We start from the raw sequence: 144,179 nt of genomic DNA, 5'->3' as shown, positions 1-144,179 counted from the left end.
ATATTCACTATTCCGTTAAAAGGAACATAAATTAAATGTATATTTCTTAATATATAAATATATGTATTTGATAAATTGCAAATATTTATTTAGTTCATAAAGAAAAATGCTATGTACTAGCACAAAAATTGCCAAATGTGAATGAAAGATGTAGTTGCCTGCCAGTTTGTTCTTTTTTCCAAGGTCTCTTGAGTTTTGGTGTTCATGTTTTTTTTTCATCTTTGAAATAGATATTAAGGTCTAGAGTGCATATGTCAGCAATACTTCAAACGTTTGTCACAAAAATCTGTATTGTAGATTCATCAAAGAAAGTTTTGCTACTTGAGAAAATAGGACTATTTATGATATAGGATACTGTATTGATTCAATTTTATGGTATTTTTGAGTTCTCTTGTTCAACAGTTTTGAGAAATTACTTTCTTAAACCTTGAAATCCAATAGATTAATGTATTATTTTTTTTACTCATCTTGATGAATTGGTGTATAAATGCTTTGGTTGTTGTATATTATTCCATTTAGGGGATCAGGTGAAATAATATATTATTAATAGGAAACACTACTCTCTAAGATCAGAGGTGTCTTACTTGATCAAGAAATATTTTAGATTTTGATTGCTTTCTCTGTAGCATATATATATTATCCAATTAGCACGACCTATCCTTATGACTTTCTAACGTTGTTGTTATAAACAATAAACTAACTTTGATGTATATAAATCCTGAGAGTGCCCTCCCTTTCCTAGCTATATATATATATATAATACTTCACTTTCATTTTATAAGATTCTAAATAAAGGCCTTTTGTAATTTTCCCTTGATACATATAAAACATGGAAATGAACTGTACACTTAAATCGGACGAGGTACACATTCTATGACCCTGCAAAACTCAAACCCCTGAGTAATCACCAGCACTCACAGAAGCTGCACAGCTTTCAGGAACTCATGCAGTTAAACCTAGTCAAGCCTGGGTTCAAAGCCCATATGATAAAATTACTAAACAAAATTATTAACACAACACATAAAAAGTCTGGCATTCTCTTACAGACACACAGCTAGATTAACAGCAAAATTGACAAGTTACTTACACCATTTGCCCAAATATTAATAGTCCTTGAACCACTGGCCTGTATCACTGAAAACTGTGCAGCTGTCTGAATGCTGGTGAGTACCCAGGGCTGTGAGTTTTTCAGGTATATGGGATGTGTACTTTATCCAGTTTGAGAGTGCAGTTCATTTCTTTGTTTTATGAGATTCAACCCCTAAGGTGAAATAGAAATGCTAGTGATGTATTAAAACAATGAATTTTAAAGCTACATTATTTTTTCACAATCTAAGATTACATACAAGAGAAACAATGAGCACAGGTAAAGGAGAACATTTTATAACAAACAACCTTGATGCTGAAGGCACATTGCCTGCCACTCAAAGGAGATGCACATGTACCAGTCAGAATGATTGGCACCAATCTATGGTAAAAAACACAAGTAAACTAGGGTACAGAAGATTATGCATATAAGGCCTGCCAACTTGTTTTGATTAATATCAATGTCTTGCTAGATTAAATTGGGAACTACCCCTCATTATTTGAGTCCATGGGGTAGATTTATCATAGTGAGAGCGGACATTATACAATGTAGCATATCATGTCCGGTGCACATCAATAATTAAATAAATGCCAGCAGTTCTTGTGAACTGCTGGTGCAATGCCACCCCTGCAGATTTGTGGCCAATCGGCCGCTAGCAGGGGTGTCAATCAACCCAATCGTATTTGATCGGGTTGATTTCAGTCCGCGGACTCAGAACAGGCAGACGAGTTATGGAGCAGTGGTCTTTAGACTGCTGCTTCATAATTGCTCTTTCTGGCGAGCCGTACGGAGCTTGATAAATCGTCCCCCATGTAACTATAGCAGTACTGTAACATTGTAGGCCCTGTTGTTTAATATTAAAAACTAATAGACCACTATATTCTGTAATTGGGTTTCCCCATTTTAAAGGGATTGATACTTGTACAGCTAAGGGATGCAGAAACATTTTTGGTTAAGATCTTTATCGTGTGATTTAAATTACTTTACTGTATTATGCTATTAGTTTTCCATCCATGATCGAGGGAGGATCAGTTTTCAGTAATTAAGTAAGGCATAGCCCTATCACACAGTAAAAATAAGGTGCCAAAGAGGGAATTAAAAATTAGTAGGAATAAAAGGTGGGATGTAGACGTATATCTGGTGATATAAAATACATTTAAACCAAAAAACCTTTCAATATCTACATATATTTATAAATTAATAACAACAGCAGTTAAAACTAGGAATGATCTCTAAGGCCAATATGTGCACACAAATTGCTTTATTATTATGAAACACATAAATTGATATTATAAACTTCATATATGATTAATACACATTCGGCTAGATTTAGAGTTGGGCGGTAGCTGTCAAAACCAGCGTTAGAGGCTCCTAACGCTGGTTTTGGGCTACCGCTGGTATTTGGAGTCAGTCAGGAAAGGGTCTAACGCTCACTTTCCAGCCGCGACTTTTCCATACCGCAGATCCCCCTACGCCATTTGCGTATCTTATCTTTTCAATGGGATCTTTCTAACGCCGGTATTTAGAGTCGTGGCTGAAGTGAGCGTTAGAAATCTAACGACAAAACTCCAGCCGCAGAAAAAAGTCAGTAGTTAAGAGCTTTCTGGGCTAACGCCGGTTCATAAAGCTCTTAAATACTGTGCTCTAAAGTACACTAACACCCATCAACTACCTATGTACCCCTAAACTGAGGCCCCCCCCACATCGCTGCCACTCTATTAAAATTTTTAACCACTAATCTGCCGCTCCGTACACCGCCGCCACCTACATTATCCCTATGTACCCCTAATCTGCTGCCCCTAACATCGCCAACACCTACATAATATTTATTAACCCCTAATCTGCCGCCCCCAACGTCGCCGCTACCTACCTACACTTATTAATCCCTAATCTGCCGAACGGACCGCACCGCTACTATAATAAATTTATTAACCCCTAATCCGCCTCACTCCTGCCTCAATAACCCTATAATAAATAGTATTAACCCCTAATCAGCCCTCCCTAACATCGCCGACACCTAACTTCAAGCATTAACTCCTAATCTGCCGACCGGAGCTCACCGCTATTCTAATAAATTTTTTAACCCCTAAAGCTAATGCTAACCCTAACCCTAACACCCCCCAAGTTAAATATAATTTTTATCTAACGAAATAAATTAACTCTTATTAAATAAATTATTCCTATTTAAAGCTAAATACTTACCTGTAAAATAAACCCTAATATAGCTACAATATAAATAATAATTATATTGTAGCTATTTTAGGATTAATATTTATTTTACAGGCAACTTTGTAATTATTTTAACCAGGTACAATAGCTATTAAATAGTTAATAACTACTTAATAGCTACCTAGTTAAAATAATTACAAAATTACCTGTAAAATAAATCCTAACCTAAGTTACAATTAAACCTAACACTACACTATCAATAAATAAATTAAACTATCTACAATTATCTACAATTAAACCTAACACTACACTAGCAATAAATTAATTAAATACAATACCTACAAATAAATACAATTAAATAAACTAAACTAAAGTACAAAAAATAAAAAAGAACTAAGTTACAAAAAATAAAAAAATATTTACAACAATTTTAAACTAATTACACCTACTCTAAGCCCCAAATAAAATAACAAAGACCCCCAAAATAAAAAAATGCCCTACCCTATTCTAAAATTAAAATAGAAAAGCTCTTTTACCTTACCAGCCCTGAAAAGGGCCCTTTGCAGGGCATGCCCCAAAGAATTCAGCTCTTTTGCCTGTAAAAAAAACCATACAATACCCCCCCAACATTACAACCCACCACCCACATACCCCTAATCTAACCCAAACCCCCCTTAAATAAACCTAACACTAAGCCCCTGAAGATCTCCCTACCTTGTCTTCACCACACCGGGTTCACCGATTTGTCCTGGTTCCGATGTCTTGATCCAAGCCCAAGCGGGGGGCTGAAGATGTCCATGATCCGACTGAAGTCTTCATCCAAGCCGGAGCTGAAGAGGTCCATGATCGGGCTGAAGTCTTCATCCAAGCGGGAGCTGAAGAGGTCCATGATCGGGCTGAAGTCTTCTATCAAGCGGCATCTTCAATCTTCTTTCTTCCGGATCCATGGTCATCCCGCCGACGCGGAACATCCATCTTCATCGACGACTTCCCGACGAATGACGGTTCCTTTAAGGGACGTCATCCAAGATGGCGTCTCTCGAATTCCGATTGGCTGATAGGATTCTATCAGCCAATCGGAATTAAGGTAGGAAAATTCTGATTGGCTGATGGAATCAGCCAATCAGAATCAAGTTCAATCCGATTGGCTGATCCGATCAGCCAATCAGATTGAGCTCGCATTCTATTGGCTGATCGGAACAGACAATGCATGCCCCGCAAAGGGCCCTTTTCAGGGCTGGTAAGGTAAAAGAGCTTTTCTATTTTCATTTTAGAATAGGGTAGGGCATTTTTTTTATTTTGGGGGTCTTTGTTATTTTATTAGGGGGCTTAGAGTAGATGTAATTAGCTAAAAATTGTTGTAATATTTTTCTAATGTTTGTAAATATTTTTTTATTTTTTGTAACTTAGTTCTTTTTTATTTTTTGTACTTTAGTTAGTTTATTTAATTGTATTTATTTGTAGGTATTGTATTTAATTAATTTATTGCTAGTGTAGTGTTAGGTTTAATTGTAGGTAATTGTAGGTAGTTTATTTAATTTATTTATTGATAGTGTAGTGTTAGGTTTAATTGTAACTTAGGTTAGGATTTATTTTACAGGTAATTTTGTAATTATTTTAACTAGGTAACTATTAAATAGTTATTAACTATTTAATAGCTATTGTACCTGGTTAAAATAATTATAAAGTAGCCTGTAAAATAAATATTAATCCTAAAATAGCTACAATATAATTATAATTTATATTGTAGCTATATTAGGGTTTATTTTACAGGTAAGTATTTAGCTTTAAATAGGAATAATTTATTTAATAAGAGTTAATTTATTTCGTTAGATTTAAATTATATTTAAGTTAGGGGGGTGTTAGTGTTAGGGTTAGACTTAGCTTTAGAGGTTAATACATTTATTAGAGTAGCGGTGAGATCCGGTCGGCAGATTAGGGGTTAATAATTGTAGGTAGGTGGAGGCGACGTTGGGGGCGGCAGATTAGGGGTTAATAAATATAATATAGGGGTCGGCGGTGTTGGGGGCAGCAGATTAGGGGTACATAGGGATAACATAGGTTGCGGGGGTGTACGGAGCGGCAGATTAGGGGTTAATAATAATATGCAGGGGTCAGCGAGAGCGGGGTCGGCAGATTAGGGGTTAATAAGTGTAAGGTTAGGGGTGTTTAGACTCAGGGTACATATTAGGGTGTTAGGTGCAGACATAGGAAGTGTTTCCCCATAGGAAACAATGAGGCTGCGTTAGGAGCTGAACGCTGCTCTTTTGCAGGTGTTAGGTTTTTTTTCAGCTCAAACAGCCCCATTGTTTCCTATGGGGGAATCGTGCACGAGCACGTTTTTGAAGCTGGCCGCGTCCGTAAGCACCGCTGGAATTTAGAGTTGCAGTGGCGGTAAATATGCTCTATGCTCCCTTTTTGGAGCCTAACGCAGCCCTTCTGTGAACTCTAAATACCAGCGGTATTTAAAAGGTGCGGGCGAAAAAAAACATGCTAACGCACCCCTTTGGCCGCAGAACTCTAAATCTAGCTGATTATTAATAAGAAAATGAAAAGTCAACAGGTGTAGAAATGTCCTGCCGTCTATGCCCTGATGTTTTTAGGTTGCATATATTTCTACTTATTTTTTTAATTTCACACATGTTGGTGTATAGGGATTAGTTCAATGTTGATTTAAGGCTTCCTATGGATACTTTAGCCTTTTCTAGGCAGTGATTTAAACGAAAGAGTAAAATGTATCATTCTCTGTTTTTTTCCATACTTACTAGGCAGCCTTAGTAATCAAAAGACGACCAAATTAGAGAATTTTTCTATTTGACAGAATCTGCTGATACGTCATTTCTGGCATTGTGATTTACAGTGTAGTAAAAGTTCTATTGTTTATGATGGGTTTTTAAAAATGAAAAATATATGAACATTTATTTTATCATCTATATGGCTTATAATGTGGGTGGTCTCATTGATGGTTGATGTATCACGATCTGACTATTAAAATAGGAGGTAATTTGTTGTGAGCATCATGTGTAAGACAATAGGCTGATTATGATTGGCCATATACTCTGTTAATGTCACTGACCGGTACATTAAATATGGCTAAACAAGTAAATCACTCATTATCTTTAATAAAGCCTACTGTTTGCTGCAGGAAACACGTCAGAGGGGTTTTTGTAGACAAAGTTGTCTCATTTTGAGTTTTGAATTTTAAATAATGCCACAATAACATTTTTCTTAATTCTTTATTCCCTCTTCGGGACTTATTTTTACTCCTGTTGGAGCTTGTGTAAGAAGGAGCTTGGAGGATACAGTGTCTTCAACAGTTTATCCACTGATTCTTTATATATTTTAAAACTGTTAGTATTATGGTGTAATGTATAGGTATACCTCACAGTATTTCCCAGAATACTGATCCCACTTAAATTATATTAACTTCTCCTTTTATTTACCTTGTTTTTTTAAATATGCTGACAGGCCAATTAGTAGAAGTATGTAAGTTTTTATATAAATTGAGATATTTCTTTCCTTGTTCCTATCATAGTATCCCTTACATATTTATACTTAGAGCAGATAGTCAGCCTTTATCTTGTTTATATTCTTTTTTTTTCTTTGTTTTAAAGAGCTTTATTGGAATATAACAAATATCCCAAGACCATATACAATCATGGCCAACAATATTGGCACCCCTGCATTTCTGTCAGATAACTCACCACTTTGCGCAGAAAATTGTTGCAATTACAAATGTTTAGGTATTCTCATGTGTACTTATTTTGTTTGTATTGGTATGACACAAAAAAGTGGAGAAAAAAAGCTAAATCTTACACATTCAATGCAAAACATCAAAATTATTGTCACCTTCTCAAAATTGTAAGAAATAATTACATTTCAAGTTTGTGATGCTCCTGTAATTTGTAATTAAACTCACTTGTATCAATTAACAGGTGCTGACAATATAGAAATCACACCGGCAACCAGTTAAAATGGTGAAAAATTGACTGAACCTTTCTGTTGTGTGTCTCTGTGTGCCACACTGAGCATGGAGAATAGAAAGATCAGCAAAGAATTGTCTGTGGATTTGAAAACAAAAATGGTTGAAAAGCATGGACAATCTCAAAGTTACAAGTCCATCTCCAGAGATCTTAATGTTCCTGTGTCCACTGTGTGCATTGTCAAGAAGTTTACAGCCCATGGCACTGTAGCTAATCTCCCTGAACGTGGGCGAAAGAGAAAAATTGATTGATTAAAGATTCCAACAAAGGATTGTTCGAATGGTGAATAAAGAACCTAAATCAATTTTCAGAAAAATCAAGCTGACCTTTAGGCACAGGGTACAAATGTGTCAGCTTGCACTATACATCGCCATCTGAATGAAAAGGGGAGCTATGGTAGGAGACCCAGGAGGACCCCACTGTTGACACAGAAACATAAAAATGCCAGATTGGAGTTTGCCAAAACTTACCTATGGAAGCTAACATCCTTTTTGGAGAATTTGCAGTGGACAGACAAAACTAATTTACAGCTTTTTGGTAAAGCCCATCATTTTACTGTTTTCAGAAAAAGAAATGAGGCTTTTAAAGAAAAGAATACAGTCTCTAAAGTCAAACATGGTGGAGGTTCACTGATGTTTTGAGGTTACTTTGCTGCTTCAGGCAATGGATGTCTTGACTGTGTACATGGCAGTAATGAAATCACTGATGTTTTGGGGTTACTTTGCTGCTTCAGGCAATGGATGTCTTGACTGTGTGCCTTAATGAAATCTAAAGACTACCAAATAATTATATGGTGCAATGTGGGCCCAGTGTCAGAAAGTTGGGTCTCCATCAGAGGTCATGGGTCTTATATCAGCACAATGACTTAAAGCACACATCAAAAATCAACCAGAAATGGTTTAAGAAAAAGTACTGAAGAGTACTGAGCTGGCCAGCAATGATTCCAGATCTCAATCCCATAGAGCACCTGTGGAGAGATCTCAAAACAGCAGTTGGGAAAAAGAACTCTTCCAATCTGAGATATCTGGGGCAGTTGGTAAAAGAAGAGTGGTTCGAAATTCCAGTAGAGAGGTGTAAGAAACTCATTGATGGTTAGAGGAAGCGATTGATTTCAGTTATTTTTTCCAATAATTTTGTCCAGTCCATTTTTGGAGTTTTGTGTGGAATGTGTCAGATTTGGCTTTTTTACCTTCATTTTTTTGTGGCATACCAATACAAACAAAAGAAATAAACATGAAAAAAATGCCTAAACGTTTGTAATTGTAACAATTTTCTGGGCTAAGTGGTAATTTATCTGACATAAATGTAGGGGTGCAAATATTTTTGGCCATGACTGTATAAGTGGAAACAGATTCAATTACAAAGGAAATCTCTATTTGAGGGATTCTGAGACAATGTTTTTGAATCTTTAGAGATTAGTCCATAAAGTCTTTGGGTCCATTTTAAAAATGTCTAATAATACTTGTTTTTTTAATAAACTTAATCGTTCAACAAATATAAGTCAAAAAAATGTATTAAGGATAAACAAAGGTACGGAAATAACAATTACACCAACAAAAATTAAGGTCAAAATAATAACTAGATGCCCCAATGTTGAGGCGGCATACATAAGCAAAGAAGAAAGGAGGGGAATAAAAGGGGGAAAGGTATGGAAGAGAAAAGGATGGGGAAAAAGACTAAGTAGTAGGGTGAAGAGAGGAGGACAGAGATAGACGTTATCATGACTAATAACCTCAGATAAAGAGATATGGCTGCAAGGAAGAAATAATGTTTCAACAAATATATCCAGGAGCAGGGCATTCAACAAGTCACCACATTAATCTTACGAAGGGAGTTTATAACTTACTTACATCAAGCAGTGTCAGAATTCCACAATCCCAGCATATATACATGTAATCTTTTAGGCCTAGATTTGGAGTTTGGCAGTAGCTGTGAAAACCAGTTCCGATCAGCCAATAGAATGCGAGCTCAATCTGATTGGCTGATCGGATCGGCCAATCAGATTGAACTTGATTCTGATTGGCTGATTCCATCAGCCAATCAGAATTTTCCTACCTTAATTCCGATTGGCTGATAGAATCCTATCAGCCAATCGGAATTCGAGGGACGCCATCTTGGATGACGTCCCTTAAAGGAGCCTTCATTCGTCGGTAGTCCGTCGGGCCAGCAGGATGTTCCGCGTCGGAGGTCTGCAAGATGGATCCGGAAGAAAGAAGATTGAAGATGCCGTTGATAGAAGACTTCAGCCGGATCATGGACCTCTTCAGCTCCCGCTTGGATGATGACTTCAGCCAGATCATGGACCTCTTCAGCTCCCGCTTGGATGATGACTTCAGCCGGATCATGGACCTCTTCAGCCCCCTGCTTGGGCTTGGATCAGGACATCAGAGGAGCTCTTCTGGATCGATCGGTGAACCTGGTATGGTGAAGATAAGGTAGGAAGATCTTCAGGGGCTTAGTGTTAGGTTTATTTAAGGGGGGTTTGGGTTAGATTAGGGGTATGTGGGTGGTGGGTTGTAATGTTGGGGGGGGTATTGTATGTTTTTTTTTACAGGCAAAAGAGCTGAATTTCTTGGGGCATGCCCCGCAAAGGGCCCTGTTCAGGGCTGGTAAGGTAAAAGAGCTTTGAACTTTTGTAATTTAGAAAAGGGTAGGGCATTTTTTTATTTTGGGGGGCTTTGTTATTTTATTAGGGGGCTTAGAGTAGGTGTAATTAGTTTAAAATTGTTGTAATATTTTTCTAATGTTTGTAAATATTTTTTTATTTTTTGTAACTTAGTTATTTTTTATTTTTTGTACTTTAGTTAGTTTATTTAATTGTATTTAATTGTAGGAATTGTATTTAATTAATTTATTGATAGTGTAGTGTTAGGTTTAATTGTAGATAATTATAGGTATTTTATTTAATTTATTTATTGATAGTGTAGTGTTAGGTTTAATTGTAACTTAGGTTAGGATTTATTTTACAGGTAAATTTTTAATTATTTTAACTATTTTAGCTATTAAATAGTTCTTAACTATTTAATAGCTATTGTACCTGGTTAAAATAAATACAAAGTTACCTGTAAAATAAATATAAATCCTTAAATAGCTATAATATAATTATAATTTATATTGTAGCTATATTAGGATTTATTTTACAGGTAAGTATTTAGCTTTAAATAGGAATAATTTATTTAATAAGAGTTAATTAATTTCGTTAGATTAAAATTATATTTAATTTAGGGGGGTGTTAGTGTTAGGGTTAGACTTAGCTTTAGGGGTTAATACATTTATTAGAATAGTGGTGAGCTCCAGTTGGCAGATTAGGGGTTAATAATTGAAGTTAGGTGTCGGCGATGTTAGGGAGGGCAGATTAGGGGTTAATACTATTTATTATAGGGTTAGTGAGGCGGATTAGGGGTTAATAACTTTATTATAATAGCGGTGCGGTCCGCTCGGCAGATTAGGGGTTAATAAGTGTAGGCAGGTGGAGGCGACGTTGTGGGGGGCAGATTAGGGGTTAATAAATATAATATAGGGGTCGGCGGTGTTAGGGGCAGCAGATTAGGGGTACATAGGGATAATGTAAGTAGCGGCGGTTTACGGAGCGGCAGATTAGGGGTTAAAAATAATATGCAGGGGTCAGCGATAGCGGAGGCGGCAGAATAGGGGTTAATAAGTGTAAAGTTAGGGGTGTTTAGACTCGGGGTACATGTTAGGGTGTTAGGTGCAGATGTAGGAAGTGTTTCCCCATAGACAACAATGGGGCTGCGTTAGGAGCTGAACGCGGCTTTTTTGCAGGTGTTAGGTTTTTTTTTCAGCTCAAACAGCCCCATTGTTTTCTATGGGGGAATCGTGCACAAGCACATTTTTGAGGCTGACCGCGTCCGTAAGCAACTCTGGTATCGAGAGTTGAAGTTGCGTTAAATATGCTATACGCTCCTTTTTTGGAGCCTAACGCAGCCATTCTGTGGACTCTCAATACCAGAGTTATTTTAAAGGTGCGGCCAGAAAAAAGCCAGCGTTATCTACGCGGGTCGTTACCGACAAAACTCTAAATCTAGCCGTTAATTAGCTATATCCTTCCAGCTGTAAAAGCAAGCTCATCTACCTTTTCCATACCTCTACTGGAGGTTATAGTGGGAGTTCTCCAATATCTAAAAATCAAAGTTTTAGCACAGTTTAACATCAGGAACAGCAAGCGTTTTACCTTTGTCTTTCAATTTTATCAGACCATGAAACAGTATAATATAAAATGTGGTTAATTATGAATCAAGAGCCTCAAATTGGATTCCATAGTTAAAAGTACATCTATCCACGGGGAGAAAAAAATACCTTTGCGCTGTAATATGCAGCCTAATTAGTATCTAATGGTCAGGAACGATAAAAAAGAAAATTATTTAATATTTAAATAATAAACATACAATCAATCAATAAAATGTAAATACATGACATCCACAATAAATACAAATGTAGTAAGGTGTACAAAATTAAACAAAACAATATGTCTTAAGACCAAATAATAACAAATAATGTTCACAAGACTTCTGTGTACAAATGGAGATGATGGACACCAGTATTGCTGGAATATAAAATAAATTCAAATCACCAAAATGAAAAAATCCACAGGAAAGGTTATTCTTCTTATATTCCCCTGAGAGATTGCTGCTGTATCCATAAGTGGTGGTTATCCCATCCAAAATGTATCATGACCGGCGTTTTCAATTCCGCGCCATTGTTCTGATACCTCCGGTCACAGACTAAAGAGGCCGAAGTGGGTCTTGAATAGAGCAATGCATTTTAGCTTGTAATGGACTTACTCAAGCTCTAAAAACATAATGTTTATACACCACAAAGAACTTAAAGTGATAGAGATCAGCGATAGAGACTTTCAAAAGGCTTGTAATAAATTATATTGAAAAACTCACTGATGAAAAAATTGGGAAAGTTAAGAGCAATTTATCCAAAAATCAATTACAAATTAATCGAGAATTGGAAAAAGATAAGGAACTCATCATCAAGCCCGCAGATAAGGGAGGTTGGATTGTCATTCTTGTTAAAAAATTATTATAGTTACAATATCTTAAGTGACAAAAACACTTACAAGAAGTTAAATGGCAATCCCACCACCCGATATACTGTAGAACTAAAAGAGTTACTATATTCAACAAAAGAAAAAGGTATCTTAACCCTAAAAGAAAGAAATTATCTATTACCTAAATTTCTGAGGGTACCTCTCCTATATTGTTTGCCAAAAATCTCTGATTGATCCACCCGGAAGGCCTATCATCTTTGGGATTGGTTTATAAACTACCAATTTGTCAGAATATTTGGATATTTTTTTGCAAACATATGTTAAGGTATTACCCTCCTTTTTGAAGAATTCAAATGGTGTAGTGAGGCTAATAGAAAAAATTGCATGGCATGAAGGTTATTTATTAATTACTTGCAATGTAACTTGACTTTACACATTTATAGGTCATGAAGATGGAATTTAAGCTGTTAGGTATTTTCTAGAACAGGATACATCTTTGAAGATCAAACAAAAAGTTATATTATCACATAATGTATTTTCATATGATGGACTATACTATAATCAGGAACAAGGAATGGCTATGGGTACCAGGTTTGCCCAAAGCTATGCCAATTTATTTATGGGTTTTTGGAATATAATTTTCAGCCCGTTTGGAACAAACCTGGTTAACCCCTTAAGGACAAGGCCGCTTTTAATTTTCTTACCCTTAAGGACCAGGGCTATTTTTAAATTTCTGTGGTGTTTGTGTTTAGCTGTAATTTTCCTCTTACTCATTTACTGTACCCACACATATTATATACCATTTTTCTCGCCAATAGACTTTCTAAAGATACCATTATTTTCATCGTATCATATAATTTACTATAATTTTTTTTATAAAATATGAATTTTTTTTAAAAAAAACACTTTTTATAACTTTGACCCCCAAAATCTGTTACACATCTATAACGACCAAAAAACAACCATGCTAAATAGTTTTTAAATTTTGGCCTGAGTTTAGAAATACCCAATGTTTACATGTTCTTTGCTTTTTTTTGCAAGTTATAGGGCAATCAGTACAAGTAGCACTTTGCTATTTCCAAACCATTTTTTTTTCTTCAAAATTTGCATAAGTTACATTTTAACACTGATATCTGTCAGTCATCCCTGTATAACCCTTCACATCTATATATATTTTTTTATTAGACACCCCAAAGTATTGATCTAGGCCCATTTTGATATATTTCATGCCACTTTTTCACCGCCAAAAGCGAGCAAATAAAAAAATTGTTCACTTTTTTACTAACTTTTCCACAAACTGAACTGAAATGATTTACAGACAGCTTGTGCAATTATGGCACACATGGTTGTAAATGCTTCTCTGGGATCCCCTTTGTTTATAAATAGCAGACATTTATGGCTTTGGCATTACTTTTTGGTAATCAGAAGGCCGCTAAATGCAGCTGCGCACCACACTTGTATTATGCCCAGCAGTAAAGGGGTTAATTAGGTATCTTGTAGGGAGCTTGTATGGTTCATTTTAGCTTTAGTGTAGTGTAGTAGATAACCCAAAGTTTTGATCTAGGCCCATTTTGGTATATTTCATGCCACCATTTTACCGCCAAATTTGATCAAATAAAAAAAATCGTTAACTTTTCACTAACTTTAGGTTTCTCACTGAAATTATTTACAAACAGCTTGTGCAATTATGGCACACATGGTTGTAAATGCTTCTCTGGGATCCCCTTTGTTCAGAAATAGCAGACCTTTATGGCTTTGGTATTACTTTTTGGTAAATTCCTCTGCGCACCACACTTGTATTATGCCCAGCAGTGACAGGGTTAATTAGGTAGTTTGTAGGGAGCTTGAAGGTTTAATTTTAGCTTTAGTGTAAAGATCAGCCTCCCACCTGATACATCCCACCCCCTGATCCCTCCAAAACAGCTCTCTTCCCTCCCCAAACCCACAAATGTCCCCGCAAAGTCTGCCAGTATAGAAAAAAAAGTTTGTGTTTGTTTTAAAAATAAATTAATTAAATTATATATTTTCTGCAGTGTAGGATCCCCATTACCACCTAACCTTCCTGAGCCCCCCCAAACAGCTCTCTAACCCTCCACTTTCTCACTATTCAGTACCATTTTTGGTACTAGCAGCTGTCTTCCAGTACCCACTTTTCAAAATAATGTGCCTTTATTTATATAATTTTTTATTTTTCTGTAGTGTAGCTACCCCCCTCCCCCTCTCCCAGATCCATTTTTTTAAACACAATTTCCCCCCTCCCTCTCCCAACACCCGCTCCCACCAAGACTTGAATCACATAGTGCAGATCGTGAGCATGCGCACACACACGCACGCACATGTCCCCCCGCCCCCGTGCATGCTTCCGCATGCACTGGAGACAGATCCGACATAGCTAGCAGAAGTAATAAAGCAATGGGCTGCCCACCCGCCTCCCTGCACCTGCTCCCACCAACGATCGGCTCCATCGCTGGCCGATGTAGAGAGGGCCACAGAGTGTGCCAAAAAAGGTATTGCAGTGATGCCTCAATATCGAGACATCACAGTAATACCTTAAAAGCGGCTGGAAGCAATCAGGATTGCTTCCAGCTGCTTTAAACCCCTAATGATGTACAGGGTACGTCGTTGTTCTGTAAAGACCAGTTTGTGTTTGACGTACCCTGTACGGCGTGTGTCATTAAGGGGTTAAATATAAACTCTATATAGATGATATTTTGAGGATTTGGCAAGGAACTGAATTAATATTTGATGAATTTTTAAAATCTATGAATGATAATATTTTAAATTTAAAATTCACTTGTGAGAGAAGTAGATCAGTTATTCATTTTCTAGATCTTGAAATTTTTGTAAGGGAAAATAATTTAAATTCCAGAACTCATTTCAAACAGGTGGATGCAAATAGCTATATACATCAATTGAGTTGTCACCATCATAGATAGAAAGAAAATGTCTATAGGGGCAACTTTTGAGAATTTAGAAAAATTGCAGTAAAAGTGAAGGCTGAAACCTAATCAGATAAACTCAGAGATATAGTTCTGGAGAGAGGGTATAATGCAAATAATATAAAAGAAGCAAGAAAATTGGTATGAAACATAGAGAAGTATTGATACAAGAGAAAATTACAAGTAGCAAAACAAGAAAAGATCAGAAAGATGATTCCCTTTACATACCTTTTATAACAAAATATTGTCAGAATAAATATTTGTTGTAAAAGATTCTAAATAAACATTAGGGAATACTAAAAAAGTGATGATAAATTAGGTTTCCTGCTACCCAATAGAGCACACATTTATTGTTTAACTTTCTGATCTTTTGTTAAAAAAATACACAAAAATACTTTGCTCTCATGGATATCAAACAATTGCAAAACACATCACAGGTTTATCCAAAAATAATAATCTTTGTGAAATATATGTGTGGTACAATTCTTTGTATCCCTATGAATTCATATTAGAAAAAATAAATTTGACGTATATTTCTTTTGATATTTTAATTTTTTTAGTACACCTGGGTGACTAGGAACAGGAAATTGTTCAAGCATGACTTCCTGTTTCACAGGGGTTTTAAATATGAGGTAACACATAGGCCCTTAGTCATTCATCACAATAGGTAAGACCAAGGAATACAACTGTGATGTGCAGAAAAAGGTTGTTTATCTTTACAAAATGGCTATATAAAAATAGCAAAAGCATTGAAAATGCCAATTTCCACAATCAGGGCAAAAATTAGGAAGTTCCAGTCAACTGGAAATGTTATGAATCAACCTGGAAGAGGACACGTGTATATATTATCTCAATGAACTGTGAAGAGGATTGTTCGACTGGCCAAAATATCTCCAAGGATCACAGCTGGTAATTGCAGAAGTTAGTTGCGTCCTCGGGTTAGAAAGTCTCCAAACTACAATCCGGTGCAACCTATATAACCTATATAACCACAAATTGTTTGGAAAGGTTTTAAGAAAAAAGCCTCTACTCTCCTCCCAAAAAAATTTCAAGCATCTTCAGTTTGAGAAATGGGATTAGGTTATATAGTCAGATGAAACCAAAATAGAGCTTTTTGGCAATAAACACCAAAGGTGGGTTTGGTGCACAAAGAGTGTTAGACATATGGAAAAGTACCTCATGCTCATGGTTAAATATGCTGGTGTCAATGATTTTGGGCAGTTTTACATATGTAAATATTTCCCTGCCCACTGCTGGCACCTATTGCCATTTCAGATTGTCTTATATATGTGCAACATTACAGAATTATTCTAGGTTTTCTTGTAATGCTTACAAATATGTCAAAATGGCCAGTTTCAGATGTTATCAAGTGCCTTTAGGTGTTGAATTTGATAAGTATAAAAAGGTCTTAAACAATATTCAGCTAAATTTTAGAAATAGTGGTTTAAGGTGAGCTAAAAATGCACTTGTGACTCAGACAAACTACCACAATCCTGCTATTTTGATCAAATTGAAATGAAAAGTGCCCTTTCCAGGCCAAACACCCACTGAAAAATAAGTTGGCTGATAGATTGTGATCTACCCCATGCTTTTTTTAGCTCTATTGTAATGTATGCATCTCCCTTACACACTTAAAGGACCATTAGAATACAGTGGAATTGCATAATCAACAAGTGCATCATAAAACGGCCATGCAATTTTACTTACTCTGAATTTTACAGGAGCAGTAGATTTTTTTCTAACAAATTTCTAACATAAAGTTCTCTGCATTATAATTGTTATAATTTAAGAAAAGTGCTTACATTATATTTGCTTTAAATTATTTATTTGTGTGAACTAAAGTAATTGTATTCAAAGTAACTGAGTCTGATTAACTCCTGCTTATAGATACTTATCAAACATTCTTAGTTTATTTGTGGTTATGATGTAATGCAGTTTGACACTCCTGTTCTACATAAACCCAAGCATATGATTATTTTATTCAATAGGCTATGCCATATGAATGTGACTTAGCTTAGGGAGGTGAAACAGCTGTCAGTAGGCCATATAAGCTAAACGATCATGTATCATGAATGTTTTTATCTGCACTCTGCACTTTTCCTTCTGTTTTAGAAATTTGTTATAAAGATATCTACATATTGAACAAAGCAAATAATAAATGGTTCTTCGAAGACATTTAGAAAATATCATGGATATATGGATATATTTGCAGTGCATGAAATATGGCTAAAGGTAACATTTGCTTGTTTAAGTTTACTTTTTTTAAGTAATACACATATCCTGTTGAAAAGCTTTTCAAATGATTAATCTACAAACAAAATACTGCACACAGTATTAATGAGAAAATATTGTAGAATAATGTGTTAATACAATAGAATATATACTTTTGTTTGCTAAACATAGGGCTCCATGTACGAAGCAGCGAAAGCTGCTCCGGAGCCTTTGCGGGGCAGGTTCGCATATGCGAGCCTGCTTCCCGCAATGTAAGAAGCAGCGGTCATTAGACCGCTGCTTCCTACACCCTACGCCACCTCTTTGGTGGCGAAGCAAAATCACCGAGAGTTCGCTCGCTCTCGGTGATTGACAGCCCCTTCAGTCGCGTGATTGGTCGCGCGACTGAAGGGGCGGGCATTACACACTCCGCTGAGTGTGTAATGATACATACGGGCAAGCGGATCAATAGATCCGCTGCCCGTGTGTAGCGGAGGTGGGCGGACAGCTTCGCGAGTTAAGAAGCTGTCCGCCCGCCTCTTAGTACATGGAGCCCATAATCGTACAATCTGTGTCTTATCTAAATACTATGGGTAACATTACAAGTAAAGAGTTACTGATTGCTCACAGTGCGTAACGTGAGAGGCAGTAGTGCTACATTTGGTATTACAAGTCATTGAATAAAAAATTAACTTAAGACTTGTTTTGTTCAAGTACCAACATTAACAAATCCCATACTTATAATAAGAAGTTCTCATAAGTGTGTTGGACACATTTACCTTGATATTTCAAGCTGAGTGTTGCATGGCCAATGTACGCAATGATTAACTTGAACTTTTGAAAAGCTGGTGTAAACTGTTACCATGAATGTTAACAGTCCACATGAACACTAACCCCACTTTAAAAATTACTACACAAAATCCCAGATTATTAACCCTCTAACTGGCACTAACTTCTATGCTATTAACCCTTAAACCTTTAAAATCCCCAATTAAAAAAAAAACCTACACTATTAACCCCTGCAAAGGTCTCAAAAAACTCCTTTGCTATTAACCCCATAACCTCAATTTCCCAATGTAAATGGCTAGCAGTTAGCGAGTTAATAGTATAGGGGGTTAATAGTATATACAAACCACATCTAGGGTATATATGTATATATATATATATATATATATATATATATATATACAGTATATATATATATATATATATATATATATATATATAAATATATATATATATATATATATATATATATAAATATATATATATATATATATATATATATATATATATATATACCCTAGATTTGGAGTATATATTGCATTTGAAAAATACAAAAGAGTATAATGCTATAGATTTTTAACTCATATATTTTTAGTTACCAAATTAACACAATACATTTCAAGAAGCCATTTAATATAAATAGCATGCATTGCACTTGTGCATATGGAAGGGAACAGGTTAATATACCTTGCATTGCAAAGCACAGATGTAGTAAAAAAAGGACATTTCCTTACCATTCTTCACACCCAAGTGGATAGTGTTATTAGCATGAAGAGAAAGTTAAAAGCTTAAAAAAATTGGTACCTAAATAATAAAAGTATATGTGTTATAGCAAACCAGCAATTTGAATCCACTATAATTAAGGAAGGTACATATATCTTTATAGAATACTGCTGTAAGTGTGATTAGGTTGCATATGAAGTCCCCATGAGAAATATGTTTTTGTTAGATTTTTTCATAGTTACTCCATATTCGAGTCTTGTATACATTCTAGACCACATACGTCTGGATAAGAGTTTCTAAGTTTTATGTCATCAAAAATATATGAACACAGTACCTGAGATAGATAGAGATAGATAGATAGATAGATAGATAGATAGAGAAATATGATCTGATGATCTAAAGCTCTCTGCTCATGTAAGAAGATCTAAAAAGATCCTCCAGCACAGCGATATCCCTAGTAAAATTTGTAAAAGGCACATTTTTCTATACTTCTCTAAGGGGCATTCCCTATTTTTCTGTATATGAAGGAGAGGAAAGCCCAGTGCATTATAGCACTGCATGACATGAGAGTTCTGCTGCATTTACACTTTGTGTTTTGTATTTTAAATTACTTTACAGTTCAGATTAAGTTTTATTACATTTAAACTTTTCATTTCTATTTTGTACTTTATTTTGTATACAGTTTATTTAGGATTTATATTTTACAACATCTGATTATGCTTTCACAGTTTCTATGCAACTTTAAAAAATTAGGATCATACTTTGTATATTTCAGTGTATTGTACAAATTACATTGCACTTTGTATTTCTTCTGTTTAAAATAAAACTGAAAAACTGACAGATTCCGTTTCCAGAGAGATTAAAGGGCCATAATACCAAAATGTTTAAACCCTTGAAAGTAATGCAGCATAGCTGTAAAAAGCTGACTAGAAAATATCACCTGAACATCTCTATGTAAAAAAGAAAGATATTTTACCTCAAAAGTTCCTCAGTAGCCACATCCCATTGTAAAGGATTTCTAAGCAGCATATTAGTATGTCTGTCCCAGGACAGCTGAAGGGATGAGCCTTGTGCACTCTCATGTTATTTCCCTATTCAGTTTAGGGAAGTTTACAATGAAATCTAATGAGGGTTAAGTCAAATCTCATGAAATCACAGTAAAAGATTTCATGACCTCAGCAATGCTGATGCTGATTGGCTGCTGTTCATTTCTTCATTTTATTATTTTTTTTTTTACCTGTAGCTGGGAGCAGCTGAGTATAACTTTTTACACAGAACTTACTCTGCTGAGCTGAGGAGATTGTGAGGTAAAATATCTTCTTTTTTTTACATAGAAATGCTCAGGTGATATTTTCCTGTCAGCTTTTTACAGTTATACTGCATCAGTTTCAAGTGATTTAGCATATGAGTATTATGTCCCTTTAAAATAAGCAAATATTCTCTTATTTGGAGATAGATTATAGTGCAGACTTTACAGGGGCTGAACTCACTGAATTCTATAAGAAAAAGTGCATAATCTAGAAGTCCCTGTTATTGAGTTTGCATCAATAACAGATTGAACTGAAATATTTTCACTACAATTTAACATGCTTTTGCCTTACGCTGTGTATTGGAGCCCCGTAACTCCCTAAACTACATGCTAAATAAAACCTAACACCTAACGCATGCGCAATGTCTATCTACCTGTCAACCGCGATCCCCCACCGCAATCCCAAATAAAGTTATTAACCCCTAAACCGCTGCTCCTCCCAGACACCGCCGCAAGCTACATTAACTACCCCCTAATGTGAGCCCCTTACACCGCCGCCACCTACATTAACTACCCCCTAATGTGAGCCCCTTACACTGCCGCCACCTACATTAACTACCCCCTAATGTGAGCCCCTTACACCGCCACATACATTACCTACCCCCTAATGTGAGCCCCTTACACTGCCGCCAGCTATATTAAATTATTAACCCCTAATCTAATCCCCCTACCCCACCGCCAGCTATATTAAATTATTAACCCCTAATCTAATCCCCCTACCCCACCGCCACCTATATTAAATTAATTAACCCCTAAAATAATAAAATATCCCTACCACTAAACCTAAGTCTAACCCTACAAATAGCCCTGAAAAGGGCTTTTTGCGTGGCATTACCCCAAAGTAAACAGCTCTATTGCCAGCCCTTAAAAGGGCTTTTTGCGGGTTTTGCCCCAAAGTAATCAGCTCTTTTACCAGCCCTTAAAAGGGCTTTTTAGGGGAATTGTCACAAAGTAATCAGCTCTTTTGCCTCTAATCTAAATCCCCCTACACCGCCGCCACCTATAATAAATGTATTACCCCCGAATCTAATCCCCCTAAACCGCCGCCACCTATATTAACTATATTAACCCTAATTATATTAGGGTTAATATAGTTAATATAGTTATTATATTATATATATTAACTATATTAACCCTAATTATATTAGGGTTAATATAGTTATTATATTATATATATATTAAGTATAATAACCCTATCTAACTCTAACACCCCTAAATAAATTCTTATTAAAATAAATCTAATTAATATTAATATTAATATTATTAATTAAAATATTCCTATTTAAATCTAAATACTTACCTATAAAATAAACCCTAAGATAGCTACAATATAATTGATAATTACATTGTAGCTATTTTAGGGTTTATATTTATTTTACAGGTAACTTAGTATTTATTTTAACTAGGTACAGTTAATATAGTTATTATATTATATATATTAACTATATTAACCCTAATTATATTAGGGTTAATATAGTTATTATATTATATATATATTAAGTATAATAACCCTATCTAACTCTAACACCCCTAACTAAATTCTTATTAAAATAAATCTAATTAATATTAATATTATTAATTAAAATATTCCTATTTAAATCTAAATACTTACCTATAAAATAAACCCTAAGATAGCTACCATGTAATTAATAATTACATTGTAGCTATTTTAGGGTTTATATTTATTTTACAGGTAACTTGGTATTTATTTTAACTAGGTACAATAGCTATTAAATAGTTAATAACTATTTAATAGCTACCTTGTTAAAATAATTACAAATTTACCTGTAAAATAAATCCTAACCTAAGTTACAAATACACCTACGCTATCAATAAATTAAATAAACTACAAATATCTAAACTAAAATACAATTAAATACACTAGACTAAATTACAAAAAAACCCCCACTAAATTACAAAAAATAAAAAAAGATTACAAGAATTTTAAGCTAATTACACCTATTCTAAGCCCCCTAATAAAATAACAAAGCCCCCCAAAATAAAAAAAAATTCCCTACCCTAATCTAAATTACAAAAGTTAACAGCTCTATTACCAGCCCTTAAAAGGGCTTTTTGTGGGGCATGCCCCAAAGTAATCAACTCTTTTGCCTGTAAAAAAAAAACACAATACCACCCTCAACATTACAACCCACCCCCCGCATACCCCTACTCTAAACCCACCCAAACCCCCCTTAAAAAAACCTAAAACTAAGCCCCAGAAGATCTCCCTACCTTGAGTCGTCTTCATCCAGCCGGGCCGAATTCTTCATCCAATCCGGGCGATGTCTTCATCCAAGCGGCAATGAAGAAGTCTTCCATCCGGGCGATGTCTTCATCTAAGCGGCAAAGAAGAAGTCTTCCATCCCGGCGATGTCTTCATCCAAGCGGCAAAAAAGAGGTCCTCCATTGGGGCGAAGGTTTCCTCCAAGCGGCATCTTCAATCTTCTTTCTTCGGACCTCAGACGCGGAACATCCAGCTGGCCTGACGACTGAAAGACGAATGAAGTTTCCTTTAAATTATGTCATCCAAGATGGCGTCCCTTGAATTCCGATTGGCTGATAGGATTCTATCAGCCAATCGGAATTAAGGTAAGAAAATCTGATTGGCTGATTCAATCAGCCAATCAGATTCAAGTTCAATCCGATTGGCTGATCCAATCAGCCAATCAGATTGAGCTTGCATTCTATTGGCTGATTGGAACAGCCAATAGAATGCGAGCTCAATCTCATTGGCTGATTGGATCAGCCAATCGGATTGAACTTGAATCAGCCAATCAGATTTTCTTACCTTAATTCCGATTGGCTGATATAATCCTATTAGCCAATCGGAATTTGAGGGACGCCATCTTGGATGACGTCATTTAAAGAAAACTTCATTCGTCTTTCAGTTGTCGGGCCAGCTGGATGTTCCGCATCAGAGGTCTGAAGAAAGAAGATTGAAGATGCTGCTTGGAGGAAAACTTCGCCCCGATGGAGGACCTCTTCTTTGCCGCTTGGATGAAGACATCGCCGGGATGGAAGACTTCTTCTTTGCCGCTTGGATGAAGACATTGCCCGGATGGAAGACTTCTTCTTTGCAGCTTGGATGAAGACATCGCCCGGATTGGATGAAGAGTTCGGCCCGGCTGGGTGAAAATGACTTAAGGTAGAGAGATCTTCTGGGGCTTAGTGTTAGGTTTTTTTAAAGGGGGGTTTGGGTGGGTTTAGAGCAGGGGTATGTGGGTGCTGGGTTGTAATGTTGGGGGGTGGTATTGTGTTTTTTTTTTCCAGGCAAAAGAGCTGATTACTTTGGGGCATGCCCCGCAAAAAGCCCTTTTAAGGGCTGGTAATAGAGCTGTTAACTTTTGTAATTTAGATTAGGGTAGGGAATTTTTTTTATTTTGGGGTGCTTTTTTATTTTATTAGGGGGCTTAGAATAGGTGTAATTAGCTTAAAATTCTTGTAATCTTTTTATATATTTTGTAATTTAGTGTTTGTTTGTTTTTGTAATTTAGTTTAGTGTATTTCATTGTATTTTAGTTTAGATATTTGTAGTTTATTTAATTTATTGATAGTGTAGGTGTATTTGTAACTTAGGTTAGGATTTATTTTACAGGTAAATTGGTAATTATTTTAACAAGGTAGCTATTAAATAGTTATTAACTATTTAATAGCTATTGTACCTAGTTAAAATAAATACCAAGTTACCTGTAAAATAAATATAAACCCTAAAATAGCTACAATGTAATTATTAATTACATGGTAGCTATCTTATTTATTTTAATAAGAATTTAGTTAGGGGTGTTAGAGTTAGATAGGGTTATTATACTTAATATATATATATAATATAATAACAATATTAACTATATTAACCCTAATATAATTAGGGTTAATATAGTTAATATATATATATATATATATATATATATATATATATATATATATATATATATATATATAATAGAATAACTATATTAACTATATTAACCCTAATATAATTAGGGTTAATATAGTTAATATAGGTGGCGGCGGTGTAGGGGGATTAGATTAGGGGGTAATACATTTATTATAGGTGGCGGCAGTGTAGGGGGATTAGATTAGGGGGTAATACATTTATTATAGGTGGCGGCGGTGTAGGGGGATTTAGATTAGAGGCAAAAGAGCTGATTACATTGTGACAATGCACCGCCAAAAGCCCTTTTAAGGGGTGGTAAAAGAGCTGATTACTTTGGGGCAAAGCCCCGCAAAAAGCCCTTTTAAGGGCTGGCAATAGAGCTGTTTACTTTGGGGTAATGCCACACAAAAGCCCTTTTCAGGGCTATTTGTAGGGTTAGACTTAGGTTTAGTGGTAGGGATATTTTAGTATTTTAGGGGTTAATTAATTTAATATAGGTGGCGGCAGTATAGGGGGATTAGATTAGGGGTTAATTAATTTAATATAGCTGGCGGCGGTGTAGGGGGATTAAATTAGGGGTTAATAATTTAATATAGCTGGCGGCGGTGTAGGGAGATTAAATTAGGGGTTAATAATTTTAATATAGCTGGCGACGGGGTAGGAGCTCACATTAGGGGGTAGTTAATGTAGCTGGTGGCGGGGTAGGAGCTCACATTAGGGGGTAGTTAATGTAGCTGGCGGCGGGGTAGGAGCTCAAATTAGGGGGTAGTTAATGTAGGTGGCGGCGGCGTAAGGGGCTCACATTAGGGGGTAGGTAATGTAGGTGGTGGCGGTGTAAGGGGCTCACATTAGGGGGTAGTTAATGTAGGTGGTGGCGGGGTCCGGTAGAGGCGGTTTAGGAGTTAATAACTTTTTTAGGTGGCGGCGGGGTCCGGGAGTGGTGGTTTAGGGGTTAATACATTTTTTATTATTAGGAGAGTGAGGGGGGACGGATAGAGGGGTATACGTGTCGGGCTATGTTTGGGAGGCGTGTCAGACAGTATGGGAGATTTAATAACTTAGTCATGTTTTGTAGGCGCCGGCAGTTTCTACAGTGCCATAAGTCACTGGCGACTGGATAGCTCGAGTTGCGAGCTGAAACTACGGACGGCGGGGGTTCCCTCACTTGCACCGCAAACTACGATCTATATTGGATCGCGCCCAATGTGTAAGTGTAACAAAACTCTTAAATCATGCAGTGCTATATTGCACTGAGCTTGTATCTCCTGTATCTTTCTTTGAGCATTTAGTGAGTTCATCCCCTGTGAACTTTGCACTACAATTTCTCTCCAAGCAGGAGAATCTGTGATTATCAGGTCCTAGAAAAAAAATTAATTCTTTTTTTTCACAACCAAACATTGTATTCAAATTATTTTTTGTCTTCTTTTTCTAAGGCCTTCTTATTCATTAGAAACATGACTTAATTAAATGTCAGAGTTACTTATTTAAAATAAGCAGAATTCCCTGTTTTCTTACTTTTAAATAGATTAAAAATAGGAAATTCCACTAGAAATAGGTTGTTCACATAGGGCAAAATTACAAGTCGTGCAACAAATCAGTTGCGAAATTGCGTGCGCTTTCATGTATTCCCCATAGAAGTCAATGGAGAAGACAAATAGAAAAACCTCCCACAAAAACCCTAATCTGTTGTGCAAAGCCCATGACATATTTTACTCGATAAGTGTACATGAAAATGCGAATATTTCATAATGCGAAAATGTCTTTGCGACGGAATATGTTCTATTTAATTCTAAATAAATATTTCTCTACAGGGAGTGCAGAATTATTAGGCAAATGAGTATTTTGACCACATCATCCTCTTTATGCATGTTGTCTTACTCCAAGCTGTATAGGCTCGAAAGCCTACTACCAATTAAGCATATTAGGTGATGTGCATCTCTGTAATGAGAAGGGGTGTGGTCTAATGACATCAACACCCTATATCAGGTGTGCATAATTATTAGGCAACTTCCTTTCCTTTGGCAAAATGGGTCAAAAGAAGGACTTGACAGGCTCAGAAAAGTCAAAAATAGTGAGATATCTTGCAGAGGGATGCAGCACTTTTAAAATTGCAAAGCTTATGAAGCGTGATCATCGGACAATCAAGCGTTTCATTCAAAATAGTCAACAGGGTCGCAAGAAGCGTGTGGAAAAACCAAGGCGCAAAATAACTGCCCATGAACTGAGAAAAGTCAAGCGTGCAGCTGCCAAGATGCCACTTGCCACCAGTTTGGCCATATTTCAGAGCTGCAACATCACTGGAGTGCCCAAAAGCACAAGGTGTGCAATACTCAGAGACATGGCCAAGGTAAGAAAGGCTGAAAGACGACCACCACTGAACAAGACACACAAGCTGAAACGTCAAGACTGGGCCAAGAAATATCTCAAGACTGATTTTTCTAAGGTTTTATGGACTGATGAAATGAGAGTGAGTCTTGATGGGCCAGATGGATGGGCCCGTGGCTGGATTGGTAAAGGGCAGAGAGCTCCAGTCCGACTCAGACGCCAGCAAGGTGGAGGTGGAGTACTGGTTTGGGCTGGTATCATCAAAGATGAGCTTGTGGGGCCTTTTCGGGTTGAGGATGGAGTCAAGCTCAACTCCCAGTCCTACTGCCAGTTTCTGGAAGACACCTTCTTCAAGCAGTGGTACAGGAAGAAGTCTGCATCCTTCAAGAAAAACATGATTTTCATGCAGGACAATGCTCCATCACACGCGTCCAAGTACTCCACAGCGTGGCTGGCAAGAAAGGGTATAAAAGAAGAAAATCTAATGACATGGCCTCCTTGTTCACCTGATCTGAACCCCATTGAGAACCTGTGGTCCATCATCAAATGTGAGATTTACAAGGAGGGAAAACAGTACACCTCTCTGAACAGTGTCTGGGAGGCTGTGGTTGCTGCTGCACGCAATGTTGATGGTGAACAGATCAAAACACTGACAGAATCCATGGATGGCAGGCTTTTGAGTGTCCTTGCAAAGAAAGGTGGCTATATTGGTCACTGATTTGTTTTTGTTTTGTTTTTGAATGTCAGAAATGTATATTTGTGAATGTTGAGATGTTATATTGGTTTCACTGGTAAAAATAAATAATTGAAATGGGTATATATTTGTTTTTTGTTAAGTTGCCTAATAATTATGCACAGTAATAGTCACCTGCACACACAGATATCCCCCTAAAATAGCTATAACTAAAAACAAACTAAAAACTACTTCCAAAACTATTCAGCATTGATATTAATGAGTTTTTTGGGTTCATTGAGAACATGGTTGTTGTTCAATAATAAAATTAATCCTCAAAAATACAACTTGCCTAATAATTCTGCACTCCCTGTATATATGTGATTGTTTTTGTACTGATATATCTATTTATTGTGAGATATGTATATAAATATATATGTCTAGATAGCTCGAGATCTATATGCGAAAATCTCTTTGAAAATAAATCTGAGATATTGTTTAATGTGCATAAGATTATAATTATTTAATTATCTCCATTGTTAAACATATGTCTATATATATAAATCCAGGGCCATCTATAATATTGACTGGACCCTGGGCAAAAATTTTCTTCCCCCCCATGCAATTTCGCTATGCATCCCAAAAAACAACTAAATCAATTTATTTTATATATTTGTTTTAAATTATTATCCCAGCAGTGGATCATCCACTGCTGGGCTAATAATACAAAAAAGGAATATATTGCAATATGTGAAACTTGAACTAAGCAGTACTAATAAGTAAATAAATTTGTAAATTCCTCCACTGTGGATTAGTTTAATATGTTTTTGAATGTGATTCTGGTGTGAGGTTAGCTGGTTAAAGAGATTTAGGGCAGTCAATAGAAGCAAGGCAAGGTAAAGACTGAGGAGGAAGCATGAAGGTGCAGACAAATATAAGTTTGCTGACTGGAACAGCAGAACTACTATAGGAAGCTGTAAAATCTGAGACAGAGAGAAACAAAATTGTCAAAATAAACCTTACCTTAATATGTGAAGTATCAGCATGACACTATACATCAGCCACAGCAGCACATGTCACTTCTTTGCTAGAAACAAGTTCCCTCTCACCCTGCACTAGACAATGCTGCATGGGGATGGGGCGAGTGTGCACTCACTTATTCTTCCTACTGACACCTTTCTACAAAGCACTGTTCCCCTAGCAAACTTCAGTTAGTTTATCTTAGGGCCACAGCAGAAAGAGCAGGGCTAAGGCTACCAGCAGACTGGATGCTGTCTGCCCAAGGCTGAATGGATACAGTGTGAGATTAGTCATACAGTCTCAAGACTGAAGGGAGCACTGTGTTTAGCTGCACAGATGCTCAAATCCTCACGTGCCTGCCGCTCCAGCTTTCTACTGTATGCGCCTACAGTCAGCCCTACCCACAAACAATCCCCACCACCAGAGCACTTACCTGGTAGAGGTAATGGACCTTTTCTGATGCAGTGGGATTGGCTGGATGCTAAGTTAGGGCTTAGCATTCAGTGCTGCACAGTGCACATCTAAAACAGCACATGGGATTTCTCACAAATAAATATAAGCAGAGAACTTTTGACTGTGACATTATTAGGACTGACTGTGTGTGTCCCCCATGTCACATGACATCAGCAGTCTGGCATGAAATAAAAAAAATATATATATATTTTAGGACTCTTAGGCCCCTCAACAAAGACTGGGCTCTGGGCAGCTGCCCCTTTTGCCCTGTTTTAAAGATGGCCCTGTATAAATCCATGTTTCTCTATGTATGTCAATGTAAAATCCCTCTCGTATCTTTGAGCCCTTATACCTTTTGTATGCAATATTTTTTTTATATCATTTTTATTAGACAGTGTCAATATTAGTCTAATGGGCTGCTCTGAGGAGGCGGACAGACATCGTCATTACAAATACGATTGGCTTGATTGACACCCCCGATTGGCCACGAATCTGCAGGGGGCGGTATTGAACCAGCAGTTCACCAGAACTGCTGGTGCAATGATAAATCCTGAGAGCGTATGCTGTTAGCATTTATCGATGTGCAGCGGACATGATCTGGAATATCGGATCATGTCTGCTTGCACAATGATAATTTGGCCCCATACTGTACTTTGTAATGTTTTTTGAAGTGTTTCGTGAAACTTTTTTGTCGCGCAAAGCTTTTATCTACAACTCTTCGAGTGCGGAAAGGATTATTGCGTAAAAGGCAAATGCACGCCGAAATCGCCGGTTTTCAAGACTGGTTATACCTGCGCAATGGAAATTGATTGCGAAAAGACCACATAGCACGCGTAAAACTCATAACGCGCTACTTGTAATGTTGCCCATAGAGGGGGGTTAACATTGGTTACCTGGCTTACATAGAAGCAAAACATGTTACCAAAGTAAAATGTGAGTGTTAATTGATAATTAATTAATGTAGACAGCCTAATGTGTTTGAATGCAGTTTTTTCCACTTAACCAATAGACTCAATTTATGGGGGCCAATTTATGAACTGCCGTACTGCCCCTATTTCCCCTGTTTCAACGTGAGCCTTCAGGCTTGCCGGAAACAGCAGTTAAGAAGCAGCGGTCTTAAGACTGGTCCGCTGCCTCTGAGGCTGCGCACATCAATCCGCCCGATCCTTTTCCTATACTAGTAGTTTTAATTGCATATTCACATCAATTACATTTTTCTGTTGGATGCATTTGTTTGTGAGTGTTTTTTTTCCCATAAATGCAATGAATAACACAAATTTATTGTGTTTTTTTAAGTACAAATTACAAAAATACAGATTATTAAAACTAGATTCTGTCATGAATTTGAATGACATTGAAGTTGAAATTGCATAAACCCCTTTGCATAATACTTGGAAAAAACCTTAATGTGAGCTTTGATGCTTTGCATTTAAATAGCTAGAATCTGTCTCCTGTAAAGGCATTCTATTTAGGAAAAAAAAATCAGCCTCTTTCTTTCATAACAAAGTGGGGCTTCCACTAGTAAATGTCCTTTATCATATTCTCTTTGGGAATCATTTCTGTAATCTTGAAACATATTTTTTGCACAGAATAAGTTGATTTCTCTTATGTGACCAAAAGAATGTTCTTTGTCAAATTATATTCTCCTAGAAAGCTTTTCAGCTGACTTAAAAATCCATTTTGCACAAAACAATGACCATGCATCAGCTTGAAGAGATTGCACAGTAGCTACTTAGCCTGGCGAATAGCAGCAAAATGTCATCAGAAATAAAAGGCACACAGCCCAAGGCTTATCAGTACAGATGATTCATGTAACATCATAAATAAGTAATACAGTCTTCATGTCGGATAGGTTTAACTGTAGAGGTTCTCTGGATTATTTGAAAGCAGCAATAATAGGACTTTTACGTCGTAATAGTGACAGGCTACAAGATAAGGTTTGCTGCTTCTGAAAATGATATTTCAAGGTCACTGGTGAATGTATGAATAAAACTATCAGATAATTAAGTTTACAATGGATAATTCATTTTCTAATTAATAATAGTTACTGCCACCTAACTTTATTGCCTTAAAGATACTTTTTTTAGAATGTTAAATTTTACAAATTAAAGTATACAAACCCAGGTATATGGAGCATAACACAGAGTTACACATGACATTTCTAAACCAGCCTTAATAAACAGCAGCTGAGATATGTAACTAAAATGTTTAAAGTTTACAGTTTTCTGGCAGGAAATTCTTAGGCCTAGATTTGGAGTTCGGCGGTAAAAGGGCTGTTAACGCTCCGCAGGCTTTTTTCTGGCCGCACCATAAAATTAACTCTGGTATCGAGAGTTCAAACAAATGCTGCGTTAGGCTCCAAAAAAGGAGCGTAGAGAATTTTTACCGCAAATGCAACTCTCGATACCAGAGTTGCTTACGGACGCGGCCGGCCTCAAAAACGTGCTCGTGCACGATTCTCCCATAGGAAACAATGGGACTGTTTGAGCTGAAAAAAAACCTAACACCTGCAAAAAAGCAGCGTTCAGCTCCTAACGCAGCCCCATTGTTTCCTATGGGGAAACACTTCCTACGTCTGCACCTAACACCCTAACATGTACCCCGAGTCTAAACACCCCTACCCTTACACTTATTAACCCCTAATCTGCCGCCCCCGCTATCGCTGACCCCTGCATATTTTTTTTAACCCCTAATCTGCCGCTCCGTAAACCGCCGCAACCTACGTTCTCCCTATGTACCCCTAATCTGCTACCCCTAACACTGCCGACCCCTATATTATATTTATTAACCCCTAACCTGCCCCCCACAACGTCGCCGACACCTGCCTACACTTATTAACCCCTAATCTGCCGAGCGGACCTGAGCGCTACTATAATAAAGTTATTAACCCCTAATCGGCCTCACTAACCCTATCATAAATAGTATTAACCCCTAATCTGCCCTCCCTAACATCGCCGACACCTACCTTCAATTATTAACCCCTAATCTTCCGATCGGAGCTCACCGCTATTCTAATAAATGGATTAACCCCTAAAGCTAAGTCTAACCCTAACACTAACACCCCCCTAAGTTAAATATAATATTTATCTAACGAAATAAATTAACTCTTATTAAATAACTTATTCCTATTTAAAGCTAAATACTTACCTGTAAAATAAATCCTAATATAGCTACAATATAAATTATAATTATATTATAGCTATTTTAGGATTAATATTTATTTTACAGGCAACTTTGTAATTATTTTAACCAGGTACAATAGCTATTAAATAGTTAAGAACTATTTAATAGTTACCTAGTTAAAATAATAACAAATTTACCTGTAAAATAAATCCTAACCTAAGTTATAATTAAACCTAACACTACCCTATCAATAAAATAATTAAATAAACTACCTACAATTACCTACAATTAACCTAACACTACACTATCAATAAATTAATTAAACACAATTCCTACAAATAAATACAATTAAATAAACTAGCTAAAGTACAAAAAATAAAAAAGAACTAAGTTACAGAAAATAAAAAAATATTTACAAACATAAGAAAAATATTACAACAATTTTAAACTAATTACACCTACTCTAAGCCCCCTAATAAAATAACAAAGCCCCCCAAAATAAAAAATTCCCTACCCTATTCTAAATTAAAAAAGTTACAAGCTCTTTTACCTTACCAGCCCTGAACAGGGCCCTTTGCGGGGCATGCCCCAAGAATTTCAGCTCTTTTGCCTGTAAAAAAAAACATACAATACCCCCCCCCCAACATTACAACCCACCACCCACATACCCCTAATCTAACCCAAACCCCCCTTAAATAAACCTAACACTAAGCCCCTGAAGATCTTCCTACCTTGTCTTCACCATACCAGGTTCACCGATCCGTCCTGAAGAGCTCCTCCGATGTCCTGATCCAAGCCCAAGCGGGGGCTGAAGAGGTCCATGATCCGGTCAAAGTCTTCATCCAAGCGGGGCAGAAGAGGATCTTCCATCCGATTGAAGTCATCATCCAGGCGGCATCTTCTATGGTCTTCCATCCGGAGCGAAGCGGCAGGATCCTGAAGACATCCAGCGCGGAACATCCATCCGGACCGACGACTGAACGACGAATGACTGTTCCTTTAAGGGACGTCATCCAAGATGGCGTCCCTCGAATTCCGATTGGCTGATAGGATTCTATCAGCCAATCGGAATTAAGGTAGGAATTTTCTGATTGGCTGATGGAATCAGCCAATCAGAATCAAGTTCAATCCGATTGGCTGATCCAATCAGCCAATCAGATTGAGCTCGCATTCTATTGGCTGTTCCGATCAGCCAATAGAATGCGAGCTCAATCTGATTGGCTGATTGGATCGGCCAATCGGATTGAACTAGATTCTGATTGGCTGATTCCATCAGCCAATCAGAAAATTCCTACCTTAATTCCGATTGGCTGATAGAATCCTATCAGCCAATCGGAATTCGAGGGACGCCATCTTGGATGACGTCCCTTAAAGGAACAGTCATTCGTCGTTCAGTCGTCGGTCCGGATGGATGTTCCGCGCTGGATGTCTTCAGGATCCTGCCGCTTCGCTCCGGATGGAAGAAGATCGAAGATGCCGCTTGGAGAAGATGTTTGCCGGTCCGGATGTCCTCTTCTTGCCGGATAGGAGGAAGACTTTGGAGCCTCTTCTGGACCGGATTATGGATCGCCAACCCCCGCTTGGGTTGGATGAAGATCTTGGAGCCAGGACGGATCGGTGATACCTGGATGGTGAAGACAAGGTAGGAAGATCTTCAGGGGCTTAGTGTTAGGTTTCTTTAAGGGGGTTTGGGTTAGATTAGGGGTATGTGGGTGGTGGGTTGTAATGTTGGGGGGGGTATTGTATGTTTTTTTTTACAGGCAAAAGAGCTGAAATTCTTGGGGCATGCCCCGCAAAGGGCCCTGTTCAGGGCTGGTAAGGTAAAAGAGCTTGTAACTTTTTTAATTTAGAATAGGGTAGGGAATTTTTTATTTTGGGGGGCTTTGTTATTTTATTAGGGGGCTTAGAGTAGGTGTAATTAGTTTAAAATTGTTGTAATATTTTTCTTATGTTTGTAAATATTTTTTTATTTTCTGTAACTTAGTTCTTTTTTATTTTTTGTACTTTAGCTAGTTTATTTAATTGTATTTATTTGTAGGAATTGTGTTTAATTAATTTATTGATAGTGTAGTGTTAGGTTAATTGTAGGTAATTGTAGGTAGTTTATTTAATTATTTTATTGATAGGGTAGTGTTAGGTTTAATTATAACTTAGGTTAGGATTTATTTTACAGGTAAATTTGTTATTATTTTAACTAGGTAACTATTAAATAGTTCTTAACTATTTAATAGCTATTGTACCTGGTTAAAATAATTACAAAGTTACCTGTAAAATAAATATTAATCCTAAAATAGCTATAATATAATTATAATTTATATTGTAGCTATATTAGGATTTATTTTACAGGTAAGTATTTAGCTTTAAATAGGAATAAGTTATTTAATAAGAGTTAATTTATTTCGTTAGATAAATATTATATTTAACTTAGGGGGGTGTTAGTGTTAGGGTTAGACTTAGCTTTAGGGGTTAATACATTTATTAGAATAGCGGTGAGCTCCGATCGGAAGATTAGGGGTTAATAATTGAAGGTAGGTGTCGGCGATGTTAGGGAGGGCAGATTAGGGGTTAATACTATTTATGATAGGGTTAGTGAGGCGGATTAGGGGTTAATAACTTTATTATAGTAGCGCTCAGGTCCGCTCGGCAGATTAGGGGTTAATAAGTGTAGGCAGGTGTCGGCGACGTTGAGGGGGACAGATTAGGGGTTAATAAATATAATATAGGGGTCGGCGGTGTTAGGGGTAGCAGATTAGGGGTACATAGGGATAACGTAGGTGGCGGCGCTTTGCGGTCGGAAGATTAGGGGTTAATTATTTTAAGTAGCTGGCGGCGACGTTGTGGGGGGCAGGTTAGGGGTTAATAAATGTAATACAGGGGTCGGCGGGGTTAGGGGCAGCAGATTAGGGGTACATAAGTATAACGTAGGTGGCGGTCGGCAGATTAGGGGTTAAAAATTTTAATCGAGTGGCGGCGATGTGGGGGGAGCTCGGTTTAGGGGTACATAGGTAGTTTATGGGTGTTAGTGTACTTTAGAGTACAGTAGTTAAGAGCTTTATGAACCGGCGTTAGCCAGAAAGCTCTTAACTCCTGCTATTTTCAGGCGGCTGGAATTTTGTCGTTAGAGCTCTAACGCTCACTTCAGAAACGACTCTAAATACCAGCGTTAGAAAGATCCCATTGAAAAGATAGGCTACGCAAATGGCGTAGGGGGATCTGCGGTATGGAAAAGTCGCGGCTGAAAAGTGAGCGTTAGACCCTTTAATCACTGACTCCAAATACCAGCGGGCGGCCAAAACCAGCGTTAGGAGCCTCTAACGCTGGTTTTGACGGCTACCGCCGAACTCCAAATCTAGGCCTTAGTTTGTTGAATAATCCAAAAACAAAACATTTTTTATTTGTCTGTTATTTGGTAATAAAATACTTTGAATACACATATATGTCAGAAAATATTAGAGAACAGCTTGTAATGTATTGTGACAGGGGCATCGCCAATCAGAAGCTGTTTTAGGCAATCCCCCACACTTATGGGCAGCACTCCCAATACTTCTAGGAGAGTGCTGGTGACATTGCTACAATCGTGTAGTGACATCACAAAGGGTGAGGTTAGTAAAGCTGCAAGCAAACTGGATGGGGAAGGCAATTCAAACCCATTGATATCTTCTCTTTTTGAAGCTACAGATGATCAACACCCCACACTTGGAAGAGTATTGGCTGCTCTTTCAAAAGGTGGTGGTCCTGGTCCTGACAGCAACTAAAAGTTAAGAAAAAATAATAAAAACCAGGATATGGGGGTTTTATGGGGTGGGGAACCTTCAGTGACCCACAAAAAAAATCTAAAATATAACCCACAATAAAGTTTTTTTATTGTTTTTTTTATAGCAGACAAGTCCCTGTTTTAAAAAAAATATGTATTTTTTTCTGTATAGCCAGGTGATCACTGTGGTGACAATAATCACCTAACAGAAATATGTGTTTTATTTCTACTCTGGCACAGATGGGACCCTCTAGTTTTTATTAAAACCCCCCAAAGCCTGCATGGATCCCTTTTTCAAATTTGGATCCCTTTGATAACAATTTAGGGCTAGATTATGAGTGGCATGCTAACTGTTGGGTGCAAACAAAAAGGTGTTTATTGAGGTTCTTTACAAGTTGAAAGTAAACACTTTTCTTTGATCACAACTAAATTTAATGCATGTCTGGATAGCGTGACTTCAGAGCTCTGGTTTACTGTTCTCAACTAAAAAGTGGGAAACCATCAAAAATACATTTAAAGGTACAGTCACAATCATGTTAACACTTAAAAAAATGTATTAAAAAATATTGTAATAAAAAGTTATAGGGTTTAAAAATATGAGGTCTCAGGCGTTAGAGAAAAAAAAGGCATGCAAAGGATTTTATCAGAAAAAAGCATACTTACACATGTCTAAATATGTATATGTATGTATATGTAGAAAAGTAAAACAGGCAGACAATCAATATGATAAAGTCCAATAAGTACTTTACTTCATAGGCAGCAGTACATGCAGAGCAACGTTTCGGGGCTTACACCCCCTCTTCAGGCTCACTACAAATTAACAAATCCTCCATCCTTAAATAGCCATAAACCACGCCCCCTCCCCCTGACATCATAGACTACAACCCACACAAAGCAGGTGTGATAATTAAACAATTTATAAATTGAAACAAAAAACCCTTCAAAACATAATAAGTGTATGAAAAGAATAATAATCCTGATTAGACACTTAGACATTATCTAAATTTTAAATTTACTTTTTAAAGATACATTTTTTCAACACTTTTCAAAATACCCTATGTCTTGCACATTGAAAAAACACATTCAAAACCAAAGTGATATCTTATACAGACATTTTCTCTAAACATTGGGACCTATTCATAACAAAATAGTTAAATTGTAATCCCTATTAAGCCCTTTCCTGAAAAGCAATTTCCCCCTGTCAATACCAATATTCCCCCTAGGGACCTGATCAAGAACCATAAAACGTAACTGATTTACTTGATGTCCCTTCTCAAAAAAATGAGTAGGGACCGGTAAATGTCTCATATTTAGATTTCTAATAGTAGACTTATGTTGGGTTATGCAGTCTTTTATAGTCTGGGAAGTCTCCCCTATATATAATAGCCCAAATGGGCACTTGAGCACATAAACCACATAATTCGACTGAGAAGTGTAGTGCCCCTTAATAGAGAACATTTTCCCTGAAAATGGATGGCTTATAAAATTACCTTGAATAATACTGTTACAATGGGAACAATTCAAGCATGGGAAAGTCCCATTATCCACCAGCTTAAATACTCTTTGTGTGGATTTTAAGGGATTCATCTTAGCCCTAACCAGTTGTCTCCCAAGTAAATTGCCTTTTCTAAATGCTGAAAAAGGAGGTTGTTTAAATTCATCAATCTCTGGCATAGAATGACACAGCATTAACCAGTTTTTACAAATGATTTTATGCAATTTTACACTCATAACATTATAAGTAGAGACAACAGCAAATCTTTTATTAGTTGACACTTTTCGCTGGAGTTCAAGATTGATAGACTCCAATTCTTCTGAGGAATAACTTTCTTGAAACCTGCTGCACATCTCATCTAAGGATTGGAAACTATCCTCTTTACCCTCAAAAGTTGAGACTTGGGCACACTCTTAAATACTCTGGGGGGTATGATGGCTCTGACAGGACAAAAGGGTATTTTTATCAGTTGGCTTTCTGTATATGTCTGTGTCAAAATGATCATCAACACGCATAACCACGGTATCCAGAAATTCAATCTTATTTAGATGATATTTAGTTGTAAACTGAACAGCAGGTACCTTAGCCTGTATCCTCTGTCGGAAAACCTTAATGGATTCAATGTCGCCCTGCCACACGATGAACAAATCAACTATATATCGCCACCATGCCAAACATTTATGAAAATCAGGATCAGTATATACCACCTGTTCCTCCAATCCATCCATATGTATGTATATGTATAAATATAAAGAATCAATGTGTGAATCTGCCCTACTGGGTTAACCACCTGAGCTTACACTCAAAACATACACTGAACAACAAACAGTGAAGTCTCAAGATTTGTCAAACGTGCCAAGTTTATTTAACGTTTCGGGGATGTTTCTCCCCTTCTTCAGAACACACAAATGGTGTAAAAAACCCTCTTAAATAAGGCAAGAAATTACAAAATGATTACCTCTTCCCCTCTGTGAAGGCTCCAAAAAACAAATGTTACAAACACCGAAAAAAATTGCCAAACCGGAAGTGGTATTGCAAGCCACTTCCAGTCCAGAGTTACAAACATTTAGAAAGTCACAAATTGTGAAAAAAAAATACATCAAAATCATTCAATTACAAACCAATATATTATGTGCACAGTGAGCATTGTTTAAGGTGCCAAATCAAAATAATTCCAGACTGAGTGTCCTCAATTAACCCGGATGTGACGTAGAATATGTAAATCCGGAAGTGGGGAATCATGGTGTGTGTGCATGTTGAAAATAGCCGGTTCCCAAAACTGGAGGTGGGGCATATCATGGTGACAGAATCTGAACAAAGCTTAATTGACACACACGCTATCCAAAATATTAAAACATGTGAACTGTTTAAAACAACATGATCTTATGTGAAACTGTTAGCAATTTAAGCCACCAGCTCACATAAAGAAAAGCAACCTTGTGTTAGTAAATGTGTAACAAACAAGCGCAGTATTAATGTGATCTCAGGGTCATATACACATATAGACAGAACATTATGGTACTGACTGTGAACAACAAACTCAATAATGGTATATATAGTGGTCTGTGTAATAAATTAAATCATAAACTTGGCACACTATAGAAAATTGTATACATATCTAACAATGTAGTTGGATACACTAATATAAATCCAAAAGGGGTTATTTAACAAAAAGGAGTCTCATGTGGTTGTCACAGCTATGGTGTAGTTATATACAACTACCATGAGTGCAGAGCCAATGTGGGTGTTCAAAGGGTATATTTGCAGGGTATATTCTTATTACATTATAAGCAAGGGTTCACTTCAGGGTCTATAAAACCCTGGGGTAGAACCAACAATGGGTATAAAAATGCAGATACCTGATGTCTAAAGGCACCAAGGCACCTGCATCACACCCATTAATGGAAGATACATCTACTGCCCTAAACCCAATAGCACAAAATAAGCTGTGTTTACATAAGACTACCTAAATCTGGCACAGAGTTTAGTCCCTTTGGAACAATGGTGTCCAGTCTCAGAATCCATTCTGCCTCTCTCATGAGAAGCAATTTACTTCTGTTTCCACCTCTCAAAGGTTTCAGAACGCGGTCAATCAGAATCACCCTTAACGAAGACACAAGGTGTTTCGCCTCCATCCAGTGGCGTGCCACCGGTTGATCTGACCATCCCTTCTCAATGGCCTGTCTCCTGGCCATCCTATGGTTTGCCATACACTACCTTAGTGTCCCTTGGGTCTTTCAAATGTAGTGTTTCCCACATTGACAGAACAACATGTACACTACATTTTCCGTAGTGCACGTAATAGAATGTAGGATGGTGTACTTCTTATTGTTGTATGGGTGGTTAAACTTTTATGTGGCTATTAGGCTATTACTGTCATGCCGCGCCGCTCTAGCTGTTGCTAGGGGAGCAGCGTCTCCCTCCCTGCTCATTGTCAGGGGCTGTGTCAGGTCCTCTCTCTGATGCCGGTCCGGATTCCTGTGGCACGAATCCTGCGCCTATGTAAGTTGCTTAGAATGATCTATCACTGCCCAAGTATAGGTGTTACTTTGTGTGCTCCTGGGTGTGATAGATCGTTATTCTCTGGATTGCCTTATTGTTGTTGAACCCTGCCTGTCCGACCACTCTGCCTGTTAACCCCTAAATTGCTGTATTGATATACTGTTGCTGAACTCTGCTTGTCTGACCAGTCTTTCTGTTAACCCCTAAATTGCAGGTATGATATACTGCTGCTGACCTCTGCTTGTGTGACCACTCTGCTTGATTAACCCCTATTGTTCTGGATTGCCTCTCTGTTGCCAAACCCTGCCTGCCTTACCATTCTAGTGGTTCACCCTTGGACTGCTTTATCGTTGCCAAACCCTGCCTGTCTGACTATTCTAGTGGTTTACTTTTGGATTTCTTTACAGTTGACAAACCCTGCCTGTCTGACCCTTCTTGTGGTTTTCCCCTGAACTACCTTTCTCTGATTCCCTGCCTGTTGCCGCCCAAGACTATCCTGCCTGTGGTGAGTGCTGCTTACCTCATCTTGCAAACTTTCTCTGCTCTGGAATATTCCATACAGTATCATTCCGGCTCAACACCGGGATAAGAAGACTTCTGGCCGAGTTCGGTCTGATAGTAGAATATCCCACGAGCATTACAATTACATGTAGTAAAGTTTGGGCACTTATAGCAGCCCCTGATGTTGGTTTTTGTGGCAACTTCATAGGAACTTACAGGATCAGTTCTGACCAGAAGGTCACGGATATTGGCTTTACATTTATATCCCACCATAGGGGTGTTTGATTTAGCAAATGTCAATTTTGGATTAGAATGTAAGATTGTCCAGTGTTTTTTGGCTAATTGGCCCAATGTTGCTGTATTAGGAGCAAATTTGGTAGTTATAATCAGTTTTGATTCTTTGTCTTTGTTATCAGTTAGCGTTTGAAGGACATCGTTTTGAGTAAGTTCCTTGGTTTGTTCAAGGAGAGGATCAATATTTTTTTGACTTGTACCCTCTTTTGAGCAATTTTGTCTTCAAGTCAAATAATTGTAAGACCCCTTTCTCTGTGTTTGAATTGTTTCTTATTGTGCAGATCATTTGGGACTTAACAATTCCCTTTGTTAATGAGGGTGGCTGGCAACTTTCAGCTCTAAGGAGGGAATTGCGGTCTGTAGGTTTTGTGTATAATGAGGTGTTAAGCCTGTCTCCCTTCTTAGTAATTAGCAGATCAAGGAAATGTATAGAAGATGTGCTGTAGTTCATCTTAAATCTTACTGTGGTTGGTGTAGTATTATACTGGTTGAACCACAGATATTCTTTCTCGAAACTTCCCATAAAGATATTGGCATAGGCTGGGGCCACATTTGACCCCATTGCCATCCCAGATGTTTGGAGAAAGAATGATTTCTCAAATTTAAAATGGTTTTTCTTCAAACAGAATTCAAGTAATTGTAGTAAGTATTTAATTGGTGGACCTACATGCTTATCAGTTACTTTAAGAGTTTCTTGGACAGCTGTCAGGCCAATGTCATGGGGGATGATGGTGTATAAATTATTCATGAAAAAAAGGGAAAAAGTTGTTCCAGTCTTCCAAAGTAAAAAAAGAGACTTTATTGGTACAAATTTAAAACTGACATGGTAAGCACATGAACTGAAAGGTTTTAGGCGTTTCGGCCGGGGCTGTAATCATAAACCTGAACAGACACAGGTATGTGCTGTTTAAAAAGGATTAATAACTAATGGCTATTGGTTAGTGCTAAACACACCCCTAATTAACCATATCATTGTCTGAACTTACACAGCATGTACAACAATATAGAGTGGCAATCTCTCCAGGATAAAGCATGGTTATACACACTTAGGTAACTTTATACACACAACATATTGTAACAATGTATAACAATTCATGATTATTGTCAAAACAAAAATATATTCAAAAATATATATGCAAAAAATATGTATGCAACTAGCACGTGATGTATATACTTACAAATATGTTGTGAGATACAACAATCCTGATATTGATGGAATATATAAGACCTAGGTAATCTAAGTGCATTTGGCAAATATATTCTGAAAAAGGAATGGATACATATATACAATGAGAAACATCTGAAATTACACAGTAAAAATTCAATTTCATAAGTTTACAGTCAACTTTTTGAAGAATGAAAATAATTGAATAAAATTGATTAGATAAAACAAAACAAAACAATACAAGTTATTAGTTGTCAAGTTCTTCAGAACATCATTAATTTGTGAGCATCCCTATGTAAATAAGTAAGGATTTATGATTGAACAATAATATAAATACCAACAAAAGTATAAACCTCCATTTTATATACTCTATATAAAAATAAAAATAATAAACAAATGGATGATTAAATAATAATTGGTGCAATCAACCTATATGTGGATGTTGGTTTTTTTTAAAAGCTCACTGGAAAAATGCTTGAGTATGAACTAACTCATTGTAGATTATTTATCGTCTTATTACGCAAAAACATATTAAGAACATATCTCCAATAAATGTGTTGATTGTCTGAAACTAAATCCCTCTTGTAGAACAAGATCAATAGATTATATATAAGAGCCTATGTTCATTATGAGGGGAAAGAGAATATGTATAGTTAAGCTAAGGGTTTCAGTAAATGTATAGATGTTGACACAATTTATTGCTATGATAAAAGCAACAATAGCACAAAGGGCAATAGTACTTGATCATAGTACTGGATCATGAAGCTGTTACCGCCAATGGTTGATAACATCAAACTCAGAGTTGAAACCATGGGGTACCTGGGTACGCAGCCTCATGAGTCAGTAAATTTCTTGTCTAGCAAGAATCTGGTCCTTGTTGCCTCCCCTAGGGGGCAGGCGTATAGCTTCAATGCCCCTCCACTTGAAGGATGTGATATTTTTACTGTGTACCTCAATGAAGTGCCTTGAAAGGGCAGAGCAAGGTTTTTCATACTTGATATAGCCTAGATGTTCACGGATGCGAGTCCTGACATCTCTGCTCGTCATGCCCACATATTGTTTAGAGTGTTCAATGCAGTCAATGAGGTATACCACATAATTACTTGAACAGTTTATGCATCCTTTGATCATGTATTTTTCTTTGGTGTCACATGAATAGAATTCTTTACTCTCTACAACGGAATCACAGGCTTTACACCTGTGATTACCACATTTGTATGTGCCATTGACATGCAGTCAAGAACCCATGTTTCTCCTTCTGTTAGGTAGTTGGCTGGGAGTCAATATATTGCCTATAGTGAGGTTCTTAGAATATATACATTTAAAACCCTGTTTCACTATAGGTTGTAGTTGGGTATCTCCCAAAAGAATTGGAAAATATTTCTTGATGATGTCACATACTGAGTTGTAATCTGATGAGTATTGAGTGATAAACAACAATGGTCTATCTCCCTTTGGTATAGATTTACTGGAGTGCAATTGTTCTCTATCACTCAATAATGTTTTTTATGCAAGTTGATCCAACATCTTGGGAGAGTAGCCCCTACTCTTGAGTCTTTGTTTAATCTCCTTGCTTTCCTCAATGTATGTTGTCTCATTACTACAAATTCTCCTTGCTCGCAAAAATTGACTCTTGGCTATCCCCTTGAACACATGTGAACGGTGTCCACTCTTTTGATGTAAAATGGTGTTGCCTGATATAGGCTTTCTGTATAACTTTGAGTGGATAATGTGTTCAGTGGGATCGCCAATCAAGGTAACATCAAGGACATTTACAGTGTTTTTGTGCCATTCATAAGTAAATTTGAGACTGTGTGGGCAATCATTCAAGTACTGAAAGAAAGATTTCGCTCTACCCTCTGTAGACGACCAAACAAAAATGAGATCGTCTATGAAACATCTGTAAAATATCACCTCTGCTCCGAAGGGGTTCCCCATATTGTAAATAAAGGAGTGTTCAAGCCAGCCCATATACAAATTTGCATATGAGGGGGCAAATTTAGCCCCCATGGCTGTACCTTGCTTCTGTAAATAGAAGACCCCCTCAAAGCAGAAGTAATTATGTTCCAGAAGATATTGGGTAACTCGCAAAAGATATGCAATAATGTCATCTGTCAAATCAGCACTGGAAGAAAGAAAATATTTAATTGCCTCGAGGCCCATTAAGTGTGGTATAGTGGAGTAGAGGGATACTAAGTCGACCATAAGCCAACTATAACCATCATTCCATCTGAACTCACTTAGAAGCCCCAATATGTGTGAGGTGTCACGAGTGTAGCTAGGCAATGCCAAAACATAGGGTTGAAGAACCCCATCAAGCCAATCACATAATGGTTCCAATAAGGAACCTATTCCTGACAGAATTGGATGGTCCCTAATGTTTGTTAGGCTTTTATGAACTTTTGGCAGATGATGGAAGACAGGGATGATGGGATGTTGAACATACAAGGAATCAGCAGTTTGCTGATCAAATACTCCCAAATCAACCCCGTCATCCAAAATCTGCCCCATTTCACGTTGATACCGTGTAGTAGGGTTATGGTGAAGGATGGATTAAGTGGACTGGTCATTAAGTTGGCGAAGTGCTTCGTCCACATAATCAGTCCTATCCATTACCACCACACTGCCCCCCTTGTCTGATTGTCGAACTACGATGGATTCATTATTGCGAAGGGAGGCAAGAGCTTCTTTCTCCAACCTAGAAAGGTTGTGTGGTGTAGAAGTAGTCGTTTGGTTTAGCTTTTGGAGATCCTCTACCACCCTTTTATGGAATACCTCCAAAGACTTAAACCGATGGTGTATAGGGTAGAAGTTGGAGGCAGCTCTCCTTTTGGGAAATTTGGCATTAGTAGAGGTTACTGTCTGCATAGATTCTCTCTCTAGACTTTCTAATTAAATTATACTACAAGCTTCTGAGAAGGTAGTCACTGACAAATCATGTCCTATATCAGTTTCTGTCCGGTCTATTTGATGTATGTCAATGTTGGCATTTTCCATCATATTAAAGTGTTTATTCAATGTTATCTTCCTGACAAAGCGATTAAGGTCGATAATGGTGACGAATCCCGGATCGAGCAGTCAGAGCCTGGTACTCTGTTTCCGCGATAGTGGATGCCAGAGACGACATTGGGTGAGTTTCTGCCTATTTATACAGTTATCCTTTGCTATGGAGATCATTATACAGTACATATTGGGAACCTGTTTACCTTATACTGACCCGATATAACAACTTTGTCACAGAGATATAGACTGCTATTTAATCTTTTTAGTATATATGTCCACAGTACAAAACCAGAACTTCCACATATTTCCTATAAATTATTCACATCAGGTGTGACCAATAAATAATTCTCCATGACATTGGTCTGTTTAAGAGTGCACAACAGGTCATTAGTGTTAAGTAGGTATGATCTGTCATCAGTAACAACAGATTGTAGCAGATAATCTAAAAATTGGGCCACAGGTTGAAGTATGGAATCTCTAGCTGAAACTATAGGGCTGCCTGGAGGCTCACTGAGGGACTTATGGATTTTTTGGAATCGTATACAATATTGGTATTTTTGGGTATTTGGTGATCATAAAATCCTTAAGTTTCTCAGTGAGTTTCTTGTTCAAATCCAAATATAAATAGGTTATCTAATTGATCCTTAAATTTAAATGTTGGATCAAAAAACTGTTTCTGGTAGGTCCCTTGGTCACCTAATTGTTTCATAATGTCCTGTCTGTAGTATTCGTAATTCAATAAAACGATCGCTCCTCCCTTTTCAGCCGGACGAATGGTCAAGGAAGTATAATTTCTAAGGGTTTTAATGGCTTCTCTTTCAATTTTATTACTTTGCTGTTCTCACACATGTCCTTTTGTATCATTCTTATATAGGTTTTAATGCTTGCACTATAGTAAACTGGATCAAATAGATTATCTTTTTTTGTGATCTTAAACCCTTGTGGTTGAGCACTAACAGTAGACTGAAAGTATTCCTTGATTTTTACATTCCTTTGTATGTTATACAAATCATTCATAAAATCAAGTTCACCAAAGTTGCGGCTTGGGACAAAAGACAAGCCCCTGTTAAGAAGAGATTTTTCACCTACAGTAAGCCTATGTGAACTTAGATTGATGATAATACTGTTATCAGATTTTACCTGCCCCTCCTGGGGGGATCTGTGTGAGATTCTTCTTGAACCTAACAGTGGCCCGGTGGCTCTCCCTCCTGACTGGGTAGTAACCTCTAAAAAAGGCTGTCTAATTTCTGAAAGGTTAGATCTTAACCCTGATTGTCAGAGTCCAATGTGTCACCTCCACTGGAATCAATGTCGTATTCTCTGTGTTCTCCCTTCCTGTGTGTTAGTCGGCCACCTATAACTCTCCCTGTCTCATAGTCACTCAATTGTATCTAGCTTTCTTTTTTTGAAAGTAATTAGTTCATTCCTATAGGTGTCTGTCTGATGTTTAAGTTTCTGTAGCCAATCATCAGTGGTGTCAGTGCTTAAAGTGTGTTTGTGTAATTCCTCAAACTCTCTTTTTTCATCTTTCACTTTATTGAGGAGTGAAGTAACTTCCTCAATCACAAGCAATATTAAGTCATAAGAACATTTATTAGGGATGTTACACCACTTTCTTTTGAACTCTGGGTTATCCCTACCAAATGAGGGTATGTTTCTAACCCTAAAGCCACGTGGAATCTGGTTTAAGCAGTGGTACTCTGACAGATAGCTTCCATGTAGAGAAAGATCTATTTCCCTTTTCCTAAGTTTAAGTAAAGCATAGTATAAATTAATAGGGGTCACACTTACAGTCCGTTGAATAGGTGCAAAGAGAATCCTTGCTGCATCTTCTTGTTGTGCTTTCTGGACGTTGGTTACAGTGTCATCTATCTCAGTGGTCTCTGCTTTAGGTTATGTCTCTTACATGCTCCTGTAGGATGTAAGTCACAGCAATTAGGGCCAAATAGTAATGTAGATATTAGTCCAGTACCAAGCAAAAAAGTTCACAGCCAGTATAGAGGAACAGACTTCCAGAATCCAAAACAAGGAAACCAAAAGGCTGGGAGTGGTATTCTGAATGTAGTCACAAGTGGGGGCTTTAAATGCCAAGAATCAGTGTGTGAATCCGCCCTCCTGGGTTAACCACCTGAGCTTACATTCAAAACATACACTGAACAACAAACAGTGAGGTCTCAGGATTTGTCAGAAGTTCCAAGTTTAATTAACATTTCTGGGATGTTTCTCCCCTTCTTCAAAACAAACAAATGGTATAAAACACCCTCTTAAATAAGGCAAGAAATTACAAAGTGATTACCTTTTCCCCTCTGTGAAGGTGCCAAAAAAACAAATGTTACACACAATGAAAAAATTGCCGAACCGGAAGTGGTATTGCAAGCCACTTCTGGTCCAGAGTTACAAATATTTAGAAAGTCACAAATTGTGAAAAAAAATACATGAAAATAATTCAATTACAAACCACTATATTATGTGCACAATGAGCAGTAATAGATCATTGTTCAAGGTGCCAAATCAAAAGAATTCCGGACCGAGTGTCCTCAATTAACCCAGAAGTGACGTAGAATATGTCAATCCAGAAGTGGGGCATCATGGTGTGTGTGCATGTTGAAAATAGCCGGTTCCCAAAACCGGAAGTGGGGCATATCATGGTGACACAATCTGAACAAAGATTAATTGTCACACACACACATATATATGTATGTTTATATGTGTGTACATATGTATTTATAGACATATATACACATATAAATACATAAATGCATTAGTAAGGTGATGACAGCGGCAACAGTGGCCACCTGGCTATTTTCAATCGGCTAAATTACGAGTTTTGCGTTATGAGGTGTGTGGTGCTAACTTGCATGTTATTGTCACCGCTCACTTCCCTACAGCGTTGGTATTACAGGTTTATAAAAACCCGGCGTTAACAGGCAAGAAGTGAGCGTACAGCAAAATTGAGCTCCATCCGCACTACAATACCAGTGTTGCTGAAAGCTGCGGTGAGCTGGTTTTACGTGCTCGTGCACGATTTCCCCATAGGAATCAATGGGGAGAGCCAGGTGAAAAAAGTCTAACACCTGCAAAAAAGCAGCTTAAAGCTCCGTAACACAGCCCCATTGATTCCTATGGGGAAACTAAATTTATGTTTACACATAACACCCTAACATGAACCCCGAGTCTAAACACCTCTAATCTTACACTTATTAACCCCTAATCTGCCGCCCCCAACATCGCCGACACCTACATTATACTTATTAACCCCTAATCTGCCGCCCCTAACATCGCCGCCACCTACCTACATTTATTAACCCCTAATCTGCTGCCCCATACTAAATTTATTAACCCCTAAACCTAAGTCTAACCCTAACACCCCCTAACTTAAATATAATTAAAATAAATCTAAATAAAACCTACTATCATTACCTAAATAATTCCTATTTAAAACTAAATACTTACCTGTAAAATAAACCTTAGGCTAGCTACAATATAACTAATAGTTACATTGTAGCTAGCTTAGGGTTTATTTTTATTTTACAGGCAAGTTTGTATTTATTTTAACTAGGAAGACTAGTTAGTAAATAGTTATTAACTATTTACTAACTACCTAGCTAAAATAAATACAAATTTACCTAACTACCTAGCTAAAATAAATACAAATTTACCTGTAAAATAAAACCTAACCTGAGTTACACTAACATCTAACCTTACACTACAATTAAATAAATTACATTTATAAATACAATTTCCTAAATTACAACAAAAAAACCCACTAAATTACATAAAATAAAAAAAGAAATTATCAGATATTTAAACTAATTACACCTAATCTAATAGCCCTATCAAAATAAAAAAGTGCCCCCCAAAATAAAAAAAACCTAGCCTAAATCTAAACTACCAATAGCCATTAAAAGGGCCTTTTGCAGGGCATTGCCTCAAAGAAATCAGCTCTTTTACCTGTAAAAAATACAAACAACACCCCAACAGTAAAACCCACCACCCACACAACCAACCCCCCAAATAAAATCCTAACTAAAAAAATCTAAGCTCCCCATTGCCCTGAAAATGGCATTTGTATGGGCATTGCCCTTAAAAGGGTATTTAGCTCTTTTTCAGTGCCCAAATCCTAACCTAAAAATAAAACCCACCCAATAAACACTTAAAAAACCTAACACTAACCCCAGAAGATACACTTACAGTTTTGAAGACCGGACATCCATCCTCAACAAAGCCGGGAGAAGTCTTTATCCAAGCGGCAAGAGGTCCTCAACGAAGCCGGGAGAAGTCTTCATCCAAGCTGGCAGAAGTGGTCCTCCAGATGGGCAGAAGTCTTCATCCAGACGGTATCTTCGATCTTCATTCATCCGGCACGGAGCGGCTCCATCTTCAAGACATCCGGTGCGGAGCAACCTCTTCAATCGAAGTCTACTTCCAGAATGAAGGTTCCAAGATGGCGTCCCTTGAATTCCGATTGGCAGATAGAATTCTAACAGCCAATCGGAATTAAAGGTGAAAAAATCCTATTGGCTGATGCAATCAGCCTATAAGATTGAACTTCAATCCTATTGGCTGATCACATTGAGCTCACATTCTATATAATTTGTGTGGGTCACTGACCGACAACATTTAAGAAACAAAAAAAGCTTAAAACTAACATAGCACAGGGTGTGAAAAAATCTTAGCAGTGATATAATTCAAATGTATTTTATATAAAGCAGTACATTAATTATTTCATTACATTTTGCTTCTTAAAATTATCTTCTCTAATTTATTAACCATTATTTATAGAACATATTTGGATCAAAGTTGTACTTTTACAAAATAAATAAATCTGTTTTAGACAAAAACATGAAATGCACAAAACTTCATGCAAAAAAAAAAAAAGAATTTTAGTAGGTCTTAAAAAGTAAAAAATAAAAATAAAAGATTTAAGTAATTCATAGTTCTGCAAAGCTTCTGACAATAATTTACAACCAATACTACTGACTGGATATTTATACAGTAGAGCTGTATACTTTTTCTCAAGTCATATACATTTACATGCCTTGTTAGCAGACTCATATTCTGTTGTATGTGAAACAGAATGAATTAGCCTTTCATTTGGCTCTTTGGATTGTACAATTTAGAGTGTCTATTGACATGAAATACTCAATACATGTCAACTGTGTTGCCAATCATAGTACTTGCTCTCTGTTTCTGATGAGGAAATTATTTTGAAACCTTGTTTGCATTTTTAAACACTACAATAAAGCTAAGAGCAATTCGGGGGGGGGGGGGGCAGTCTTGTTTGTTTGCTAATTAGCATAGTTATAAGTATTTTACATAATGTGATTAATCTCATGCAAACCTGCAAATTACGTGGGAGACAACATAGAGTACTGTAAGAAGCCATATGTTAAGTGGGCCAGTGCCAAGGCTTGTACTCCTGAGGATATACTCTTGTACATGTCAGATATTAAAGGAACATGAAACCCAAACATTTTTCTTTCATGATTCAGATAGAGCAGCAATTTTAAGCACCTTTCTAATTGACTCCTATTATGAATTTGTCTTCATTCTCTTGGAATCTTTATTTGAAAAGCAGGAATATACGCTTAGGAGCCTGCCCATTTTGGTTCAGCACCTGGCTAGCGCTTGCTGATTGGCATGCGCTACCCAGGGTGCTGAACCAAAAATGGACTGGCTCCTAAGCTTACATGCTTTTCCAAAAAAAGATACCAAGAGAAATAAAGAAAAATTGATAATAGGAGTACGTGAGAAAGTTGCTTAAAATTGCTGCTCTATCTTAATCATTAAAGAAAAAAATTGGGGTTCATATCCCTTTCATTATTTGTAGCCACCATTTCATTTTTTAAATCAACACATTTCAAATATATGCCAATACTACATCTTTACATGCCTTATTTAACCGTGTGTCATACTTGCTTTCAGGTTGTTTACACATTTTCATGTGCATTACAACTTTTTTATTGGTCTCTTCATCACAAGCCTGTTGTGTTTTATAACGAAAACATATTTTAATGTACATATTGTGGGCGTGCTGCCAAAATGACCAAAATAAGTATAAGACAAAAACAATAAAGATGGGATCTTAGTGACACAATATGGCCATATTCTGCTCAATCAGTCACCACTTACAATGTGTCACACAATAGACTGGTCCTAATACTATAAAATTTGCCTTACTGGGCTGAATCATACAATTCTAATATGCCAAAGTAGGATTCCAACATTGCAATACTATACCTCAAATCAAGACTGCATAGAATGAGGCTCCCTGGCTTTATATACACACAGTTAAATAGCATTGTCTGGAACACACCTGAACAGGATGGAGTGCTTTAAACCAAAGGGATTTGGTCAGTTTCCCTTGAAGTAATACAAACGGGGTGGGTGGGGGGGTTGGTTAAGCACATATAAAAAAAACATATTTTAATGTACATATTGTGGGAGTGCTGCCAAAATGACCAAAATAAGTATAAGACAAAAACAGGTATTGGGCACCTCCAAACACATAAGACCACATATTTTTTCACATATTTTTAACATGTTTTTGTCTGTTGTATTTTATAGTTTTAAACCATAAATCACAGGAAGGCGACCCATAACTGCATTATGAGACTGTATCATTTGTAAGATCAGATTCACTATGATTCTTGCACACTCTATTTTGAACTTAGTATCAGATTGTAGGCTAGATTACAAGTAGAGTTTAACTAATACTGCAGTGTGTGTTATTTTGGGCTAGGACTAACACACAATCTTGTATTACAAGCAGATAGTAAAAAAACTTTTTTAGCAAACCCTCTACATTTAATGGATAGTGTACGGAGAGCTATTAACTTGCTCATTTTGCTCATATTACACGTTTTTTTAAGTTATGGTAAATGTATACATTTTACAACACATTTAATAACAGCTTTTTAATACAACAAAAACCACTGCATTTTAAAATAATAATAATTTCTAGTTTTCTTTTATTTTACTATTTTATTTTTTACCTAGCTCCACTTGTTCCTCAGCCCCCTTCATGTATCCTTGTTTAGACAGTATGACTTAGAGAGCAGTCCCACCTGCTCTCTATGTAGGGAGGAATGCTATCTCCCTTGTCAGAGTAACCCACGAAAATCCATCTCTATCCATTCTGATGTAAACAATAAATCACAGATCCATTGTTTACTTTTTGGACTGGAGCTGATGACAGAGAATGGTTGTGCTGCTCAGTCATACATTTCAGTGAATCGCTGCTCTATTTTGAAGACCCTCCAAAGCGAATGTGCAAAAATTGCATGCACATATTGAGGCCTATTTATCAAGCCGTCAACTGCAAATATGCTGGAATTCCGCAGCGTAATTGTGGCGAGCCTGATTCGTCTTATTTATCAAAGCCTACAGACCATCAAAGTTGAAATTTGTGACGTAACATACGATCCGCCGGTCTCAATCCGACATAGATCGATGCTTACGTCATTACAGATGTTCCGAATACAAATTCGGCACTATCTGACTACTTTTGCTAGTTATCAAACTGCTAAAAGGTACGCTCGCCACTATTCCGGCCCAGCGTACCTGCTTTTCAATCTGCCACCCTGGAGGCCGCGGATGCCATAGGAATCAATGGGAGTCTGAAAGCAGTGAATGCTTATGTTCGCTACTGCCCGATATCCCATTGATTTCTATGGTAGAATAAAAGTAATGTTTACACCTAACACCCTAACATATACCCTGAGTCTAAATACCCCTAATCTGCCGCCCGACATCGCCGCCACATAAATAAAATGTATTAACCCCTATCCCGCCGTTCCCGGACATCGCCGCAACTAAATAAAGTTATTAACCCCTATTCCGCTGCTCCCGGACCCCGCCGCCACCTAAATAAATATATTAACCCCTATACCGCCACTCCCAGAGCCCACCGCAACTAAATAAAGTTATTAACCCCTAAACCCCTGGCCTCCCACATCACTACCACTTACTAAACCTATTAACCCCTAAACCGCCAGCCCCCCACATCGCCATAAACTAAATTAACCTATTAACCCCTAAACCTAAAAACCCGCTAACTTTACATTAAAATTACATCATCCCTATCTTATAATAAATTTAAACTTACCTTTAGAATTAAATTAAACTATATTTAACTATTAATTACCTACCCTATTTATTATACTAAAAGTACATTAAACTGTATTAAACTATTAATTAACCTACCCTAACTATTATACTAAAATTACATTAAACTATAATAAACTATTAATTAACCTACCCTAACTGTTATACTAAAATGACATTAAACTAACAATTAAATTAACTATATTATAAATTTAAAAACCTAACCCTACTCAAATTATTTAAATCTACAATTAAAAATTACAAAGTTACAAAAAACTAACAACTAAGTTACACAAAATAAAAAACACTAAGTTACCAAAATAAAAAATAAATGATCAAATATTTAAACTAATCACACCTAATCTAAGAGCCCTATGAAAATAAAAAAGCCCCTCCAAAATAAAAAAAAAACCCTAGCCTACAATAAACTACCAATAGCCCTTAAAAGGGCCTTTTGCGGGGCATTGCCCCAAAGAAATCAGCTCTTTTACCTGTAAATAAAAATACAAATACCCCCCAACAGTAAAACCCACCATCCACACAACCAAACCCCCCAAATAAAAACCTATCTAAAAACCTAAGCTCCCCATTGCCCTGAAAAGGGCATTTGGATGGGCATTGCCCTTAAAAGGGCATTTAGCTCTTTTTCCGCCCAAAGTCCCTAACCTAAAATTAAAACCCACCCAATAAACCCTTAAAAAAACCTAACACTAACCCCCGAAGATCCACTTATAGTTTTTGAAGACCCGACATCCATCCTCAACGAAGCGGCAGAAGTCCTCATCAAAGCCGGAAGAAGTCTTCATCCAAGCGGGCCGAAGTCTTCATCCAAGCTGGCAGAAGTCTTCTTCCAGACGGCATCTTCTATCTTCATCCATCTGGCGCAGAGCGGCTCCATCTTCAAGACATCTGGCACGGAGCATCCTCTTCAATCGATGTCTTCTGGAACAATGACGTTTCACTTTAAAAAACGTCATCCAAGATGGTGTCCCGTAAATTCTGATTGGCTGATAGAATTCTATCAGCCAATCAGAATTAAGGTTGAAAAAATCCTATTGGCTGTTGCAATCAACCAATAGGATTGAGCTTTCATCCTATTGGCTGATCCAGTCAGCCAATAGGATTGAGCTCGCCTTCTATTGGCTGATTGGATCAGCCAATAGAATGAAAGCTCAATCTTATTGGCTGATTGCAACAGCCAATAGAATTTTTTCAACTTTAATTCCGATTGGCTGATAGAATTCTATCAGCCAATCCGAATCTAAGGGACGCCATCTTGGATGACGTCAATTAAAGGGAAACTTCATTGTTCCAGAAGACGTCGATTGAAGAGGATGCTCCGCACCGGATGTCTTGAATATTGAGCAGCTCCGCGCCGGATGGATGAAGATAGAAGATGTCATCTGGATGAAGACTTCTGCCGGCTTGGGTGAAGACTTCGGCCCACTTGGATGAAGACTTCGGCCGGCTTCGATGAGGACTTCTGCCGCTTTGCTGAGGATGGATGTCGGGTCTTCAAAAACTGTAAGTGGATCTTCGGGGGTTAGTGTTAGGTTTTTTTAAGGGTTTATTGGGTGGGTTTTAATTTTAGATAAGGGTTTGGGCAGAAAAAGAGCTAAATGCCCTTTTAAGGGCAATGCCCATACAAATGCCCTTTTCAGGGCAATGGGGAGCTTATGTTTTTTTAGATAGGTTTTTATTTGAGGGGTTTGGTTGTGTGGGTGGTGGGTTTTACTGTTGGGGGGTGTTTGTATTTTTATTTATAGGTAAAAGAGCTGATTTCTTTGGGGCAATGCCCAGCAAAAGGCCCTTTTAAGGGCCATTGGTAGTTTATTGTAGGCTAGGTTTTTTATTTTTATTTTGGGGGAGCTTTTATATTTTCATAGGGCTCTTAGATTAGGTGTAATTAGTTTAAATATTTGATCATTTATTTTTTATTTTGTGTAATTTAGTGTTTATTTTTTTGTAACTTAGTTGTTAGTTTTTTGTAACTTAGTGTTTTTTATTTTGTTTAACTTAGTTGTTAGTTTTTTGTAACTTTGTTATTTTTAATAGTAGATTTTAAATAATTTGAGTAGAGTTAGGTTTTTAAATATATAATATAGCTAATTTAATTTGTAGTTTAATGTAATTTTAGTATAACAGGGTAGGTTAATTATTAGTTTAATGTTGTTTATTGTAATTTTAGTATAATAGTTAGGGTAGATTAATTAATAGTTTAATATAGTTTATTGTAATTTTACTATAATAGATAGAGTAGGTAATTATTAGTTTAATATAGTTTAATGTAATTTTAGTATAATAAATAGGGTAGGTTAATTAGTAGTTTAATATAGTTTAATTTAAATCTAAAGGTAAGTTTAAATTTATTATAACATAGGGATGAGGTAATTTTAATGTACAGTTAGCCGGTTGTTAGGTTTAGGGGTTCATAGCTTAGTTTAGTCTATGGCGATGTGGGGGGCTGGCGGTTTAGGGGTTAATAGGTTTTGTAAGTGGTAGTGATGTGGGAGGCCAGGGGTTTAGGGGTTAATACATTTATTTAGTTGCGGTGGGCTCCGGGAGCGGAGGGATAGGGGTTAATACATTTAGTTAGTTGCGGCGGTGTCTGGGATAGGCGGAATAGAGGTTAATAACTTTATTAGAGTTGCGGTGGGCTTCGGGAGCGGCGGAATAGGGGTTAAACATTTTAGTACAGTGGCAGTGTTTAGTGACAGGGTATAAATAAAGCTGGGAAATAGCCGAATAGCAGTGAGATCGATGACTGTTAGTTAACAACAGTCCACTGCTCATCGCCCCATACTTGGTGCGCAGCTTTTTGACAACTTTTTTAATAAATATGGCGAGCATATTCAGGTCTGCGGCCGCGATGTTAGGAGATGTCAGGTGAGCGTATTGATGCCGTCAAATGCAGCACAGTTGACGGCTTCATAAGTAGGCCTCATTGACTGATTGACACAACAAAGAAGCCCAGGTGCCGTTAGTAAAATGGGTGTTGTAGCCATTGATGGGCACTAAATGGGACAGTTTATCATTGGGTGTTTAAGATAAAGTAATTAAAAAAAGGGGGTAATAGATAGACGCCGAATAGTGATAATAAATTTATAATAAGGCAAATATAAAAAAATTCATGAATGAAAGTTATGCTTATTTTTTAACGTTATTAGGATGTTTGTTTGCAAAATACTACGGTTTACAATCCCGTTAAGTGTTGCACTCAAGTGCATTCACTTTTTGAGACCTAAAGTAAACCACTATTATAACAGTATAGCACAGAACATGAGCAACTTCACTCCCTCGGCTTATTGAACCAATGGCTTAGGGCTCAAATAATGTCCAACGTGAATTTTACTGTTCTTCTCTACAGAAGTCTATTATGTTAGGGATTTAGTGCTATTTAACATGCAGACATTAACATTCCATGAACTATCAGTCAAGCGTTAAAAAAAAAAATATGGACTTGTAATATAAGTGCATAGATAAATAAAAATATTAATTATTCTCAAAAGTAATAATATTTTTGTGCTCCACTTGTAATCTAGGCCTGTATGTATTGGGGCATAAGACTTTTGTTTGTATGAGATTATTGAAAATATAATCAAAGCTTGTCTATAATAGTTCAGACCAGGGTGCAAAACAGTCGTTCAAGTTCCTGAATCAGCTGAATATATTAAAGGGATACTAAACCCCAATTTTTTTATTTCATGATTCAGATAGAGCATTTGATTTATTTTTTTTTTTTTTATCATTTTTCTTTATTGAGGTTTTCAACAATACCAACGTCAAAAAAAAAAGATGCAACAATAAACCATAATCTGGTACACACGGAAAGATCAATGCATATTACATTAAATCATAACGACCTTATCTGCTGTATATGCTGAGATGGGTCTGTTTTAACACAACTAAGTTTATTCAAAAAAAATAATTTCTTGTTAGGTATTCTGTTCTTGATAACACTTTTAAAAGTCTCACCGACACCTTTGATTTTTAACACATCTATATAAACAATGACTTTCCATGATTCAGCAACATTTTGCAGCGGCAATCAGAAAACAAAAAAAAAATCTAAGAATATAACCATCTTTACCATGTTTATGTCTGCACTCTCAAGTAAGTGTATCAGTACCAGACAAGCCAGAATCCAACCGTCCTGCCCCTTCCAATGAGAACTAATAAGTTTCTGCTTTTTTCTTTCTTCTTCTCTCCCTCCTTCCTTCCTCCCCTCCTTCCCCTTCTCCTTCCTTCTCTCCCTTTCCCCTAACATAAATTATTGAGGTTTCTGAATTTTTATAAGAAAAAGGGACCAGAAAACAAAAACACACACAAAAAAAAAAAAAAAAAAACCTGCACTGCTTGACTTCTTCTCCCCCCCTCCGCGCCACCCCCACATTACCAAATACCCAAGAGAACTATTTCCGAGTTTTGAAATGGGCTTATCATATACTCTATTTCGCTTGGCGAGAAACTTTTAATGAATTTTGACCATTTACTAAAAAATGTTACAATTTCGCCCTCTGAGTTTAGATCTGTGGCGAGTTGTTCAACTCTGTATTGTTTTTTAAGATAGTTTGTAACCTCGTTCACTGTGGGGCTAAATCTAGTTTTCCATTTCTTAAAAATCAGATTTCTTGCAGCAAGAACTACTAGATTTAATATCTTAGCATCTCTGAAATCCTCCTTATTGTTTGACAAAAAAATTATGTTTGAAAAAGTAAATTTAAGAGGCTTTATTTTAACCACTTTTACTAACCAGTACTCTAGTTTGCGCCAGAATTGTTCTATTTTTTGGCATAGCCACACCATATGCAATAAGTCTGCCGCCAATAGACTGCATTTTGGACATTTTTTGAAATCGGCATTATTCCATCTATATGCTTTATCTGGCATGTAATATATCTGATATATGAGCTTTGTATTGGACTCTCTCCATGTTTCAGATATCGTAGTGTTGCGTAGTAGTGTGAAGGATCTCATAATATGTATTTCCTTATCTATGTTCATAGATAGTTGATCTGACCACTTTTGAGCTAATTTTTCAACATTACTGAGGCCTTTCTGCGAGTTCAAGAGGGAATACCATGGGGAGATGGAGCCACGTCCAGCCTTAATCAGGGCTGGCCATGGCTCCAGCTTCCCCCAAGTCCACTTCCAGTTGTATTGGGCATGTAGCTGAGTAGTGTAATGCCTGGCTTGGAGATAGGCAAAAAAATCTTTATTACTAAGATTGAATTCCACTTTCAGTTCATGGAAAGATTTAATAACTCCTGACTCTGAATGATGGAGCTGTGCGACCTGTCTGAGCCCTTGCTCCTGCCACTTTTTCAGGTGCGGGGCTTGGGATCCCTCTTGAAATTCTATATTACCTAAAAAGGTTTGATACCTGGGAATGTTGGTATTTATTCCCAACAATGTGCCTATCTTCTTCCAGGCCTGAATTATTACATATATAGTTTTAAAATTTTTCACCTGTTTAGGAATTAAGTGGGTCGGTGTATGTAAGAGCGATACTGGCTTTAAAGGGAAGGTTACACTATCCTCTAACTTATTATCCGTAAAATAGTCAGCTTCTGCTACCCAGTCTGCCGCAGTGCGACCCAAAAAAACTAAATTGTACAAATACAAGTTTGGAAGAGCCAGCCCAGCAAATTGCCTAGTTAAATATAACCTAGGCAAGGCGATTCTGGCTTTCCTTGACTGCCATATAAATTTCCGCAGAGCCGTGTTGAATTTCTTAATATCTTGCGTTTTTATAAAAAGCGGGAGGTTTTGAAGAGTATATGATATCTTTGGCAAAATTACCATTTTATATAGTGCGACACGCCCCGAAAGGGAGAGAGGTAGATTCTGCCAATCTCTCATAAGAGAGATGGCACGTGCAAAGATTGGGGTGAAATTTAAGGAATACCATTCCTGGGGGTCTGCCGAGACAAATATCCCCAGATATCTGAGCGATACCCGAACTGTCTTAAATGGATTATTTAAATATGACGTGTCGGTCATCCTTAATCAAAGTAGTTCTGTTTTTTGTTTGTTCATTTTGTACCCTGCGAATTGGCCAAATTGTTCAATTAAATTGAGAATTATTGGAATATTCCGAGAGGTATTAGAGACATAAACCAGCAGATCGTCCACATAAAGAGACACTTTTAACTCATGTTTGTTAATCCTGATACCATCGATGTGATTTCTAATTTTTGTGGCCAGGGGTTCAATTGCTAGATCAAATAAAAGGGGGGAAAGCGGACATCCCTGCCTTGTGCCCTGTTCCAATCGGATAGTCTGTGACTCTTGCCCATGCATGGCCAATTTTGATGTTGCCTGCGTACATAAATTGTTTACAAGGTTTAAAAATTTATCTTGAAATCCGTATTGTTTCAGTGTAGTTAGAATGTGGTCATGACTGACTCGATCGAACGCCTTCTCGGCGTCGATCGCTATAATCGCAGCGTCCGTTAGATTTTCCGCTATCTTCCTTTCACTGTTCTTAAAATAATCAATGGATAGAAGAAGTTGTCTAATTTTAGATGAAGAGCTCCTTTTTACAAGAAACCCCACCTGATCCTTGTGAATCAATTCCCCTAAACCTTTTTGCATTCTCTTGGCCATAATTGAAGCAAATATTTTGTAGTCTGTATTAAGCAATGCAATGGGTCTGTACGACTCTCTGCATTGTGGATCTTTGCCAGGTTTAGGTATTAGTATAGTTTGTGATGCTAGGAAGCTAGGAGATATTTGATTGTTCTGTTGGAACAGATAATTAAAGAGAATAGTCAGATGCGGAGTGATTGCTTCATCTAGACTTTTATAAAATTCATTTGGCAACGAGTCAGGGCCAGGCGCTTTCTCTATTTTCAAAGCTTGAATTACTTGGCTTACTTCCAGCTCTGTTATTGGGGCGTTCAACGCCATGTTGAATTCAGGAGATATTTTCGTGAGTGCGATATCTTTCCAAAAACTCTCCTTTGTAATTGTATTTACTGGGTTCGCCGCATAAATTGCTTTATAGTATAAAAAAAAGGATTCAGATATTTCCTCCGGTGAGGTAAGCAATGTTTTATTAACTCGTATGGTTTCCACTGTTTTTGAAGATCTCGAATTCTTAACCAGTTTAGCCAGTAATTTGCCCGATTTGTTACCGAATTTATAAAAATTAGATTGGTATCTTAAATCTGCTTGTGTTGAGTTAAGAAGTAAAAAAGTGTCTCTGTCATCTTTAGCTTTGGTGTATTTTCTCCAATTCTCATTGGAAGATATATTTATATACCTATTATAAGCATTAATTACCGTATTAATTACTCGTTTTTCCCTCCGGCGTGTTTCTTTTTTGATGTTTGCCATATATGCGATTATATCCCCCCTCAGTACCGCTTTTGCTGTTTCCCACAGAATCAGTGGACTCGCCACTGAGTCTTTGTTGTTTCGAAAATAATCCTCCCACCTTTCCTTGAGCCACAGTCTGAATTTTACATTCTTATTAAGATATTTTGGGTAGTAAAACGCTTGTCTCTTAGAGCCAGTTTTCGAGTCAGGGATGTTTAATGTAATTGGCGCGTGGTCAGATAATAAGATTTCATCTATATGTGCTTTGACCCCCTTGTGATAGAGGCTATCATTAATTAGCATGAGATCAATTCTCGATAGAGATTTTGTTTTTTTAGAGCAACATGTGTACTTTCTACTATCGGGATTCTGAACCCTCCAAATATCTCTAACTGCTAGGTTTCTCATGATGGATTTGAATAATTTATTTTCCAATTTGTCCTTCTTGTTTATCTTCTGCTTCAACCCATATCTCAATCTGTCAATTGGGGCTCGTGGGGACATGTTAAAGTCCCCTGCTATTATTATGTGACCTTCCGCCACTTGCAAGAGTTTCGCTTGAAGAGAGTCCCAAAACCCATACTCAATTATGTTTGGTGCGTACAAATTGCATATAGTGTATATTGAATTTGAAATTTTCAATTTTAAGATTATAAATCTACTGTCTGGGTCAATCAATATATCTAGTTTTTCATAACTTAATTTCTTCCCAATCAGAATTGCAACTCCCTTGCTCCTATTGAGTGAGGGTGCGAAGATGCATTCCGCCACCCAGGACGCTTTCAATTTCAGCGATTCCTCTGCGTTAGGATGTGTTTCCTGGAGTAGTGCTATGAGGGACTGGGTTTTCTGTAAATGTGTCAGAATTGCTTTTCGTTTAATAGGTGATGCAATTCCGCCTATATTCCATGAGGTAATTTTAATTTCTTTATTCCCTGGGTTGTTCATGTATGTCTAAAAAAGCAATTGCGTATATGAAGAATACTCCTGAATTGACTGGGACCCGCGGCGGGGGGGGGAGGGAGGGGCGGGACAGCGGACAAAAGGAAAATGGGGGAAGAGAAAAAAAAAAGAAAAAGGAAAAAAAAAAAAAAAAAAAAAAAGGGAGAAAAAAGAAAAAAGAAAAAGAAAAGGGGGAGCCACCCCATACAATTAACAATAAACTAAAACAATCCCTAATTCTTACACTAAATTTATCATTTAGCCCCATATTCTATTATCTTTTTTTCAGCATCAGCTGCTGAGTCAAAAAAAAACGTTTGACCTTCAAGTGTAAGTTTTAGTCTTGCTGGGAAGATGACCGTAGCTTGCCATCCCATCTTCAGCATCCTACCACAAACCGGGGAGAGCTCCCTCCTCTTTGTGGAGGTTTCTAGAGAAAAATCTTGAAATAACAAAATTTTATCTCCATTATAGAAAATAGGTTGATTTTTGCGATAAAATTGGAGGAACATCATTTTGTCCTGGTAGTTCAGGAATTTTGCTATGATTGGTCTGGGTCTGGCTATGTTACTTGAGGAGTCGGGAGCCCTCCCCAGTCTGTGAACTCTTTCGATCAAAACAGGTGTTTGTGCTGGGGGATTTTTAACAGTTGTGGTATAGTGTGCGTCATAACCTGCATAAGCTCTTCCTGTTTAACCGATTCTGGGAAACCAACAATTCTGAGGTTATTCCTCCTTGATCTATTTTCTAAATCATCAACTTTGGCTTTTAATTTCAAGATCTCAGAGTGATGATCTTCGGTTTTAGAAAAATAAGCATTTGACGTATCCTCTAAATCCGAAATTCTCTGCTCTGCCTCCTGAATTCTTTTCGAAAACTGTCTGACCTCTAGGGTCAGTAACGAGATATCCTGTCTGATTTCACTTTTTAATAGGTCAAATTTTGGAGTAATGGCCTCTAGTATACTTGCAACAAGATTTGTTGATTCATATGGAATCGAAGGATTGTGTGGCTTCAAGGGAGTTGTTTCTATAAGCGTGTCTGCCGGTGTCCCTGGCGGAATTTTATTCCTACGGTCCTTGTTCCTGGCTGCCATATCTAGAATATTTTTTCCCGTGAGTGATGGTGAAGTGATATATTTATCCATACACGATGGAGAAGTGTATACAAAGATACGTGCAAAAATAAGAAAACTAGGTGACTTAAGTAATTGGAGTGCTAGTTAAAGAAAAGGAGGGGAGGGGAGGAGAAGGGAGAAAAAAGAGAGGAAAAAAAAAAAAAAAAGGGGAAAGAGGTAAGGGAGGAAAGTGCTTAGGTCGTGATGGAATGCAGTGCCACAAAGGTGATATGTGAAAGACGAGAGGAGAAAAAAAAAAAAAAAAAAAAGACCCAACGTGCCTCTTCAAATTTAAGAGTAGAGTGAAGTATAGTGAAGTGACAAAAATTAAGGACCCTCTTTAGGGCCAAGATATACCAAAGTGTTAAATGTGTTCTAGCGCCAGAAACCAAGGACTCAAGGATATTAGCACTTTGGAACCTTAGTCTAGATTAGGTGTTTATCTTCAGTACCCTTGCTGTTGGGTTGTCAACAAAAATTAGGCTCCTATCATAACAGGCCAAATATGTTTGCTGTGTATATTCGACCTAGGTGTATTTCACGACCAGCTAAGAAACTGCCAGATGGTCTATGCGAGCACCTAGGTTCCCCTGCTGCTCCTAGTTACTATACGTATCAGAGGAGGACTTTTATAATATTTTATAATTTAGAAATACATCATATTAGATATGTTCCTTAGATAAGAAGGTGTACCCGTTGTTAGCCCCCTAGGGGGTAGGTTGTAACTGCCAGTCCCTAGCCTCTAGATAGACTGTTTTAGAATTTTCCCCTGGAGTGAAAAATAATAGATAATCCAGTTAAGATTCATTAGACCAAGGCTCTCTGTCTTCCCCACTATTAGCAAACAGACCTAACACTGAGTTTTCCAATATTGTACCGTTAAACCGCTTTTCTTTCATCAAATTGCCAGATCCAGGACTTTCACCCCTGCATCCGCCCATCAGTGTCACTGGCAGTTCAGTGTAGAAAAATATCTCCTAATAGTCACAGTGATTACTGAGAAGCAGTATGGCTGGGCCAAGTCCTAGATGCCTCAGAAGCACTCTGAGTTACTTCAATACTATTACTGAGTCATATACCTTAACCTTTACACAGAGTATTCCAGATCTATGTACATAATACTGGATTCTTAATGCCAGCACCATAGAATGAAATGCTTAATAACGTCAAAAATTTGCTATGAAATGATGAAACCACTTTAGCTCTTGCTTACCTCTTATAACAAAGTATTGCTTTTATACCTATGTAAGATCGTGTGCCTTAAATTCTACACCTTACTTTCAAGATTTGCACAGTTCAACAGTGTGTTGATAGAACAGCAAGTTATCAGCTTCCTTTTTTTCTTTCCTTTTTCTCACATCACTGAGCTAGATCAGGAGCATTAAACCCTGCAATTTACCTATCAGCAATACTAAATAAAGATTTATGGATTGAACAGCCCTTAATAGTAACAACGATTTCTGTATGACAGTAGAATTAAACCAGATCCTGATTGTTCCAAAAGGAATGCAGATTATTTGGGTGCATTGATTAAATCTTATATCTTAACCGTTACACAACATATTTCATTTTTGTAAATTACATGGTAAATTAACGTATAAGCCAGCTATTGTTCACATCGCCAGTTATCTCCTGAATTTCTGACCCTGCTGGCACCTATTTGTGATTTTAACAGCTTAAACAAATAGAAAAACAGAAGAGTCTTAAGCAAACAGCGAAAACAATACAAGAAAAGAACCCAAAACAATGTTTGTAAGAAAGCTGAGGCCTGCTAGTGTCAGTAATTTACTGAGGGGGTGATAGAGCAGAGTTATGGCTTATTTGCCTCAAGGGGATTAGCTAGTTTCAAGGTGTCAAAGTTCAAACCTTGAGTTCTTTTTCTTTTTTCCCCTTTTTTCCTTTTCAAAAAACAGTTAAACCATTAAATACTGTTCTCCTGCCCAGTTCGGTAAAAAAGTTCCAGACCTAGGGGTAGGCAATTAGCTGGTTCCCACCCGAGTTTTTCCCTTTTGCTTTTTTCCTTTTGACTTTCTAGGCCGTATTAGATTCGACCAACCTTCTTTATCGGCCAGCTGGAGTATGTAATCACAGTGACAGCCGCCCCGCACTTACCCGTCTTCACCATGTGGCTCTGTGTTTTGTGACAGTTCTTGGAAAACAGCCGGCGTATTTTCTGTAGCCAGATTCACTGCTCAATGCTGGTCCCAGGCGTCAAATTGTTTACCTCCCTTACCCCTTGACTCAGCTGCTTGTTTTGCAGGAACCACCTCGCAGCATCAGTGGGGGATAACCGCAATCGCTGGAAGGGGTGCTTTCTCTTTGGAGTTGCCTCTCGCGGGAACCGGGGCAGTCAGGAGCTTACACTGCTCAATCCCCACACGCAGCACCGGTGGGTGGGGAGAACAGCTGTTCCTGCCGAGCCTCGCGTTAACTGCCGGAACTACTTCGACCCGATACCCTTGAGTCACAAAGACCTCCGCGATGTTTTGGAGTCAGGTAGCAGGGTAAGTTTCGGGTGGCCGCCACTGTGTCAAGGCTGTACTTGTGTGTGTAGACTCTGGGCTTCTTGCCCCACTCAATTGGCAGGATTATGAGTGGGAGGCCCACCTTCGATTTTCCCGTTCCTTCCACCTAAAGGGGAACTTACATAGGTAGCCTGCCAAACGATGTAAGCACCTGGTGGGACAGGTCTTTTTTAGCGCAGTTGAATCTTGCGCTGCCGGGGTAGCACCAAAAGGATGTTTTTCTTGTGCTGTAGCAAAGCTTCCCCAAGTCCAGGGGAAAGCCAGGCGCGAAAAACCGCCAAGAACCAAGCTACCGGGAGTGAAAGCCTGGAGCACACACTCTTGCTCCAGACTCCTCCTCTTCCTCCTCCTATATCATATCAGAGCATTTGATTTTAAGCAACTTTCTAATTTACTCCTATTATCATTTTTTCTTTATTCTCTTGGTAACTTTATTTAAAAAGCAGGAACGTAAGCTTAAGAGCTGACCTATTTTAGGTTCAGCAACCGGAATAGCGCTTGCTTTTTGGTGGCTACATTTGGCTAACCAATAAGCAATCGTAACCCAGGTTCTGAACCAAAAATCAGCGGGATTCTAATCTTTACATTCCTGCTTTTTAAATAAATATAGCAAGAGAATGAATAAAAATTTTAAAGATAATAGGAGTAAATTAGAAAGTTGCTTAAAATTGCATGCTCTACCTGAATCATTCAAGAAAAAAAAATGGGTTTAGTATCCCTTTAAGCAATGGTGTTGCTAATATTAAGTAGATTATGGTGATACTGAAATACCCATCTGTTTAACATGTTTCTATTTGGCAAAAATAGCTGGTAATTAAAACCAGCATTCCAATTCCCTCACTACACAATTCATTGATACTGTTAGTGTCTTTGATAAACATTCCTGATAAGCAATACAGCATCTGGATTTTCTACTTCATATGCCAAATAATAGACATCTGGTTTTGAGCACTTTTTAAACAAGATGAATGGAAACAATATTTATTAAACCAAAAGAAAGTTGAGTATTTTTGCAAACTGATACATTTTTAACCCTATGTAACATGTTTTATTACTTTTTTTCAGTGGTGGTGTGCTAGTGGGCTAATCTATTGATGTGCAGAACAATCTGGGGCTTTTAACACCCTGATTATCAAAATGATCAGAAAATAAAATAAAGCAGTATTAAAATAAAAAAATAAGTACAATATTTTGATAAAGACTTTATTTAAAAAATGTTCAGAGATATAGCATTAACAAAAAAAGAAAGTGAAACTGTTAAAATGTGATTCCAGTATGTTTAAAAATCTAATTCAGAAGGCATTGGATTTTGCTATACCTTTTATTGCTGTATGAATTTGCAGTTTTCAAGGTCTTAAATGTATAGATATAAAATATAAAAGTTTCATTTGAAATGCACAGAAGTTCATGTCAAATACAGAGTGTAATATGAATTGAAGTAAACATTAGGATGGCAAAATAAATAGGTATAGGTTAATATATCAACTACTTTTTGTAGGAAAAGCATAAACAATTAGGAAATGATAAAATATAAGAACTAGCAGCTTGCTGATGTCCCCTGTTTTTCCCTCTTTCATGGAACCTTTAGCTCAGGAGTCAAGTCCTACAAAAAAAAGTGTGGGAACTCACCAAGACTTCCACCCTCCCTCACAATTAATATTGTTTTTATATATATACTGTATATATATATATATAGACACACACACACACTGTTTTTATATGTATATAATCTATACACTTTGGTTAATGAAAGCAAATTACATCCAATTAAGAGTTGAATGGTTGCCTTTGGGCCTGAGAATCCTCCTCTGTCACAAAGTCTCACCCATTTAAGGTGCAATAGTCCTATTTCTGCTGAGGGGAGCTAAAAAAAAACAGAGCAAGCCACATAGAAATTTAAGAACCATGGGTAATAAAAGATGATAAAGATAATATTCATAACAGGGATGATAACATAGCTGGACCGCTGACAGTCTTACATTCAGTGTACTGTAGGATGTGTTACTACCCATTACTAGAGCATCTCACTATCCCTCTAACCAGACTGTGCTCCAGATCCTCCCACCAGCAGCAGCAGCAGTGTTAACTGAAGTGTTTCCCATGTGTTCCCACTCGACTTGACCCCTTTAGCTACAACATCAGGACAGTACCTGAGTACTCTTTACCTCTATCTGTGGCTTTGCAATTTTGCCCCAATAAAAAGATTTAAACATTAAATATATTTATATATATATATATATATATATATATATATATATATATATATTGGGCAAAAAAGTATTTAGTCAGCCACCAATTGTGCAAGTTCTCCCACTTAAAGGGACACTCAATCAAAATTAAACTTTCATTATTCAGCTAGAGCATGCCATTTTAAACAACTTTCCAATGTACTTTCATTAACAAAATGTGCATATTCTTTTTATATTTAAACATTTTTAGTCACCAGCTCCTACTGAGCATGTGCAAGAATAAGTGTGTATGCATTTGTGAATGGCTGTTGACTGTCACATGGTACGTGTATGCATTTGTGATTGGCTGATGGCTGTCACATGGTACAGGGGGAGTGGAAAAAGACATAACTTTTTAAAATTGTCAGAAAAAAAATCTACTAATTTGAAGTTCAGACTAAGTGCTATTGCATTGTCTTGTTACCTTGCATTTGTTAATTATGCAAATCTACTGTGTTGACTGGTCCTTTAAGAAGATGAGAGAGGCCTGTAATTTTCATCATAGGTATACCTCAACTATGAGAGACAAAATGTGGAAACAAAAACAGACAATCACATTGTCTGATTTGGAAAGAATTTATTTGCAAATTATGGTGGAAAATAAGTATTTGGTCAATATCAAAAGTTCATCTCAATACTTTGTTATATATCCTTTGTTGGCAATGACAGAGGTCAAACGTTTTCTGTAAGTCTTCACAAGGTTGTCACACACTGTTGCTGGTATGTTGGCCCATTCCTGCATGCAGATCTCCTCTAGAGCAGTGATGTTTTGGGGCTGTCGCTGGGCAACACGGACTTTCAACTCCCTCCAAAGGTTTTCTATGGGGTTGAGATCTGACCCATTCATTCTTTCATGTACACGGATCAGTCGTCCTGTTCCCTTTGCAGAGAAACAGTCCCAAAGCATGATGTTGCCACCCCCATGCTCCACAGTAGGTATGGTGTTCTTTGGTTGCAACTCAGCATTCTCTCTCCTCCAAACACGACGAGTTGTGTTTCTACCAAACAGTTCTACTTTGGTTTCATCTGACCATATGACATTCTCCCAATCTGCTTCTGGATCATCCAAATGCTCTCTAGCATACTTCAGACGGGCCCGGACATGTACTGGCTTAAGCAGGGGGACACGTCTGGCACTGCAGGATCTGAGTCCCTGGCGGCGTAGTGTGTTACTGATGGTATCCTTTGTTGCATTGGTCCCAGCTCTCTGCAGGTCATTCACTAGATCCCCCCGTGTGGTTCTGGGATGTTTGCTCACCATTCTTGTGTTCATTTTGACCCCACGGGGTGAGATCTTGCGTGGAGCCCCGATCGAGGGAAATTATCAGTGGTCTTGTATGTCTTCCATTTTCTAATTATTGCTCCCACAGTTGATTTCTTCACACCAAGCTGCTTGCCTATTGCAGATTCAGTCTTCCCAGCCTGGTGCAGGTCTACAATTTTGTTTCTGGTGTCCTTCGACAGCTCTTTGGTCTTCACCATAGTGGAGTTTGGAGTGTGACTGTTTGAGGTTGTGGACAGGTGTCTTTTATACTGACAACAAGTTCAAACAGGTGCCATTAATACAGGTAATGAGTGGAGGACAGAGGAGTCTCTTAAAGAAGAAGATACAGGTCTGTGAGAGCCAGAAATCTTGCTTGTTTGTAGGTGACCAAATACTTATTTTCCACCATAATATGCAAATAAATTCTTTCCAAATCAGACAATGTGATTGTCTGTATTTGTTTCCACATTTTGTCTCTCATAGTTGAGGTATACCTATGATGAAAATTATAGGCCTCTCTCATCTTCTTAAGTGGGAGAACTTGCACAATTGGTGGCTGACTAAATACTTTTTTGCCCCTCTGTATATATATATAAAAAACTGACAATTAGTACAATTTACATAGATATGATCCAAATAAAGGGTATTCAGCTAGAGGAGATTGTGGCTGCCGGAGAGGTAATAATTATTTTCTATGTTGTATTTCTGTGTAATATTCCTTCACTCATTTTATAAATGTTTGATTGTTTTAGAAGAAAAAAATGGTTATTGCTGTATTGATCCCACAAAGAATGTTTCTTTAGTAGATTGTGATACCTTTAAATGGGCCAACGAAATCAAGTTTTTTGTTCCATAAGTTTTCAAGACCTCATAGGTCTCTTCTTTAGATGTAGATCTATTTTAGGAGAGAATGTGTTATTCTTTATGGAGAGTCAGCTTGCTAGAACGAATGCTTTAGATGGGTGAATGGATCCAGTAGGTAACTGTTTTAGAAAATAAACATTTATACATTTGTATTTGCTAATTATGTGTGTTTCTTACTCAGGGAATCTATTAAGATCCAAAAGAAGAGAAAACTCAAATTGGTTTTCATGGAGGTTTTGATATTTAAAAAAATGTAGGCCTAGATTGCAAGTGGAGAGAATACTTTTAAACATATTTTCACTTATTTTTGTACGTTTCTATTTAGACTGCCTATGTCTTCAGAACCCATCATCTTGGCTATCCTTTGAGTTTTGCTCAATGTTTAAGTCAATGTTTAAAGGGACATTCTAACCAAAAAAAATTTTTCATGCTTTAGAAAGACCATGCTATTTTAAACAGTTTTCCAATTTACTTCTGTTATCTAATTTGCTTCATTCTCATGATGTACTAGGTTGAAAAGCATATCTAGATATGCTCGGTAGCTGCTGATTGGTGGCTGCATGTAGATGCTTCTTGTTATTGGCTCACCCATGTTCATTGCTATTTCTTCAACAAGAGATATCTAAAGAATAAAGCAAATAAGATAATGGAAGTAAATTGGAATGTTGTTTAAAATTGTATTCTCTATCTGAATCATGAAAGAAATATTTTGGGTTTCATGCCCCTTTAAGTCAAATCACTTTGAATGCTCTGAATGCTCATTTATGATTACAAGTCAGTGTTACAGTGATTAAAAATGTTAATTATGAAAATATAAATAATTATAGGATATTGCTATTGGCAGACATATTCATGAACTAATATTATAGGTTAGGTGAAAAACCTCTATATAAATACATTAAGCAGTCATTGTCATCAATATTCATTTGGTTTCCTGTCCTTCTCATATTTGGTTAGATTCTAATTATAATTCATGCAGATTAATCAATTGACATGGTTGAACATCTAGCAGATTAGAATGTTACGGAAAAGGAAGCTTAAAATCATACAGGTTAAATACAAAGTTTTTGCATGTCAGATTGGAAAGGGGAATTGATAGAAGCATTTGCAAAATTCTTGTTTAAAGTTATCACTGATAGAATGACAGTATCGGGTTATATTGATGGCCTTTGCAATCAGTAGATCCCTTACTTATAAAATGAAGCTGATCTCTATATAACATATGTGCCAGTGTTTATTACATACAATTATCTTTTTATATGTGTGTGTATCTGATGTAAAAGTGCTCTAACAGTTGGTTACTATATAGACCTAGAAGCAGCTATTGAGTCACTATATCAGTTTGCCCTTAAAAAAAGCTACTTAAAGGACCACCAAAATGCAGTAGAATTGCATAATTAACAAGTGCATATACAAAGACAATGTAATAAAACCTACTCTGAATTTCAAATAAGCAGTAGTTTTTTCTGTCAAATTTATTTTTTCTCTTATTTTCCAGCTCCCTGTATCATGTGACAGACATTAGCTAATCACAGACTAATTTACGTATACCCTGTGAGCTTGTGCACATGCTCCGTAGAAGCTTGTTCCACAGAAAGTGTGTATATAAAGACTGTGCAAAATTTGATAATGGAAGTTAATTGGAAAGTGTCTAAGAACAGCATGCTCTTTCGGAATCATAAAACGTTTATTTTGACTTGAATGTCCCTTTAAAGGGACACAATGTTTTTTTTTTTCTTTGTTGAGTGTAAAATAAGGCATTTTAAAGTATATTACAGTTATTATTTGTTGTAAAAAAAAAAGATGTCCCTTTACTGAGAAATATTTTTTGTTTGTTTTTATGCTTGTGAGGCAAGTAGCTGCCTGCCAATAAAGCAGTGGGAGTTTTACTTATTAGCCAGTGAGCAATCAGTCATTAAGGATTAGCTGTACACAGACAAGCACTTTCTGTTAGCTTCAATACCAAAATAAATAGCTTTACTTAAAACCTTTTTAATGCAAAAAATAAGTACATAAATGTATTTAAATAGTGCTCTCTCATATGAATAATATAATTTTTACTTGACTGCAAATCAAAAGCCATTATAAGCAACAAACACACACTGGAATTTCTGTATAACAGATCCTGTTTGCACCAGCTATTGTCATCAAGCTCTTAATATTTTATAAGAAGAATTCCACATATAAATATTATTTAACAATGTTTAGTCAGTACTCAATAAATATTTGAGGTATATTGTGAAAACAGAATGTGAAGTTAGTGAAAATATGTCCTTGTGCTGCCATTTACTACACATTAGTTACTATTTAGAATTGTTTTACCCATAACACAAGATTTCCCACAACCCATATACCATTCTTTATTTCATGCTTTCATGCTTAACACAGATATTATGACATTGTTTTGAAAACCCAGGGGGATGATTCAAAGCAAGATGTTGCTCTAGATCAAACATTAATCTCAATAACCTTATTTTAAATACTTAAAGGTCTTCTGAGTGTAGTTTTGGGTCTAGCAAATTCTAAACACCATATGTTACACATTTTATTTTTTTACATAATATTCAATATACTACAATTGTGAACTAGGAATTGGTATTTATTTGTAATAATATGTGAAAAACAGAAATAATCACAAGTACATAGTACAGAAAGCTTACATAATATCTATTCCTAATAACATTTTATTTTATATTATTATTTTATTACTATTTATATTATTTATTATTTAAGATATTTTTTGCTAATGTCAAAGCCACTGTGCTTCTTTTGATTAAGAAAAAAACAGATATTTTCTTTTCTAGACTAGTATAATTAATTTTGGCTATGATTCTGAAACATCAGATACAGAGACTTGTGACATTACATTTTCCTATATTTTCTTTCATTAAAATCATTATTCAAGAAAAACAGTATTACTGCTGCTAAAAGCTAGAGATGAACTGAGGAGAACTTTATCTTCTGTTGCCAAGGAATACATATTGAACTCTGCAGTGACCTAAATTTATTGCAGAGTACTGCTGGATGTTGCTGTTCCAAGCACTCTGTAGCAATTACAGCACATTAGGCAGAGGAGTGAATCTCAAGGGGAAATGTCTAGTCTTTTAATCAAGCTGCAGAGAACTCAGGGTGGACACAAATTACCTTGCTGTATTTTTTTTTTTCCACTGTAGCTTCAATATCATTTTTAACTTTGTAGAGAAAAAGCTTTCATTATACACAGGGTCATGAATATATGTCTTCTCACTTAATCTTTTCTCCACTTCTACTCCATCTTTAATGTATTATGTTTTCAACCTTACTGACCTTTGTTGAAAGAATGTTTTATGTAATACAGAGTTTTCAGCTATTCACAAAGGCTGCACCTGGTATCACAGAATGCAAAATGAACAGCTGGAATTGTAAATGGATACATTTGTTCTGATGAAGAGAAAGAAAATGTTTATAAAGTGTCTGGAACATGTTACATCACATTTCATTTTACCTCTTGACGTCAGTTTTTCATTTTCTGTCCACTAATTAAAAGGACATTATAGTCAATAAAATACATTGTTTTGTATTGATAAAGCAATTGTTTTTGACAATGTGTCCCATTAATTTTATGTAAGAAAACTAAAGTAAATATAGTTTCCTTTCCTCTATCCACCAGCAAGACAGCACTGTAGTAGACTATGAACTGCAAGAGAAGCATGTCAATATGAAGATACATATATGGAAAAAAACAGAAATTATTCTAATTGTGTTAGGGTTGCTACCTGTCTAAGAATGACCCGGACAGTTCGGGTTTACATTTGTGTGTCCGGGAGTGACGTGCGGTGAGGTCAGAGGCAGGTGAGGCACTAGATATGATACGCCGGAGAAACACATATACCGCGGGCCGCAAGTACCCCCGACAGGGCAGGTTTTGATTATAGCTGAACCAGTGCACAGGGAAAATAATCAGCTGATTAGTTAGAGCAGTTTAGTAACCACTGTGTTACTGATCAGCTGATACCTTTACCTGTGCACTGATTCAGCTATAATGAAAACCTGGCCTGTTGGGGGTACTTGAGGACCATAGTTGAGGACCATGGTTGAGAAACACTGCACTAAAGCGCCATAACCATAACCCAACGAGTGATAATTTAGCTTGCGCTCATGCGGTTGCTTTAAATTCAACTGGTAATATGAGTGCAAGCTAGTGCGGGCACAATATTTCAATATTGTGTGTGCCAACATTAGCATGCCACTTGTAATGTAGCCCATAGTTTTTTCAGTGAGCCCCATAGTAGTCTACTATGTGAGGGATTAGGGACCCCATGCTGATATCCAGATGTTAGCATTTCGTTAACTTTCTCTCAAGCGCTAATTTATTAGTATCAACTTATAATATCAGTGCAAAAATAAAAGCACTATTGATTTAAGTTGAGCAGTGTTAGCACACAATAAAGATAATATTTTCATGCTCCACTTGTGATCTAGCCCTAAATATATTGGACATTATGAAATATGTTTTCAATATATTTTTTAATACATTGCCCCTTTAAGTGTTTTTAATCATTCTCCCATTTTATATTCATAATACTGTTCATACTGAAAGCTATCTTTGTTTCATAGATACTTTGTACAAATTTGAAACCATTCCTATTCTACAGATAGTTTTTACAACTTCAATAAAAAAGGTAATATTGAAAATGTGCTAGCCTAAAGGGATAAGGTGGCATTGAATATATTAGTTTATCTATCTATCTATCTATCTATCTATCTATCATCATCTATCTATAATCTATTTATCATCTATGTATCATCTATCTATCATTCTGTCTGTCCAGCTACAAAGCCTCTCACACATTTCTGGACAGAGAGTTACAAAGATATCAGGGTGCTGCAAAATCTGTTGGCACCCTACAAATAAATAAATACATAAGTAATAATAATAAATAATTAGGTAAAATATTTTTGATACATTGAAAAATTGCTATAGTGCTCCTTTATAGCTATTATAAAAATATTTTCCTTATACAATTTAATGCTTCAACCTATATCTTATGTTATATCGTATTATTCACTTAATTTCTCTGTAACCTTGTCTTATGACCCTTTCATCATCTATCACCAGTGTATTTACTGTGAACACTAACCAATTGGACAGGAAGATTAACTGTGCCAGAATTCCAGGAACTGACAATAATAACAAATTTGAAAAGATTAATTTCAGAAAAGTGAGCACTAATTAAGCTACAACATCAGCTACAGTAAAATCTCCTTGCCCCAGTGTTACTCTTATATCCTGTTTTAAATATTTTATGTGTCTACATACTTTTCTTACTATTTGATTCTGTATATTATGCTCTTCTTTCTTTTATATACCTGTATTTTGCTAATATAATTCTTATGGACCTTGTATCATTAGTGTGTATGGTCACTATTTTATGGGATGATCTATTGAACGTCCTTGCATAATATTCTTCTGCATTTAATTACCAAATGATTAGTTCCTAAGCACATATTGAAAAAATACCAGTTTAAACATCCACAGTATAAAGTCTGATAAACCAGATACCCTGTGAGGAAACAAGAACACTACACAATTGTTTAATCCATTAGAGACTGTCAGAGAGCTTAAGAATTTGTCCCTCCTTTAAATATGTGTTTAACTCCTTTACATGGCTCTTTAGCAAACTTATATGCAAGCAATAGTCCAGTAAAAATTCTGGGGTAGACTGTCCCTTTAAATGTGTTATCTTTTAGTCTTTCTGTGTGCATAACTACTTCCTGTGTTTATGGCACCACCTATAAATTGAATATTACTTATTCAAACTTATTGAAACTATTTAAACACTTTTGAGAAGTTATAGTAAGTCAATTCTATGTATAAAATATGGGCTATTAAATAAGAAGTGCAAAAAGAATATAACTTTTGTATTAGTGTATTTTGTTATTTAGCACTTCCCATGGTTCTTATTTAGATTTAGTTGTCTTTTATTTATTTCTCTATTCAGGTGATCCCATACAGTTTCTATAATATTCAGGTCTGGGCTCTGTGGAGGCCAGTCCATGACTGTCAGTGTTTTATCAGCTGTTTTTCTTTCCAAACATGATTTTACTGCATTAGCAGTGTGCTTAGGATCATTATTATGCTGAAAAATAAAACTATTTCCAAGCAGGCACTTTCCAGAAGGAATGGAATGATTAATTAAAACCTGTCTGTACTTTTCAGCATTAATAATTCCATCAATTTGGACATTATCGCCAACACAACTGGCAGAAATGCAGCCCCAAACCAGGACAGACCCTCCACCATGTTTCACTGAAGGCTGCAAGAACTCTTTCTTCCATTACTCTCTAACTCTTCTTCTCATATATTGTCAAAATTGGATTTGCCACTCCATACTCTTTACCACTTATCTTCATTCCAATCTTTGTGACCTTTAGCATATCTTAGCCTTTTCACCCTGTTCTCTTTCTGAAAAATGGTTTCTTGGCTGCTACCCTTCCACAAGGACCATTCCTGCTCAAGCTTCTTTGAACTGTAGAAGGGTCAACTTGGCATTCCCATGAAGCTGCTAAATGCTGAACCATCTCCTTGCTGGACTTCTTCTCATCAGAAGTATGATTTTATGTCTGTCAAATTCTGTGATCTTTGACATTTTGAATGGAATGATGTGATGGAAAGTTGGTCTTATTTGCATACTTCCAATGAATTAAACTCATACCACATGTGTATGTAATGCTCAATCATGTCTTGCACAAACCTGGTGTAATAGACCTTTTCACAGCAGTCATTTTGACATTAAATAGTAGGACAAATACAGGTGTTAGCAATGACATTAATTAAGGTTCCATTCCATTTAGGTTTAGGAGAGCCAGGTTCCTGCTATTGCTCAAGTGTATGGAGAGGTCACACTAAATACTTTCCATTTTAGCCTATGGAAGCAGTTGTTTCTGTTTTTTAAAACTGCATACAATTATTCTGTATTTTCTGGTTGTATTCTAAATAAAGAGGCTGATAAATAATTATATATGGTCATTATACCATTGCTAAAGCAACAAATCTAATAGTGGCCTAAGACTTCTGCACGGTTCTGTATGTGTGTTCAAGTGTGTGTGTAATCAACATAGTAGTGATTATTAAAATTGTATATGGGGTGTAATGAACTACATAATTAAATATTGTGTTCTATTTTCTGGTGTTGCATAATGTATACAGTATACCACTTTACCTTATCTGAAGTGTACAATTGATTCCTTATTTCAGTGACTATTTTTTAATCATCTCCTACAGGTATGGTTTCACAATCGCAAGGCAATTTTTGTATATCATTCATTAGGTGACTGTAGAATCTCCCCATCCCATACTTTATATTATGCTATTGTACACTCATATAAGTATATTGATTAATATGAAACATCAAATAAAGTAGAATGCAAATTCTTAGGTTTTAGCTACAAATTCATAAAAGTGAATAAGTATATGGCTGTGAACACTTTAATTGTATTTTTTGTCCTTTAAGTTCCAATTTATGCCTTAAGGGTATACAAAGTCAGAGCATCTCCTCTTGTTTGATGAATACAAAACCTTGCCGGCATGGAGAGAAATCACACAAAATCTTTGGGATTTTTTTTAAACCTTGTAATATAATGTAGGAGTCTCGGTTTCATATAAAGAACACTACTTAGCAACATAAACATTTCCCAAAATACAATTTGTGTTTCTTATTTATTTTTTAAGGCCCTTGCTGTACGGGCAAGACTTCTTAGAATATCTTGCCTGAGCAGCGACGTTTTGGATATCAGGCCAAAGGGTGTGAATAATCTTCCTGGCTCCCCCTGGATCTCTGATAATTAATATATGCAGTTTAGATAAAAACATTTGGTTCCTTTACTGTCAGATATACATGTGGGATATAATCTTAGAGAATGGAGTTATTTTTACTGTTGCAATGCTCAAAGATTTGTGTACAGATGGGAACTTCCCTTATAAATGATTGCTTAGATACTTACAGATATAGTCCCCCCCCCCCCCCCCCCCCCCCGCAAATGATCTGACAAGTGTCTATAACAATATATGGCAGCAGTTTTGCAAGACTGTTAAACATATGCAAAAACACTAGATGACAGATTTTTTTCCTGCCATTTAGTGCTTTAGACATGTGCAGGCATACTATCTAGGTATCTCTTCTGCAAAGACTACCGTGAGAATAATAATCAGGTATACAGCATAATCTGTATAACAGGAAAAATACCCCTTGATAATATACTTCTTGTCTGTACATGGATGGGTAAATGTGGAGCCATGTATAAAATTATTACAATTGGACATCCTGGAGGGGCCTTCCTATCTTTATGTATTGTGGGTAAGGTATACAGGACAGGAGTTATTTCTTAGTATCCAACAAAAATGTAACCACATCCTGCTTAATAATCCAATTTTTAAATGTTCTCAACACACAACTCTCAATCTCTTTCTTGATAACATTTTGGTAGTGGTTGTGATATACCCACTCCTTTTAAGATTCCAAATTTAGTAACTTTGTCCTGTATATATATTTAATAAAGTGTTATTTTTTCTAAATTATGTTATTTACTTTGTTTTTCCAATAAATGAATATACCTCTCAACCAATTTAATATAAGTCTGAACACTAGGATTAATCTGCACAAGTGTGAAAACTCTTTTATTCCACAAACCTAGTGAATCTAAACTAAGGGGATCATTACAAACTGTGTCAATATTAGCAGTAGACTTATAGCCAGAAAAGGTCCTTACAAAGCTCAAAAATATTGCAGTCTGTTATTGGACAGAACGATAGTCCCTAGTTAAGAATATGTTGCTCATCATATGACAATTGTATATCACTCCCCCAAAAATGAATCAGAGGAGGAGCTCTGTGATCCCGGTTGCCTTCAGCCCGCCTGTTTACTCAGTCTCTGTGATTACTCCTTGCACCAGAAGTACCTCCGTTTCTCCTTCGGTATGCCCACCTGTCCACCATTACACAGTTCCGGCTGCATAGTCGTTCTCATCTCGGGTGAATTTAAATTTATTTTGTTCTTGAATCATTTTCTTAAAGGGACAGTCAACACCAGAAATGTTGTTGTTTAAAAACATAGATAATCCCTTTATTACCCACTCGCCAGTTTTGCATAACCAACACAGTTATAGTAATACACTTTTTACCTCTGTTGTTACCTTGTAGCTATGCCTCTGCAAACTGCCCCCTTATTTCAGTTCTTTGACAGATTTGCATTTTAGCCAATCAGTGCTTACTCCTAGGTAACTTCACATGCGTGAGCTCAATGTTATCTATATGACACACATGAACTCAAGCCATCTAGTAGTGAAAAACTGTCAAAATGTATAACGATTCGAGGTGGCCTTCAAATTCTAAGAAATTAGCATATGAGCCTTTAGCTTTCAACTAAGAATACCAAGACCGAGATTTGGAGTTTGGCGGTAGCCGTGAAAACCAGCGTTAGAGGCTCCTAACGCTGGTTTTAGGCTACCGCCGGTATTTAGAGTCACTCAAAATAGGGTCTAACGCTCACTTTTCAGCCGCGACTTTTCCATACCACAGATGCCCTTACGTCAATTGCGTATCCTATCTTTTCAATGGGATCTTCCTAACTCTGGTATTTAGAGTAGTTTCTGAAGTGAGCGTTAGACATCTAACGACAAAACTCCAGCCGCAGGAAAAAAGTCAGTAGTTAAGAGCTTTCTGGGCTAACGCCGGTTCATAAAGCTCTTAACTACTGTACTCTAAAGTACACTAACACCCATAAACTACCTATGTACCCCTAAACCGAGGTCCCCCCACATCGCCGCCACTCGATTAAATTTTTTCAACCCTAATCTGCCGACCGCCACCTACGTTATCCTTATGTACCCCTAATCTGCTGCCCCTAACACCGCCGACCCCTGTATTATATTTATTAACCCCTAATCTGCCCCCCACAACGTCGCCGCCAGCTACCTACACTTATTAACCCCTAATCTGCCGTCCGCACGCCGCCGCCAGCTACATTATCCCTATGTACCCCTAATCTGCTGCCCCTAACACCGCCGACCCCTATATTATATTTATTAACCCCTAATCTGCCCCCCACAACGTCGCCTCCACCTGCCTACACTTATTAACCCCTAATCTGCCGAGCGGACCTGAGCGCTACTATAATAAAATAGTATTAACCCCTAATCTGCCCTCCCTAACATCGCCGACACCTAACTTCAATTATTAACCCCTAATCTGCCGACCGGAGCTCACCGCTATTCTAATAAATGTATTAACCCCTAAAGCTAAGTCTAACCCTAACACTAACACCCCCCCTAAGTTAAATATAATTTAAATCTAACGAAATAAATGAACTCTTATTAAATAAATTATTCCTATTTAAAGCTAAATACTTACCTGTAAAATAAATCCTAATATAGCTACAATATAAATTATATTTATATTATAGCTATTTTAGGATTTATATTTATTTTACAGGTAACTTTGTATTTATTTTAACCAGGTACAATAGCTATTAAATAGTTAAGAACTATTTAATAGCTAAAATAGTTTAAAATAATTACAAATTTACCTGTAAAAGAAATCCTAAACTAAGTTACAATTAAAACTAACACTATACTATCAATAAATTAATTAAATAAACTACCTACAATTACCTACAATTAACCTAACACTACACTATCAATAAATTAATTAAATGCAATTGCTACAAATAAATACAATTACATAAACTTGCTAAAGTACAAAAAATAAAAAAGAACTAAGTTACAAAAAATAAAAAAATATCTACAAACATAAGAAAAATATTACAACAATTTTAAACTAATTACACCTACTCTAAGCCCCCTAATAAAACAACAAAGCCCCCAAAATAAAAAATGCCCTACCCTATTCTAAATTACTAAAGTTAAAAGCTCTTTTACCTTACCAGCCCTGAACAGGGCCCTTTGCGGGGCATGCCCCAAGAAGTTCAGCTCTTTTGCCTGTAAAAAAAAAACATACAATAGCCCCCCCCAACAGTACAACCCACCACCCACATACCCCGAAACTAACCCAAACCCCCCTTAAATAAACCTAACACTAAGCCCCTGAAGATCATCCTACCTTGTCTTCACCATACCAGGTTCACCGATCGGTCCAGAAGAGCTCCTCCGATGTCCTGATCCAAGCCCAAGCAGGGGGCTGAAGAGGTCCATGATCCGGCTGAAGTCTTCATCCAAGCGGGGCAGAAGAGTTCTTCCATCCGATTGAAGTCTTCATCCAAGCGGCATCCATCCGGAGCGAAGCGGCAGCATCCTGAAGACCTCCACCGCGGAACATCCATCCTGGCCGATGACTGAACGACGAATGACGGCTCCTTTAAATGACGTCATCCAAGATGGCGTCCCTCGAATTCCGATTGGCTGATAGGATTCTATCAGCCAATCGGAATTAAGGTAGGAATATTCTGATTGGCTGATGGAATCAGCCAATCAGAATCAAGTTCAATCTGATTGGCTGATCCAATCAGCCAATCAGATTGAGCTCGCATTCTATTGGCTGATCGGAAAAGCCAATAGAATGCAAGCTCAATCTGATTGGCTGATTGGATCAGCCAATCGGATTGAACTTGATTCTGATTGGCTGATTCCATCAGCCAATCAGAATATTCCTACCTTAATTCCGATTGGCTGATAGAATCCTATCAGCCAATCGGAATTCGAGGGATGCCATCTTGGATGATGTCATTTAAAGGAACCGTCATTCGTCGTTCAGTCGTCGGCCAGGATGTATATTCCGCGGTGGAGGTCTTCAGGATGCTGCCGCTTCGCTCCGGATGGATGCCGCTTGGATGAAGACTTCAATCGGATGGAAGAACTCTTCTGCCCCGCTTGGATGAAGACTTCAGCCGGATCATGGACCTCTTCAGCCCCCGCTTGGGCTTGGATCAGGACATCGGAGGAGCTCTTCTGGACCGATCGGTGAACCTGGTATGGTGAAGACAAGGTAGGATGATCTTCAGGGGCTTAGTGTTAGGTTTATTTAAGGGGGGTTTGGGTTAGATTAGGGGTATGTGGGTGGTGGGTTGTAATGTTGGGGGGCTTGGGTATTGTATGTTTTTTTTTACAGGCAAAAGAGCTGAACTTCTTGGGGCATGCCCCGCAAAGGGCCCTGTTCAGGGCTGGTAAGGTAAAAGAGCTTTGAACTGTAGTAATTTAGAATAGGGTAGGGCATTTTTTTATTTTGGGGGGCTTTGTTATTTTATTAGTAGAGTAGGTGTAATTAGTTTAAAATTGTTGTAATATTTTTCTTATGTTTGTAAATATTTTTTTATTTTTTGTAACTTAGTTCTTTGTTATTTTTTGTACTTTAGCTAGTTTATTTAATTGTATTTATTTGTAGCAATTGTATTTAATTAATTTATTGATAGTGTAGTGTTAGGTTAATTGTAGGTAATTGTAGGTATTTTATTTAATTAATTTATTGATAGTCTAGTGTTAGGTTTATTTGTAACTTAGGTTAGGATTTCTTTTACAGGTAAATTTGTAATTATTTTAACTATTTTAGCTATTAAATTAAATAGGAATAATTTATTTAATAAGAGTTAATTAATTTCGTTAGATTTCAATTATATTTAACTTAGGGGGGTGTTAGTATTAGGGTTAGACTTAGCTTTAGGGGTTAATACATTTATTAGAATAGCGGCGAGATTCGGTCGGCAGATTAGGGGTTAATGTTTGAAGTTAGGTGTCGGCGATGTTAGGGAGGGCAGATTAGGGGTTAATACTATTTATGATAGGGTTAGTGAGGCGGATTAGGGGTTAATAACTTTATTATAGTAGCGGTGCGGTCCGGTCGGCAGATTAGGGGTTAATAAGTGTAGGCAGGTGGAGGCGACGTTGTGGGGGGCAGATTAGGGGTTAATAAATATAATATAGGGGTCGGCGGTCGGTGTTAGGGGCAGCAGATTAGGGGTACATAAGGATAATGTAAGTAGCGGCGGTTTACGGAGCGGCAGATTAGGGGTTAAAAATAATATGCAGGGGTCAGCGATAGCGGGGGCGGCAGATTAGGGGTTAATAAGTGTAAGTTTAGGGGTGTTTAGACTCGGGGTACATGTTAGAGTGTTAAGTGCAGACGTCGGAAGGGTTACCGCATAGCAAACAATGGGGCTGCGTTAGGAGCTGAACGCCGCTTTTTTGCAGGTGTTAGGGTTTTTTTCAGCTCAAACAGCCCCATTGTTTCCTATGGGAGAATCGTGCACGAGCATGTTTTTGAGGCTGGCCGCGTCCGTAAGCAACTCTGGTATCAAGAGTTGAAGCTGCGTTAAAAATGCTCTACGCTCCTTTTTTGGAGCCTAACGCAGCCTTTATGTGGACTCTCAATACCAGAGTTATTTTTATGGTGCAGCCAGTAAAACGCGGGCGTTAGTTTTTCGGGTCGTTACCGACAAAACTCCAAATCTAGCCGCAAGAGAACAAAGCAAAATTGATAATAAAAGTAAATTGGAAAGTTGTTACAAATAACATGCCCTATTTGAATCATGAAAGTTGATTTTGGACATGACCATCTCTTTAAGTTCTCCTATTTTTTCATCCATCTCTAAAATGAATTTTTCATAGTCCTGTGACATCATGGTTCCCATCAGGTCCTGTTTGTATTCATCCATTGTTACTTTTTGCTTACTCAGTTCTTTCTGCAAGCACTCGACAGTGAGGACCATTATGTCAAAGGAACACTTGTTCAAAATTATCTCAAACTTTTGACAATATTCAATATTGTCCCGCATAAGGGTTGGTTGTACATTCATATGCAGACCCGTTGGTATTCTTTTAACCCTAAGGTATTCCGCCAGGGTTACAGCATGTAGCTCAAATGCATTGTGTTTCTTTTCATAATTGTTAAGAAAATGTTTTTCCATTCATAATTGTTAGACTTGTGCGCCGCTAAAAAATTTTTAGTTTAGTTTAGTTTTCAATTAGTTAAAAAAATTATTTTGCTTCGTCAAATTAGTTTAGTTAAGTTTTAAAAAAAAAATTGTTTCGGCAAATTAGTTACGTTACGTTAAATCGGTTTCGAAACCGTTGTTTTTTTCGGATCCGTTCTTATTTCATATGCATTATTCTATTCGGAAGTTATAGAATAATGCATATAAATAAAGAATGGATCCAAAAAACAAAAGGATCTGAAAAAAACAATTTCATTTAATGTAACTAATGTGCCAGCCAATGCCAAAACAAAATTATGTAAAACTGCCGCCGCCACCCACGCCGCCGAATAAATAAAGCTATTAACCCTAAACCACTAAATCCTAGCCGTTAGATTTTTATTTCACAGGTAAGTTTGTATTTATTTTAACTAGGTAGACTAGTTAGTAAAAAATAGTTAACATTTTTTACTAACTACCTAGTTAAAATAAATACAAACTTACCTGTGAAATAAAAGTAAAACCTAAGCGCTGCCTTACACTAAAACCTAACAATACAAAAAAAAACCAAACATTACAAAAATAAAAAACCTACCATTACAAAAAATAAAAAAACAATAAATTACAAAAATAACAAACTAAATTATACAAAACAATAAAAATTATTCTTAATCTAATACCCTGGTTTAAAAAAAAAAAACACCCCAAAATAAATCAACCCTAATCTATAATACACTACTAAGAGGGCCCTTAAAAGGGCCTTTTGTAGGGCATTGCCATAAAGAAATCAGCTCTTTTTCTAAAAAAGAAAAACAAAAAAACCCAAACAGTATACAAACCCACAAAATAAAAAATTAAAGTTAAACCTAATCTACCCATTGCCCTGAAAAGGGCATTTGTATGGGCATTGTCCTTAAAAGGGCATTCAGCTATTTTGCTGCCCATTAAAAAAAATAAAAATGCTATTCCAAAAAATAACACACCATAAAAAGAAAACAAATTACACAAAAAATAACAAACGTATTTTACAAAATAATAAAAATGATTCCTATTCTAATACCCCATTTAAAAAAAAAAACCCACCCCAAAATAAAAGAACCCTAATCTATAATAAACTACCAATTGGCCTTAAAATAGCCTTTTGTAGGGCATTGCCCTAAAGAAATCAGCTCTTTTGCTACAAAATAAAAACAAACAGCCCCTAACATTACAACCCCCCACCCCCAAAACCATCAAATAAAAAATAACTAAAAAAAAAACTATTCTACCCATTGCCCTGAAAAGGGCATTTGTATGGGCATTGCCAATAAAAGGGCATTCAGCACTTTTACTGCCCTTAAAGGAGCATTCAGCTCTTTTAAGATTGCCCAATAGCCCTAATCTAAAAAAAAAACACCCCAAAAAAAACCTTAAAAACCTAACACTAACCTCTCTTTAGGTACTCGCAGTTGCTGAAGTCTGGCTTGAACAATCTTCATCCCAGCGGCTACATATTCATCCAGGTGGCTCCATCTTCACCCATCGAGGGACCGGCATCTTCTTCATCCCTGCGGAGGCGGAGTGGTCAATACATGGAGGCAGAGGTCCAGGCGAAGGTTTGGGGGGGTGGGGGTTTGTAATGTTAGGGGTGTTTGTTTTTATTTTGTAGCAAAAGAGCTGATTTCTTTAGGGCAATGCCCTACAAAAGGCACTTTTAAGGGCTATTGGTAGTTTATTATAAATTAGGGTTCTTTTATTTTGGGGTGTTTTTTTTTTAAACGGGGTATTAGAATAGAAATAATTTTTATTATTTGGTATAATTTGTTATTTTGTGTAATGTTGTTTTTCTTTCTGGGGTGTTTTTTTTTTTTTTTAGAATAGTCATTTTTGTATTTTTAATGGGCAGCAAAAGAGCTAAATGCCCTTTAAGGGCAACACCCATACTTTTAAGGGCAATGGGTAGATTAGGTTTAACTTTATTTTTTCATTTTGTGGGTATGGGGGTGGGGGTTTGTATACTGTTAGGGGGTGTTTGTTTTTCTTTTTTAGCAAGAGAGATGATTTCTTTATGTCAACGCCCTACAAAGGCCCTTTATATGGCCCTTGATAGTTCATTATAGATTAGGGTTTTTTATTTTGGTTTTTTTTTTTTTTTTTAAAACGGGGTATTAAAATAGGAATATTTTTTATTGTTTTGGATACTTTTTTATTTTTTGTATTTTTGTAGCTAGCTTAGGTTTTATTTTTATTTCACAGGTAAGTTTGTTTTTAGCTTTAAATAGGTATTATTTAGTTAATAATTGTAACTTTAATTTTGGTCTATTTTAATTATGTTAAAGTTAGGAGGTGTTAGGTTTAGGGTTAGGTTTAGGGGTTAATATAGTTTAAGTTAGGTTGTTGCGATGTGGGGGCTGGCGATATGGGGGTTAATAGGTTTAGTTAGTGTTGGCGATGTCGGGGAATGGCATTTTAGGGGTTAATACTTTATTTAGTGATTTAGTTAGTGTTGGCAATGTTTGGGAATGGCGGATTAGGGGTCAATAGCTTTATTTAGTAATTTAGTTAGTGTCAGCTATTTTGGGGAACTGCGGTTTAGGGGTTAATAGGTTTAGTTAGTGTTGGCGATGTGGGGGGGTGGTTTAGGGGTTAATAGGTTTAGGTAGTGTTGGCGATGTGGGGGGGGTGCGGTTTAGGGGTTAATGGGTTTAGTTTGTGTCAGCGATGTTTCAGAATGGCGGTTTTGGGATTAATAGGTTTAGTTAGTGTCAGTGATGTTGGGGAATGGTGGTTTAGGGGTTAATAGCTTTATTTAATTATTTAGACTTAGAGTTAGTGTCGGCAATGTGCAGTTTATATTAGGGACAATGAAAAATTTTGAATATGAATAATGAATCCAAAAATTTGTAAACAAATTTATTCATTTTCGGGGTGTGCCAATTTGGATGCATCCGAATCTCTGAATTTGCCAAAATTTGACCAAAAAACGTGTTCTGCCAAAACAAAACGCACGTCTATAATTGTTACCCATATATTGGCAAGGTGAGGCTCTAAGGAAATCTCTAGACCCACAAACAAATGTGGTAATTCTAGCAGCCTCCATATCTGTATATCCAAACGTTTTAGGCTCATCTTGTTTTTCCACTATCTTTACCTAGTGCACGAAACTGGTGTAGAGGTAATCCGTAGTATTGAGCACTTAGGTATAAACAAGGTGTGCAAGCTTTCTGGGTCTACACCAAAACGCCACAGCAGGTAAAATAAGTTGCAGCAGCACCACCAGAGTATAAATAAATTTATTAAGCTAAAGACAAAACCATATGACATTTTGGACCTATTTTTTTTATGTATGGAAATACAATAGTGTCGAGTCACTAAATACCCCAAATATCACCTTCAAATCGCCTGCAGGTTGACACACACCTGTATACTCCCCTAGTGGAGAAACATATATTGCATCTTTTAAAATCACATTTCAAGTTCATATTGGCATTACAGGATTCTCAAACCACCCTATACAGCATACATCATAATAATAGTAAAAATAGAAATAATCATCATATATCCAGACAGGGATTGCATGAAGCATATGGCAACAGTGCTATATACAGATATTTAAATACATAATCAATTAAAGGCAGTACAATCCATTTCCCTATTTCCATACATGATTAAGTACATGGGTCCGAAACATTGTATAGTTTTGTCTTTAGATTAATAAATTTAAGTGTACTCTGGTGGTCCTGCTGCAACTTTTCTACTTGTAATTTGGGGTTTTTGTGTAGATCCAGACTTAAAGGGACAGTCTAGGCCAAAATAAACTTTCATGATTCAGATAGAGCATGTAATTTTAAACAATTTTCCAATTTACTTTTATCACCAATTTTGCTTTGTTCTCTTGGTATTCTTAGTTGAAAGCTTAACCTAGGAGGTTCATATGCTAATTTCTTATACCTTGAAGCCCACCTCTTTCAGATTGCATTTTAACAGTTTTTCAACACTAGAGGGTGTTAGTTCACGTATTTCATATAGATAACACTGTGCTCGTGCACAAGAAGTTATCTGGGAGCAGGCACTCATTGGCTAGACTGCAAGTCTGTCAAAAGAACTTTAAAAAGGGGCAGTTTGCAGAGGCTTAGATACAAGATAATCACAGAGGTTAAAAGGTATATTATTATAACTGTGTTGATTTATGCAAAACTGGGGAAATGGGTAATAAAGGGATTATCTATCTTTTAAAACAATAAAAGTTCTGGTGTAGAGACTGTCCCTTTAAAGGGACATGAAACCCCCAAAATGTTTCTTTCATGATTCAGATAGAGAATACAATTTTAAACAACTTTCACAAATTTACTTCTCTATTATTTAATCTGCTTCATTCTCTTGTTATTCTTTGCTAAAAGGTTTATGTCTATGAAAAGCTCAGGGAGCAGCAGAGAATCTAGGTTCTACCCCTGCTGCCTCTAAACTTCTCTCACGTCACAATTTCCTTTAGTCTTTCACAACTCCACCCACTATTCCCTACTCACCGTGAAGGATCACTCTCTGATCTGGTATTCTCCTACCTGCTGCGCCCCTTCTGATGTCACCCTGTCGCCCATTTCCCATTTCGAGTACCACCATCTGCTCACACTATAATCTCAATGTACAGGCTAAAACCTATTTCTAACCCCTGCCCTCCGCACCTGTAGATATCTGCACACTGTGGATCCTCTCCAACTTTCTAACCTTATTCAAAAACGCCTTCCCCACACTTCCATGGTATCCTGCCCTGACCTTGCTACAGACCACTATAACAATACTCTTTCCTCTGCACTCGACACCCTTGCTCCTCCACAAATACGCAAAACCCCATGTCGTCAGCTCCAGCCCTGGCGCTCTCAGCAAACACGCTATCTACAAAAATGCTCCCGTGCTGCTGAACGTGCCTGGAGGAAATCCCGCTCTGAACATGATTTCCTACACTATAAGTTCATTCTTTATTCTTACTCCTCTGCCCTTCACTTAGCCAAGCAAAACTACTTCTCTTCTCTCATATCTTCTCACTCCTCAAACCCTAAACGTCACTTTCAACACTCTCCTCTATCCACCTGCACCACCCCCCTCATCTGACTTTAGTGCTCAAGACTTGGCAGATTACTTTTTCAACAAAACACTTACCATCAGAAGCAACATCCCACCACAATACTGCAACCTTTCAACTGCACCCCCGGTCACCCCCTCCAACACTCTCAGTACCTTCCCCCCAACCACTGAGAATGAAGTGAGTTCCCTAATATCTTCCTCACACCTCACTACATGCCCCCTTGACCCTATCCCTTCACATCTAATACCCTCTCTGTCCTCTACCCTCACCCCAGCTCTTACTCACATATTCAACCGATCCCTTACTACTGGTTCATTTCCATCATCATTCAAACATGCAAAGGTCACCCCCATCCTTAAAAAACCCTCCCTCAACCCCAATTCTCCTGAAAACTACCGCCCCATATCACTACTTCCGCTAGCTTCTAAAGTCCTAGAAAAACTAGTTTTCAATCGCCTAACACACTTCCTATCCTCCAACTCACTGCTTGACCCCCTACAATCTGGCTTCTGTCCCCAACACTCAACTGAGACTGCCCTCACCAAGGTTACGAACGATCTTCTTTCTGCTAAAAACAATGGCCACTATTCTATACTTATCTTACTTGACCTGTCTGCTGCCTTTGACACTGTTGACCATCCCCTCCTCTTACGGACTCTCAGCTCCCTTGGACTCTGTGACATTGCCCTCTCCTGGATCCACTCTTATCTCTCTAATAGATCCTTTTCTGTCTCATTTGCTGTTGACTCATCCTCTCCACTGCCTCTGTCTGTTGGAGTACCTCAAGGCTCTGTTCTATGCCCTCTACTCTTCTCTATTTATACTTCCTCGCTGGGTCAACTTATTAGTAGCTATGGCTTCAACTATCACCTCTATGCTGATGATACTCAGATCTACCTATCCACCCCTGCACTCTCTCCGTCTGTCCTTTCCCACATCAGCAGCTGCTTATCTGGCATTTCTTTCTGGATGGCCTCTCACCACCTAAAAATCAACATGTCCAAGACTGAGCGTCTTCTAATCCCCCAACTAATTCTAATTCTACTTCAGTTTCTAACTTTACTATCACTGTCGGTGACACCACTATCTCCCCATCACCCCAAGTCCGCTGCCTTGGAGTTACACTCGACTCCAATCTGTCCTTCATACCCCACATCCAATCGCTCTCATCCTGTCGCAACCACCTACGCAATATCTCCAAAATCCGTCCTTTTCTGAGAGCTGAAACTACTAAACAGCTAATCCATTCCCTAGTAATTTCCCGGCTTGACTACTGTAACAACCTACTAACTGGCCTTCCTCTCTCCCGCCTCTCCCCCCTTCAATCCATCCTAAATGCCTCTGCTAGGCTAATCCACCTCTCCCGACGCTCTGTATCTGCCGCACCCCTCTGTGAGTCTCTTCACTGGCTCCCCATTCACAGCAGAATTAAATTCAAAATTCTCACTTTGACCTACAAAGTCCTTACCAATGCAGCCCCCCCATACCTGTCCTCACTCATCAACAAATATACTCCAGCCCATCCCCTAAGATCCAACAACGATCTACTCCTTGCCTCTTCTACCATCACCTCCTCTCATGCTAGACTACAGGACTTCTCTCGTGTGGCACTAACCCTGAAACGCACTTCCTCGCGCTGTCAGACTTTCCCCCAACCTCTCCTCCTTTAAACGCTCCCTAAAGACCTTCTTGTTCAGGGAAGCCTATAACCAAATCAGTAACTAATGAATTCCACTTGCCTAATAGTTGCCCTCATCTAACTTCACACTAACATCACTCCCACCTTTGCAGTCCCCACCTCCTGTTTCTCACCCTCCTACCCATTTAGATTGTAAGTTCCCACGGGAACAGGGCTCCCAATTCCTCCTGTATTTGTTTGTTAAATTTTGTCTGGTGTCTCATATTGTACTGTCCTTTTATCTTTGTTACCTATGAACAGCGCTGCGGAATCTGTTGGCGCTTTATAAATAAAGAATAATAATAATAATAATAGGTTCTAGCTGCTGATTGGTTGCTGCATATAATACCCATTGTCATTGGCTCACCCATGTGTTCATTTAGAAACCTTTAGTGCATTGCTGCTCCTTCAACAAATGATACCAAGAGAATAAAACAAATTAAATAATAAGAAGTAAATTAGAAAGTTGTTTAAAATTGTATTCTCTAGGTCATGCCCCCTTTTTCCGGAGGAGGAGCTCAGGTGTGTGGTCGTTTGGAACACCTGTTCAGTATTACCTCCACTGCAGGCTCTTGGCGAAGCCTTCGCGCCCAAACCCTCAGACCAGGGGAGGCTTGCATAGCTAATTCATCGCTTCTGGAACGAACACAGTGCCATGACATTGCACTGAGCTGTAACCTGCAGTTGTCTGAAGACTTCTATCTCTGCAGTTATATAAGTATTAAAAGTGGGAAATCTTACCCAGCCTGTGGTAACCCGGTGCTACACCTGAATATTAACTGAAAACGTACCTGGTTTGAATTTGCAAACCGGCTTGGCCGAAACCCCTTTCACGGCAAACTTTATGGTAGCTGTTGAGCCTGGATCAGAGAACCAGCTGCTCTCCCTGCATATTGGGTTGGTGAAGACTGTGATTGCCTTGCTCATTTGGTGTCCCGCTGTGGAATTGGGGCTCCTTTTTGCTGACCGAACCTTCAAGGACCCGAACTGAACACTGTAGTTTCCTGCGAGAGAGAGAGGGGTAAAAAAAACTCTAAGACCCACTTTTCTCTTCGATCCAGGTGTCCCCTCCCACCGGTGCTGCGTGAGGGACACGGACCACTATACTTAACTCTCCAGGTCTTGTGCTGGTTGCCTCCCGCCCTCCACTTCTACGAGCTGGTCCAGATCCAAGGCAGTCAGGTAGTATCCTCTGTGTTTGCCGCACTTGACTGAGTGCTTCCCCCCCCCACCGGTGCTGCGCGGGGGTCTGCATTGGAGAAAGGCCCTTTTTCCATCTACATTTAACGCTCTGGGTCCTGTTTTGGATGTCTCCTGCCCGTTGCCTCTACGAGCTGGTCCAGGGCAGTTGGGAAGTATCCTCTGCGTTTGCCGCATCTGACTGAGCGCTTCCCCCCCCACCGCTGCTGCGCGGGGGGCTATTAGAGAAAGGTTCTCTCATCCACCACGGACACGCTTGAAGCCATCAGTGGGTAATGGTATAACTTACTTTGCATACAGAACTCATGCTCCCTGTTTTCTTTTCACCCTGATACGAGGATATGTTTACAGATAGGGGCAAGATTTAATCGAGGGTGATACAAAAAAACAGTGAACACTAGCCTGACTATTTGGGGCAAACGTGGGGACATAGCTCCATTCAGGTAAACCCTTATAGCATTTGACTTTTTCAACGTCTCTACCTGGACTGGGTTCATATTAATTACAACTGCCCAAATCGGTGTCTATGGGTAGATGGACACTAGCATTTATAACTATATCACTTAAGTCTCAAGGTGTCATGTTATGAGTAAAGGAAAAAAACAGAGAAAAGGGGAAGATAGAGGAAAAGGAAAGAAAAAAAGGGGAAAGGAAGGGAAAAAAAAAAAAAAGAAAATCTCTCTCCCTGGTTTTGTAAAAATCAATCTTTTCAATATGAATAATAAAGTATTGCTTCCTCCACTCTCGGACTGGTGTAGGTAAGCAAATATTCGACATGATTAAAAATAGTGAAGTTCTAGGGCTAAAGCATTTTTAATTTAGTCGGGTTGACTGATTATTGTAAATCTTCCTTCATCTTGCTGCTACACCGGACAGAGTGAAAAAGAAGAAGAAAGTGGAAGAAAGGAAGCGGGGAACAGGAAGAGGGAGAGAGAAAAAAGAGAGAAAGTGTGGTAGTAAATGTTATTATTTTGCCTTAACCAATTTGTTTACAATAGACACTGTCTGGGTGTAGTCTTAACCGGACTTCTTTCTGTGCACAACATCACGGCTTGGCTGAAAGGGGGAAAAAAGTTATACATTTGAATATATCTAGATTTCTAGTTTCCTCTGCAGCAAAAAGTAATTATTTTTAGTTACCTCTGCTTGTGCAAGATATAGCCTAGTATAAGTCTGTCTTTTACAGACAATTGTTATGGCTGGAGCAATATTTTGTAAATGGTTGTAACATATCGTACAAAATTTGAACTTAAGGTGAATCAAGGTTACATAATTCTTAGACTCTCTTTATATAAATTAATTTTCTTTCTGTGTACATTTTACTAAAATCTACTATTGAGAACTAGTGATATATAACTTGTAGAGATAGACTCATGGTTGTTATTTTGGTTAATTTGGATCTATGTTGTTATTCTGCCATAATTGAATGACCATTTGAAGCTACAGTTCTATTCAAGGAATATTCACAGAAATAAATTAAGAACGGAAGGGAAACTTTACAAGGTTGTTCAGTTCAATAAAAATTAATCGGGGCACAGGTATAGGTGAAAATAGATTTTTTTTCTATTCCGATATATAACTGTTTAAGATACTAGTTTATACCTATATCTTTCGGCACTATATTTTAACCAAATCATATGTAAAGCCGAACTAAAAGATACAAAGTTACTAGAGTCTTGACTCTAATAGTATTAGGTCTACAAGAATAATCTAAAAGGAAGGGAGACTGTATAATTGTAGAACCCCTTGAAGAATAGTCTCTTACTATTCCCAGAATTTCGGGAGTTGTTTTAAGACCTATTGTCTATTAGTTTATCTACCGACGGTGTTGCTTATATAGCCACAATATATATATATATATATATATATTATATCTTCTTGTGAAGATTTAGATATTTACTATTTCTGATAACTAGGTGTAAGTTATAGGGACAAAAGTCCATACAGTTTTAATAAATACTCCCTCTTCCTTACTTGCTTGGATCTCTCACACAAATAATTAAATCACCCTTATATAGGCACTTTCCCCCTCCTAAATTTTTTTTTCTCCTCCCCCTCACTTATCCTGCACCGTTCACTTCTTCCCCTCACCTTCCTGTTCTGAGGTTTAATTACCTCCTCAAACCTCACACCCTCATGGTCTATTCTTTGTGACTATAGAGAACTTCACTATAACTTTTCTTACGTCACAGCGACAATTTTTATTCCTTGCACTCCTTTCGGCACATGGGACAAATTTCCTACATACTGCACGTAAGACCCCCTCTCCCAGCCATGGCAGCTAGACAGAGGGATAGGAAAATGAAGAACACGCAAGAACTTGTATCTGATATACAACCAATTTTGGCCAAATGCATCAGCGCTACAAGAAGCCAACAAGCATTCAAAATCCTGGTTACCTAGCATTTCGGATGCTCTTTCCCCCAGATTTGACGCCTCTAAAATCGAGCTTAGACAAGATATCTCCTTGTTAACACAGGAAGTCCGTCAGTTTTCCGCTAGACTCACAAGAAGTGGAACAAAGGGTATCTGATCTGGAAGACCTAACAACTTTACATAACTCTAAACTTGAAACGGCAAATATTAACATACAAAAAATTCAAAACAAATTAGAAGACTTAGAGAACCGTTCCAGAAGGAACAATATAAGAATCCTCTTCCCTGAGGAACAACAAAAGGAGTATCATATATCCTTTATTTCAGAGTTATTACCTAAAATTCTGAAAATACCAACCACACCCTCAACCTATCCTGGTTGAAAGAGCGCATAGATTAGGACCCCTTCGTACAGACAACAAAGGCAGAAAAAGACCTAGACCGGTTATAGCAAAGTTTTTAAATTATCAGGACAAACTCACCTTATTTCAGTACTATCGTGACAGCAACCGATTACATTTGAAGGGGCCACAATTGTTAATGTTTCAAGATTTTTCTGCTGACACAGCAGCAAAAAGACGGGAGCTTGCTCCCCTTATGTTCTAAGTTTATACAAAAAGGTTATCGGAGCATATGATAATATATTCCCCCTTACAACAACTTAAGGTTATAGCCACATGAAGAAATGCATTGGTTCGAAGAACTTAGTCAGGCTGAAAACTTTTATAAAACGCTTGACCCTTTAATTTAATAATAGAATATAGAATGTAATAAAACTAGTGAAAGTTTAATAGAAGAATGTTTAGAAATGCAGGTTCTTATTAGGGAAGACCTTGTCCTTCGAGCAGATACGGGTAGTGGATTTCTTCCCCCCACGTGCGGGGTTACCTTTTTATATTTATTTATTTTTTTCCCCGTTTGTTTCTTTTCCCTCTCTCTCCCTCCATCCCGTCTGTTAAATGGATCAGACGGATAAATGTAAAAAAGTGTCATGGAATGTAGGAGGGATTTCCACACCCATTAAACGAAAGGCAATTCCTTACACAATTACGCAAATTACAAACTGATATTGGCTTCATTCAAGAAACGCATTTACTGCAGAGGAAACCCTAAAATTAAAAACCTCCTGGGTCAAAGAGGTATATTTTCGCTCCTGTGTTAAGAGAAAGAGGGGGGGTAGCAATATTAATAGGTAAAAAAATCAACCCAGAAGTTGTTCACTCTGTGGCTGATCCAAGGGGGGAATATGTCTTACTAAAATTAAAGATTGCACAGAGGATGTATACACTCTGCCAATACTTTACGGTTCCAAATGTCTTCAACCCAGAGTACTGGAATACTCTGCAGTCGAAGCTTCTAATCCCTACACAGAAGGTTTCTTGATCATTGGTGGCGATTATTAACCATGCACCTCATTGCCCATTAGGACAGGCCTAAGACAGGGATACTAAACACTCGAAACAAAAAAGGGATAATTTAGAACCAAGAGGTACAAAAATATTATGTATAATTAGCCTCTACGTGATATTGGCGAACTCATAATCCAACTGCCCAAATGTTCACGTGCCTTACAAAGGCTCATAAAACTCTGTCTAGATTGACATATTTCTGGTCGATGAACGCATCTCAAAAGCAAGGGTTAAGTCGGCAATAATGCCGATACTAATCCTCAGATCATGCACCTATTTCCATCGTGTTACAACTAGCTCATACATATTCTACCTCAGTACGTTTTTACTTCCCATATCACTTAGCATCTGATTCAAAATGTAAAAATTGGCTATTAAATAAATATAAAGAATACGTACACTTCAATAGTGAATACTTAGAAAGTCCCTGAAATATTTTGGGAAACGCGGAAAGCAGTGATGAGGGGGGAAATCATTGCATATAATGCTGCTTTACCTTAAAAACAAATAGATTAAGGGAAAAAGAATCATGCAAATTTCTGCTCAATTCATATAACCAATACCTTTTAGATAAAACCCCCCTTAATTGGGCAAAATATGTGAGAGCAAAAAATGAAAGAGATACTTTTGTGTTATTTCAAGAAACACAAAGAGAGTTGAAAATCCAGGCCAGAATGTACAGGTTCGGCAACAAGTCAGGCAGAATGCTGGCCAAATTAATCAAAAATGAAAAAAAAATATTAAATATATTAAACTCCAGCATAAAAGGGGAATATCTTACCAAATCCAAGGATATTTTGAATGTATTCTATGAATATTTTAAAGAGCTTTACACCGCTCAGAGTCACAACGATGTAAAGAAATCGGCTGACTTTTGGAGCAAAATAAATTATCCTACCTTGGGCCCCAGAAGTCTCTAATAGTCTGAACACCCCTATTACGGCAGAAGAGATTGAGAAAATAATATCTTAATTGTCCTTAAACAAAGCAGCTGGCCCTGATGGACTTCCTAGCGAATTTTATAAAATTGTGTTTAGGGAAGCTATTCCACACCTTTGTACTCTATTTAATAATTTTTATATTGATGGCAAATCTACTCCGCCTTCTTTTTTCTCAGTCTTATACAACACTGTTACTCAAAGGAGGTAAAGTTTCCCTCTTGCAAGGAGTCATACAGACCAATAGCCCTACTCAACGTTGATTATAAATTTTAGCTGCAGTCTTGGCCTCTAGGTTACAAGGGCACTGGCAAAAGTCATTCATACAGATCAATCAGGGTTCCTAAATAAATAGGAACTCTGCTGCAAAAACTAGGGAGGGTCCTGGTTGTGACAGAATATTATGAGGCAATGTCTGATGTGGATAGCGGGGGAGAGGGCACACAGGATCTTGCTATTATATCTATCGATGCCGAAAAGGGCATTCGATTCAATTATTCATGAACATATTTTATCTTCATTAAACTATTTCGGTATCAGGGGCAAGTTTACTGAGTTCATAGCGAATCTTTATACACAACCTGCTACAAAATTGATAGTAAATAATCATTTTTCCTCTCCTATTCGTATAGGTAGAGGGACGCACCAGGGTTGCCCTCTCTCCCCGCTTCTGTTCAATATTGCCATCGAGCCTCTAGCAATTAAAATAAGACAATCTCTTGATGGTATTAAAATTCATAACCATGAAATTAAAATTGGGCTATATGCAGATGATCTACTTGTCTACATGACAAATACTAAATTAAATATGCTGAAGCTCTTTCATATAATGGACCATTTCGGTTCCTTCTCGGGATATAAAGTTAACTTTACAAAATCTGAAATATTCTGGTTTAGGAATAATGAAAACTCGGTAACAAATATCCCGCTTCGGCAGGTTACGGATTCTTTTAAATATTTAGGGATTCATATTCCGGTCAAAATTGCGGATCTTTACAATCTCAATATTCCCCCAGTGTTAAAAGTGATCAAAGAAAAACTTAAGAACTGGCAAAATTTGCCATTATCGTAATCAGGTCGGATTGCTTTATTTAAAATAATTACTTTACATTCTTCAAAATACACCAATAATACTATTAGGAAAAGATATTCGCTCAATTAACAGTGCACTCATAGAATTTCTCTGGCAAGGGAAGAGATCAAAAATATCTTTTGGGAAACCCTCAGTAACAAAGGAATGCGGAAGACTGGCTCTACCCGATATATGGTTTTACAACCTTTGTTTCCTTGCGCGTATAGTCACAGACTGGATCTCATGTAACAATTATATTTTAAATAACGAACTTGATTCCAATGTCTGTTATCCATATCGGTTATCCGCACTGACCCATGTAGACCTAAAAGAAATCTCAACAGAAATCAAAAAGCTTAAAACAATTTATAACCCGCTTAAAGCATGGCAAAAAATAGCAAAGCTTTTTCTGATTAATAGTAAAGCCTCCTCCTATCTTCCAATATTAGGAAACGCAAAATTTCAAGCAGGTATCGATTCTGGGGTCTTTAAGAGGTGGCAATCTGCTGGTCTAAATAAGGTCCATCAATAATAGATAAAGAGAGACAATGTATCAAATCATTCCAGGAATTAATTACAGAATTCAGCCTGTCAAACAAAGACTTCTTTGCCTACCTCCAACTTAGGCATTTTGCGTTGGAATTAGTTAAAGAAAAAGGATGGAATTGGAATATGGGTAAACCCGAAGATTGGTTGGTGTTAACTAGGAATGGCCATATGTCCATTGCACCGTGTTATCATTTCCTAGGTTTAAACAAAGGTGCCCCCATTTTAATACAACTGACTATATATTGGAATATATTAATTACTCAAAGCAGCATAGAATTAAAAACTCTTCAACTTTCAATCAAAAAGGTTGCTCAGAATACACTCTCGGCCACATGGCAAGAGGCTCATGTTAAATTTCTCCATAGGGCATATTTTACCCCCGAGAAAGGCTACAGATGTGCTAACTTACGCCTAGATTTAGAGTTCTGCGGCCAAAGGGGTGCGTTAGCTACGCGTGCTTTTTTCTGGGCCGCACCTTTTAAATACCGCTGGTATTGAGAGTTCACAGAATGGCTGCGTTAGGCTCCAAAAAAGGAGCGTAGAGCATATTTACCGCAACTTCAACTCTCAATACCAGCGGTGCTTACGGACGCGGCCAGCTTCAAAAACGTGCTCGTGCACGATTCCCCCATAGAAAACAATGGGGCTGTTTTGAGCTGAAAAAAAACCTAACGCCTGCAAAAAATAACGCAGCCCCATTGTTTGCTATGGGGAAACACTTCCTACGTCTGCACCTAACACCCTAACATGTACCCCGAGTCTAAACACCCCTAACCTTACACTTATTAACCCCTATTCTGCCGCCCCCCGCTATCGCTGACACCTGCATATTTTTTTTAACCCCTAATCTGCCGCTCCGTAAACCGCCGCTACTTACATTATCCCTATGTACCCCTAATCTGCTGCCCCTAACACCGCCGACCCCTATATTATATATATTAACCCCTGTTCCGATCAGCCAATAGAATGCGAGCTCAATCTGATTGGCTGATCGGATCAGCCAATCGGATTGAACTTGATTCTGATTGGCTGATTCCATCAGCCAATCAGAATTTTCCTACCTTAATTCCGATTGGCTGATAGAATCCTATCAGCCAATCGGAATTCGAGGGACGCCATCTTGGATGACGTCCCTTAAAGGAACCGTCATTCGTCGGAAAGTCGTCGGTGAAGATGGATGTTCCGCGTCTGCGGGATGAACATGGATCCAGAAGAAAGAAGATTGAAGATGCCGTTGATAGAAGACTTCAGCCGGATCATGGACCTCTTCAGCTCCCGCTTGGATGAAGACTTCAGCCGGATCATGGACCTCTTCAGCTCCCGCTTGGATGAAGACTTCATCCGGATCATGGACATCTTCAGCCCCCTGCTTGGGCTTGGATCAAGACATCAGAGGAGCTCTTCTGGATCGATCGGTGAACCTGGTATGGTGAAGATAAGGTAGGAAGATCAAAAGACAAAAGAGCTGAATTCTTTGGGGCATGCCCCGCAAAGGGCCCTGTTCAGGGCTGGTAAGGTAAAAGAGCTTTGAACTTTTGTAATTTAGAATAGGGTAGGGCATTTTATTATTTTGGGGGTCTTTGTTATTTTATTAGGGGGCTTAGAGTAGGTGTAATTAGTTTAAAATTGTTGTAATATTTTTCTGATGTTTGTAAATATTTTTTTATTTTTGTAACTTAGTTCTTTTTTATTTTTTGTGCTTTAGTTAGTTTATTTCATTGTATTTATTTGTAGATATTGTATTTAATTAATTTATTTATAGTGTAGTGTTAGGTTTAATTGTAGGTAATTGTAGGTATTTTATTTAATTAATTGAAAGTGGTTTAATTGTAACTTAGGTTAGGATTTATTTTAGAGGTAATTTTGTAATTATTTTAACTATTTTAGCTATTAAATAGTTATTAAGTATTTAATAGCTATTGTACCTGGTTAAAATAAATACAAAGTTACCTGTAAAATAAATATAAATCCTAAAATAGCTATAATATAATTATAAATTATATTGTAGATATATTAGGGTTTATTTTACAGGTAAGTATTTAGCTTTAAATAGGAATAATTTATTTAATAAGAGTTAATTTATTTCGTTAGATTTAAATTATATTTAACTTAGGGGGGTGTTAGGGTTAGACTTAGCTTTAGGGGTTAATCCATTTATTACAGTAGCGGCAAGATTCGGTTGGCAGATTAGGGGTTAATAATTGAAGTTAGGTGTCGGCAATGTTAGGGAGGGCAGATTAGGGGTTAATACTATTTATTATAGGGTTATTGAGGCGGGAGTGAGGTGGATTAGGGGTTAATAACTTTATTATAGTAGCGGTGAGATCCGCTCGGCAGATTAGGGGTTAATTAGTGTAGGCAGGTGGAGGCGACGTTGAGGGGGGCAGATTAGGGGCTAATAAATATAATATAGGGGTCGGCGGTGTTAGGGGCAGCAGATTAGGGGTACATAAGTATAACGTAGGTGGCGGTCGGCAGATTAGGGGTTAAAAAAATTTAATCGAGTGGCGGCGATGTGGGGGGACCTCAGTTTAGGGGTACATAGGTAGTTTATGGGTATTAGTGTACTTTAGAGCACAGTAGTTAAGAGCTTTATAAACCGGCGTTAGCCCAGAAAGCTCTTAACTACTGACTTTTTCTGCGGCTGGAGTTTTGTCGTTAGATTTCTAACGCTCACTTCAGCCACGACTCTAAATACCGGAGTTAGAAAGATCCCACTGAAAAGATAGGATACACAAATGACGTAAGGGGATCTGCGGTATGGAAAAGTCGTGGCTGAAAAGTGAGCGTTAGATCCTTTAATGACTGACTCCAAATACCAGAGGGCAGTAAAAACCAGCGTTAGGAGCCTCTAACGCTGGTTTTGTCGGCTACCGCCCAACTCTAAATCTAGGCCTTAGGGTTTAATAAATGTCCTAAATGTTCATATTCTGCAGCAGATTTCTTACACATGGTATGGTATTGCCCAAAAATTAAAAAACTCTTTGGCTCAAAGTGGAATATTGGTTAAAAAATGTATTAAAATAACCCCCCTCTCTATAACATTATATCAGATTGCACTTTGTTTAAGGGAAGAATCTGGTAAACAAAATAGTGAAAAAATTGTAATTTCCACCATTCTAGCTACTAGATATTTAATCTCTAAAAAATGGAAGAGCTGGTCAATTCCAAGTCTCTCTGAAGTGAACACAAATATAGACAACAAACAGGATATCAAAAGGTTATTCGATAACTGGGCAATATTCTTAAAAATATTTTCTTCCATGGAAATAAACCATATAATCTTCCCTTTTCAAAATACAGAAATAGTTTTACTAGGGAATTGGTAGACGGCAAGAAGGGGCCCAGCGGGGGAGTGAATGGGGCAGGAAGGAAGGGGGTTCTTTTATTTTATACCCCCCTTTTTCCTTTTTATTTTTTTTTATTTATTTTTTCTCTCTCACACGTGGGGGGAGAAATGGGGTAGGGTTGAAAAAGGAAAAAAAAAAAAACAAGAAATTTTTCATAGACAAATGTATAAGATGTAATATTATTATGAATGGTAATTAATATAATTTTAAATATGTATGTTAAGCAGAATTAACATAATATTGTTTAAATCAAGCAAGGCCATTAGGCCATACTGTGTTGTAATAGCTTTGTAGCTTTGTCCTTATCTTTTTTTTTTTATTATTATTATGTTTTTTCTTTGTTTGTTTTTTTTCCTCTTGTACAAGATGACAAATGTATTTTTCCTGATTTTTGAATTGTGTTTTGGTTTATAAATAATAATAAAAAAAAAAATTGTATTCTCTATCTGAATCATGAAAGAAAATTTTTGGGTTTCATGTCCCTTTAAGTATCTGGCATTTTTGCTTGTATGTTAGCGCTACAAAACTTATGAAAATATATTTATTTGATTATGTTGAAACTTTTTGCTATGTGCAAATTTAGACCGTTGCTTTCTTTTCTTCTGAATGTACTGTGTATTGGCTGTCAACATTTAAGAACTACTTCTTGACATTTTACAAATGCTAAGTTACAATATGCCAAATATAATTTTGAGAAGGTTGAGCCAAGTGAAGTTTTAAAATGCTATGGTAACCATAGAAACAAATTACAGTGTAATCATTTAAATGAGCCTTTTGCAATGTTTAACCTGGGCTTGTCAGTTGGCAATGTGTTTATTGAGAAAGATTTTATTAATTACAACTCAGTGTTTGTGTTGAATAAAATACACATTTTACTGTAGAACTGGAAATGAAGTTGGCTTCTTACTGTTGGTGCTGAAGGAGAACATTAAGAAAACACATTCCAAGAAGTAAACAGACATGACAGATTCAAGGAGCATTCTAGTGTAAAAAAAACCTTTATTCTTTTAAAAAAACAAATTTAGGGCAGAATATGAGTAGCACAATAGAAGTTACACGCAAGTGAAAAGGGGTTTATAGTGGGTGTATGCAAGCATCGGATTTAACCTTCGTATTACAAGATGAAAGTAATCGTGATCGATTGAGCGCAATCCAGATTTACGCTGGAATGATTACTATGTCCTCAGATCTCTGTTTAACTGTTTTGCGAACCAAAAAAAATGTCAGAAAACACTTTAAAAACATGCCGGCCCATTTTTGGTGAACAACCTGGGTTGTCCTTGCTGATTGGTGAATAAATTCATTCACCTATAAAAAAAAAGTGTTGTCCTGGGTACTGAACCCAAAACAAGCTTAGATGCCGTCTTTTTAAAATAAAGATAGCAAGAGAATGAAGAAAAATTGATAATAGGAGTAAATTAGAAAGTTGCTTAAAATTGCATGCTCTTTCTGAATTACAAAATAAAATTTTTGGGTACAGTGTCCCTTTAAGGTTGGGAAGCAGCTGTCTGATGACCACTGCTTCTTAACTATCAGCTGTAGGCTTAATTATGTGAGACTACACTGAAGCTGCATAAAGCTGCTTCTCGCAGCTTTATACATTTCCCCCCTTGGTCCTATGTATTATGGGCCTAGATTTAGAGTTTGGTGTTAGCCGACAAAACCAGCGTTAGAGGTTCCTAACGCTGGTTTTGGGCTACCGCTGGTATTTAGAGTCATGTAGGTAAGGGTCTAACGCTCACTTTCCAGCCGCGACTTTTCCATACCGCAGATCCCCTTACGCCATTTGCGTATCCTATCTTTTCAATGGGATCTTTCTAACGCTGGTATTTAGAGTCGTGGCTGAAGTGAGCGTTAGAAATCTAACAACAAAACTCCAGCCGCAGAAAAAAGTCAGTAGTTAAGAGCTTTCTGGGCTAACGCCGGTTTATAAAGCTCTTAACTACGGTGCTCTAAAGTACGCTAACACTTATAAACTACCTATGTACCCCTAAACCGAGGCACCCCCACATCGCCGCCACTCTATTAAAAATTTTAACCCCTAATCTGCCGACCGCACACCGCCGCCACCTACGTTATCCCTATGTACCCCTAATCTGCTGCCCCTAACACCGCCGACCCCTATATTATATTTATTAACCCCTAATCTGCCGCCCCCAACGTCGCCTCCACCTACCTACAATTATTAACCCATAATCTGCCAACCGGACCTCACCACCACTATAATAAATGTATTAACCCCTAATCCGCCTCATTAACCCTATAATAAATAGTATTTACCCCTAATCTGCCCTCCCTAACATCGCTGACACCTAACTTCAAGTATTAACCCCTAATCTGCCGACCGGACCCTCACAGCTACTCTAATAAATTTTTTAACCCCTAAAGCTAATTCTAACCCTAACCCTAACACCCCCCTAAGTTAAATATAATTTAAATCTAACGAAATAAATTAACTCTTATTAAATAAATTATTCCTATTTAAAGCTAAATACTTACCTGTAAAATAAACCCTAATATAGCTACAATATAAATTATAATTATATTGTAGCTATTTTAGGATTAATATTTATTTTACAGGCAACTTTGTAATTATTTTAACCAGGTACAATAGCTATTAAATAGTTAATAACTATTTAATAGCTACCTAGTTAAAATAATTACAAAATTACCTGTAAAATAAATCCTAACCTAAGTTACAATTAAACCTAACACTACACTATCATTACATTAATTAAATAAAATACCTACAATTATCTACAATTAAACCTAACACTACACTATCAATAAATTAATTAAATACAATACCTACAAATAAATACAATTAAATAAACTAACTAAAGTACAAAAAATAAAAAAGAACTAAGTTACAAAAAATAAAAAAATATTTACAAACATTAGAAAAAGATTACAACAATTTTAAATTAATTACACCTACTCTAAGCCCCCTAATAAAATAACAAAGCCCCCCAAAATAAAAAAAATGCCCTACCCTATTCTAAAATGAAAATAGAAAAGCTCTTTTACCTTATCAGCCCTTAAAAGGGCCCTTTGCGGGGCATGCCCCAAAGAATTCAGCTCTTTTGCCTGTAAAAAAACCCCATACAATAACCCCCCCCCAACATTACAACCCACCACCCACATACCCCTAATCTAACCCAAACCCCCCTTAAATAAACCTAACACTAAGCCCCTGAAGAGCTCCCTACCTTGTTTTCACCACACCGGGTCCCGATCGGTCCAGAAGAGCCTCCAAAGTCTTGATCCAAGCCCAAGTGGGGGATGAAGAGTGACGTCCATCCTCCGGCTGAAAACTTGATCCAAGCGGCGGCTGAAGAATTCCATCTTCGGGCAGAAGAGTAGATTCGGACCGGCAAACATCTTCATCCAAGCCGCATCTTCTATGTTCTTCCATCCGATGACGAGCGGCTCCATCTTGAAGACCTCCAGCGCGGATCCATCCTCTTCTTCCGACGACTAGACGACGAATGAAGGTTACTTTAAGGGACGTCATCCAAGATGGCGTCCCTCGAATTCCGATTGGCTGATAGGATTCTATCAGCCAATCGGAATTAAGGTAGGAAAATTCTTGTTGGCTGATGGAATCAGCCAATCAGATTCAAGTTCAATCCGATTGGCTGATCCAATTAGCCAATCGGATTGAACTTGAATCTGATTGGCTGATTTTCCTACTTTAATTCCGATTGGCTGATAGAATCCTATCAGCCAATCAGAATTCGAGGGACGCCATATTGGATGACATCATTTAAAGGAACCTTCATTCGGACTTAGGACGTTGCAAGAAGAGGATGGATCCGCGCCGGAGGTCTTCAAGATGGAGTCGCTTGTCACCGCTTGGAAGAATCTACTCTACTGCCCGGATAGGAGGAAGACTTTAGAGCCTCTTCTGGACCTCTTCAGCCGCCACTTGATAGAAGACTTCAGCCGGATGATGGATCTTCAGCCCCCGCTTGGGCTTGGATGAAGACTTCGGAGCCTGGAGCGATCGGTGATACCTGGCATGGTGAAGACAAGGTAGGAAGATCTTCAGGGGCTTAGTGTTAGGTTTATTTAAGGGTGGTTTGGGTTAGATTAGGGGTATGTGGGTGGTGGGTTGTAATGTTGGGGGGGGTATTGTATGTTTTTTTTTACAGGCAAAAGAACTGAATTCTTTGGGTTATGCCCCGCAAAAGGCCCTTTTAAGGGCTGGTAAGGTAAAAGAGCTTTTCTATTTTAATTTTAGAATAGGGTAGGGCATTTTTTTTATTTTGGGGGGCTTTCTTATTTTATTAGGGGGCTTAGAGTAGGTGTAATTAGCTTAAAATTGTTGTAATATTTTTATTATGTTTGTAATTATTTTTTTTATTTTTTGTAACTTAGCTTTTTTTATTTTTTGTACTTTAGTTAGTTTATTTAATTGTATTTATTTGTAGGTATTTTATTTAATTTATTTATTGATAGTGTAGTGTTAGGTTTCATTGTAGATAATTGTAGGTATTTTATTTAATTCATTTATTGCTAGTGTAGTGTTAGATTTAATTGTAACTTAGGTTAGGATTTATTTTACAGGTAATTTTGTAATTATTTTAACTAGGTAGCTATTAAATAGTTCTTAACTATTTAATAGCTATTGTACCTGGTTAAAATAAATACAAAGTTGCCTGTAAAATAAATATAAACCCTAAAATAGCTACAATATAATTATAATTTATATTGTAGCTATATTAGGGTTTATTTTACAGGTATTTAGCTTTAAATTAGGAATAATTTATTTAATAAGAGTTAATTTATTTCGTTAGATTTAAATTATATTTAACTTAGGGGGGTGTTATTTATTATAGGGTTATTGAGGCGAGAGTGAGGCGGATTAGGGGTTAATACATTTATTATAGTGGCGGTGAGGTCCGGTCGGCAGATTAGGGGTTAATAATTGTAGGTAGGTGGAGGCGACGTTGGGGGCGGAAGATTAGGGGTTAATAAATATAATATAGGGGTCGGCGGTGTTAGGGGCAGCAGATTAGGGGTACATAGGTATAATGTAGGTGGCGGCGGTGTACGGAGCGGCAGATTAGGGGTTAAAAAAAATATGCAGGGGTCAGCGATAGCGGGGGGTGGCAGATTAGGGGTTAATAAGTGTAATGCTAGGGGTGTTTAGACTCGGGGTGCATGTTAGAGTGTTAGGTGCAGACTTAGGAAGTGTTTCCCCATAGGAAACAATGAGGCTGCGTTAGGAGCTTAACGCTGTTTTTTTGCAGGTTTTAGGTTTTTTTTCAGCTCAAACTGCCCCATTGTTTTCTATGGGGGAATCGTGCACAAGCACGTTTTTGAAGCTGGCCGCGTCCGTAAGCACCGCTGGTATTGAGAGTTGCAGTGGCGGTAAATTATGCTCTACGCAGCCATTCTGTGAACTCTAAATACCAGCGGTATTTAAAAGGGGAGGGGGGCGTGTCCGACCACCGACCAAGATGGCTGCTTTTAACTTGGGCTGTGAATTAGTGCAATTTAACCCGCTGTTCATTGCCTAACTACCACATTATTTACAGCATTCCTGAGGGGTATAATTTATATCAACATTTGAGGAACAGATCGATATACTTTTTTTTACGACAATTCAGCCCAGCAGACCAAACTAGAGGAGGTTTACAGTGGAGGCCTTCCCGCGGCCTGAACCTTCATCTACCCCCCCTTAGTACCTGTTAAAGGTTTGAAAGTACGCAGATACTAACATTGTTCTAAGCCCTGGCTTTATATTCAGGACCTATTGGGAGAGCCTTATATGGTTTTCGCCGCTGTCTAGCATGGAAGATATCCAGCAAGTACTGCAGACCCTCTTTGCAGATCTCAAGGTAGAGCTAGTAAAGCAGTTGGAGCGTTTGGGAAAAATTACTAAACCCAACGAGATACAACCCTTGGATCACCGGCAAGTACTTACAGATGCGCTATTCATTACAGAGCAGCGGGAGTGGGAGCCCGAATACAAGGAGAGGCCATGGGACAGCTTGGCCACGTGGAGAGCGGCTGACCTGGAGGCACGGGAGGTAGCCCAATTGGCTTATTCATTTGGCAGATCAGTACCCATACAGAGCGATCCTCAGGCTTGTTTACGTACCCTGCCTGATGGGTTATGGTTGGGAGCGAGGGGCCCAGACCGCCTGATATCGGCATCTCACTCACTCACTTTTGTTTGGTTGTCCTGGACAGAGGAGAGCGCCGGACGCTCGTATACGCAGTTGAGCCGAGATCTGTTAATCCTACTGGGGCTGTTTTGTTCCGAAGCCGTTGTAGTAACAGATATGCAGCCATGCAATGAAATCTTACTCTACCTTCCTGGGTCCAGTGAACTGAACTCTTTTATCAGGACAGGATGCAGGTTTCTGCCTGAGAAAGCCGGAATAGGGTAACCGGCTGGTGACAACTTATGGACTGGTTTAAGGGACATTCGGACTTTAGAGTTTCTCCATGTTCTTATTTTTAATAGTGTGTATTGTGTATTTTGCTTGCCATGTTCAGAAAGCTGCGATCAGATATACTTATATGTTCTCCTGAGGCTGTTAATATGCAATCGCTCATAGACCTCAGCGTGTAGTCTTTTAGCCTAGGCTTGGGTCTTTCGGTGATTATTATATTCTCTCTGCAAAAGGTGGGTAAGAACTTGGAAGGGATTACTATGTTTCGCATTCGGATATAGTCTTAGTGGAGCTGTTAATTTTTGATTTCAGATAAATAGCGACTACTCTTGCCACACTGGTTATTTACACTATCTTCTGCTATATTTGAGGACTCCTGTAACGTTAATTTTTTTCTTGATCAGTGCTACGTGCCCCCGGCGGCCGAGGGGACATGAACGCAACATCAGTTATCTACACTAAATGTTTATAGGTGCGATCCATTGGCAATTGTAAGCTCCTGATACAGTGTTCTTTACCCCTATATCCTAGTACTTTTAAGCAATACCCTGCCCAATCCAGTGAAACCATGATATATTTGGTAGAGGTCTCAATCTCGGGCTCTTGGTGATGTATCTTTCCCCTAGTATGTTTTATAAGGGACGAATAGTTACTAAGCTATAGTTGCCAGCTAGCTTTAAAGATTTATTATGCACATATTGCCAAACCTGCATCTTCAGTACATGATCAGCAGTCTATACATACTTTCTCAATATCTCATTATATCTATCTCTAGACCTATTTCACACCACCACCCTTGAGATAATATATATGACATCACAATTTGCTATAGAGAGAGGGTGAGCTCCACATGACCGTAAGTTTACTGATGTCCCTTCAGTCTGTTTTAGATATAAGGCTCATATATTAACAAATTATTTTAACGTATTAGTGTAAATATAGTTTAAGGGTCCAACTGGGGGCTTTTCTGTTATAATTTTATATATGCTAATATACCTACAGGGCCAATACGCGCTTTTATATGCTAAATACCAGAGGTTTGTTTATTACTATCTATGCTTCACATTCACGTTACTAGCATTACTAGCTGAAAAACTCATGCTGGGTATTACTACATATAGGGCTTCTATATTGACGTGTTATATTAATGTATTAGTGCCATTATAGTTTAGGGGCCCAAATGGGACCCTATTTGTTGTAGCCTATAGGTGCCAGTGTGACTACAGGGCCAATATGCGCCTATATATTTAAGTTTCTTGTAGTCCATTTTTTTGTAACTCCCCATAAACTATATGAGTCCTTTACTATAGTTATGGTTGATAAACCTTTCCCTAATATATGTATCCATTTATAGTTCTGAGGACCCAAAAAGGGCCCTATATGTTAAATATCTAAAAAACCTGAGGCCAGTTTTTAGGCTTTTTGACCACATAGGAACCATTATAATTTCAGCACTATTTTTAACTACTTATTGTTTTTGAAATGTAAGATCTCATTAGTGACTCTCAATATGGTTTGTTATGCTTAATGTACTGCCAGTGATGTATGCATTTGATAATTGCCCTTACGGGTTAAGGGCCTATGTTTGTGGTTACTATGCTTCATACTGTTGTATTATTTGCCTCAATAAAAATATTTAAAAAAATAAAAATAAAATAAATAAATATATATTTACTGGAAATTTATAACTTACTTTTTTAATATTATTTCACCTAACTGAACATTCAACACTTCTTAGTTGAGTCATGAAAGAGTTAAATATGTTTTTGCAAAGTTGAGATGAGGGCACCGATTAATTCCTACAACTGCCTTACTGTTGAACAGCAGTGTTATGAAATTAATTAGTAAGTCAGTCTAATTTTAGGATGAATCAAACAGTTTACAAGATTAATGTAGACAATAAAAATTAAATATCCTTTCCAGCATTTGCTACCATTTTAACGTTAGCTATGTATAAATGTCATTTGTTGTGAACATCCAATGTTTTTATTGAAATCAAAAGCTTCGCCTGAATTTGCTTTCTAGGAAATATTATCATTATATGGAAATCTCTCAGTAATATGTATGTGTTCATGGATTTTCTTAGGTCGTTAGTGTTATCTTTTTTTAAGCTTTAGAATGGTTCTAAGTAATATTTAAATATATTTTGTTCTAAAAGCACACAATAGAATTAGAGGAAGTCACTTGCAAAATGTTTTATGATAATGAGCCATGTAGCAACATAAATATGAGACCAATTTTATCTTGTATGCTATAAAAACCCTCAACCATTCTCTATAAATATATAAGTTTGTATAGACATTTATCCCACATTGTAACTATATTTTTTGGATGACTTACTAACTAGCATTTTTTTTACATTTTGTGATTAGTTCTCACATTTTTTTTGTTTGCTTCAGTTTCTTTATTTTTAAACTGTACATGGCATCTAAGGATCTGTATAACAAACATGTTAACATATTTTTATTTTTTTCATGAAAAAGGTTAAGAAAAAGTTAAACTAAAAAATAACAGGTAGTGCCTGACTGGGTCCTGGGACTTTACTGTTCACTTGCTGATACTGGCATCTCCCCAAAATATATATGCCATAATTAGGCTGACCATGTTGCCGCTTTGAAAGGAGACACATATGTCAGGGCTGTTTTCAGGGCTGTTTAAAGAAATGTTTTGCATAAGAACCCTGACATGTGTATTTTTCATATGTGGCCCTTTTTGAAGCGGCAATGTGGTCAGCCTAGCCATTATCACCTTTAAAAAACATATTACTTTATATGAAACAGAGAAGATTTTTGAGGATCATGCCCCTTTAAGAGGTAAAGGGTTGTAATAGCTGAAAAATGACATGTTCTGAGACTATCGATCCTGCACTGCTGTGTGTTTAGTCCTCACTAGTTACACATCTGATTTGTGCGACTAGCACTGCTGATTGGATCAGCCGTGGTTTTTTGATACTCCTTTGTGAGGAGTGGACACTCAGTATTGTGGGGTTATTAGTCTTAAAATTGCATGTTCTAATGAATTGGAGCAAGTAATTTTTAAACTATTGTGGCCTTTAAGGGTTATATTATTTTATGGATGATATCTATCAAACTGTGTAAAATGTAACTCCATTTGTTAAAAAGCCTTCTTAAGACCAATATTTAACCCCTACTGTTTGTATAAGTTAGATAAATTCAAGTCTCAATAATTATGAAAGGAGTAAACGAACACAACGGAAGTCAATATTTTCTTTCATGTTTGAGATAGACCATTTTTTTTTCTCTTGTGATTAAAAAAAAAGAAAATGTTAAAAAAAAAAAAAAAAAAAGGTGCGGGGGAAAAAAAGCATGCTTTAGCTACGCGGGTCGTTACCGACAAAACTCTAAATCTAGGCGATGGTATTTTAGTACAATGCATTTGTTAAGTATCTAAAATTTTTGCTTGTGTGTTAGCGCTACAAAACTTATGAAAAGCTATTTATTTGTTTTTGTTGTAACTTTTGCAATGTGCCAATTTTGACTGTTGCTTTATTTCTTCCAAATGTACTGTTTATTGGCTGTCAACATACAAATACTATACCTTTTTCAGCAGACCAAAAATTTTATAATTTCAGTTTGCATAAATATTATACTATAGGAAAATGGCACCATATGAAATGCAAAAAGAAATACATTTTTGTGTTATTTCTGTTATAATTTCCTAAATATATTTAAAGCCCAAACTTTATTGTTCCGCATTTAGCATTAGTTCACCCTCCCAAAACACCAACATTTAGGATTTTATATCTATATTTTTCAATAATAATTAATAATTGAAAATCAAAAGATAAAGCACCAGATTACTACAAGTGACGCAAAATTGTTTGCGCAAGTCGCAATAAGCAAAAAAATTGTATATACATATTACTCATCTATTTTATAAGCGTTAAAAGGTATATGGTATATGACAAAGTATCTGAATGTAAAAGGTTATCTTGTATATATATTTGTCTAAATATGTGTATGGGTTAGGGTTGCCAACTGCCCTTCAAAAAAATACTGGACATCCAGCAGATAGCTGGGTGGGGTGGTGAAGCGTCGTAGGTAGTATACACTGATAAATTATACACATATTTTATATACATATATATATATATATATATACATACACACACTTGTATATACATGTATACACATACACAGTGTGTGTGGGTGTATGTATATATATATATATATATATACAGGGAGTGCAGAATTATTAGGCAAGTTGTATTTTTGAGGATTAATTTTATTATTGAACAACAACCATGTTCTCAATGAACCCAAAAAACTCATTAATATCAAAGCTGAATAGTTTTGGAAGTAGTTTTTAGTTTGTTTTTAGTTATAGCTATTTTAGGGGGATATCTGTGTGTGCAGGTGACTATTACTGTGCATAATCATTAGGCAACTTAACAAAAAACAAATATATACCCATTTCAATTATTTATTTTTACCAGTGAAACCAATATAACATCTCAACATTCACAAATATAAATTTCTGACATTCAAAAACAAAACAAAAACAAATCAGTGACCAATATAGCCACCTTTCTTTGCAAGGGCACTCAAAAGCCTGCCATCCATGGATTCTGTCAGTGTTTTGATCTGTTCACCATCAACATTGCGTGCAGCAGCAACCACAGCCTCCCAGACACTGTTCAGAGAGGTGTACTGTTTTCCCTCCATGTAAATCTCACATTTGATGATGGACCACAGGTTCTCAATGGGGTTCAGATCAGGTGAACAAGGAGGCCATGTCATTAGATTTTCTTCTTTTATACCCTTTCTTGCCAGCCACGCTGTGGAGTACTTGGACGCGTGTGATGGAGCATTGTCCTGCATGAAAATCATGTTTTTCTTGAAGGATGCAGACTTCTTCCTGTACCACTGCTTGAAGAAGGTGTCTTCCAGAAACTGGCAGTAGGACTGGGAGTTGAGCTTGACTCCATCCTCAACCCGAAAAGGCCCCACAAGCTCATCTTTGATGATACCAGCCCAAACCAGTACTCCACCTCCACCTTGCTGGCGTCTGAGTCAGACTGGAGCTCTCTGCCCTTTACCAATCCAGCCACGGGCCCATCCATCTGGCCCATCAAGACTCACTCTCATTTCATCAGTCCATAAAACCTTAGAAAAATCAGTCTTGAGATATTTCTTGGCCCAGTCTTGACGTTTCAGCTTGTGTGTCTTGTTCAGTGGTGGTCGTCTTTCAGCCTTTCTTACCTTGGCTATGTCTCTGAGTATTGCACACCTTGTGCTTTTGGGCACTCCAGTGATGTTGCAGCTCTGAAATATGGCCAAACTGGTGGCAAGTGGCATCTTGGCAGCTGCACGCTTGACTTTTCTCAGTTCATGGGCAGTTATTTTGCGCCTTGGTTTTTCCACACGCTTCTTGCGACCCTGTTGACTATTTTGAATGAAACGCTTGATTGTTCGATGATCACGCTTCAGAAGCTTTGCAATTTTAAGAGTGCTGCATCCCTCTGCAAGATATCTCACTATTTTTTACTTTTGTGAGCCTGTCAAGTCCTTCTTTTGACCCATTTTGCCAAAGGAAAGGAAGTTGCCTAATAATTATGCACACCTGATATAGGGTGTTGATGTCATTAGACCACACCCCTTCTCATTACAGAGATGTACATCACCTAATATGCTTAATTGGTAGTAGGCTTTCGAGCCTATACAGCTTGGAGTAAGACAACATGCATAAAGAGGATGATGTGGTCAAAATACTCATTTGCCTAATAATTCTGCACTCCCTGTATATATATATATATATATATATATATTTATATATATATATATATATATATATATATGTACACTCACACAAATATACAGATATATATATATATATATATATATATATATATATATATATACTGTATATACCAAATTGTTTTTGTGGTAGTAATTTTGTGATAGGTGGTCTCACAGTAGAAAAAATGGAACACACAAAGAGAATAAAGCACTCACAGGTCTTCAGTCAACAATCAAATTTATTGTAATGTGTGACGTTTTGGGGTAAACAAGCCCCCTTCTTCTGACAAACAAACAATGAAACTGTGAGACTTATAAAGCCCTAATTAGCCCTCCTACAGAAATCTGCCAATAAGAGTGCAGCGTGTGCAAAAAACAAAGCATGTGAAACCTGCCAGATTATTAAGTGTCAATAATTGAGACTCCATGGTGTCTAGAAACATGACACATATGCACCCACACCATAAACAAACAACCAACTGCAACCAACCTTATCTTAAACAAATACTTTAATCACAAAAAGGTGAAGTCTAAATTGTCAACACCTCATTTGTGCATTAGCACACACCTCTTCTCATGACGTGCTGAACAAACACGAAAACAATATCCAACGACTTAGAATGCCATTTTCCCAAAAGAAAAAACTAAGGTCCAGAGCCTTGATCAGCCAAGGTACACATCAGTCTTCTGATAACTAAACTGAAACATAAACCAAATGGAACAGCCACCTTGTCACACGACAACGTAAGGGAGGCATGTATGGTAGTCATAGCAACCACCAAACAAAAATAGAACAAACAAAAACTCTGCCGAATAGAGGGGAGAGTTGATAGGTGCGCCATTTATTATATATTAGTGTTTGTATATAAAAAATAGTTTTTTTACAAAAACAGTAAAATTTAAATATATACAATAATATGAAAAATATAAATATAAATAAAATATGAAAATAAAGAAGGAATAATCTAATGTTTGTAATAAAAAGAAGGGACGAAACTACAGGGGGTGCAGAGGTCGCAATTGCGAATGGGCCCCCAAGGGTGGGGGCCCAGCTTAAAAAAAAAAAAAAAAAAATTAACAATAAAAAACATTGACCTGCAACTGCCTGCACTGATATCATGTGAGTGTGACATGATCCTTCACTAGCGTCTCTGACTACAGGGGTTAGTGTTTTTGTTTTACCCATTGGTGTTTACGTGTGTGTTTGTGTGTGTGTGTATGTGTGTATGTATGTATGTGACTGCGTGTGTATTTATGCATGTATGTGTGTGTATGTTTGTGGAACCAGCAAATTACAGACCTTTTTTTACTACAGCATGGTGGGGCGGGGGGGGTAAGCAGTGTCAGTCTATACAGTACCACTATATACAGTACAGGGGGCTGGACCATGTCACAGACTACTGTGTTCACTTTATAAAGTACTGGGGCGGGTAGGGTCAGGCCAGCCATCTCACCGGCAGATTACAGACTGTGTCACTGACTCACTATATACAGTACTGGTGGGTTAAACAGTGTCACAATATACAGTAATAGGAGGTCAGACCATCTCACAGACTGTGGGCACAGGGTACCTCCTTTTACAGACATGTAATCTGATTCACTTTTTTTTTCTGTGTTAAATGTAAAAAAAAAAAAAAAAAGAACAAATTCACTATTTTTTTGGGGGTGGGGGCCCTTCTTAGATTCTTGCACCTGGGCCCTGTGATTTCTAGTTACGCCTCTGATAAAAAAGTCTCTTGGGGTGCACTTGGGGAATAATAATCAAATGTCCCTTATATTCCTTCTTATTTGGAGCTAATGTAGCTACAATGTCCCAAGTGATGTATAGAAAAAAATGCAGGCAGCTCTTCAGAAGTGAGATGGCCCCTTACTGTGATGGTAGACCTATAAATAAACAGAAAAGAAGGCGCCCATAGCGTAGTATGCTCAAAAAAGATTATGCGGTATATATAAGTGAATAAGATGCACTCACATTTAAAGAAACACTATCAAGTGCTGTATAGGCAAGCCAGAAATTTCAGAGTAAACTGGCTGACTCTCCTCTGGTAGCAATAGTGGGTATAAGGATTATTCTCCTTAGGGTAAATCCGAAGAGAACATCCATAGCGCAATATGTTTGGTACACAAGAAATATACCGTAGAAACAAAAAAATCTTGCACTCACATTTGGTGAAAACAAAAATAAAAGCTGATGAGTCAGAGGAGAGGGGGCATAGAACCACCCCAGGAATGTCATAACACAAATATACTGCATTGGTTAACTACAAAAAAGAGGCGTGGTGATACCACATGCATCTATGATCAGCTGGAAAATAAAAACAAAAAGTCGCTACTGCAATAATCCTAATATTTAAAGACCCGATCAGCCACAAGCAATACAAGTATACTAATTATCTAATTTTATAGTCCAAAGTAGTGGGGAAACTTTGTGTTTCCGCTATAGTTTCAACACTATGTATCCATTACGAAGATTACACTTGTGTAAAGTAACAGGGTTATTACCCTTTTGTATCCCAGTAGATGTAAGTAAGGTGTACAGTAAAAGTCACATAAACACCAACCTTAATGTTAATCAGTCCGTAGCCTCTGACTCCACCAGACTTATCAACAAAAGGTATCATAAACTCCTTATTCCTCAAATTGCCAAACAGTAAATGGCAAATAGCCACAAACTAATAGGCAGGAAAAAGAGTTAAGTATTATGGTGTTAGTAGCTTTGCATGTGCACCTGTCTGCCATTAATATTCACAGCAGACTTGCAGATCCGTCACCTGGCAGGTAAGGCCTCTCCAAATGGCCCTTATGAAAAACAAGTAAACAATGAAAAAAGTCCCAACCAAAATACGACACATTTTCAGGAGAGCTAAGGTATCAAGTAGTAAAAACATAAGACTTACAGCATACAGGACTCAGAACAGCTGACGCGTTTCCTGCCTCAACGGCACTTCATCAGAGCTGTTGTACAGGTGTGTAGCGTGAGTATTTAACTTGTCAGGACCTGATATCTAACCAATCAGATCCATTCTAATACAATTCCTTCACAATTCAAAGAATCAACACAAAGCAAATTAATACAGAATATACACACAACATACAATTAATAACATCATATTATCAAAGAGGAACAAAGTATCAGTTACATGATAGAACAATGAAACATTATGGTGAGTACAAGAAGAATCCGTTGTTACAATGTAAAATAGAAAAACAGAAAAAACAATCAGGCATAAGTAAACATATAGAACCTCGTGTCATGAAACATATATACGGTAAGATGTAATTTAACCCATTAAGACATCTGTAAGACCACAATAATACTCAAAACAGACATCCTGATATATGCATGCATCCAAACCTATAACAATGATGCTTGTGCGTAGCTCCAAAAATATGCCGCTATCAGATGCAAAATATGTTTTCCTATTTAAAAGATCAATACTTTCAATTATATATATATAAGCATTAGTAAGCAGGCAAGGAAATATATGTATATATATATATATATATATATATATATATATATATATATATATATATATATATAAATAAATAAGAGGATCATCGCCTGTGCACCAAATGCCAAAGTGAGGAAATACATACATAAAATATGCATAACATAAGGTGAACAGATTTATATACAAATGGCAATTCGCTAGATATAAGATAAACAAAATATTATAAATATATTTCTATTAAGCATCTATGTAGAGTTTTATATCACTGATTTTGTTGATGCCCAGAGGTGAACCTGTACATAGAGTAAAAATCCAATATACCTCTCTTTTACTTAAGGATTGAAATCTATCACCTACTCTGGGTCCCAACAAACTCTGTTCAATTCCCTGAAAGCAAAATGCCTCACAACCGACATTATGTTGTGCAAAGTGTTTTGCTGTGTTTTCGGCACTATAGCTTCAAGAGATAACAAATATTTTCTGATCCTATCTTTCAACATTCTTGTAGTGAGACCTGTATATTGAAAACTGCATATTTTACATGTAACAAGATATATAACATACGTTGAGTTGCCATTAATTCGACTTTTAATTTTATATGTTGTATTTGTTTGTGTAGATTTAAATTTGTTCCCACTTTGGCATATTTACAGCTCTGGTCTGTTACCACACTTATAGAAACCTGATTCCATTGTTAACCAATTTTTGTTTTTAACACTACTTTTGTTAGTCATTGAAAATTTATTGGAGCTGAAATCTTTCCTCACTATATGCCCAATGGTCTTTGATCTATGTGAAATAAACGTACACTTCTTCTGCAATATGGCCAGATCTTTATCCCTTTTCAGTATTGGTAATATACAACACACAAGAGGGCGCTAATCTCTTCCTAATAATGTTACAAACATCATTATATTGATTACTTTATGTTGTTATGAAATTAACATTATCTGTCATATTTATTTGTTTAGATTTATCAACTAGCAAAAACTTTCTATCCATGACAGAAACTTCTTTAGATATATTATTCAACACATTAGGATTGTATCCTCTCTCAATCAGTTGTGATGTTAATTAAATCATTTGCATGATGCCAATAACTTTGCAGATTAGTGCAATTGTGTCTCAAACGCATATATTGACCCTTCGGTATACCTCTCTTTAGATGTGTGGGGTGTGAGGAATCTGCCCTAAGTATGGTGTTTCCTGAGATTTCTTTTATTTAGACCTTTGTCAATATTTTAGTCTCATCATGGCTTAATAAGACATCCAAATATGGCATGCTGTGCCTAGAATGATTATATGTGAATTTTAAATTGTCATCATTCATATTTAGATATCCCAGACAGTCATTTAAAGATTCAATGCTGCCATCCCACACATATTAACATGTCATCAATATAGCGGGTAAAAAACTTTATATTATTCCTATATCGATTATTGAATCCAAAGATTGCCCAAGATTCAAAATCTGCCAAAAACAAATTGGCATACGAGGGGGCAAATTTTGCCCCCATCGCAGTGCCCCTTTTTTGTACAAAAAATTCACCATTGAACACAAAATAGTTGTGACTTAAGAGAAATAAAACTGCTTCAAGTATATATCCAATAAGGTCAGGCTCATAGTCAGAGTATCTCTCTAGCATTTTCTTCAGTGATCTAATACCCAAATCAAGTGGTATACAAGAATATAAAGAAACCACATCAATGGTAACGAACACAAAATTATCACTCCATACAAAATTGTCTAGGACCATAATTAGATGTTTAGTATCCCTTAAGAAACCTGGTAATGATTGTACTACAGGCTGTAATTGGGCATTGATTCATTGTCCCAGTCTCTCACCGAAGGACCCTATAGCTGAAATTATGGGACGTCCCGAAGGATTAATCAGTGATTTATGCACCTTTGGTAAAAACTTAAAAATTGGTACCCTAGGGAAGTCAACATTAATTTATTCACTTAGTTTGCTAGTGAGAATTTTACCTTCAACCCCTATATCCAATAAACAATGTAGTTCCCTTTGGAATTTAATAGTGGGTTTGAATGTAAGCCTCTCATAAGTATCCTCATCACATAGCTGCCTACATGCTTCATCCATATACTGTTGTTTGTTCAATACCACAATCGAACCTCCTTTATCTGATTCAACAATGACTATGTCTTGATTATTTTTTAACTTATCAAGAGCTTTTTTTTCTTCCTTACTGATATTGTTCCTAATCTTATTCTTAGCATTGACATTGTTTGATAAACCAATTAAATCTTGTTCAATCACAGAATGAAAAATGTCTATAATATCATTTCTTACATGCACAGGATAAAAAGTACTCGGTTTAGATTTTACAATCTGTTGCTGCTTACCTATAGGTTCCAGATCACAAATCTCATCCTGTAGATCACAAAGGGTTGAAATATCACACAATTTGTCAAACCTGCAACTATCATATAACATCACCTTTTTATTTTTATTCAGACATGAGAGTCCTTCATCGCTGCTTTGTATGTCACCAACCCCAAAATGTTACTTCAATGTAATTTTCCACACAAATTTGTTCAGGTCAAGAATAGTTTCAAAAAGGTTAAAATCCTGCGCAGGTGAAAACCCCAGTCTATTGGACAGAATCAATGTTTCATATTCTGTAAGTTCTACAGTTGATAGATTAATAATCATCAATTTTTGGGATTTCGACTTGGATATCTGGGCACTTGTGGAGTCTCCATTATCTTCGATTCCTTTATTTCTGCCTCTACGGGCATTGCTCCCCCATTTTTTGGCCTTACTCCCTAAATTTCTGCTGGGCGCTCTTGTGGTTTAATGGGTGTTGAAGTGGATGCAACCTCACTGGGATCCATATTTTTTTAATCATTTTCTAAAGATGTAATAGAACTCCCAAAACTTGAGAAGGTGGCTTTTTTAGGACTCTTTATCTTATCTGTTTTGTTGTTTTTAGTATGTTTGTCTTTTTGTGATCTATTAGTTGTATTCCAACTATAGACAATTCCTAGATCATAGTCCTTCTTGTGTCTTTCATACTTTTTGTATTTATTATCAGAGAGTTCATTACCCAGCTGTTCCAATGTATCCTCCAGTTGATCTACGCACAAACATCATTGTTATAGTTTTGGATGCATGCATATATCAGGATGTCTGTTTCGAGTATTATTGTTGTCTTACAGATATCTAAATGGGTTAAATTACATCTTATCGTATATATGTTTCATGACACGAGGTTCTATATGTTTACTTATGCCTGATTGTTTTTTCTGTTTTTCTATTTTACATTGTAACAAGGGATTCTTCTTGTACTCACCATAATGTTTCATTGTTCTATCGTGTAACTGATACTTTGTTCCTCTTTGATAATATGATGTTATTAATTGTATGTTGTGTGTATATTTTGTATTGATTCTTTGAATTGTGAAGGAATTGTATTAGAAGGGATCTGATTGGTTAGATATCAGGTCCTGACACGTTAAATACTCACGTTACACACCTGTACAACATCTCTGATGAAGTGCCATTGAGGCAGGAAACGCGTCAGCTGTTCTGAGTCCTGTATGCTGTAAGCCTTATGTTTTTACTACTTGAATAATAAATGGATATTTTATACTTTATACCTTAGCTCTCCTGAAAATTTGTTGTATTCTGGTTGGGACTTTTTTTATTCTTTACTAATTATCTAGCTGAAAGCTGATACAAAGAAAAAGCCAACAGTTAAAAGGAACTAATTTGTGTTAGAACAAAATCAACTGCAAGGGCTAATGGCTATTGGTCAAACAAGGAAACTCCATCCCCTCATTCAAAAGAACATATGTACAAAATTGTGCAAAAGAGGGAAAACACATAAACACCTATAAAGTAACTTCTATCATGAATAAAGGTAATATAAATGTATCCAAAAAGAAAAAAAATGTACATATACAAATAAAACACAAAAACAGACATAAAAATAAAAATGAAATAATAAAATTATAACATATGAATGGGACATAGTGTATGTCAAAAACAGGAAAAAAAAACTTAACTGGAGGCAATATCAGCAATGTGACAAACAGTTAAGATAATAAACCAAAAAGCTTTACAGTGGAGTGTCACAAGTAACATATCCAGACCACCACAGAGTCAAAAGTGAATACAAACTATAAAACAAAAAATATTAAAAATATATCAAAGATATATATATATAACATAATTTATGTAAGAACTTACCTGATAAATTCATTTCTTTCATATTAGCAAGAGTCCATGAGCTAGTGACGTATGGGATATACATTCCTACCAGGAGGGGAAAAGTTTCCCAAACCTCAAAATGCCTATAAATACACCCCTCACCACACCCACAAATCAGTTTAACGCATAGCCAAGAAGTGGGGTGATAAGAAAAAAGTGCAAAAGCATAAAAAATAAGGAATTGGAATAATTGTGCTTTATACAAAAAAATCATAACCACCACAAGAAGGGTGGGCCTCATGGACTCTTGCTAATATGAAAGAAATTAATTTATCAGGTAAGTTCTTACATAAATTATGTTTTCTTTCATGTAATTAGCAAGAGTCCATGAGCTAGTGACGTATGGGATAATGACTACCCAAGATGTGGATCTTCCACGCAAGAGTCACTAGAGAGGGAGGGATAAAATAAAGACAGCCAATTCCGCTGAAAATAATCCACACCCAAAATAAAGTTTAAATCTTATAATGAAAAAAACTTGAAATTATAAGCAGAAGAATCAAACTGAAACAGCTGCCTGAAGTATTTTTCTACCAAAAACTGCTTCAGAAGAAGAAAACACATAAAATGGTAGAATTTAGTAAAAGTATGCAAAGAAGACCAAGTTGCTGCTTTGCAAATCTGATCAACTGAAGCTTCATTCCTAAATGCCCAGGAAGTAGAAACTAACCTAGTAGAATGAGCTGTAATCCTTTGAGGCGGAGTTTTACCCGACTCGACATAAGCAAGATGAATTAAAGATTTTAACCAAGATGCCAAAGAAATGGCAGAGGCCTTCTGACCTTTCCTAGAACCGGAAAAGATAACAAATAGACTAGAAGTCTTTCGGAAATTCTTAGTAGCTTCAACATAATATTTCAAAGCTCTAACTAGATCCAAAGAATGCAATGATCTCTCCTTAGAATTCTTAGGATTAGGACACAATGAAGGAACCACAATTTCTCTACTAATGTTGTTAGAATTCACAACCTTAGGTAAAAATTTAAAAGAAGTTCGCAACACCGCCTTATCCTGATGAAAAATCAGAAAAGGAGACTCTCAAGAAAGAGCAGATAATTCAGAAACTCTTCTAGCAGAAGAGATGGCCAAAAGAAACAAAACTTTCCAAGAAAGTAATTTAATATCCAGCGAATGCATAGGTTCAAACGGAGGAGCTTGAAGAGCTCCCAGAACCAAATTCAAACTCCAAGGAGGAGAGATTGACTTAATGACAGGTTTTATACAAACCAAAACTTGTACAAAACAATGAATATCAGGAAGATTAGCAATCTTTCTGTGAAAAAGAACAGAAAGAGCAGAGATTTGTCCTTTCAAGGAACTTGCAGACAAACCTTTATCCAAACCATCCTGAAGAAACTGCAAAATTCTCGGAATTCTAAAAGAATGCCAGGAAAAATGATGAGAAAGACACCAAGAAATGTAAGTCTTCCAGACTCTATAATATATCTTTCTAGATACAGATTTACGAGCCTGTAACATAGTATTAATCACAGAGTCAGAGAAACCTCTTTGACTAAGAATCAAGCGTTCAATCTCCATATCCGCATACCAAAACCTGTGAGGCCATGCTGGAGCCACCAGCAGAACAAACAAGCATTCCTTCAGAATCTTGGAGATTACTCTTGGAAGAAGAACTAGAGGCGGAAAGAGATAGGCAGGATGATACTTCCAAGGAAGTGACAATGCATCCACTGCTTCCGCCTGAGGATCCCTGGATCTGGACAGATACCTGGGAAGTTTCTTGTTTAGATGAGAAGACATCAGATCTATTTCTGGAAGTCCCCACATTTGAACAATCTGAAGAAATACCTCTGGGTGAAGAGACCATTCTCCCGGATGTAACGTTTGGCGACTGAGATAATCCGCTTCCCAATTGTCTATACCTGGGATATGAACCGCAGAAACTAGACAGGAGCTGGATTCCGCCCATACCAGTATTCGAGATACTTCTTTCATAGCCAGAGGACTGTGAGTCTCTCCTTGATGATTGATGTATGCCACAGCTGTGAAATTGTCTGTCTGAAAACAAATGAACGATTCTCTCTTTAGAAGAGGCCATGACTGAAGAGCTCTGAAAATTGCACGAAGTTCCAAAATATTGATTGGTAATCTCACCTCCTGAGATTCCCAAACCCCTTGTGCTGTCAGAGACCCCCAAACAGCTCCCCAACCTGTCAGACTTGCATCTGTTGAAATTACAGTCCAGGTCGGAAGAACAAAAGAAGCCCCCTGAACTAAACGATGGTGATCTGTCCACCACGTCAGAGAGTGTCGTACAATCGGTTTTAAAGATATTAATTGAGATATCTTTGTGTAATCCCTGCACCACTGGTTCAGCATACAGAGCTGAAGAGGTCGCATGTGAAAACGAGCAAAGGGGATCGCGTCCGATGCAGCAGTCATAAGACCTAGAATTTCCATGCATAAGGCTACCGAAGGGAATGATTGTGATTGAAGGTTTCGACAAGCTGAGATCAATTTTAGACGTCTCTTGTCTGTCAGAGACAGAGTCATGGACACTGAATCTATCTGGAAACCTAAAAAGGTTACCCTTGTCTGAGGAATCAATGAACTTTTCGGTAAATTGATCCTCCAACCATGATAATTGATCCTCCAACCATGATCTTGAAGAAACAACACAAGTCGATTCGTATGAGATTCTGCTAAATGTGAAGACTGAGCAAGTACCAAGATATCGTCCAAATAAGGAAATACCACAATACCCTGTTCTCTGATTACAGACAGGGCACCGAGAACCTTTGTAAAAATTCTTGGAGCTGTTGCTAGGCCAAACGGCAGAGCCACAAACTGGTAATGCTTGTCTAGGAAAGAGAATCTCAGAAACTGATAGTGATCTGGATGAATCGGAATATGCAGATATGCATCCTGTAAATCTATTGTGGACATATAATGCCCTTGCTGAACAAAAGGCAGGATAGTCCTTATAGTTACCATTTTGAATGTTGGTATCCTTACATAACGATTCAATATTTTTAGATCCAGAACTGGTCTGAAGGAATTCTCCTTCTTTGGTACAATGAAGAGATTTGAATAAAACCCCAGCCCCTGTTCCAGAACTGGAACTGGCATAATTACTCCAGCCAACTCTAGATCTGAAACACATTTCAGAAATGCTTGAGCTTTCGCTGGATTTACTGGGACACGGGAAAGAAAAAATCTCTTTGCAGGAGGCCTTATCTTGAAGCCAATTCTGTACCCTTCTGAAACAATGTTCTGAATCCAAAGATTGTGAATTGAATTGATCCAAATTTCTTTGAAAAAACGTAATCTGCCCCCTACCAGCTGGGCTGGAATGAGGGCCGCACCTTCATGTGAACTTGGGAGCTGGCTTTAGTTTTCTAAAAGGCTTGGATTTATTCCAGACTGGAGATGGTTTCCAAACTGATACCGCTCCTGTGGGTGAAGGATCAGGCTTTTGTTCCTTATTGTGACGAAAGGAACGAAAATGATTATTAGACCTAAATTTACCTTTAGATTTTTTATCCTGTGGTAAAAAAGTTCCTTTCCCTCCAGTAACAGTTGAGATAATAGAATCCAACTGAGAACCAAATAATTTATTACCCTGGAAAGAAAGGGAAAGCAAAGTTGACTTAGAAGACATATCAGCATTCCAAGTTTTAAGCCATAAAGCTCTTCTAGCTAAAATAGCTAGAGACATATACCTGACATCAACTCTAATGATATCAAAGATGGCATCACAAATAAAGTTATTAGCATGTTGAAGAAGATTAACAATGCTATGAGAATTATGATCTGTTACTTGTTGCGCTAAAGCTTCTAACCAAAAAGTTGAAGCTGCAGCAACATCCGCTAAAGATATAGCTGGTCTAAGAAGATTACCTGAACATAAGTAAGCTTTTCTTAGAAAGGATTCAATCTTCCTATCTAAAGGATCCTAAAGGAAGTTCTATCTGCCGTAGGAATAGTAGTACGTTTAGCAAGAGTAGAGATAGCCCCATCAATTTTAGGGATTTTGTCCCAAAACTCTAATCTGTCAGATGGCACAGGATATAATTGCTTAAAACGTTTAGAAGGAGTAAATGAATTACCCAAATTATTCCATTCCCTGGAGATTACTTCAGAAATAGCATCAGGGACAGGAAAAACTTCTGGAATAACTACAGGAGATTTAAAAACCTTATTTAAACGTTTAGATTTAGTATCAAGAGGACCAGAATTCTCTATTTCTAATGCAATTAAAACTTCTTTAAGTAAAGAACGAATAAATTCCATTTTGAATAAATATGAAGATTTATCAGCATCAACCTCTGAGACAGAATCCTCTGAACCAGAGGAACCATTATCAGAATCAGAATGATGATGTTCATTTAAAAATTCATCTGAAAAAAATGAGAAGTTTTAAAAGACCTTTTACGTTTACTAGAAGGAGGAATAACAGACATGGCCTTCTTAATGGATTTAGAAACAAAATCTCTTATGTTAACAGGAACACTCTGAGTATTAGATGTTGACGGAACAGCAACAGGTACTGTAACATTACTAAAGGAAATATTATCTGCAATAACAAGTTTGTCATGACATTCATTACAAACAACAGCTGGAGGAACAGATACCACAAGTTTACAGCAGATACACTTAACTTTGGTCGATCCAGCACCAGGCAGCGTTTTTCCAGAAGTATCTTCTGACTCAGTGTCAATCTGGGACATCTTGCAATATGTAATAGAAAAAACAACATATAAAGCAAAATTGATCAAATTCCTTAAATGACAGTTTCAGGAATGGGAAAAAATGCCAGTGAACAAGCTTCTAGCAACCAGAAGCAATAAATAATGAGACTTAAATAATGTGGAGACAATAGTGACGCCCATATTTTTTAGCGCCAAAAAAGACGCCCACATTATTTGGCGCCTAAATGCTTTTGGCGCCAAAAATGACGCCACATCCGGAACGCCAACACTTTTGGCGCAAAAAAACGTCAAAAATGACGCAACTTCCGGCGACACGTATGAAACAGAAAAAAAAAATTTGCGCCAAAAAAGTATGCGCCAAGAATGACGCAATAAAATGAAGCATTTTCAGCCCCCGCGAGCCTAACAGCCCACAGGGAAAAAAGTCAAATTTTAAGGTTAGAAAAAAATTGATTTATTCATATGCATTATCCCAAATATGAAACTGACTGTCTGAAATAAGGAACGTTGAAAATCCTGAGTCAAGGCAAATAAATGTTTGAATACATATATTTAGAACTTTATATAAAAGTGCCCAACCATAGCTTAGAGTGTCACAGAAAATAAGACTTACTTACCCCAGGACACTCATCTACATGTAGTAGAAAGCCAAACCAGTACTGAAACGAGAATCAGTAGAGGTAATGGTATATATAAGAGTATATTGTCGATCTGAAAAGGGAGGTAAGAGATGAATCTCTACGACCGATAACAGAGAACCTATGAAATAGACCCCGTAGAAGGAGATCATTGAATTCAAATAGGCAATACTCTCCTCACATCCCTCTGACATTCACTGCACGCTGAGAGGAAAACCGGGCTCCAACCTGCTGCGGAGCGCATATCAACGTAGAATCTAGCACAAACTTACTTCACCACCTCCATAGGAGGCAAAGTTTGTAAAACTGATTTGTGGGTGTGGTGAGGGGTGTATTTATAGGCATTTTGAGGTTTGGGAATCTTTGCCCCTCCTGGTAGGAATGTATATCCCATACGTCACTAGCTCATGGACTCTTGCTAATTACATGAAAGAAATATATATATATATATATATATATATATATATATATATATATATATATATATATAATTAAAAGCAGACTTATCCACGACATAAGCCTAGATGATCAAATGGTATTTCATCAACATTGAAAAGCAATGATATCAGCAAAAAAGAAAAAAGTAGAAGAAATATACAGGTAGCCCTCAGTTTACGCAGGGGTTAGGTTCCAGGAGGAATGGTTGTAAATCAAAACCGTTGTAAATTTAAAACCCAGTTTATAATGTAAGTCAATGGGAAGTGAGAGAGCTAGGTTCCAGGCCCCTCTCAAAATTGTCATAAGTAACACCTAATAAATTATTTTTAAAGCTTTGAAATGAAGACTTTAAATGCTAAACAACATTATAAACCTAAAAATATAGATTGTATTATCATCAAACTAAGTTTAATGACCAAAAACATTTGCTAAACATCACCTAATAAAATAATCACACAACAGACTGCATCATCATCAAACTAAGTTTAATGAACAAAAACGTTTTTTTACTTGCATTTTTCTGCAATCAGTTCTCTGCATTGTTAGCATGTTAGATAATATTGGGTGTGCACCTATTCTATGCATTTCAATCTGCAGTGATTAATAAGCAGTTAGGCACCCTCATCTCAAGCTGCTGGACAGGAAGATAATAGGGAAGTGCCTGCTAAATTTTGCTCAATAGATCTAGTCTGATCTGTGTACACAGATCAATTTAAGGCTGTTAAATTGTATAACTTTGCTGCAAAACAAGCGGACAGCTCCACCTACTGGCTATTTTAATTAGTGCATTGCTTTCCAAAAGCTTTTCAATAGCAGTCACATGACTGAAAAAAAAGTTGTTATTCTGAATGGCGCAAATTGAACCGGCGTAAACCGAGGGCCACCTGTACATATACTCAGAGCAATGTTAGTGGACTCTCATTACCCGGATCAGGACTCTCAAAGTAATACATGCACTCAATTGTATTGTACTCATACAGAGAGCAAAAACAAGCATTGTGGACCCTCATAGTGCACATTACTTAAAGATAGCATTGCCATCCAATGTGCATATTAAGTCCCTTGGGTATCAAAGTTCCAAGCTCAAATATCCAACTGGTTTCCCTCCTGAGAAGAATCTTCACTCTGTTCCCTCTTCTGCGGAGTGGGGGGCAGGGCATGATCATTTATGCAAAACCTCAAATCTTTCACGGAGTGTTTTGCTTCCAAGAAGTGGTGCACCACTGGTTGTTCAGCTTTCTTATTGTCTAAGGCCTGGCAAATGGAAGTGTGGTGATTAGCCATCCTAGTGCGAGCATCATCGCACGTTTTGCCAGTGTAGAACTTGCTACATGGGCAATGTAGTAGGTAAATAATATGAGTGGTTGTTCAGTTCAGAAAATACTTGATCAGATACTTATTTTTCTTGTCAGGGTTTTGAAAAGATGGACCGGTGAGCATACTGTTGCATGTCACGCATGCAGCTTGTGCAGCGGACACAACCTTTTTTTCTTTTCTAACCATGTACGAGATATATATATTTGATATATTTAACCTTTATTTTGTTTTATAGTTTGTATTACTTGTGACACCCAACTGTAAAGCTTTTTGGTTTATTATCTTAGTTATTTGTCACATTTCTGATATTGTCTCCAGTTAAGTTTTTTTCCCTTTTTTTGACACACACTATGTCCTATTCATATTTTTTAATTTTTATTAATTAATTTTTATTTTTATGTCTGTTTTTGTGTTTTATTCGTATATGTATATTTTTTTCTTTTTGGATACATTTATATTTCCTTTATTTCTGATAGAAGTTACTTTATTGCTGTTTATGTGTTTTCCCTCTTTTGCACAATTTTTTACATATGTTCTTTTGAACGAGGGGATGGAGATTCCCTGTTTGATCAATAGCCATTAGCCCTTGCCGTTGAGTTTGTTCTAACACGAATTGGTTCCTTTTAACTGTTGGGTCTTTTTTTGCATGGGCTTTCAGCTAGATAATTAGTATACTTGTATTGCTTGTGGCCAATCGGGTCTTTGATTATTAGGATTAATGCAGTAGCGATTTTTTGTTTTTGATTTTATTTTCCAGCTGATCATAGATGCATGTGGCGTCACCACGCCTCTTTTTTGTAGTTAACCAATGCAGTATTTTTGTGTTATGATGTTCCTGGGTTGGCACTACCCCGCCTCCTCTGAATAATCAGCTTCTTATTTTGTTTGGTGGTTGCTATGACTACCATACATGCCTCCCTTATGTTATGGTGTGACAAGGTGGCTGTTCCATTTGGTTTATGTTTCAGTTTAATTATCAGAGGACTGGTGTGTACTTTGGCTGATCTAGGCTCTGGACCTTAGTTTTTTCTTTTGGGAAATTACATTCTAAGTTGTTGGGTATTGTTTCCATGTTTATTCAGCACGTCATGAGAAGAGGTGTTTGCTAATGCCCCAATGAGGTGCTGACAATTTCGGACTTTACTTTTCTATGATTAAAGTATTTGTTTCAGATAGGGTTTTGTAGTTGGTTGTTTGTTTACTGTGTGGGTGCCCTTGTGACTTGTTTCTTGACACCATGGAGTCTCAATTATTGACAATTGTTTGATGCACATAGTATATATAGTTAATTATCTGGCAGGTTTCACATGCTTTGTTTTTTGCACATGTTGCTCCCTTTTTGGTATATTTCTGTAGGAGGGCTCATTAGGGCTTTAAAGGTCTCACACATTCATTGTTTGTTTGTCAGAAGGGGCTTGTTTACCCTGAAATGTCACACATCGCAATAAATTTGTTTGTTTGTTGACGGAAGACCAGCTTTATTCTCTTTTTGGATTTGCTACTCTAAGAGCACCCTGGCAGTTGCTGTTTTTTTTGGTGAGTGTGCACACACCCTGCAACTTTTGATGACAAACTGCATAATATACCTCATTGTGTAGGTGATTTGGGCAGTGTCAACTGACAGTTGATCTCCCTGGCTGGCTACAAAAGTCTGACACGAGAGGTCTTAAGTCACACTAACACAGCTAAATTAAAATAAATTTGCGCTCATATGGTCACATTTACTTTCAACTTGCAATATGCGCAAATTAGCATGGGCGCAATATTTCAATATCACATGATGTCATGCTCTGCGGAACAGGTTCAGGGGTTTGGAACTCATGTGACGTGGTGTCAGACCTAAGGCTGTCTTGTGCACTAAAAGGAAACAGTGGTATGGGCTTCATAACGGAACTATCCCTTTTAGCCATAGCTGAAGAAACAGTCAATGCTAGCTTATTGGACATTACATTGAAGGTTCAGATATTGGAAACAGGATAGGTGAACATTTGTTCACATTTCAGAGCGGGAATTGGAGGTAATGCCCACTCTAAGGCCAAGACTGGAGTATCCACTTGAGGCTGTGACAGGAATGCCCCCTTGAGTCTGAAGACAGGAATGTCCACTTGAGGCCAAAAGACTTGAACAGGATATAAAAGCTGGATACTTGTATATGGCAGATACCCTCTGCAGGGCTTGGAAAAAGGAACTGGAGATTGGAACTTGGCAGACATCACCTGCACAGCTTGGGTGTAGGACCTGGAGACTAGCACTTGGCAGATACTTTGCAGAGCTTGGGTACAGGAACTTGACAGACACCCTCTACAGAGCTTGGGTGCAGTAGCAAGAGACAGTCACTTAACAGACACCCTCTGCAGAGCTTGGGTGCAGTAGCAAGAGACAGTCACTTAACAGACACCCTCTGCAGAGCTTGGGTGCAGTAGCTAGAGACTGGCACTTGGTAGATATCCTCTGTAGAGGTAGGGTACTGGAATTGGACAGACACCCTTTGCAGAGCTTGGGTACAGTAGCTGGAGACTGGCACTTGGTAGATACCCTCTGCAGAGCTTTTGTGCAGTAGCCTGATACTGGCACTTGGTAAGCACCCTCTGCAGGGATAGGCACTGAAACAGGATACCTGTGCTTGGCAGGTGCCCTCTGCAGGAGTTGGGTACAGGAGCAGGATGGTGTTACAGTATAACAAATAGCAGTGACAGCCTGGTGATGAGAGAATAGCCCGGAGACAAGCTGAGAGTCAGATACCTTAGAGCAGTCTGATAAGTCACCAAATACAGGAAGAATCCATGATAACACTAATCGGACAATATCTGTACACCCACAGGAAAGGGAACATAATATTCCAATTTATTCCTACTTATATTGGCAAAAGCAAGCTATTTATCCTCTTATCCTCAAGACCATGTCACAGTCCCCCTGAAACCACAACAAAATATATATAAGTCCAAGTATGTAAAAAATACATACTCCAACTTACGGCACAGGAGGCAGACCAAATATACCACATCTCAATACACGGAAATACACACTGAGAAGAGACACAGCAAACAAGAAACCCAATCTCATACAGTAATTATTTTGTCCGATGTAACCCTTACAGCAGGACAGACTAGACTTTTGAGTTATGGCTTAGGATTTATGCCCACTGTGAATTTTAATTAATTTAGAACTCTATTAGATATTGTCCGCAATATCAACTTGTGTGGAAATTACAATTAGCTAGATTACGAGTTTTGAGCGCTATAGAGATTTTAATGATTATTATTATTTCATCTCCCTATTGCGCTGCTATTACAAGTTTAAAAAAAGGAGGTTTGTGCGGGCAATATGGTGACATTGAGCTGCATACCGCACAGAAATCAAGCGCTGCTTTGACGTGCTCGTGCATGATTTCCCCATAGACATTAATGGGGAGAGCAGGCAAAAAAAAAAGCCTAACACCTGTGATCGCGGAAACAAAAGCTCTGTAACGCAGCCCCATTGAGGTCTATGGGGAAATAAAAAGTTACGTTTAAACCTAACACCCTAACATAAACCCTGAGTCTAAACACCACTAATCTGCCGCCCCCAACATCGCCGCTACCTACATACAGTTATTAACCCCTAATCTGCCACCCTAAACATCGCCGCCACCTACATACAGTTATTAGCCCCTAATCTGCCACCCCCAACATCGCCGCCACCTACATAAAACTATTAACCCCTAATCTGTCGCTCCCCATGTCGCCACTACTATACTAAAGTTATTAACCCCTAAACCTCTGGCCTCCCACATCACTACCGCTAAATAAATCCATTAACCCCTAAACCTAGCCCTAGCCCTAACCCTAACGTAACCCTAAGCCTAACAGCCCCTAACTTTAACATAATTAAAATAGAGCTAAACTAAAGCTACAATTATTAACTAAATAATACCTATTTAAAACTAAATACTTACTTACCTGTGAAATAAAACCTAAGCTAGCTACAATATAACTAATAGTTATATTGTATCTAGCTTAGGTTTTATTTTTATTTCACAGGTAAGTTTGTATTTATTTTAACTAGATAGACTAGTTAGTAAATATTTATTAACTATTTACTAACTACCTAGTTAAAATAAATACAAACTTACCTGTGAAATAAAACCTAAGCTGCCTTACACTAAAACCTAACATTACAAAAATAAAATAAACACTAAAATTACTAAAAATTAAAATAACTAAATTAAATAAAATAAGAAACAAATTATCAAAAATAAAAAAGAATTACACCTAATCTAATAGTCCTATCAAAATTAAAAAGCCCCCCCCAAAAATAAAAAAAACCCTAGCCTACAATAAACTACCAATGGCCCTTAAAAGGGTTTTGTGGGGCATTGCCCCAAAGATATCAGCTCTTTTACCTGTAAAAAAAAAATACAAACACCCCCCCAACAGTAAAACCCACCACCCCCACAACCAACCCCCCAATTAAAATAACTATCTAAAAAAAACTAAGCTCCCCATTGCCCTGAAAAGGGCATTTGTATGGGCATTGCCCTTAAAAGGGCATTTAGCTCTTTTACATGCCCAGACCCTAAACTAAAATAAAAAACCCACCCAAAAAACCCTTAAAAAACCTAATACTAACCACCGACGATCCACTTACAGTTCTTGAAGTCCTGCTTGAAGGATCCATCCAGCCGGCGAAGTCCTCATCCATGCGGCAAGAAGTCTTAATCCAGACAGCATCTTCTATCTTCATCCATCCGGCATGGAGCGGGTCCATCCTGAAGACATCTGGCACAGAGCATCCTATTCATACGGTCACCACCGTAAACTGGAAATTAAATGCAAGTGACGCAATCCAAAATGGCATCCCTTGCATTCCTATTGGCTGAAAGATTTCAATCAGCCAATAGGATTAGAGCTGCTAAAATCCTATTGGCTGTTCCAATCAGCCAATAGGATGAGAGCTCAATCTTATTGGCTGATTGGAACAGCCAATAGGATTTTAGCAGCTCTAATCCTATTGGCTGATTGAAATCTTTCAGCCAATAGGAATGCAAGGGACGCCATCTTTGATGACGTCACTTGCATTGAAGTTCCAGTTTACGGCGGCGACCATATGAAGAGGATGCTCCGCGCCGGATGTCTTCAGGATGGACCCTGCTTCAGACCAGATGGATGAAGATAGAAGATGCCGTCTGGATGAAGACTTCTTTCCACCTGGATGAGGACTTCGCCGGCTGGATGAAGAAGGAAGAGGCCACCCGGATGAAGAATTCTTGCTGCATGGATGAGGACTTCGCCGGCTGGATGTATCCTTCAAGGGGGACTTCAAGAACTGTAAGTGGATTATCAGGGGTTAGTGTTAAGTTTTTTAAGGGTTTTTGGGGTGGGTTTTATTTTTAGTCTAGGGTCTGGGCATGTAAAAGAGCTAAATGCCCTTTTAAGGGCAATGCCCATACAAATGCCCTTTTCAGATCAAAGGGGAGCTTAGGTTTTTTATATAGTTATTTTATTGGGGGGGGGTTACTGTTGGGGTGGTGTTCGTATTTTTTTTACAGGTAAAAGAGCTGATATCTTTGGGGCAATGCCCCACAAAAGGCCATTTTAAGGACCATTGGTAGTTTATTGTAGGCTAGGTTTTTTTTTATTTTGGGGGGGCTTTTTTATTTTGATAGGGCTATTAGATTAGGTGTAATTCTTTTTTATTTTTGATAATTTGCTTCTTATTTTTCATAATTTAGTGTTTGTTTTTTGTAATTTAGTTTTTTTTTAAATTTGATACTTTTTGTAATTTTTAGAGTAGTTTTAGGATTTTTTAATGTGTAGTTTAGTTTAATTTAATTGGTAGTTAGTTTAATTGTAGTTTAATAATTATCTTAGTTTAATTGTATTAAATTAATTTATTTAATTTGACAGGTAAGTTTTAATTTAAGATAGGGAAATTGTAATTTTAATATAAAGTTAGGGGGCGTTAGGTTTAGGGGTTAATAGTTTATTTTAGTATATTTCATTTTGGGGGGCTTTCGGTTTAGGGGTTAATAGTTTATTTAAGTATATTTCATTGTGGGGGGCTTGCGTTTTAGGCAAACTCGTAATACCGGCGCTATGGGAGTTCCATTGAAAAAGGACTTTTTTAAAAGTGCGGTACTGATGTTGCGTGACTGGCTAAAAGGTGTGCGGTATACCTATACCGACAGACTTGTAATAGCAGCGTTAGGGAAAATGAAGCGTTATGGGCCATAACGATGCTATTTGACTCATAACACAAAACTCGTAATCTAGCTGAATGATAGTACATTACTAGAAAGCAATCATAATGTTTGTTCCTTTCTTGGTGAGGAGAATACCATTGCTCTTTCTTCTCTTTTCTGTTCCACAGATCTGTAATGCCCACGCATTGGATGATTTATATCAGGAATCCTTAACACCAGGTACCGATAAAAATGTCCAAATCTCATACTTTTATGAACCCCCCTACCTTTTTTCCCATACAAAGTAGGGGCAAGATCATTGAAACGTTTTATGATAGAGTTAAAAAGATTTACATTCTTTATCACAAAATACTGTATCACCCAATAAAAACGTAACAGCAAGGCTCTTGATGAACTGAGTCATAGCAAAACTCAGGTTATCTGCCAGGCAGACAAGGGGGGTTCAGTTGTCCTTATGAACAAATCACAGTATGTAGATGAAGGTCTGAGACAGCTTAACAATCCCACTGACTATGTTGCACTCAATAGTGATCCTACATGTTTATATCGGGATTCATCGATAGAGACACTTTCTCATTTTTACACATTGAACAACCTATAATCCCAGTATTCCATCACTTTCCTAAGGTTCTGTAAAAGGGAGACCCATAGTCAGTGGGATAGGGTCTTTCTTAGAGCATCTTTCTCTCTGGGTAGACGAGTTATTACAACTTTTGGTCTTGGCCCTTCCCAGTTACATTAGAGACACCCAGCATATCCTTAACATTGTTTTATCATTTAGAAGTGAGACCCATGATCTTTGGCTCACTATTGATGTGGAAGCGCTATACTCCTCTATCCCTTTTGAACAAGGTTTCTAATTATTCTCGTGAATTTCTCCTGAATTTTTCTAATTCATTGTGAGAGCTATACGCTTTCTATTAACACACAACTACTTTTCCTTTAAGGGAACCTTTTACTTGCAGAAACGTGGGACAGCTATAGGGGCCAAATTTGCCCCATCCTACGCTAACCTCTATATGGAGTGGTGGGAGCTGTCACATTTTACTCTCTTGAAAATCCCTAAAAGGAACATATCAAAACTATATCACAGACTTAATGCTTATCTCCTACCCGCTTTATGGCCAGATTATGAGTGGAGCACAAAATTGCGCTTTTGCCAGCACATGCAAATATGCAAATATGCACTCGCGCTCGCACTGGATAAAAGCTTTGCACTCAATAGAGCGTGCTTCTGTAGGCTCCAATAGGAGCCTCGTTCGCAAGCTGTGAGACACAGCATGAGAACCTAGCGCAGCGAAGTGGGTAAGTTGCACAGTGAATTTAAATATATATGTACAGTATATGAATATATACATATGTATATATATATATATATATATATGTGTGTGTGTGTGTTTATATCTGTATATACACATATTAACACATAAATATATATGTTTAGAACCATATACATATACATATATTTACAGGGAACACACAGTCCCCATAGACCGCAATGTAAAGGTGCTTTTGAGTGCATTTTGTTTTCTGACACCCCACATCCGCTCAGTTTAAGCCCTTATAACTGCTTCTTTTTAATCAAAATGCTACAAAAAAATTTTAAAGCTGCACTACACTGTATTTTGGGGGCAATTGGTGCATATTTAGAAAATTAACCAGATATCTGATCTGTGGTTTATTTTTGGTGCGCTAATTGCTCACGGTAGCCATAACCAGCCACTTGTAATGGCTTATTTATTACGCACCCGTAAATGGGCAAATTTGCAATAATTTAACGCTCCAATAGTAATCTAACCATATCAGGTTTATATCACACATTAAATTTAGGTTTTGACACTCAGAAACACTATGTCATGATTAAATGTAAGGAAGCTATTCAGTCACAGGTGTGTTTTAAAGATAGGGTGGATTTGTTTCACTTATAGCGCAATTTTTGTTTCTATTAAAATTACATATAGATGGTATCTTAACCCATTTAGGATGATGTATATTGGGTCCACAATGCAATCCTCCTGTATCAGAAGTTGCCAGGAAAGTGGTCCTTATTTTCATATGAGGTGAGTATGCCCTACAGTTATGAGATTAAATTAAACCTCAGACTTATTTAGTAAATTACTTCAAAAGATTGTTATTCTTAAACCTGAACAAACTTTACTACATGCCTCCATAGTAAGAGAATCCAAAACAACTAACAAAATAATTGCTTGGATATGCACAGCTGTGAGAATTGTATTGCAAAATACTGGAAGTCAGTTGTACCCCATTTTAAAATTATCCTCAACAAAATTAGATTTTACTACCAGATGACTGATAACTCTCCAAATCTATTAGATACTAGAGAAGAATTTTTATAAACCTGGGAAGCCTGGATTGTATGGGAAGACATGCAGCTGTTTAATAGTAGAGTATATAAAGATTAAACGTAGCAAAAATAGATTAAAAATGTTTTCTGATAGACTGGAATACCACTGTTGAATTCTTGTATATACCCCATCTTGTGAACTGAGTAAGTGCAAAAACTAAAGGTTGAAATGTTATACAAAGATTAAATGTAGCAAAAAAACATTTTTATAATGTTTTCTGATGGACGTGAATACAACTATTGAATTCTTGTATATACACCATATTTAAAAAAAAAACACATTGTAATTGTTTTAAAATGTTGTTTATGTTTTTTTTTAACTATAGGTAAATATTGGAAGAAATAATGGAGTTACTTTATCCTATATTATAAAAGGCCAGTTATGTTTGTCCGATGCAGTCAGGGCCCCGGTGCAAGAATTTATGAAGGGCTCCCAAACACGGAGGCAAGGCCAGTTTTAGGATTTTTGGCCACACAGGCGAAGATAGTGGCACCCGGTATATGTCCTTTTAGTATACACCCATTCTTACTAATACAGCCACATCTCATATGTCTCACACAGTACACACAATCCATCATTAGCCAGCACCAGTATTTACACTGCCCATTGGGAATCATCAGACTACTGACAGTTCTACAGTTCCTCACACAGTAAAGACATTTTTTTTCTTTAGGTAGAACCTAGTATAAACAGTCCACCTGCAGTCACCAGTGAACTAAAAGGTCTGATGTGTCACACATACAGCACTGATCAATCTCAAATGCTATACACATATACACACATTTATAAATATATTAATATGCATGTATATTGTGGTTATTGGTCTTATGGGGGACTATATTTGCTTGTACTGAGAAGTCACAAAGGACACACTACTGTTGTACATCAAGTAACATACATATGTGCAAATGTATAGTACTATACCATAGTGACTCGTGAGGGGTCTATATACACAGTATAAAACAATCAGAACAGAAAGTATCACAAAGAATACTGTTGCACATCAAATACACATATATGTAAAAAAAAAAAAGGACTAATGAGTCATGAAGGAAACACATGCACAAGATCTTCTGTTGTTCATGAAGTAACATACATGCAAACACTGTCACATATTCATACAAGATTGAGGTGTCTCAGAATGACAGACATATATACAAACAGCCAGCTAAATTACAAGTTTTGCATTGCGACTTTTAACGCTGAACATATGGCATTATTATTATTTAGTTAATAATTGTAAATTTTTTTAGATCTAATTTAATTATGTTAAAGTTAGGGAGGGTTAGGGTTAGGGTTAGGTTTAGGGTTATATTTAGGGGTTAATATAGTTTAATTTAGCTTGTTGCGATGTGGGGGCTGGCGGTTTAGGAGTTAATAGGTTTATTTAGTTAATAATTGCAAATTTAATTTAGCTATATTTTTATTATGTTAAAGTTAGGGGGTGTTAGGATTAGGTTTAGGGTTACGTTAGGGTTACATTAGGGTTAGGTTTAGGGGTTAATATAGTTTAATTTAGCTTGTTGCGATGTGGGGGCTGGTGGTTTAGGAGTTAATAGGTTTATTTAGTTAATAATTGCAAATTTAATTTAGCTATATTTTTATTATGTTAAATTTAGAGGGTGTTAGGATTAGGTTTAGGGTTACGTTAGGGTTACATTAGGGTTAGGTTTAGGGGTTAATATAGTTTAATTTAGCTTGTTGCGATGTGGGGGGCTGGCGGTTTAGGGGTTAATAAATGTAGTATAGTGCCAGCGATATCGGGAGTGGCAGATTAGGGGTTAATAATTTTATTTAGGTAGCAGCGATATCGGGAGCGGCAGATTAGGGGTTAATAAATATAGGCAGGCGTCAGCGATGTTGGGGGCAGCAGGTTAGTGGTGTTTAGACATAGGGTTTATGTTAGGGTGTTAGGTTTAAACTGTATTTTTATTTCCCCATAGACATCAATGAGTTTGCGTTACGGAACTTTTGTTTCCGCGATCGCAGGTGATGGGTTGTTTTTTTTTGCCGGCTCTCCCCATTGACGTCTATGGGGAAATCGTGTGCAAGCACGTCAAACACAGCACTCTGATTGTGTGCAGTATGGAGCTCAACGCTACCAAAAGGCGTAGGTTTGAAAACTTGTAATGGCAGCGCTTTTGAAAATTAAATAAAGTAACTTTTGTTGCGTTCGTAAATTTCTCTATAGCGCTCAAAACTCGTAATCTAGCTGAGTGAGTGCTAAGGGGTCAGGAAAGCCAAACATGCACACAAACACTTGAGGCACACAGGGGCAGTTGGAGCAGTAAAGGGTACACAGGGGCAGTACGGGGCACACAGGGGCAGTTGGAGCCATAAAGGGTACACAGGGGCAGTAAGGGGCACACAGGGGCAGTTAGAGCAGTAAGGGGCACACAGGGGCAGTTGGATCAGTAAAGGGTACACAGGGGCAGTTGGAGCAATATTGTGTTCCTCTCATTTACCCTGAAGAAAACATCTAAGCAGACCCCATGGTGATAGTAATCAGGTGTGGGCTCTTGGCGGCAAAGAAAACTGAATGTCACTTGTGATAAATGGGAACAAATCAAATTTAGTGTATAAATTATGCTAACACAGCATTAAACAAAACAGCATGAATGTTCAGTTCAGTATGGGAGGTAAGCACTGCCTATATTCTCACAGTTATCTTGCTCTGTCTCTCTGGTTCCCTCTGCTTCTGCACATCTCTATGCTGTATATTGCAGCTCTCTATCTGCCATTTTTAACTGTACTTCTCTCGGCTTCTGTCCTTCTCTCCTGTCTGCAGCAGGCAGCTCCTTCTTTCCTGCTCAGCAGGAAATGTTTCAGAGTGTTGTCATGGTAATCCGGGCAACGCTCTGATTTCAAACTTTCACTCAGGAGTAGGACACAGCCGCACAGGCAGATGAAGGAGTAAGGTGGGGGGGCCGAAGGAGCGGGGGCACAGGGGGGCCATGGGATGGGGCAAGAAATTCTGGGGGGGAGGAATAAAAGTTGGGAAAAAAAGAAAAATTGTTGTGCTGAAGCTGGGGCACCCCTGATGGGAGACCTCCCAAGGGCCTGGTCGCATTCGCCCCTTCTACAGTGTGAGACAAACATACCAGCCTGACCATAAGGAAGGATCTGTTAAGGCCGTGAAGGATCAGACAGCAGAGAGGGTGGGCAGGACTGGGCCTGGCGGGGGCATGGCCGGGCAGAGTAGGTGTTACTGGGGTGTGGCTGGACGGGAGCGGGCGTAGTCGGACAGGTGGGACCGCTGCATTGTAGAAAATGGCCTGTTTACACAGGCTTTAGGAGTAATCTTTTATAATTTGATGATCACTTGAACCTAAGTGCTCATGTATTTGGCAAGCCAGTAAGTCCTTTTTTAAGTAATAATCTTGCAATACCTTATAATTTATTGGTTCCTTGTGAGTTTGTCCATTTTCTTGGATTTTGGTTAGTCTGAAGTACTGGTTGAACAAATATTTCTTATGTAAGCATATATCATTGTTTGCTATAGTAATCAAATTAAATGAACAGTGTATATATAGTTTATAATTTGTGTTTGTATATATATATATATATAGGTGTGTGTATGTGTTTGAAAAATAAATATTTAGATTTTTTTTATTTTACATTTTGAAAAGACAAGCATTTTGAGATTTATTCACATGCTGAGTCCTATTAATATTTACTGCATGATTAAAATTTAAAAACAAATAATCTTCTTCTTTGTTGTATCTCCCACTGTCTTTAAGTTCTTTGTTATTCAGGCTTGTTGCCATTAGCTCTCATCTTACTAAGTACCCAGGGAGAATTGGCTGGGTTCCAAATCACTTATGCTTAAATGGACACTCAAGCTTCAACAGACACACAGCTAAACATAGACCAATAATTCAATACAGTTCAACTGTACTGAAGCTACCAGTAAATCCATCAAGCAGTAAATATCATCTGAAGCCAATGCAATCTTTTAGCTTTCCAATTCTGGATATGTCTGTGTAAAGCCCAAGCTTTCAACGAATCATGTAATTTATTCAGCAGTACAGAGTCTGGACTGCCTCAGACATCATATTGACTTTTTTCTTCCCATCTGTCAGGGGCAGTCAATGTTCTGCTTTAGTGCGAGAGCATCACATTACAATTTTCCCCATAGCATGATTGGGCATGGAAACATTTTCTCACATCAACAAATTCTAAGAAAAGCTTTACAACATCATTAGAAATACATGCTGTACATGGATTCTAACTAGTCGGCTAAATGAACAAATGCAGATTTAGCAAAGTGCTCAGAATAATTCAGAAAAAGGCTCCCTGCTGCATAGTTTTATGATGCTTAAAATGTGCAGCGTTTTTTCTTCCTTGTTTGCATCTCAGCAGGCATGACGGCATATTGAAATACTGTGCTTTCTGGCATATTGTTTTTCATGAATATGCATAGTGTAATGGTACTTTATTCAACTCTTTTTTTTGACTAAAATCATTTTATTTGTTATGATTTACTTTTAGCATTGCAAACACTGGTATTATTATTATTATTACTATTATTATCGGTTATTTGTAGAGCGCTAACAGATTCTGCAGTGCTATAAACAAAGGGGGAGTACAACAAAACATTTATAGGGATCAAACATGTAGAGGGCACTGCCAAGAGTCGCACTATTGTAGTCAGCTCTTAAGAAGGTGATCTACAAACAGTTGGACTCTTAAGCTTACATGCTAAGGGGGTTCAGGGGATAGCAATGGAGGAGTGGAACTGGTATAAAGAAAGGTTAGTGTATGTTGTATGCATCCCTGAATAGTAGAGTAATTAGGGAGCACTTGAAGCTTTCAAAACTAGGGAAGAGTCTTGTGTATTGAGGCAGGGAGTTCCACAAGATGGGAGCCAGTCTGGAGAAGTCCTGCAAATGGGAGTGTGAGGAGGTAACAAGAGAGGAGGAGAGTAGGAGGTCATTAACAGAGCGAAGGGGGCGGGAGGGAGAGTATCTGGAGACAAGGACTGAGATATAGGGGGGATCAGTGCAGTTGAGGGTTTTGTATGTCAGAGTGAGAATTTTGTGTTTAATCCTAGAGGCATGAGGAAGCCAGTGAAGGGATTGGCAGAGAGGTGCAGCAGATGAAGAGCAACGTGTAAGGAAGATGAGCCTAGCAAATGCATTCATTATGGATTGTAAAGGAGCTAGGCAGCAGCTGGGGAGACCAGAGAGGACAGAGTTGCAGTAATTGAGGTGGAAAGGATAAGAGAGTGGATTAAAATCTTAGTTGTGTCTTGTGTAAGGAAATGTCTAATTTTAGAGATGTTTTTAAGGTGGAAACGGCAGGCTTTAGCCAAAGACTGAATGTGAGGAGGGAAAGAAAGATCTGGGTTAAATGTGACCCCAAGACATCGGGCATACTGGGTAGGGGTAATGATGGAGTTCTAGGCTGTTATAGAGAGATTGGGGGTGGAGATTTTGGAAAAAGGGGGAAAATAAGGAGCTCAGTTTTAGAGGGATGTAGCTTGAGGTAATGAGAGGACATCTAGGAAGAGATGTGAGAAAGACAGTTAGTGACACAGGTAAGCAAGGAAGGAGATATGTCTGGTGTAGAGAAGTAGATTTGAGTGTCGTCGGCATACAAATGATATTGGAAACTGTGGGACTTAATTAGGGAACCTAATGATGACGTGTAGATTGAGAAGAGAAGGGGACCGAGGACAGAGCCTTGCGGTACCCCGAAAGAAAGTGGTGATGGGGCAGAGATGGCCCCAGTGAAGGCTACACTAAAGTTACAGTTTAACAGGTGAGAGGAGAACCACAAGAGGGCTGTGTCCCAAATGCAGAAGGATTGGAAGGTTTGGAGCAAAAGAGTGTGGTCAACAGTATCAAAGGCTGTGGACAGATCAAGGAGGATAAGCAGAGAGAAGTGGCCTTTGATTTTGCTGTAAGTAGGTCATTGGTAACCTTAACGATTGCTGTCTCTGTGGAGTGATGGGGACAAAATCCAGATTGCAGTTGGTCAAGGAGGTAGTTTAATGTAAGGAAAGGGGATAGGCGCGCATATACTAGCTTTTCAAGAAGCTTTGAGGCAAGAGGGAGGAGGGAAATAGGCGGTAGTTGGATGGGGAGGTTGGATCAGGGGAAGGTTTTTTTGAGGATAAGTGTGACCAGTGCATGTTTCAGAGATGAGGGAAATATACCGATGCTGAGGGAGAGGTTGAAAATGTGTGTGAGTATAGGGGTAAGGGTAGAAGACAGGGAGGGGAGTAGCTGTGAGGGGGTGGGGTCTAGGGGACAGGTAGTGAGGTGAGAGCGCTGTATAAGTGCAGAAGCTTCTTCCTCAGTAACAGGGGAGAAAGAGCTAAGTTTATGGCTATGTGGGTTGTGGTTGATTGCGATCATGTTAGATATACCTAGGTTACAATATTATTTATTCTTTTCTCTTTAGTAACCTTCAAACGTGTTATATATTTACAAAACAATATTTTTATTAAAAATTAATATTCAATCCTTAGTTCTGATCAGTTAAGCTTTATATACACATTGAATATATTTATGAAGAAAATAGATTATGAATCAATTTTATATGTCTATGTTGTTACAGTGTTCTATACCAAGCAAGCTATAAAATAAATATTTCTATAAATTAACCTTACTCAAAATTAATCGCTTATTAAAATCACACCTGAATTATACCAGAACAATTTGTAATTAGCCAGCAAAACTAGTCTAATGCCAAAATATGGATTACAAACTTACAATGCTTAATTTAAAACAACCAGAGTTTTAGCCACAATAACCAATTTATGTGCAGTTCTAAGAGATTTCACAATAATAAAACTATATAATATACTAATATAATGACTTATAAATATGGAATAAAAAATCTTTTCTAGCAATAAAATTACCTAGCACCAATATAACTATTTCTAAACTACACAGGACTATGGAACATAAATTTAAAACACCAAATACCGCTTTAAATCACCAGCTTCAATTAAACTAGCAACAAAGAATGTCTTTGCTTTAAAATATTAAATTACAAAAATCGCCATACATTACCAAGTACCCATATGAGCATTCAGCTTTTTAATCCAAATTCTTTTCACTGTCATATAGGAGATTAAGCACAGATCTGGAAGTGAATGTTAGGCCCAGTTTTATTTACTCTTTCCTGTAAAGAGGGCCCCAAGCGTTTATCTGGTATTGTTTTATTTACCTCTGTATGTTAAATTAATTTATTGTATTTATAGAACTCAATGTAGATAAGACTGATTAAGAGAAAATCGATATTACCACATAGTTTTTCCCAATTTAGTATATATTTTTGTTTTTTCCAACTTTTAATAGCGCATATTAAAATTTGAAAGTAAATGCATACGCTAAAGAGCATGAATTTAACATGTGTTGGGATACTTAACTGTTACGCTCGGCAAAAAAGTTGCACAAAACACACACGAATTACATTTAAAAGTACACTCACATGTTTATATATATATATATATATATATATATTTATTTATATACATATATGCATTTAAATGTATATATATATATATATATTTAAAGATGTATAAACACATATAAGCACAAAAATACATATGTTTACATATATAAGTGCATTGGAGCCCTTTGCAGTCAAGTAAATGAGAACATGTAAAAAATCATATCGATGCAATATTCATATTTAATAAAGTGTTTAACTGTGTTTGTACTGTAAATATTTCACATTTCATTGTTCTCTAAATAAGAGAATATGTTCTAAGCCCCGTCTCTCTTGTGGCGAGGGGGGGAAACACGTGTTGGCAATTGGCTGACCGTTTCCATGTGACCAGACACGCTTGTTTGCTTGTGGATCGGAGCGGAGTTACTTAGGCGTGCAACAAAAGTTCGTGAGCTGAAATCTATTTGGGTCTTCTGGAATTAAAACTGGAATTAAAACAGAGCGACATAGAGGCTTGTAGCTCGATAACACAGCAAATTCTACATACATACGAAAAAATCATCCGTTTGATGGAAGGAAAGGAGGTTCAAGTTGGCAGTAATCACGTGTAGTCGACAGAGGGATACTGATCTATATACACAGTATCCTCCTGCATCTTTGATTTTGCCTGTATTTCCTAACCTTCTTGCTTTTACTTTGCTGTGACTTCTGCCATGACTAGACCAAGTTAGGTGCAGTTGACAGAGGGATATAGCAACTAATATGATATCCTCCTGCATCTTTACTTGTTTAAACCATTCATCGCTGCAATACTAACATCTTTGCTTACTGTGCCGCAAGACTTAACACACCTTTCTGCCCAATCTGGCTCATGTGTCTTTACGCTAATGACACATTGCAAGTTGCAACTTAATATCTCCTTACTATAAAGAGAACTTGATACCTTATCCATCATTGGCTATTTTGCCTATAATAACATATATGGACTATTTTGGTATT

The sequence above is a fragment of the Bombina bombina genome, chromosome 2, assembly GCF_027579735.1.
Source record: "Bombina bombina isolate aBomBom1 chromosome 2, aBomBom1.pri, whole genome shotgun sequence".
In the NCBI taxonomy this organism is placed as follows: Eukaryota; Metazoa; Chordata; class Amphibia; order Anura; family Bombinatoridae; genus Bombina; species Bombina bombina.
The sequence above is the reverse complement of the archived record's forward strand: the minus strand, read 5'-3'. Positions refer to the sequence as shown.